This window comes from Benincasa hispida, chromosome 5, assembly GCF_009727055.1.
Source record: "Benincasa hispida cultivar B227 chromosome 5, ASM972705v1, whole genome shotgun sequence".
NCBI lineage: Eukaryota > Viridiplantae > Streptophyta > Magnoliopsida > Cucurbitales > Cucurbitaceae > Benincasa > Benincasa hispida.
Genome location: NC_052353.1, coordinates 3,231,983 through 3,376,161, shown reverse-complemented (window position 1 = coordinate 3,376,161; position 144,179 = coordinate 3,231,983). Strand labels below are relative to the sequence as shown.

Genomic DNA, 144,179 nt, shown 5'->3' with positions numbered 1-144,179 from the left:
GGGGTGGGGGGTGGCATAAGGGAGAAGGAGATGGGTGAGGGGGATAAGAAGAAAAAGAAAATATAAATATAAAATAAAAACTTTATTTTATTCTATTATATTTTATCTTATGTTATTTTATTTCTTCCCTTCAACACTTATTCTTTTTCCTTTTTTTTTTTCTCCAATAACTTCCAATTCAAAACTCAGCCACTCTTTCCCAAAATGACTTCAATTTTCGACAATAACTTCAAAATTAAATTCAAATGACAAAAGTCCAAATTTCACAATTTTCTCTGATTAAACATTAAATTGAAACATCCCTTTATTAGTAATTACAACTTGGTAATCCAATTAAATTTTCAAAATTCTAAAAATGCCCTTTAATACGAGAAATTACCGAAAGTACAATAGGAACAAAAAATTGGGACGTTATAGTTTGCTTAAACAGAAATACTCTTTAATTTTTAATATAAATAAGGTGTTTATTTCCAAGAATGGAGTATATGTTTGTTTTGCAAATCTCGAAGATAATCTTTATGTGTTAAGACCGTTAGCAACTAAAGCTCTCCTTAATACTAAACTGTTTAAAATTGCAATAACTAAGAATAAAAGACAAAAAAGTTTCTCCTAAAGAAAATGCCCATCTTTGGCACCTAAGATTGGGACATATAAATCTCAATAGGATTGAGAGATTGGTCAAGAATAGACTTCTAAGTGAGTTAGAAAAAAAATTCTTTACCTGTATGTGAGTCATGCTTTGAAGGCAAAATGACTAAAAGATCTTTTACTGGAAAAGTTTACAGGACCAAAGAACCCTTAGAACTTGTACATTCAGACCCCTTTGGTCCGACGAATGTTAAGGCAAGAGAAGGGTTTGAATACTTCATCACTTTTATTGATGATTATTCTAGATATGAGTATGTTTATTTAATGCAACATGAGTCTGAAGCCCTTGAAAAGTTCAAGAAGTACAAGGCTGAAGTTGAAAATGCATTAAATAAAACAATTAAAACATTTCGATTTGATTGAGGTGGAGAGTATGTGGATTTAAAATTCCAAGACTATTTGATAGAACATGGAATTGTATCCCAACTCTCAGTATCTGGTACACCTCAATAGAATGATGTATCGAAAAAGAGAAATCGAACCCTGTTGGACATGGTTTGGTTTATGATGAGTTATGCTTCCTTACTAGACTTGTTTTGGGGTTATATAGTACAAACTACAGGTTACATTTTGAATTGCGATCCATCCAAAAATGTTACTAGAAAACCTTTGGAATTATGAAATGGTCATAAAGGTAGTTTACTTCATTTCAGGATCTGGGGTTACCCAACACATGTGCTTGAGGTAAATCCTAAGAAATTGAAACCTCGTTCAAAATTGTGCCTATTTTTAGGTTACACTAAAGGAACGAGAGGTGGTTACTTTTATGATTCTAAAGATAATAAAATGTGTGTGTCAAAAAATGCTACTTTTTTATAAGAGAACCACATAAGGGAGCATAAATCCTGCAGTAAGATAGTTAAATGAACTTTCCAGTGAAACTACTGAACCTTCAACAAGAGTTATTGAAGAGCCCAATATCTCAACAAGAGTATCTGAAGTTGGTTCATCTAGTAAGTTAAATCCACCTCAAACATTGATGGAGCCTCGATGTAATGAGAGGGTTGCGAACCTGCCTATTCTTTATAAGGATTTAACAAAAACCCTAACTATCGTAGCTAATGGAGATGTTGAGAATCCATTGTCTTACAAGAAGACAATGAAGGATGTTGACAAAGATGAATAGATTAAAGTTATGAATCTTGAAATGGAGTCTATGTACTTCAATTTGAGTTGGGATCTTGTAGATCAACCTAATAGGGTTAAACCTATAGGTTGCAAATGGATCTATGAGAAAATGGGATGCTGATGGGAAGGTGCAAATCTTAAAGGCTAAACTTGTGACAAAAGGGTTATACCCAAGTAAGGGAGTCGACTATGAGAAGACTTTCTCACCTATTGCCATGTTGAAGTCTATCTGGATACTCCTATCCATTGCTTCATATTATGTCTATGAGATTTGGTAAATAGACGTCAAGATTGCTTTTCTAAATGGTAATCTTGAGGAGCCCATATATATGCAACAGCCTGAGGGATTCATAATCCAAGGTTAAGAGCAAAAGGTTTACAGGCTTACTCGGTATATTTATGGATTGAAATAAGCTTTTCAATCTTGGAATATAAGATTTGATACTGCGATTAAATCTTATGGCTTTGATCAGAATGTTAACGTGTTTTGAGTTTACAAGAGAATCATCAATAGTTCAGTAGCTTTTCTTGTGTTGTATATAGAAAATATCCTACTTATTGGGAATGATGTAGGTCTACTGAGTGAAATTAAAAATTGGCTAGCAACACAATTCCAAATGAAAGATTTGGAGAGGCGTAGTTTGTTCTGAGCATTTAGATCTTTAGAGATCGAAAGAACAAGTCGTTAGACCTGTCTCAAGCATCATACATTTACAAGATACTTGTCAAGTTTTCGATGCAGAACTTTAAGAAAGGCTTGCTCCTTTTCAGGCATGGAGTTATTTTGTCTAAGAAACGTTGTCCTAAGATACCTCAAGAGGTTGAGAAAATGAGACGGATCCCCTTTACATTGACTGTTTGTAGCTTGATGTATGAGATGTTATGTACTAGAGCTGACATTTGCTATGCGGTAGGGATAGTCAGTAGATATCAGTCTAATCAAGGATTTGATCACTGGACCGCCGTTAAGAACATCCTTAAGTATCTTCGGAGAACGAGAGACTACATGCTCGTGTATGGTTCTAAGGATTTGATACTTACAAGATACATGGACTTTAATTTCTAGAGTGATAAGGATTCTAGGAAATTCACATCGGGATCAGTGTTCACTTTTAACGGATGAGTTGTAGTCTAGAGGAGTACAAAGTAGAGGTGCATTGTTGACTCCACTATAGAGGTTGAGTATGTAGCAGTTTGTGAAGCTGATCTGGAAGTGATTCCAAACATGTCAAAGCTCATCATCCTTTATTGAATAATAGTGGTGTTGTGGCTAATTCCCGAGAGCCTAAGAATCACAAACGCGGAAAGCATATAGAGTGGAAGTATCATCTCATTCGAGAGATTGTGCATCAAGGGGACGTGATCATCACGCATATAGCTTCGGTGCACAACGTTGCTGATCCATTTACAAAGGCCCTCACAGTTAAGGTGTTTGAGGGTCACCTGCAGAGTATGAATCTACGAGACATGCCATATCTAGTCTAGGACAAGTAGAAGATTTTGTACTGGGCGTGTATTATGTCGTTTCTTATTTGTGTACTTTTATATTAGTATGACTTTTATGATGTACACCCCACTATATTTAGAACAAGTGAGAGATTGTTGGGGTTGATGCCCTAATTCTCGTAGGTCTTGTAGTTGTAATTGTAATGTACAAAAAAATTATTTATTTAATAAAATCTAAGGAATTTTATTCGACATTTAGTAGCATTAACCCACAAAACCAATAAACTAATATCCGAGGTTATCTTTGTAGCTTAAATATGTATATAGAGACATACAGGTGGATCATGTTTAAGTGATAACCTAAATGGTCTGTAGTAGATGGATAAGGCTGAGTACCTTATCCTAGTGACACTTCGAATACGACACACTTTGTAGATGTTACAATTGTTGTAAAGTGCTACAAATTATCTGGTCATGATCATTCATATAGAGTCATATGAGCGGAGGTGTTTTATACAAAGGGGTTTGTATAAGACCGGACCACGAAATGAATAGTCTCATTATATAACATCGTTAATAATAGAGACTTACATTTCACCAGGATGACCATAGTGACATGACCTGGATCATATGTGAGTTGTGAACTCCTGCCTATAAAGGCAGTTCTTTGATTTGTATGAGTGAGAGTGACTAGATCGCTGACTCAATAAGCCTACCATTTTTTAGATTCCTTAGATTGGGGAGCTGGGAACACATCTACACAAGATGGAATTCACTCTTTCCCTAATTTTGGGGTAAGTAGATAAATTGCTCCCTTAAGGGCTGACTTCAGGGCTTTAACAATGTGGCGTCACACCCTCTCTTGGCCCGAGAAGGGTTTGGTCATAGTTGGACTATGACTTATTATTCATTAGAGAGATCAGTGGTACTTAAGAAGTTTGATGCAACTACAGAGACAAAATGGTAATTTTGGCCTAGCTATACTTACGAGCAATTTGTGAAGGGTCATCGCGTTGTTGATCGGTTATATCAATGGACACATAAATATATTTGTAGTGCGAAGAGTACAGGTGTCAGTCTTTAGTGGAGTGATCGGCAGTTAATGAATGTTGAGTAATTTAATTAAACGAGTTTAATTAATTATTCAAGTACCATTAGAGCTTCAATCCATAGGTCCATAAGGTCCCGTTTGTTATTCAACTGGGATTATTGAGAATCAATTATATATGTTGTAACTAATTTAAATTAATTATATGTGATATAATTAATATAATGTATTTGATACATTATAATATAGAGTTTATTTGAGAGGAAATAAATATTTGAATATGATTCAAATATTAATTATATGAATTGGATTCATATAATTAAATTTAATATAAATTTGATTTATATTAGATTATGAAAGAATTACAAACTATAAGTTATATTATATTTGATATAATATAAACTATAGGTTCTATATTATATTTGATATAATATATAGTCCATTACATATTATATATTATATAATAAAATGTTTATTATATTATATAATATTGTTTTTGTTATTTTTATATATATATATATATTTGAATATTAATTGAGGAGAGAGTTATGTAACTCTCTCCCTTTAATTCTCTCGTATCTTTATCATGGGAGGTTACTACAAAGAAATGAGTCTTCTTCTTCATTGGTTCTCTGGTTTTTCAGATTAATGGATACATAATCCTTCCTAGAAAAACCCAATCTGCAAAACCCACACCTTTTGCATATTCTCACCTTATCCTAAGGAGAATATCGAGGGTGATTTTGTGGTGGTGACCACATTAGTTTGTTGGTTTTGTTTCTTTGTTCACGAGATCGTGATAGTTTATGAAGAAGAGGAATTATGTGAAGATTGTTTCTTCAAGAGGTTAGATTTTAAACCCTAATTCCTTCTCTTTAATTTTGAGGCATGTTGATTTTTTTTTTTTAAAATGCATGATTAGCTTTGGTAACTTTATTTTTCTGTGCAATTAAGAATTGGGATCGATCCCTGCTTCCACATCAAACTTCATCGTACCCTTCAGAGGCCTCATTGTTCAAGACCCGGTACCAGTTATTAAGAGAGTAATTTATCTACTTTCCCAAGTAATGGGAAGGAATGAATTCCATCTTGTGTAGTTGTGTTCCCAGCTCCCTAATCAGACAAATTCCCAAAGTAGTAGGCTTATTGAGTCGACTATCATGGCCACTCTCACCCATACAGATCAAATGACCGTCGTCATAAACAGGAGTTCACAACTCACTAAGGATTAAGGTCAAGTCTCCTATAGCCATCCTAGTGAAATATTAGTTTTTTCAAGTAACGACGTTATAAAAAAAAACTAATTATTTTGTGGTCCGGTCTATGTATAAACTCCTTAATACAGGATACCCCCATTTACATGTCTCTACATGAATAATATGGTTCATATTGTTTATAGCACTTACATCTCATGTAACAATTACAAGGTGGGATGTATCTGCAATGTTACCAAGATAAGACACCCAACCTTCATCCATTTACTATAGACCTTTTAGATTATTACTTGAACATGAACTACGTGTATGTCAACCACATACTGTTTAAGTGATATCATATAACCTTGGATCTTAGTTTATTAGATTGAATTAATGTTGTGTAAATGTCAAATAAAATATCTCTGATTTTATTAGATAAACAATTTGTGGTTAACAAAACTACAAACCATGAGATACACTAGATTTAGGACATGAATCTCAACAGGATGCAATTACACTGAGATATTTAATTGATGACTATGTATGAATGTTCGGACATGCATCATGGATGTCGTTATAGCATATTTATATTGATCTCTTGATAATAACATTTATATGAAAATCCTAGAAGAATTTAATAATTCCGAAACATATAAATCAAGTTCTCGAGAATTGTATTCAATAAAGTTATAGAGATCACTATATGGATTGAAACAATTAGGACGAATGTGGTACAATCGCCCTAATGGATATTTTTTGAGAGAATGATATCAGAATAATCCAACATGTCCATGTGTTTTTTATAAAGAAACCACAGTCAGGATTTGCTATTATAACTGTGTATGTTGATGACTTTGGAACTCCTGAAGAGCTTTCAAAGGCAATCGAATATCTTAGGAAGAAATTTGAAATGAAAGATCTCGAAAAAAAACAAAACATTTTTCTTGGCTTGCAAATTGGGCATTTAGCAAATGAGATATTTGTTCATTAGTCAACTTATATAGGGAAAATTTTGAAAATGTTTTATATGGACAAAGCACATTCATTAAACATTCCAATGGAAGTTTGTTCATTGGACATAAAGAAAGATATATTCTAAGAAATGATAATTAAGAACTACTTGGTCCTGAAGTGCCATATCTTAGTGCAATTGGTGCACTTTTGTATCTTGCTAATAATATAAGACCATATATTGCATTTTCAGTAAATTCATTAGCTAGATATGGTTTTCCTCTAACAAAAAGACATTGGAATGAAATTAAGCATATACTCTGTTATCTTTGAGGAACGATCGATATGAGTTTGTTTTATTTAAATAAATCAAATTTTGATATAATTGGTTATGTAGTTTTTGAATATTTATCTGATCATCACAAAGCTAGATCTCAAACAAGTTATCTATTCATATGTGGAGGAACTGCTATATCATGGCTATCGGTGAAACAAACCATAATAGCTATTTCCTCCAATCATGCTAAAATCCTTGTAATTCATTAGGCTAGTAGAGAATGTTATGACCAAGATCAACGACTCAACACATCCGTGAAACATGCGGTTTGTCTTCTAGTAAAAGTCTTCCAATGATATTATACGAAGACAACACGATATGTATAACCCAAATCATAGAAGGATGTATTAAAGGAGATAGAACAAAGCATATTTCATCAAAACTTTTCTACACTCATGATCTTGAAGAAAATGACAACATTACTATACAACAAATTTGTTTGAATGATAATCTGACAAACTTATCAATTGCATTACCTACCACAATATTGAAATGTGATGACTCAGATATCTCAAATGATGCTTCCATTAGAGGGAACAAATATATTGCATTCTCTTAAAAACATTAGATTATATGAAATATGTACTATTTTCCTTCACTAGGATTTTTTTCTAGTAAGGTTTTAGCAAAACATATTTCATATATCATAGTATCTAAGGAGAAGTATTATAAATATTATAAAATAGATGTAATATAGATGTCAATGCTTAGTGTCCAAAGACTATTGTCATTCTCCCATTACCTCATGTGGTGGCCATGTGTCGACCATGTGTCATATAACCCATGCTTAATGTCCAAATGTACAATATCCTAGTTGCCAAAATTCCTATAAATAGTGGTCATTTGTGGACTTTGTAGAGATGCACATATTGATGGGAAAATTAAAAGAAAGTGTTGGAGATTTTTTTAGAAAATTTTTTATTTCCATAAATTTCTATATTTCATATTTTGTTATTTTTGTTATTTGATTATTATATTATAATTTCTCTCGTGATACGTCGCTTTGCTCACAACTTTACAAACTTTCCTTTTTCTTTTTCTTTTTCTTTTTTTTTTTTTTTTTTTTTTTTTTGCAAATATAAAAATGTTGACATTAGAGCAAAAACAAAATTTTTTTAAAGAAACAAACGGAAACAAATTTTATAAACATAAAAGCCTGGGACATAAGACATAAAATTGTATGATAAACCATGGTTAGAAATAGACATATAGAATTAATTCGATTCTAAATTTTGTTTACAAAATTATGTTTGCGTGTACCTTGCATATAATTAAAAATAATTTATTTTGGTACTTTTAAAATTTTATAACAAGGCAACTAAGTCTGAATAATATTTATTTATTATATTTATAAAAAAATTATATACAATTAAATAATATTTTTAAACTTTGAATTAAAATTTAAACATTCTATAGGGTCTTCCAAAGAACATTCTATATGTGTAGCACATATTACTTACTAGTAAAAAGAAAATTGTTAAGTCAAAATGAACATAGTTCAATTAATATAGTGTTTGTATCTTCAAACTTAAATTCATAACATTCTATATAATATTTTGTTCTCTTATTCACTAAGTTATACTCGAACTCATGCTAACATTGAGAACTAAGACACTTTTAAAATAAGGGAAAATGAACATTATAACCGAGACCAACAATATTCCTAATAAATCATATGCTAGTCACATCTCTTAGAATCCCTTCCAATGAATTATTTGTTGAGGTTGGTCTATTGTGACAATAATTGTATGAAGTTAGATGAAGTTAAACATTTTCCTTTAGCCATACAAAAAAAAAAAAAAAAAAAAACATAAAGATTTAAATATCGAACTGCACGATATAACTGAAATAAATAAAATTTCATTATCTACCCGCACCAAAAACTTTGAAACAACCTTATTTCACGAAAGTCAATCGAAACACAGTTCAAACGTTAATTAAATTGATATTATGATATTGTTCTCAACAAAATAAATGTTAAATATATCATTTGGGTCCCTCTACTTTTGAGGTTTTAACTTCTTTCACTATACTTTAGCTAAAGGGACTCATATGGGAAAAACCTAAAGTTAGAAACATCCGTACACCCCAAACTTGCATCAAATCTATGAACAATCTCAACTTTTCCAGTTTCAATATCGCAACAAATCACAACCTCCGTCGTGTTCAAGTAAATTCTTTCCGAATCCCTTCCTTGAAACCCCACAATCCCGATAAATTTCCGCCGATCCGCCGCCGCAGCAGTTGCACACAAGGTGTTTGCGTTAATGCCAACAAGAGTTTCAACGCTCAATCTACACTTCAAACCCCACGAACAATCTCTATCCTGAAGAACCCTAATCTCAACAAACTCCCCATCGGTCGACGCCATCAGCAGCCTCCCACCGGTGACGGCGAGGCAGCGAGACAACGCATTCCGGCGATACTCTGTTTCTTCAGTAGGAAATTCCATTTCAAAAAACTCATTTCTAAGCAAATCAAAAGCGTAAATAAAGGAATCAAATTCCAACCAGTAGAACACTCCGTTTAAGACAGCCGCTGATGGTCCTTCAAACGGCAAAAACAACGAGTCGATCACCAAATCAAAACACAACCGCCGCCATTCCCCTGTTTCTGAAGTGAAAATCTCCATTGGTCTGATCCCAAAATTCACAAATCGAAGGATGGTGAAAGCAACAGAATTGTGGGAGTGGAAGCCGATTTTGACGGCGGCGATGAGATTGGTGGGTTTGGGGATGGGAATGAGTTGATTGGTGGAAGGATTGAAAACGGAGTAATGGATGATGGGGTTTTGATTGGGTTTGCCGCAGAGAAGAAGGCCATTGCTGGAGGCGAGAAGACGGAGATTGGGGAAATGGGTTTTGTTTAGAGAAGTGGGAGATGAAGGGAAGAAGTGAATGGGAACGCCATTTTTGGGGATGTGGGAGCTCTGAAAGAAGAAGCCGTGGCGGATTGGAGGGGAAAGAGGAGTGTGAAGGAGAGATTTGGTGGAAATGAAGGATTGCCAGAGCTTAGAGACGCAGTTGGCAACGGCGAGTGATCTTAGAGAGAAGTGTTGAAGAATTTCGATTGTTATGTCATCTGTTAAGGGATTGTTATGCTCCTCCGCCATGGATTCTTCCTGTATAAGAAACGAAGCCTTCTTTAAATAAAAATGAGGGAATAATACTTTTTTTTGTCTACTTTTCATTTGATTTTGAAAAAAAAAAAAAAAAAAAATTAACACACAAAACGCGGGAAAATTGCACAAAAAACTCTATTTTACAAGGCCCAAGATGGCCTAGTTTTTGAAAAAAAAATTGTCAAGTGCCCCTTGCTTATGTGAAGTTACGAAATATCCTTTCCTGAATTATTTTCTTTTTCCTCTTTTTCTCCGGCGTTGCCTTGTCCTTTTTTTTTTTTTTTTTTTAATCTTCCTCTACGCTGCTTTGTCTTCTTCTCTGACATGATGAGTCCAAATGAGTAGCACCGATGCGACCAACTTCAGTGAGTCAAAGAGCGAGAAAGATCAAGCTCAAGAGTGATCGAGATCGACAAAGAACGAGAGAAATCGAGACCGAGAGAGAGCAAGAGACCTAGAGAGAGTAGTGATTTATGAGCGAAAAAAGAAGGAAGAGAGCAAGATGCTTTTCCGCAAGCGCGTGAATATATTTTTGTAATTTCATCTGAATTCGACATCAGCAAAAGGTCATTTGACATTTTTTTTTAAAAAAAAAAATGGATCGTTTGACATTTTTTTCCAGTTTTTGGATCATTTGTATAAATTTTCCAAACAACAACCCATCAACATGTGTTAATTTTTGTTCTTGAAAATGATTTTTTATTTTTTCCCTATATGTATGAAAAATATACTCTATGGTATTAAGTGTGTCATTATCTTTTTGGGAATGAGCCCCTAAATATTAAAATATTCCAATTTCATTAAGATTGAAATCAAACTCAAAATTTAATAATTGAAATTGTAACATTATGAAACTCTAGAGACCAAATGGGGAAAAAAATTATTGTAGGGATCTTTTAAACCTACTTTTAAAAACTTAAGAACCAATAAGGTATATATTAAAAAACTAGGACCAAATACTATTATATTTTGAAGACTTAGGGGACTTTTGAGTCAAAGACTATGCTCAGATTATAATAATCATACTTGCTATTATACATATTATTTTATAGTCCTTAATTAGTTACGGTCAACACTATTTGAAAACCTTCATTTGCTACATTATTTATTATTTTCTTCTCAAATTAATATAATTTACACCTTAAATACATACTATTATTGTTAGATTATATAATTAAATTTGTCTTTATCCACTAGTTTAAGTTTTTGGGTCAATAGGTGATTTAAGATGCTATCCGAGCAAGTAGTCCAAAAAAGTTCTATGTTCAAGCCCCTAAATTTGCCTCTATCCACTAGCTTAAACAAATAATATGTGCCCCAAATTCAAACTATTATAACGCAACTATAATAACCTAAAACTACAATAATAACTTCTCGCTACGTGCGTTCATGGGTTGGGTTAGGTTGAAAGACTTTTTAAACCCAACCCAATTGTTTGGGCTGTTGGGTTGATTCAAGTTAATCGGATCATTTATTTAAAATTTTGTTATAAAAGAAGAAAAATGTAAATATTTAAAAATTTAATTTAATTATTTTCATATATTGAATTAAGATTAACAACTCAATTTCAATTTATATAGTGAAAATTTTGTTTATAGAGTGCAAAAAAACTACTTTTTAAGAGTTGTTGAACAATAAACTATTCAAAAAATATTGAAATTAAATAAAATTAAAATAAATATATGTATAAATAATTGTGTTATAAGTAATAAAGAAAATATATATTTTAAAGTTAATAATTGGTTTGGGTTATATTAAGTGAATTCATAAACCAACTCAATCCATAAAATTTTCATTTATTTGAACCCAATCTCGTTGATAATCCAACTCAAACCATATGAGTTGGATTGGATTGATCGATTTTTTTTTTTAGATAATCAAGTTTTTTGAACACCCTACCGTTTTCATCTCAACCGTCTGCTTAAAAGATTATAAAATTTAAGGTATAAATCGATAATTGTATTAAATTTGTGCGTCTACTAAACACATGAATAGGTGACTTCCCAACTGAACACAACTTTCTTTTGTTTTACTTAGAAAAAAAAATACTTTTGTAATGCTAACCAAATCTAAAACAGCAATTAAATTCTGAAAAAGAAAATATAATCAGCAAATCTTTTCGAAAACCTAAAAAACAAAAAAGGGAAAAAAAAAACATTAACAATCGGTTCGTTAAGCCCTAGGGAAAGCTACGACGAAAATTCAAACACCGTCGTTTTGGCTAACCGAAAAAAGGAAAAGAAAAAAGAAATTACAGTATGATTCAATTATTTTTCTACCTTCACTTTCTAATAATAAAATAAAATGTCTGTATCAATTTAAATCTGAACAAGATTTAAATTGATACATCATTAGTTTAGTTGATACAACTTCTGAAGTTGGGGGCAATATTTTGGCTAAAATAAAAATTAAAGAAACAAAGAAGGGGAAGTAATTATCTAATCTAGAATTAGAAATTGTTCTTACTCTGAGACGACGGTGGTTCTGATTGGCAACTGTAACTCCAGCGAAAAACAACGACGGAGATGGTGGAGGAGACGCCGATAGTTGCCTGAAGCTTCGCCGGCGAATAATAATGGTTTAAAGGATGTGTCCTTATTTGCAATGGGCCAACGGAGGGTGTTCCATATATATATATATAAAGTATGAAGTTATTATTATTATTATTATTATTTTAGAAAAGATAATTTTGTCTCAAGATTTTAGTATTTTAAAAGGTTTATCTTTTGTTCTCAGGTTTTAAAACGTTATATTTTCTTGTTTTGTTTTAATAAATACTCCCATTCAATTGTTAATGTTAATATATCTTTAAAAAATTGTTGATGTTAAATGTATACTAATTAATTTAAATAATTAAATTAATTATAATTTAATTAGGTTCTACTAATTTTCTGTTGCTTAATTTAAGGCTAAAATACTATTATGATGTTTATATTTTAAAGTTGGTTCAATTTCAATCATTGTATTTATAATTGTCCAACTTTTATCTTTGTACTTTTATTAAATCTTAAATTTAGTTTCAATGCTAGTTTTGATAATATATTCCTATGTTTTATTTTCTTGCATGAAAATTTGATATATTAGGATTAGGGTAAATTAAGATATTATGATCAAATCCTTAATTGGTTAGAATTGGGATTGGTTTTTATGATTGATTAGAATTAAAATTAGTTTATTTAATTTATTATGATTAAGATTAATTTCTTTGATTAATTAGAATTCGAAGCAGTTTTCTTTCTGATTGTCTATTATTATTATTTAATTAATTTTGAGAGACTAAATTTAAGATTTATTGAAAGTACAAAGATTAAAATTGAACAATTGAAAATATTGGGACCAAAATTGAATAAACTTCAAAGTGTATTGATCAAAATAGTATTTTAATATAAAATTAATTATATATTTTCACAAACTAATTATAATATAATTAGGTTCGACTAATTTTTTTCGAATAAAAAGGAAAAAAAAAAAAAACATGAACACGCCACGACGTCGTTTAAGACCTCACCGATTGATGAATCGAAAGAAAGCCAAATTTCTCGCCGGTAAATACTTCCAACTCACAAAAATTGGAGAAAATGCCGACGGGCTCCGGCCCCGTCTTTGCCGCCACCAACTCCCCCGCTCCCCCGCGTTATCCACCACCGGCGACTTCAACAAAAAAGCCGGCCAGATGCCACGTCATCACCAGAATGTCCCGTAACCAAAGCCCATCGAGCGGCCCAAAATCTCCAACCTCATCATCATCATCATCATCATCATCATCTTCTTCTCTCTTAGCCTCAATCACCAATCTCTTATGGGGCCCTTCTCTCCCGCCTGGGCTCCTCGTAGCCACCGCCCGGACCGCCTGGGAAACCACGTGGCAGCTCATGATGGGCCAGCTCGCCCCCTCCGATACCTCCGGTGGCTACACAAGACCCATTTCCCAATTTCGCGCCACCAAAATTTCCACAAACAATCTCCATCTCTACGTTGGCCTTCCATGTCCATGGGCTCACCGGACGTTGATCGTCCGAGCCCTAAAAGGCCTCGAAAACGCCGTACCAGTCTCCATCGCGGGTCCTGGGTCCGACGGATCGTGGGAATTCCGGGAGAATCCAACGGCTGAAAATGAAACCCTAAACCCGGGATTGGATAAGGCAAATAGGTGTAAAACTTTGAAAGAAGTTTACAGAATGAAACGAGGAGGCTACAATGGAAGATCTACTGTGCCAATGCTGTGGGATGTAGAGAAGAGGGAGGTGATTTGCAATGAAAGTTCTGATATAATTCAGATTTTCAATTCGGGTCTCAATGGATTGGCTGAGAATCCAGATTTGGATCTCTCACCGCCATTGTTGAAAAGGAAGATTGAAGAATGGAATAGCATTATATATCCTAATGTCAACAATGGAGTTTATAGGTAATGATTCAAATGCTCTGTAACTCTTTCTTGTGATGTTGCTAAAGTCCCGTTTGATCCATTGGTAACCATCTGGTTCTTTTAATTAAAATAACCGTGGGATGATGGATCGAATCTCATGTCGAACTAAGTTCTTTTAATCGACGATAATCATTTGTTTTCGAAATTAAAAATGGAACAACATTATATATCCTAATGTCAACAATGGAGTTTATATGTAAAGATTCAATTGCTTTGTAATTCTTTCTTGTGATGTTGAAGGGGCCGTGTTCATTAGATAACTATTGGGTTTATGGTTCTTTATTTAGAAAATTAATTATATAAATTATATTAAGAAAATTAATTATATAACCTTTCAAGGGGATTGCAAAATCAAAGTGAAATCCTGAAAACTAACCTAAGTTCTTTTCAAAAATTTGTATTTGTTTTTGGAGATTTACAAAGAGTGGAAATGTTTATGCAAGAAATATGAAAATCTTGTATAAGGAATCGTGAGAAAACAAACACAATTTTGGAAAAACCAAAAACTAAAATTTTGTTTGGTAATCATTTGGTTTTTGACTTTTGATTTTGAAACTTAAGTATATTTCCTCTCTATTCCTTACAATGACTTCATCTTTCATTGAGTAAATGAGTTCAATTTTTAACCAAATTTAAAAAAAAAAAAAAAAAAAAGTTCTTGAAAACTACTGTTTTTAGTTTTCAAATATTGACATAGTTTTTGAAAACATAGGTAGAAAATATATAAGAAAACAAGAAATTTCGATGTGGAATGGGTATTTATAAGCCTAATATTCAAAAACAAAAAATAATAAAAAATCAAATGGTTATTAAATGGAAATTTATTACCAAATGGACCTACAGTAACTTGTGTAGTTGTTTTGTAATGTCTGCTACGTATCAACTGAAATTAGATTGAACTGAAAATATCACTAGTTGGTTTCTCTTATACCTTTACTGGCAAGTTTGATTTGGATTCTAACTTTACTGGTAAGTTCATGAGGAATGAGTTGGTGACTTAGTTTTTATATTCGAAGTTGTACGTCCAATTAATAATCATTTGGGCTTCGTTTGTTTCGGTTTTTTAATTTTTAAAAATTAAGTTTATAAAAACCAAAATTTTCTTTGTTGTGTTATATACTTTTGACTAATATTTAAAAAAAAACTAAGTTAAGTTTTGAAAACTAAGAAAAAATAATTTTCAAAAAACATGTTTTTGTTTCTAGAATTTAACTAAGAATTTAGGTTTTTTTTTTTTTAAATATAGGTTTCTTTATTTTGTTACCTACCTCCATGAATGTTTTCAAAATCCTAGCCTTTATAGTTTTTTAAAAACTTATTTTTGTTTTTGCTTTACAGCTTTGAATTCAAATAGATTAGAAAGGTGAAAATCACTATAAAGAAATTGAGAAAACCAACACCATTTTCAAAAACTTAAAACCAGAGCCAAATGATCTATCAAACAGGCATTTATAACAAAATGCTAGAAATGAAATTATATTTATATAGGTCCATTACTTGTTGCCTTTCACTTGGTAAAAAATCACTATCAATCACAATCCTTAGATTGGTTTGTTTTTTTTTTCATAGTTGTTCTTGATGTGAATAAATAAGAATGTTATTGGGGTGTTATTAGAGTATTAAGGAGGTGGTTGTGGGATTTGGTTATAAATAGAGGGGGTTGGGAGGAAGGAAGTTGGACATCGATTTAGTTGGTTTATGGCTTGAGTGATGTCACGAGAGGGAAGGTCCAAACCTTGAAACACATGTTTTATCCTTTAAGTTTTTTGCCTTTTATATTTCAATATCATTTTAGTTTTGTTTGGGTTTTATCAAGATGTTTGTTGTATAATGTTGCACCATTTGCAGATGTGGGTTTGCTCAGAGTCAAAAAGCATACGACAAAGCTGTCGATGAGCTATTTTCAACTCTCGACGTGTTAGATGACCATTTGGGACGGTCACGATACTTGTGTGGTGAAAGTTTGACTCTGGCTGATGTTTGCTTGTTTACAACATTGATTCGGTTTGATCTGGTGTATAATGTTCTGTTTAAATGCACCAAGAAGAAGCTACTTGAGTATGATAATCTTCATGGATACATGAGAGACATTTATCAGGTAATATGTTCTTTAAATCCTGCAACTAATTTTCATTGAACTAACTACTTAAAGCTATCCCTTGTATATGATTCATACTGGGGTTTGTGAATCAACTGGATACCCAAACTCGCCCACAATGGACGAGCAATGTATAGACTAAACGATTATAGGTAGCGGTTCAATCTAGGATTCGGAATCAATGGTAGTTTAGTATTAATAATAGGTGGTATTCCATCAAAGGCTCTAATTCTACATATAAAGTAAGGACCTGAGTTCATCCAAATAGTTCAGAAAATGACAGCTATCAAAAGAAAGGCCTAAACCCATTATAGCCATAGCTTCAGCTTGCCCAAATGATGTTAAGCAGTCTATATCCAAGTGCTATGGCTAATGATCCGAGGGCACACTTGCAACTAGTCAAATCCTGCTTTCATCGAGCAGTTGTTTAATTTTATTTATTTATTTTTTTTTTTTTATTTTTATTTTTGGGATAAGAAACGATTTCATGGAATAAATGAAATATCCCAGGCTAAAAAAAAAAAACAAAAAAACTGAATTTGTAATTGGAGAAAAGAAACTATGGCTCTTGAAGACCAGTATATCTTTACACCAAAAGAAAAGGTAATGGCGAACTCTAAAACTTCCTTCGATGATGATTTGTCTTTGTCTCGGAAAATTCTTGGATTTTTTTCTTCCCAAACCATCCACGAAATCAACGAGATCATACAAGTCCAAATATGCTCTTTGTTGGCTTTGAAAGGGTGGTCTAGGGTTGACATAGATTTGATTTCTTTTTTACTCACAAACACAGGATAAGTTCCTGATTCCATTTAATATCTTTTACAAAATATTTGAAGTCTTGTTGGCAGTTTTCTTGACCTTTACCATTTTCCTGTTTACTACACTTCATTCTCCTTAAAGTTAAAGCTTTGATCTCATATATAACAGATCCTGATACTGTCTCTTTCCATTTCTACTGACACTTCTTCGTCGATTCGAGTTTAGCAACTCGAGGCGCTTGTATCTATTAGGTTCTTAACTTCTATCATCCCTAATCAGTGTGTACTTTCACCAGATTCCAAAGGTTTCAGCAACTTGCAACTTTACAGCAATAATGGATGGCTATTACAAAACATTATTTCCACTAAACCCAGGGAATATTCGACCAACCATTCCTGCCAGTTGTTATCATGAAGCACTCTCAGTACCTTCCAAAAGAGGCTCACTGCCATTCTTAGACAGAAGCAAGCAGGTTTCAGTTTGACAGAGGTAAGTCAACTAAACATTTTAGTTGAGGATTCATCAATTTGTGTTTGGATAATGTCTCATTTCCCAGATAAATAGAACCTCTATAATGGGACAATTGTCTGTGTTTGCAAGTAATAAAGAAATCAAATGTATTCAAAGGGCTTGTATAGAACTTATCTATAATGTATGGCAATCGAGTATTAATAAGATTATGTAAAAGAAATAACATCTTGAATTGAGTTGTGTCAAACAAGTGTTAGGAGAAGTGTTCATTCATATGATTTTAAGCCTCCATGAAGTTAAACTCATAAAGATTTAAAAAATATTTAACCAGAACTTAACTTCCAATATATATAATAAATAACCAAACCTTCATTGAAATTTTTTTTGTTAGAATTCAAAGGTGAAAATCAAGGAACATCCACAAAAGAGGAGACCAACCAAGAAATTAATAAGATTACAAATAACTCTCCTCCATATTTAAAGAGAGAACTAACAGAATTTCTAATTACGAAAACTCCTTTCATAAATTGCAGTCTACCATGACATCATGGGCAAAGTTTCCACATTACATCAGTTTAATCCTATCTCACTATTAAATTCAGCTCTCAAAGCTTGAAGTGCTAAATTTCAGAACCTATATTGCTAATAATGTTCACCTCCAATTTGAAGCGACAAACATGAATAAATTGTAGTCTAGGACATTATGGGTTTAATGGTAATAGTAGAACGAATAGAAAAAATGGAAAGAATTGTGCGTGAAAAATTTCCACATTACCTGAGTTTTTATCCTATCTCACTGGTTAGGGGTATTCTGTTCAATGTCCTCGTCTATAATGTATGGCAATCGAGTATTAGATATCCGATCAATGACAGCATTCATGTGCCAACTCATTGCTTCAATTACTCGATCAACTTCCATATTTTTGAGCTCCCGACGTAAGTATATGGTCACGAATGATGCCTCGGACTGTAGTCCTCCCGGTCCAGCAGGCATTACAGCAAAACCAGAAGGTCGCAAAAACAAACTATTCCTACAAAACCTCGGTAGGAGAGCGATGTGAACATCCGCTTCTGTCATTTGTGATGATAGGACGAAGGAGCAATATTCATTCTCTGTAGACTCTTGTAGGAAAAATTTATGGCCCTATCACGTTAAAGGAACATAACATTGAAGTACAAAAGTTTTGGGCAAGGATCTGGTAAAGAAGTATATGTAAAGAGAAGTACCATAAAATCCTCATCATCTCCTGTTTCTATTTTCACACTTAAAGAAGTACAAGAACTTTCATCTGTTGTCAAAAACGCAGCTGCCAGCTTGAGCTGTGCTTGTGATTTTATGCTTGTCCACTGTATGTGATCATGTATGTAAGCACTTTTTTCGAATGGCACAGAATGAGAGTTAGCAAATATATAGGTTAAATTATAAGATCAGTTCCTAAACTTTGAAGTTTGTATCTATTTGATTTTGGATTTTTAAGTGTCTAAAAGATCTCTACTTTTATTTGTGCCTATTGTCCAACCGGTTTCTAAGGATTTGTTTCATAGGTAATCTAAAAACATAAATTTAAAAACAAGGAGATTCAATGAAAATAGAGTTGCATTTTAATCTTTCATATATGCATATTCAAATTATAGTTACTAAATATTAGGTTGAATATAAACTACTGCTAATTAATTTATGAACTTGTTTTATGTTAAAAAATTTGTATAATAATCCATTTGTAATATAATAATATTATATTAAATATTTTAATTTAACAAAAAATAATCGAATTTATAATATGAAATATTGTATTTATTAATGTTTTAATCTTTTTTAGTATAATCCGATATTTTAAAATTTTAAATTCAAAATCTGAGTACACTTAAAACATAAACATATTATTTTCAGAATTTGGACTATTTAGATCACAAAATCTATATGCGGTTTTCAAAAATAAAATTAAAACGGTCTACCAAACGCATCTTTGTTGAACTTAGTGAAAATGAAAACATAAAACAAAATCTAAGTTGTCTACCAAACTTGTAATAAATTAAAAAAATTGTAATATTGATTGATATGCTAAATATACAATTGAATTCTATTTTTAATACAATTCTAAACTTTTAATTTCGTTTTATAATTTTGAAAGTGAAAGAGACTAAATTAGACACAAGCATCTGAATTTAGGGAACTAAAACTCGGAGCCAAGTAAGGAGGCTACCTGAAATGTCGCATTATCTATGTCTAGAAATGTTAACAGTCTGGTGGGGGTTTCAGCAATACGTACGGTACTTGTGGCAATAAAATCATTGCGATAGCCAATGGAACTTGCTTTCACGTCTCTCAAAATCCTTATTTTATCATCAGAAAACAAATCGCATGTTCTTTCTGTTGGAAAAGGATTAACTGTTTCTAGAAAGAATTTCCTCAGCTTGTCCCCAATTGTCAACAAGTCAGGTATATCTGTTATTGCATTAATAAAAATACAATCAAATAGCTTGAGAATTTTAGTGCAAAAGACACTAATAAGATAATATGCAGATGCTTTATAAGGCTATTCTAAACTAATTCTAATCTTTTGTTTCCAATATGTAGTCTGCGCTCATCTTTTTGTAGTCTCTCTCATCATATGATTGGACGACTCAGTTGGATTACAAAAAATGAGCACAACTCATGCAAGTATTTTTCATTTGGAAAACAAGAGACCATACCAATGCATTCATCGAACATCTCTGTAGTCAATATCTTGCTATGTCTACGTTTCAAATTTTGTGATATGATGCTGATCCATTGTCTTGCAGTTAAATGAAAGTTTGGAGTGAATGTTGAGGACATATTTTTAGGGATATCAATCTTCTGCACTTCTGCATTTTCAATCCATATAACCTGTAAAAAAAGAAACAAAAATATCAAGCAGATTAACTGAATTTGGAGTTTAAGTTTTATTCCTTTTGGCTTTACTCGAGTTTTGTATGAAAAACTCAATCCGTCCTTATCATCACTTTTCAGTTATTTAAAGGTTAAATTATAAGTTTGGTTTTAGAAGCTTGAGAGTTTGTGTCTATTTAGTAAGAATGTTTAATGGGTTCATGGACTACTAAGAGCCGCCTATTTGGTTTTAGAACTTTAAAAATTGTCTAATAGATTCTTACACTTTCAATTTTGGGTCTAGTAAATCCTCAACTTATTTGATGTTTTCTAAAAGTTTACACATATACGAGAAAAAAATTAAAAGTTAATGGTTCAATTAGACATAAAATTCAAATTTACATATGATAGATCAAAATAATTTATTATTATTTATTAATATGTAAGGTACCTATAAGACGTGTTTAATGGTCAATGATCTATTTGATTCAGGAGTCTATTAGATTCTTTCAAAATTTCAGAGAGATCAAGTGAACAAATCTTGGATTTTAGAGACTGAACTTTTAATTTAACTATTCTTTTATAAAAATCTATATCAACTTCAAAGTACGACTCGTTACATCAGACTCTAAATAGATGTATATATATATATATATATATCTAAACAAACATAAAAGTTGTGTGATAATACTCTAAAACTACTCATGGATGTGTATAGCTTAACTATAACTAACACATACTTTTTTCTTGAAATAGTTCAAATTCTTACATGCCACCGTTTTTTTAAGTTTCTTTTTTTCCAAAAAAAGGACGATTACTGCTAGATGGTGATTTTCTGTAAACAAACCTCAGACAGAAGACCACACGGCCGAATTATCACTCCTGAAGGCCTCCGCTTGTATTCAATTTTCTGTGTAGAATCAGCTGTCGTATTCTCGAAATAATCAGTTGACACATCGAAAATTGCGTATGTATCTTCCACGTCCATGACCGTTGTCTTAAATCTCAAGAAGCGAGTGCTCCATCTCGGCAGGAATTCAGCTGGCAGTCTAAACTGGGCATTGAGCTATCATTTGGTAAAGTTAATATTTATATATTTCTGTGTTATCTTGTCCTGAGTTTAAAAAGGAAAAAAGGGATTCAGCAGGTTGGTTACCAATATAACTTCCCAAGAAGAATAACCCGTTGACCAGAATTTTTTCAAAGGAGTGAGAACATCATTGTTATCATCTGATCCAGAACAAATTATGTTGGAAAACATCGAAGCCCATCGCTCCTATAACATGTCAACTTAAATTTAAGTCTAGCAGTGAGATTTAACATGATATAAGTCTTAATTTTGAAAATTTCCAAGCCTGCAAGAGAAACAAATAGAAAAAATTGAAATCCAATGTCAGGTTGAGGATGATAGCTCACCCCATCCATCATTAGTGAGATCAGCAAACGTGAAGAAATAGGAAGGATTGCACTCTGGACGGAACATTCAACCGTAGATCCATGAGGTGGTGGAGTGTGGAACATCTCTTGTAAATCCTCTACTGAACCTAGTGGTGGAGGATCGAAAATCCAAGGCTTTGCTTTTATAGCTATTTCCATGAATTCCTTGTAAGCGGCTCTCATTATATTATTTATCCTTTGCACTTCTAGGAAGTCGAGTTGATCATTGTAAAAAATGTCCACCGAGCACGAATGCTGCAATGTTGATTTTGTTAATAGTTCGCATAATAGCATGTTTGGTAGTGGTTTCAAAGGATTAAAATCACTTTTACCATCTTCAAAATCAATCTCAAACATGCCTTAGTCATTTGAAATAAAGTAAATGTTTAGTCTTTCACTTTTAAAGATGCCATATTTGAGAGTGGTTGTTTAGATCATGAAAAACTGATTTCATTTCCAACATGCCGTTACTTCAAGAAACAAGTCTAGAATAGCAAATAATAACCGTTCGGTAGTAGAAGTAAAACATATATTAGAGTTATCGGATGAAACCTCATCAGGGCCATCTTTTTCTGGATCAGACTGTTCTTCATGATCAGATTCCTTTTCCATGGATGGTTCGTGCATCAATTCCTCAGTCTTGGGTAACTCAGTTTCCGTTTCAGGCAACATTTCTGATCCCTGATTTTCACTAAGATCCTCCAGCCTTGGGGTTGTCTGACTTGAAAAGGAAAAGATTATAGCATCATCAACTAATGTGACATAGTTCCTTCACTCATAATTTGGATCAAAACTATGAGAAAACTATTGATTGGATAACATATTTCCTAATCATCCATCTGTAAAACCAAATAAAAATTTAGTGAAGTGCATTTTTTAAAGGTTAAAATCACTGTTGTGACTTTCAATATTACTTTGAAATAAATTTTCAATCCTTCAAAATCAATTTTGATTTTTAGAAAATTACATTTAAAAGTGTAAAACCAAACATGCAAGAACAAAGGCCTCTAACAAAGGGTGTTTTGCCCATTTTAGTGTCGCTCGCAAACATGTCCAAAGGCCTCCAACAAAAAACGCTTTGAATCTCAAGTCATTCACAATTGTGATTTCTCATACACTGCCCAAGGGTGATTCCAGGACAAAAAAGGCTAATGAAGTCATTGCAATAAGCCATGTCCAAGCTCTTAATTTTGAACCTCTTAAAAGATCAGCACTAATGCCGTTTCTTTCATGATTATTCGATTCCTCCCTCTGTAAAGTAGTATAAAAGGGAAAGAAACCTGGATCTTACCTTCTTTGTGAAAAATCACAAGAAGTTCTATGATTTCTTCACTGCATACACTACCTTTCCAATCCCCATTTCAGAAATTACAGTGTATTGCATACTCTGGAAGCACCTTTCTCAAATCAGCATCAACAATGGACTGCCCAAATATTTCCTGGCAAGGAAGTCAAACATACCACAATAAAATATATATTAACTTCAGACATACCAATAATTTCTTTTGCTCATAAATATATATCATCGCTATATCTTGATGGAGGCCTGTTCATAATTTATATCAGAGTTTGATGGCTTACAATTCAAAACTAACATGCTCCTCAGAAAATAGTATAATTTATGAAAAGATGGCAATCAACAGAAACATGACATAATATTCAAGAAGTATCAGATGTGTATAATTTTACGCACCTTTGTATCTACATTGAAGGACATACTAATTTCTTACAAGTCAGGACTCTTGAAGAAGAAAGAGACATGCCCATTATATATATATACCTAAATCTTTCTCACCATTTTAGATAAATAGAACAAGAAAAAAAAATCGTGCAACAGATGAAAATGGAAGTCGAAATCTCCATACAGCAGAACTTTTATACTTAAAACATCGTTGATTTAGGTCAAAATTTCACCAGAACCTACAAAATTTTTACGTCCGTCGTCTTTCTAATTTACATTTTCCTTTTCTTTTCTTAAACAAGATTTCGTGCATTGATTCTCAGCATAATCGATCAATGTACTAAAAACAATCCGGAAATCGAACTGATCGAAACAAAGAATAGAGCAGATTAAAATGTGGGCTCTTACAGCGAAAAATTGTCACAAGGAGACAGGGAAATCGAAATTCCATTAGACGCTTCAAGAAATCAAGAACAGAAGAGGATATAATTACAGTCTAGAGGATTTCGAAGACTCTTCGATCACCATCAGAGTGATCACTTTGAGCTTTACGAGACCTTTAATGGCAGAAGACGAAATGGAGACTGAGAGAGATGGAAGAAGGGAGAGGGAAAATTGTCAAATGACGTCCGTTTATAAAGTTTTGGGGAACATTTTTTTCTTTTCTTTTTTCCCGATAAAATAGTCAATGAATTGATTTTTTTTTAATTTAAAAAATTTCACAAGATTTTTATAATATTATAAAACATTTTACATAAGTTTCTTGTTTAAATTATATTCATAACAGTAACAATTTATTTCTTTTTAAAAGAAATCCTCAAATAATCTAATTCAAAAGTAGAATACTGTTTAGATTTTTTTTGTATTTAATTATAAAACTACCTTTTATATATATATATAAAAGGTGGGAAATCTAATCTTGAATTTGAGCTTGTTTAGTACAAGTAAGAGTTTGTCATAAAAGTTTTACGGTCTTAATTTAAGAAAATATCGATCAAAATATATGGTGATGGATATTTCTGAAAAAATTATAAAAAGATTTAGAAAATAAATTTAAATTAACAAATTAACATTTTGTGATTTTTAAACAAGTCAACATGTCTATTATTTATATTTATTCATATTAGTGACATTTTGTTGTTTATTTTTTACCCTTCATATATTTTTTATATTCACCCTTCACGTCGTCGAACTCATGCAAACATGAAAATATTGACATGTTGACAAAATTTTAATATATGAGTAGCACTAGTTGACAACCTCCTAGTATATTTTGATAATAATGAGTAAAATATATTAGGGTGAGCATCGTCGTGCGGGGTCGGCATTAACAAGGCGGTCGGGTTCGATTTAAGACAGTCTGGTCCGGTTCGGTTCTANAGATTCTTTCCCTTTGCCAAAAGATTTCAAATAAAATATTAATTTAAAACTACTTCCTAAAATTGTCATTATTTTGGATAAATATAAACATCTCTACATATATTGAAGGAACCGTGAGGTTTACTGCAGAAGTGAAGTGGGGATCGTTCCCAATTCTCAATTTTCACAGAATGATAATTTATAGTACAAATTAATATGCATTAACACAGAATAATTTACAGCATGCTTTAGAAAAAGAGGAAAGGGAGAAGGGTTAGAATTTGACTTACCTTTGAAGAACAACTTCTTCACGAAAATCCTCCTCTCCAAATGGTCACGTACAATCACAATCCCGATCTCAACGTGGACACCTTATAATATAATATATATTTAAGAAAAATATATGATATTAGTATATCGGTCGGGTTCAATTTAATTGTCGATCGGGTTAGTCGTTTTTTAGCTGAATTTTTACAAAATCGACCCGACTGGATTTTTGAAAAAACCGTCCTCCTAAAAGAATCAAATTCTTTGTGGAAGCGTGTGAACGCCATGCATTTGGAGTTCAATTTTAAAAACATGAAATACGGAGAAATTAAATAGAACAAATAAGTTAAGCATGCTAGTGAAAAGGAGAAAAGAGAACGTGAAGAACTTACCATTGAATAATCCTCTTCACGGTAATTCCTCTCTAAACCACGAACAAGATCTCCCTCCGAACTCTATGTACAACAATTCTTCCTTTGAACAAGATAGTGAAATGACAAACTTCCTTTGACACAACCATTTGAAGCCTTTTCTATTCTCAATACAAGAGATGAAGACGTATGACTCTTTTAGTGTTCTTGGAAGTAGGGACATGCATGGAGAATTGAGAGATTGAGAGAATTCCTTGTTGATCTTCACGTTCGGTCAAAAGTCCTGGAGGGGATGGGAGTTACTCAAACTCTTATCCACATGAAGAATAACTTCTCTATAGTGGGGAATTATTAATTTTATAATATAACATACTATAAAAATGTTATATTATAACAAACTTTATAATATAGATGATCAATTAAACAAACTAATTAATAAATTATATTATATGTTTTTAGTTCTCATTAAAATGCACATCTCTCATGTAACGTATAGTTTCAATATGAATCATATTCATATTTAACCTATAGTATTTATATGAATAATATTCAAATATTATAAAAGTATTATAAATCATATTTATAATTAACTATAATGTATCCATCTACATTATACTAATTTGAATTCTTATTCAAATATTTATCTCTCTTATTAATTATGAATTATATTCATAATTAAATATAATGTATCAATATATACTATACTTAAATCAATCATAATAATATAAAATTTTCCTTATGTAATTTGAATAATTCAAATTATTCAAAAAAACAATTATCTCTTATTTTATTCTTAGTGAGCTAGCAAGGGGATCTCATGGATCCACAGATTAAAAACTTCAATGATACAAGATTAATTGATTAAATTATCAATTAATCAATATTCATTAATTGTCAGTCATTTCACTAAAGATTGACAACTACACTCTTTATACTATATATATATATATGTGCGTGTGTGTTTCCACGGATATAACCAATCAACAGTAAGTCAACCCTTCACGAATTGCTCATAACTATAACTGGATCAAATTACCATTATACCCCTATAGTTAGATCTAACTCCTTAAGTACCACTAATCCTTCTAATAAACAATTAGTTGCAGTCCAGTTATAAATTAGACCTCTTTCTAGCCAGAGAGGGCGAGGGCCATCATTGTTGAAGACCCGACATTAGCCCTTAAGGGAGGAAATTCATCTACTTACCCTAGAATTAGGAAAGAGTAAATGCCATCTTGTGTAGTTTGTTGGGGTTGATGTCCTAAATCTCGTGGGTCTTGTAGTTTGTAATTGTAGTGTACAAATAATTTATTTATCTAATAAGATAAAAGGTATTTTATTTGATATTTAGTAGCATTAACCCATAAAACCAATAAACTAAGATCTAAGGTTATCTTCTGTAACTTAAATATGTATGTGGAGACATACAGGTGAATCATGTTTAAGTGATAACCTAAATGGTCTGAAGTAGATGGATAAGACTGGATACCTTATCCTAATGATACTACGAATACAATCTGCATTGTAGTTATTACAATTGTTGTAAAGTACTACAAATGATATGATCCTGATCATTCAGTAGATACATGTGAGCGAGGGTGTTATATACAAAGAGTTTGTATAAGACCGAACTATAAAATTAATAGTCTATAACACCGTTAATAGAAAAGATTTACATTTCACAAGGATGACCATAGGTGACTTGACCTAAATCCTAAGTGAGTTGTGAATTGCCTATGAAGACGGTCATTTGATCTGCATAGGTGAGAATGGCCAGTTTTGCCAATTCAATATGCCTATCATTTTGGGGATTTATCTGACTAGGGAGCTAGGAACACAACTACGCAAAAAGGAATTCACTCATTCTCTATAGTTAGATTAAGTAGAGAAATTGCTCTCTTAAGGGCTGATTTTAGGGCTTGAACAATGTGACATCACATCCTTTCTTGGCCTAAAAAAGGTTCGGTCATAGTTGGACTACTACTTATTCATTAGAGGGATCGGTGGTGTTGGTATTGATGTCCTAATTCTTCCAGTGGTCTCGTAGTTTGTAAACATTTTGTACACATATTGTTATTAATAAAATAAATATTATTTTATATGCATTTACTCAAATCCAATAAACTAAGATATGTGGTTATTACATGTAACTTAAGCATAATTATTGGGAATGATCCCCTAAACTCTCGTTAGGTCCTGTAGTCTGTAAACACAGTTTTGAACAAACGCTTGTGATGTAATAATATATGATATTTTCTTCACTTTTGTCTATGGAACATTAGATGTTTTAATTGCTTTACCACAAACCAATAAACTAAGATCTCTGTTTATCGTTTGTAACTTAAGTATGTATGTGGAGACATACAGGTAGATCATGTCTTAAGTGATAACCAAAATGGTCTGTAGTATATGGATACAGGAGGGAAACCTTATCCTGGTAATGCTATGGATGCATCCCGCTTTGAAGAATAGTTACAAGTGTTGTGACTTGCTACAAATGGTCTGATATTGATCATTCACGTGAGACATGCGAGCGGGGGCGTCCTATACAAAGGAGTTTGTATAAGACCGGACCACAAAGTGTTATGGTTTCATTATATAATGTCGTTCATGACAGAGACTTTACTTCACTGGGATGACTATAGGTAGCATGACCTCAATCTCGAGTGAGTTGGGAACTCCTGCCTTTGAGGGCGGTCCTTTGATTTGCATGGGCGCGAGTGGCCAGATCGCCGACTCAAACCTACCACTTTAGGGATTCATCTGATTTGGGAGCTAGGAACTCAGCTACACAAGATGGAATTCACTCTTTCCCCGAAGCAAGGGTAAATTTCTGGGGCTTGAATGATGTGGCGCCATACACATTTTCATGGCCCGAGAGGTGTCCACACATAGTAGGACTATGTTGTATTGTTTATTAGAGAGATCGATGGTACTTAAGAATTTAGATGTAACTACAGGGGCAAAATGGTAAATTGGCCTAGCTGTATTTACGAGCATCTGTAAAGAGTTATCGTACTTTTGATTGGTTATATTCGATGGACACATAAATATATCTATGGTTAGAAGAGTGCAGCTGTCGGTCTTTAGTGGAATGCCTGAAAGTTAGCGGATGGTGAATCTTGTGGCTAAAGAGTTTAGTCATTTATTCACGTACCGTTGGAGCTTCGAGTCATAGGTCCATAAGGTCCCCTTGGTATCTCAATGAATTCAAGTTGAGAATCAGTTTTTGGTTCAGTTTGAAGTGTTCAAATTGACAAAAGGGAGTTTTAATTATATATGATATGATTGAACATGTCAATTATATACGATATGGCTGACATAATGTATGAGATACATTAATTGGAGGAAAATGATATAAATATGATTTACATTTAGTGGAGGAGAAAAGACTATGGTTCATATGTTGCATTTGATGTGATATTAAACCATAGGTTATAAATATAATAAGATTATATTTATTTTTTAATTTAACAATTATGGGATAATTGTGCCAGCTTTTTCTCCGTAATCGAATGAGTTAGTGGGAGGTTGTATCCAGTTTTCGTAACTGAAAGATAAAATGAAAATTGTTTTCATTTTGCAAAAAAATCAGATAGTCGCTCACCGAGTGTATACTACATATTGCATAGCAAACCGAGAGTATACACAACAGCTCAACGTTTACTAAACAATCGTGTACACGCGCACCTTTTCCTAAACGATCGCAGAGAATTATCTAAACGATCGTCTAGCTTTTTCAAATGCATATTTTCATTTCTTTTCCTCACAAATACTCATTTGTATCCCATAGATTTAACACCTTCTGGTGTTTGGACTATATGTCAAAAAACCTGACGTTTTGAAAGTGAGTTTAATTCTACCCCAATTGCTTATCTCCACTAAAGCCAATATTTTCTATGTCAACATTCTTCAACAGATTTTGGTTCAGGATCCTCATTTTCAGATATAATATCAAGAGCAGTACTATACGCAAAAATGTTGTCAATAATTACATTAGTTCAATTCTATCTTTTCTCTGTCATGACATAATTTATTGAAATCTCATTATTATTTTTAGATATTTCACCTTCTTTACTAGTCATGTCGAGGGTTTCTTTATGGGTATTTATATCCTCAACTAAGTCTTCTTGACTATTAATTATTTTTCTTTTATGAGAATTTTTATCTTTGGAACCCACTGGTCTACCACACTTTTGGTGTGTTCCAGACTCATTAGTGACAATTTGTTGTGTCGGGTATCAATTTTTTATAGAACATTTGCAACTGGTATATGTGATTTAGTTACTTTCTTTGCATCTATAAATGCATCTGGTAATTGATTTGCTATATTTTCAAATGAATTATTTTCTTAACTTCAAGTTCACGTTGATCTATACGAGAATCTAAATGAAATAATAACGATCTATTCCATGTAATTTCTTTTTCTAACTTCTTAATTCCTCTCCCCAATGTTAGAAAATTTGTCTCATTAAAATGCAATCAGCAAATCGTGCAGTAAATACATCACCTGTCAGTGGCTCAAGATATTTAATAATTGATGGGAATCATATCCAACATATATTCCTAACCTCCTTTAAGGACCCATCTTAGTGCATTGTGGTGGAGCAATTGGAACATATACTACACATCCAAAAATTCTCAGATGGAAAATATTTGGCTCATGACCATAAGCTAATTTTAATGGCGAGTACTCATGATAAACTACTGGCCTAATGCATACACGTTACGCTGTATGCAAAATAGCATGTCCCCATACAGATGAAGGAAGCTTAGCTCTCATAACTAATGGTCTTGCAATTAATTACAAATGTTTTATAAATGATTCTGTTAAACCATTTTGTGGATGAACATGAGCTACAAGATGTTCACACTTATCCTAATTGACATACAATAATTATCAAAAGCTTGAGATGTAAATTCACTAGTATTATCAAAACGAATTGTCTTAATTGCATAATCAAAAAATTGTGCTCTTAACTTAATTATTTGAGCAAGTAATCTTGCAAATGCAACATTTCAACTTGATGATAAGGACACGTGTGACCATGTGCTGGATGCATCTATCAATACCATAAAATATCTAAATGGTCCACTTGGTGGGTTAATGGGTCCACATATATCACAATGAATTCGTTCTAAAAATGCAGGTGATTCAATCCTCACTTTAGCTGGTGATGGTCTAATTATCAATTTTCCTTGAGAGCAAGCATCACATGATAATTCATTAGATTGAAGAATCTTCTGGCTCTTCAATGAATGACCATTTGAATTCTCAATAATTCTCCTTATCATTATAGTTCCTAGATGACCCAAACAGTCATGCCAAATTGTAAATATGTCTGGATTCATGAACTTCAGATTCGTTGTTGCATATGTTTCAATTACTCGTATATGAGTATAATACAATCTAGAAGATAAAGTAGGCAACTCTTCCAGTATATGTTTTTCATTTGAGACAGTGAATATGGTATATAGATATTCCACATTATTCTTACTATTAGTCTCAATATGATAACCATTGGGATGTATATCTCTAAAACCAAGTAGATTTCTCTTTGATTGACTAGAGAATAATACATTGTCAATTGTAAATTTTGTTCATCTAAACAAAATAATATTTGTTTTTCCAAATTCTTCAATCAGGTTTGCAGAACCTGATATTGTATTGACTTTAATATTTTATACTTGTAAGTATTGCATGTGTAGTTGCACTGTCTGCCAGACATATTTCTTCTTTACTCATTTTTTAATCACCGAATATATACAAAATGATGCAAGTTTCTTCATTAAAGAAAATAATTACAATAAGACAACCAACATTTGGAATATACAAAGGTTAACATCTATTAAGAGAAGAAAAAAACATGGAGATGAAAAAGAAAAAAACATTAAATCTAAATATTTTCAAAGTCAAAGGAAATACTTGATGTTACATCAAAGTCAAAGTCAAAGGCGCAACGGGAATATGAATATTAATAAATATAATATTAAAATAAATATATGAATAAATAAAATAAAATAATGATAAATAAATAAAATAATAAAAAATAGGAAATTTCTTAAAAAATCTCAACTTTCTCTAAAATTGGTTGAGTTCAACCGATGTATATATCTCTATAAAATCCATAAATAACCACTTTTTATAGGGAATTTTGGTGAATATGAAGTGACACACTTGGACACTATGATAGGTGGTTGAATGACACATAGCCAACACGTGATAATAAGAAAATGATACTTGGATCGGATACTAAGCATGATACTAATGGACATCCATTATTTATTATATATTTTACTCCACTTGAAAAATAATAGTCAATAAATTGATTTTTTTTTTTTTTTTGAAAATTTGACAAGTATGTATAAATAATCGAACATTTTGTTTCTTTTTAAGTTTCATTATCTTTTTAAGGATGAAATAGAAACATAGATTAACATACCTTATCTAAAATATTGTACATATAAACATATGAAAATATTGATGAAATTTTGACAAGTCGACAAAAATTTAATATTTGAGTAAATTCTATATAGAGATATTCGTTTAATCTATGGACTCAAGATTTGTGGGTATAGATAGATTTTTACCTATTAACTGTATGGGGATAGGGATGTGGATTGTATTCCCTATCCATAACTCCAACCTCGTTTATATATATATATATAATATATATATATATATATAAACAAAATATTTTTTTTTTGCTAGGACTATGAAACATATTTTTATTACTTTGAAGTTTATTTTTTAAGATGTTTTAATATTGATGAAATGTTGACAAGTTTGTAGGGGTATGACCACTTTTACAAAAAACTTAATAATTTCTTTGAATGTACTTGCTAGCATTATTCCTCAACCTAAGATTCATATTTTTCTGCTTCAACAATATGAGTCTTAGCTTCAACTTCTAGCAGAGTTTTATCTCCTTTTCTATTGTCCTCTTTTATGCAGAGTTTTATCACAAGGTTCTTCATAGACAACGTTCTTCCAAGAAGGAGACATCTTCTCAATCACGACAACAGCTAGGAATGACACATTGATGTCCAATACTTTACTTTGCAAATCACTAATGATAATTTGTATCTCTTCCATCTGATTAACTACCGTTTGGTGTCAATCACCTTGTAATCTAAGAATTTTTTCACGAGTAATTTCTTAGTACAATATCTTCCAGCTTGTATTTCTTATCTAATGTCTTCGACAATAGTTTTTGATGTATTGTAGCCATTGCAATAAATACTATACAAAGTGTTTTCAATACCACATAGTATATAATTGCGACATAGGAAGTTTGAATACATCCATGCTTGCTTAGTGACTTCGGTTTCAGGAGTTACAGTTTCTATTGAGTAACTGGGCATTTTTTTCCTCAAAATGTGAGCAACATTCAACGTGGTGAAGTAAAAGATTATCTTACATTGTCATCTTTTGAAGTTTTCTCCTTTGAACTTCTCCAGGTTTTCAACATGAGGTTTGACAATGGTTCATCCACTAATGGTAGATGGCAGAACTAGCAACATTAGTAGAGGAGTTTGCAGTTTTCGGTTCAAATTTAATCGTCTTCATATTGTTAGGGGAAATACGATGTGAATAAAGAACTAAATAATACTAACCAATTGATTACAAGTCCATTGGATACAAATAATCACATTGTAAACATACACATTGTTTACAATAGCAATTTTCAAAAGTATGCGAGATAGAATAACAATGCCGTAAGCTGAAATGACAACAAACTTATATTAAAAAAAAAAAAACCCTCAAGATCTTGTGGAAAGATTAGCTGGTAATCGAGGCACGCTTCTAATAAAATATTGTTTTGAAGACAGTTATTTGTTATAAATAGGTCGTAAGCAGACTACAACGATTGTTTTAGCAGGATGCAACGACTAATTTTGGTAGAACATCAACCTAGAACTACTTGGATCAAGCAGAACTTTTGGATACTCGCTCTTTACTCATCAACTGAAAGAAAGGAAGGAAGAATTCTTCAAATTGGAATGGTATACTTCAAATGAAGAAACAAGTTATCATTTATAGGCTAGCAACTTCTTCAAAATATAAAATAAAATCAAATAAATATAAAATTGAAACATTTGTCAAATTTAACTTAATTGAGTTGCTACTTGACCAAAATAAAACACAACTCATTCAAATCGAAGAAACTACAAAATTAACATATGAAAGTTAAATTTGTAATTGAAACATGATCTAATTTGATGACTTCAACCAAAATTGAAGTTTCTAACGATAAATTTAATATACATAAATAAATCTATTATTTTAATATTTCAATTTTCAAGAATGTTTCACTTTCTCATAGAATATTTAACAATCTCCCATATGAAAGAAAGTGGAAAAAATCAAAACAAAAATCATTGAGAGCAAACAAATCAAGGAATGCACAAGGAGAGGTGTCTTCTGGACTTGAATATTCCTTAGTGAATATCTATCAAATTTATCAAAGAAATAGTAAGATTATAAATTCGTGAAATACCTTCTTAATGGTGAATTGAGATAATAGATATCACGCACAACTCATCTTATATCTTTGAATTTGATATAAATATGCCCATTTTGATCCCGAATAAAATCCTGAATTCATGAAAACCATATATAACATAAGTCATTTAAAAAGTTCTCAAGTAAACAACCTCACTTCTACACTCACACAGGTAATATAAGAGTATTCTATCATACTTCTTTTGTAAAACAAAATATGAACATGATCTTAACATCAACCTACCACACAATTGACAAAATGTCAACTATAAATTATTCCGTTAGTTTCCTATTGAACCTAGATCTTGGGATGTCCATCAATTAGGCTAGGTTATCACCATAGAATTTATTTCATAGGTTACTTCAAAACTAAAATTGTAATATTTTAAAATTTAAGAACTAAATTAAAATTCGACTCAAAATTTAAAATGAAAAGTGAACACTTTAAAATTTAGAGAGAAGATAGAAACTATACGGAAAATCTAATTAAAAAAATGTTTTTTCTTTTAAGAAGGTAATAGTAAAGGAGTAGGGTGGAATCGTACGGAGAATGCAAAAGCATTAATCCTTCTGCACAAAACGTTGCAATAAACCACAAGAAGGACGCACTCAAACCGACTGTAAATAAATACAACCCATCTTCTTCTTCTTCTTCCTCCCAAAATCATTGATTCTCCTCAAAATTCCTTTAAAATTCCTCTTCCATCATGAAATTCCCTTCTCAATCCTTCCTTCCTTAACCTAAATTTCCCTTTCATTTCCCCCCAAAATGGCTCCTCCTCTTCACAACCCTCCATTTCTCTTCTTCTTCTTCTTCTTCTTCTTCTTCTTCTTCTTCTTCTTCCCCATATCCGCCATAGACACAACTTCCTTGATCTTCAAGGGCTGTTCTCAGCAAAAATTCCAAGACCCATCTGGAGTTTACACCCAAAATCTCAAATCCCTCTTTTCCACTCTCATCTCTCAATCTTCCCAGAAACCCTTCTTCTCCACATCTGCCGGCGACGGCGGAAATGCGATTCAAGGTTTATTCCAATGCAGAGGCGATCTCACAATCCCACAGTGCAACGACTGTGTCAGTAAGATCCCATCCATGGCGGATAAGCTCTGTGGCCAAGCTCTGGCCGCCAGAGTCCAACTCGCCGGCTGTTATTTGCGCTACGAGGTCGCTGGATTCCGGCAAGTTTCAGGGACGGAGTTGCTGTTTAAAGTTTGTGGGTCGATTCAGGTGGCCGGAAGTGGGTTTGAAGAGAGGAGGAATACAGCTTTTGAAATGGTTGAGAATGGAGTCAAAAATGGCGGTGCTCTGTTTTACACTGGAAGTTATCGGTCACTTTATGTGTTGGGGCAGTGCCAGGGGGATTTGGGCGGCGGCGATTGCGGCGATTGTGTGAAGACGGCGGCGGAGAAAGCTAATACGGAGTGCGGTTACTCGATTTCTGGGCAGATTTATCTGAACAAATGCTATATCAGTTACAATTACTACCCAAATGGAATTCCGAGTATTTCTTCATCTTCAGGTAATAATTTAAATTTTAGAATTAGAATGACAATGATAATTGATAGAATAGAACCATTAAAATTCTTTGGTTTGAATTTTTACATTGTTTTCATATTACGGTAGTTCCAATTTCGCTTTCAATAACATCTAAAACAGAGAAGGAGGGAGATTTGAGATGATTTTCAACTGTGAAAAATTAAACCAGAGCTAATCTCTTAATTAATTTAAAATTTAATAAAATAGTTATGGTGTGAAAATTTAAAATTTATTTATCAAATCGGATATAGCTCACAAATGCATTTGATAAGCATTAGATTTGTGTTTCAAATCTCTCTTAAAAAAACATGAAACTTAATTCATTTATATTTTTAAAATTAATTAATAAAATTCGAATCTCAAGATAAATTATAACTTATGGATTAAATTGAAATCAAATTCAAAATTTAAAATATTTTGAAATTTAGGGGTCAAGTGAAAACTAAACTTAAAATCTAAGGACCAAAAAGTATTTTATCGAAACTTTACTAGAAATGTATAGGTTAAAAACACTTTTGGTATATAGACTTTGATATAAGCAACCATTTAAGAAAGTGTTTAATTTTGAATGTCTGACAACCATTCAAAATAGTTTTTAAAATACTTTCAAAGTGTATTTTAAACCGTTTTTATTAAAGAGTTTAAATAAAAATGACTTTTTTGAAAAATATTTTTTTCTCAAGTAAATCCAAACAGAACTATAATCTAAAACTATAGTTCTTGAAAATTTAGTCTCAATTTGATAGGTAGTTGGTTTTTAAAAATTAAGTTTTTTTTTTTTAATATAAAAAATAAGTTTTTGAAAATTAAGCTTATAAATACCACTTTTTCATCTATTGATTTTTTTGTTTTGTTATTTACTTTTTAGGGGTGTTCTAAAAGACCAAGTCAAGTTTTGAAAACTAAAAGAATGTAGTTCTTAAAAACACGTGTACCATGATAAAGAAATTGTAAGAAAATAAATATAATTTTTAAAAGTAAAAAAATTAAAAAAAAAAAACCAAATGATTGCTTAATGGACCTTTTGCATTAGTAACAATTTAAGTCTAGAGTGTCAAATCTCATAAGCAATTTCATCAAATTTCAATAATTTTTTTAATAGAGACTAAGTTATTAATTTTTTAAAAGTTTGAAGTTTCAATCTACCATTGAAGATGAGATTTCAGTATTTATTTATTTTGGTTTTCTTGAATCAGATTTCAATCAAAACAATTAAAAGTCAAAATAATAGTTTTTTTTTTTAAAAAATAATTTATCTTTTTATGTAAAGGATGATTTGGAGGTGGAGCGTTGGAAGTTCTTTATTGAAAAATAATATGAGATGGTGGGTCATTTGATGCATTTGAGTGCTTAATTGTCATTGTATCTAAAGCAAAACAATTAGAAATATAATTTGTTTAAAACATCATTTTCATGCTCAACTTTTTTTTTTTTTTTTATGTTCGTATTTTCTATTTTAGTTTCTACACTTTTAAGATTTTTGTAGTTTAGTTTCGAAATTTTGTCTATTTCAGCCTCTGAACTTTTTTAAAGTATTCAATTTTGTCCGTGCTATATTATTTTTTTTTTATTAACTTGCAAGTTTAGTTGATGAACTTTCAAGTTTATGTCCATTTGATCTATGAACTTAAAGACGTGTTTAGGCCTCCGAACTTCAATGGTTGAGTCCTATTTGATTTTTGAAGTTTAAGAAGTATCTTATAAGTCAATACATTTCAATTTTGTGTCTACCAATACAAAATCTTGAAATTGTCAATTATGCGTCTAATAGTCCCCTAACATATTCAATGTTTTTAAAAATTCACAAACCTAAAATTGAAAGTTTAAAGTTCTTTTAAATGTCTAAAATTCAATTTTACATCTAATTAATTGAATATGTCAAAAGACTTGTTGGATATGTAACTGACGGGATATGTTAGACATTATAAAAGTTTAAGAATCTAACAATTATTTTTCTATCTAGCATTCATTTTTTTCCAGTTCTCTTTTTAACTTATATTGCTCGAAATCATTATGCACTCATTTTTGTCAAAAATACAATGTTAGTTTCTCTTCTTTTTATCACATCTCTCGAGAGAAAAACAAATTTGCTCTTACTTTAGCAACTTTGACACTCTCTTAAGGTTGTTCTTTGATCTGGAAACATGTTTTTCATATAGTATTTTCCACCTCATTCTTGATGAGGAGATTCAAGAATAGTTGGTTGTGGTGATTGTTGTTGTTTGTTTCTCGTCTAAAAAAAAAGGCATGTCATTGATTTGTTTAGTAAAATAAAAAATAAAAGTAAGACAGAATGATTACGTTTTTTTGAAAGTTAATAATAAAATGGACGATTCAAAATTAAAGACCAACATAAATAACAAATTTGAAACCTCAAGGAAGAGAATGTAGATTTTAAAAGTAAGAAAACTAGTTGGAAAGTACACGACTTAAAACCAAAATATAGTTTTGTTTTTCTTCTCTCTCTAACAAGTAACAACCTTTAGAAGTATATTCTAGCCCCTTTAAGACCCATGACTTTAGTTTGCTTTTTCTTGAAAATGGAAACAAAAAGACTGATTTGAATATGAAATCTAGAGAGAGAGAGAGAGAGGAGGGCTTTTTGGGTCATTTTCAATTCATACAAGTATAGAATATACATTTCTTGATAATGAATGTAATGGCTTATTGGTTGGACTTTCAATGTTGTGTAGGGACTAGACATAATACTCAAAGAACAGTAGCTCTTGCAGTGGGAGGATTTGCAGCTTTGGCATTTCTTATTGTTTGTTTGCTTTTTGTTAGATCAGTGATGAAGAAAAAAGGTAAACATGGAGGCTGATTATTTTTACCTCTTTTTCATGATAATTTTTCATTTTATATATATATATAATCTTTAGAGTCTTGTGAATGATGAATAGGATAGGACAAATAACACTTTCTTTTGTAGTTTACCAAAGTAATATATAGTGAATACTATATGATTTTTATGCATATTGTATAGAAATTTTATATGGGGTTTGTTATTTTTTAAGATCCAAGGTTGATTTTTCTTCATTTTGTAAGGTAGTGGAAAAGAGAGAGAGTAAAGTTAGAGGAAGATTATATGGAAAAGAGTGCAACAAAGAAAGAAAAGACATTTGTCTTCTTCTCACTTGCACTAGCTTTACTTTAATTTCCTTTGTTGTTCTACTTTATTTTTCTTTACCTTGTCGCCATAACTTAAAGGAGAAGAAGGGTTTTATTGCAATATCTGTCGATATGTCGATACATATGTTAATATATTTATAAATCGAAGAGTTTGACATCGATATAAAAATGAAAAAAATTGTAATCTATTTATTCAAATAGTAATTATTGATAACGACTCTCATAACATAGTTTGTAAAAACAACTTAATTGTTGATATAAATAATTTTATAATTCTTTTTGACTTGCAGGAGTATTTGTCAATTTTGATATTTCATTGATATATCCGTCAATATATCTGTAATATGAAAATCTCGATATTGGTGTCGATATTTTAAACTTGTTTTTGATAATTACCATTTTAATATGTGCGCTAAATTACAAAAATATATATAATAGTTATGATATTTCATAAATGTTTCAAAATTTTCTTTTTTGTATAGAAATCTGTTAGAATGTTGATTGAAGATTAGGGTATGAAATTGTGTGACAAAGACTTGTAGAAACCAAATATCACCACATAAATTTAAGTCATTATCACACACACTTTCCATGTCAATTCCAAATTCTAGCAAATTTCTACTCCATAAATAATTTTTAAAAATATTTATAAAAGGTCAAGGATAATATTGCAACATTTGAAAGAATATGGTTACTTTTTTAAGAAACGATAAAATTAGGAGTTTTTTTGTACTTGAAAGTAGAATGTATTAATTGGTCGGGAAGTTCTAAAAATGTTATGTATTATGATATATGTTCTCTTTACGTTGCTTTCTTTATGTCGTATCATGTGTTTTCAAAATAAGAAACTGTTAGAAAAAAAATCAACATAAATGTAGTTCAACCCATATAAAAATTATATTATTGACTTTGAAGTCAGATATTCGATTTAAAAAAAAAATGCAAAAGAAAAGATAAAGATCGCAAAAGCCAAGAGGACAGTGATGTAAAAGAAGAAAAAACATATTAAGTATGAATAAGAAAAAGGAGAGGCTGTATTTCCCCTTTTTTGTAATTTGCAAGCCAAAAGGAAGAAAAATAAATTGACGATAGCCATTTTTCACATTAAATTTTAGTCAAACTTCCATGTTTTAGTCTATGAGCTTTTTTTTATATCTAATAGGAATTTTTAATTTTGTGTCTAAAGTGCATATATATCATATATATCAGATAAACTTCTAAGGCGTTCTTTGATAAACATTTCAATCTCGTTTGGTAACAATTTTATTTTAAAAATTTACGCTTATTTTCTCCTACATTTCATACTATAGTTGTCATATTTCTTGAAGAAATACTTAAATTCTTTAGTAAAAAAAAAACTTAAAAAAGGTTCAAAAACTACTTTTTTTTAATCAAAATTTGGCTTGATTTTTGAAAATATTGACGGCAAGTAAATAACAAAATAAAAAAACTTATAGTGCAAATAATGTTTATAAGCATGGTTTTCAGAAACAAAAACTATAAACTAAATGGACATAAAACATCTGTAGATGACTTTTGAAATATGTAGTCAAATCCTAGAGATCAACCCTACACAGATAGTCGAAGGAAGTGGAAACTACCAAGCTCGAATATTGAAGGGGCAAATGAAATTTTTTATTACCAAAGGAAATTTTGGATGGAGCATTGAAATGCATAGAGATCGTAAAAAACACCGATGGGATCTTGATTTTTTGTTTTTGGCTTTTGAAAATTAAACTTAATATCAATTCTACCCATAAGTCTATGTGTTTTGTTATCCACTTTCTACTCAAAGAAAATTAAAGTTATGAACACCAAAAAGAATACCAAGCCAAATTTTAAAACTAAAAAGAGTAGTTTCCAAGATATTTTTACTTTTATAAGAAATGTGAAAATTATAATTTGAAAAAATTGAGAGAAAATAATTGTAAATTTAAAAAACTAAAAACTAAAAATGAAAATCTTGTTTGGTAATTATTTGGTTCTCGTTTAATAATCATTTTTGTTTTGTTTTAAGTTTTTTTTTAAAAAAATTAACGTCTATTTTCTCTTGATTTCTTATCATGATTTACATCTTTCTTGATGCTAGAGTCGAATTCTAGCCAAATTCCAAAAACAAAAACAAAACTATTAAAAACCACTATTTTTAGTTTTCAAATTTTAGCTTGGTTTTTTAATACATTGGTAAAAAATAGATAATGATATATTTTTTTTCTAATTTAAGTCCATGTAATCTCAATAAATCTTAAAATTAGTCAATGAGTTAGTTTCATTTTGATTTTTTTTTCAAAAGAAAATAGCTCTTGTGAACATTTCCTTTATAAATTGTGAAAATATATCTATAGCGTCTTTCCTTGGATAAAATTTCTTATTATTTATTCAATTTTAATAAAAATTATCTTTGAATGACTAAATTATTATTATTATGTTTAAAATATACAAAATAAAACGAAATAAAATCTAAAGTAAAACCAAATTGATATTTTAACCTAAAAAATTTGAATCTCAAGGAAGTTCAATAATTTTTATGAGCTTAACTTTTCAGAAGATGATAATAATAATAATAATAATAATAATAATAATAATAATAATAATATATAGTTATCAAATGAGACGTAACCGATCACCGGTTATAATTTCTTTTTCTACTGCCTATTGTTCTCTTTATCTACACTGAGTCTTAAGAAAAAGGTAAAGTTTTGGTTGAAATAGAACGAAGAAAAGGCCATTATTAATTTCAAGGGAACATACACCATACACTTGTAGTCAATGTAATTTTAAGGAAAGATTCAATCTTATCCTTTTTGAAATGTTAGATTTGTCACATAATTGAAAATAGACCATGTAAAATGTATCCCATAAATATGAAGATGAGAGATAGAATTATCTTCGAATATAGAAAAACGAATCAACTTATATATAAATACAGTAACATGTCATTGTCTATCAATGATAAAAAGAGATAAGACAATGATAAACATTTTTCAATGTCAAAATGTAAGTGATAGACACTAATAAATGTACATCAATGTCTATCAATATTTATCATTGGTGACATTTTGTTATATTTAAAAATATTTTCAACAGTTTTGTCATTTAAAATAATTATCTTAAGAGATAACCATATAATAGAATATATGTATGTGTTTGTATATAAGTATTCAGAGGAAGTAAGAACAAAGAACCTCATTTAAAGAACAATTACTCAGAAATGTTTTAACCAAGTTTTAGTTTGGCAAGAAAAAAAATCTACTTTAAAATTTCAATTTTATCAAAATGTACCTCAAACTTAAATAAGAGTTACAATATAAATCTTAGACTTTCAAAAGGGTTGCAACGTAAACACTTTTGATAAATTTTAGTTTGAAACAGCTCTGAGAAAAATGTATATTTTGATGTGTTTAATTAAACATGGTATAAAATTAATCAATTCTAGAGGAAAAAACCACTAAATTGGTTGAAATTTATGAATTTTAAAAAGGTTGTGAGAATCAAATTTAATTTTGTGTAAAATTTGATTGTCTTTATCAAGTTTTTTTTTATTAAAATTAATAAATAGAGTAACAAAAAAGTTTTATTTATTATTATTAATATTTTAGTTATTTAGGAGAAAATCGACACAATATGAAAAAAAGATTAATGTTTTTTCCTTTTGGTTTCAAAATACAAACTTTAAATAATTTGCTAATTTAATTATGTTATATTTAAAAGTTTTTTTTTAATCGAGGTTCAAATTCTTCTTAAGCACAAAGAGCAATATTTTGATTTGCATTCACTTTTTAGAAAACCATTCTAACTAAAATAATAATAGAAATAAAATTATTAAAAAAATCAAGTAAAAAGAGTTCGTCACATGACACACTATTATTAAATAATTGGATAAGCTACAAAAAAAAATATGAATAAAGCCCCTAAAAGCCTCTTTGTTTCACAAATTTTTCAATGGGATTTTGGATAGATATTTAATATTATTGTTTGTTTTACATCATTTCAATTTTTAAAATTCAGTGTATTATTATCCAAGAACTTCAAAATTCATCTGACATGAGTTTTTTAATATTCTGCAAAAATGTGAGGTGTTTTTGTGTTCGAGAAATGACAAAAGTAAAAATATAACTTAATTAATAAATTAATTAATATCAATTACTCATTATTATTAATTTTAAATCATTATTAAAATATAAAAATATTAATTGGACTTAATAAATTTCGACTAATATCTTTACGATTATATTTTATGTTATCTTAACTATTTAATATAAATTATTATTAATATGATGATTAGTATTCTAATTAATTTATAATAATTTAATTATTTTTAATAATGAATTTAAATTAATTAATTATGTTATATAAAAGTATTCATTATTATTATGCATATTCAAACACACACATCAATTATCTCAAACATTTAAAACCCAGACATTCAAATTCCAGACGTTTAATATCTACATTCATAAAACAATGTCTACGATCCGAACGGACATAATATCTACATGCTAAACGGGCCTAAATTTCTTTCATTTGCATATCCCAAAATATAAATAACAAAAAGTAGAATCCCCACTTTGCAAAAGAATGACTTTACTACTTTACATGCATCCTTTATGGCTGTGGAAGTCTCTGTCTTGAATGGACAAACTTTTGCTTTTTATAAATGGATGGACAAGACAACCCTATTTGTAAATGATTGAGAAACTTCCCCAATTTTCGCCAACACCACAAATTTCATCTGAAATTGCATTGAATCATAGTTAATGCACACAAAATGTATGATTAACTAAATCAATTCAAAGTCAAATTTTAAAAATAAAAACTACTTTTTAAAAACTTTTTTTTTTTTTTTTTTTTAATTTTCAAAACTTAGTTTAGATTAGACAATAAAACAAATAAATCAATAGGAGCAAGTAACGTATTTTATACATTCAATTTTCAAAAACCAAAAACTAAGATTCCATTTAGTAACTATTGGTTTTTTGTTGTTAGTTGTTGAAAATATATAAATATCCTTTTCACCTCCAAAATTCATATACTTTTTATCATTGTTTTAAAGAACAAATCCAAATTTTGAAAACTAAAAAAATAGTGTTTTTAAAAACTTTTTTTTATTTTATTTTAGATGTTAACTAAGAACTCAACTCTTTTCTTTGAGAGAAAATTAGCTAAATTTTTAAAAACTAAAAACTAAAAACAATATGGTTACTAAATAGGTCCTAAATAGTTATCGAGACCTTAACTTTCAAATTTGAGTGAAGTAATGGAATTTAAATTTTTTTTGTTAAATATATCTATATCTTATCCAATAAATCCTTAAACTTTTCATTTTGTTTTCTATAGGTTTTCTAAATTTTCAATTTCACGTCTAGTAGGCTTTTAACTCATTCAACATTATTTAAAAATCACAAACCTACCAAACAATTAAAAGTGCAGTCTCATTAGTCATAAAATTTAGCTCTATATCTACTTTTCAGCACCTAATCAAACACAATGAATGTCAAGAACCTAATCTAACATTTTGTTAGGGTATGTTTGGTTTAATTTTAAAAATAAATCATTTTAAATCAAATTTGAAGTGTTTGACAACTACTCAAAATAACTTTTGAAACATTTTCAAAGTGTATTTTAAATAATTTCTATCAAATAGTTTAGATAATGACTTTTTTCAAAAACATTTTTTTTTCTCTAACAAATCCAAACCAGCACTCTCTCTAATAAAAAGTAAAGGATGCATAAAAAATCCAATTAGATGAGTCTTCCTTCATACCTAAGGAAAGAACAAGCTCACCAGAAGCTTTTTATAATTTTATTAGCTAATGCTTCACAAGACACACCAAAATCTCACATATATCTTCTTTTTGTTCCCAAAAAAAAAAATGGGGAGGAAATTGAAACACATCATAAAGACGTGTGATAAACTTTTATAAACAAGTCATCATTCATAAATTTCAAAATCTACTATTGTCATAAAATTTGTACTATCGACTTCAAGATCAAAGATCAACCTATACATTATTAGAAAAGAAACTTATAAAGCAATCAATTAAAAAGCTTCTTCCCAATTTGCCCAACTTGTCGTCACATCGCACCGTGTCCGTGTCTTCTTAGATTATGGTAGTCCATTTAGTAGAGTTATCTCTAAAGTCTTGACTCATTCAATTGGTTCCTTTCACCCTTTTCAATATACTTGTTAAGGTTGTTTTAGCATTTCTACTTTATACAGGCATTGCATGGTATTAGCTTTGCAGATAGATTTGAGAGGTTGGCATAGCAATTAGCAAGGTAATAAATTAAGAGACGGCTAACTTTATAGAAGGTTGACTAACTTCTATAAACAATTAATTACCATATACCACACGACTTACATCCAAAAAATTTCAAAGTAAACGAGTCGATGCATAATGTTTAAAAAACTTAGTTTGATGTATTTCACACAAATTTTATTACTGTTGTCATATATGTCTTTTTAGTCTACTCAATAAGTGTTTTATGCATGTCTAACATATTTGTTGCACTAATAAGTGTTTGGTACATATCCAACAAGCGACAGAATGACCAAGTGTCTGACACGTGTCCGTATGTAGACACGTTAGACAAACTAAAGTTTTTGTATTTCTTAGCTAATAAATTAAGGTACGTAAGGCTGTTTTTGTGTTTGTGTTTGTTTCAGTCTACTTCTTAATTGTATGGGGATTTCTCATATTATTGACCTATTGAGTCAAGTTGAGTGTTTTTGTGCTTGTTTAAGTCTACTGCTAAAAGGAATTAGTATTTAAACAAGACTGAAGCACAAAAATATTGTGTGTATGTTCATAATCAAGAGTTTTCATTGTTATATTTCCAATGAGTACTCGTTTTATTTTCAGATGTTGACCTGACTGAATTCCTGATTTGGTTCAACCCAAGGAAGCATCTTTACTCTGAGAACTTAAAAAGCATCAACGAATGGCTGAATTTTCAGATTCACTGTTCTCATGAGTAAGCTTTGGTACCTTGGGTATGCAACGATTCATTGACTTGCAGAGTGCAGTTTTACTCCATTGTTATCGGGTTAGAGAGAAATGGAAGCATTCAAATCGAATATTTTTAATCCAAGGACCATTCAACATGGCTTTCATGCAATACAAATAGTTACAGTTACGAATCACTTTCATCAAAATCTCAAATTCAATTAACAGAATTCTACAAATTATACTCTCTCTTGTTTCTCAGTATTGTCTAAAAGCAACATAACGTCACCAAAAGGCCTAGTTCCATGCTACATATGCCAGTGCTCATACACATATTTCATCAAGATGAGTTATTTTGTTTTCCAAAGTTCATGTCGAGGAACACCAATATTCACTTTCAGCAGAGCATTTTACTGCTCCAACTGGTATGGATAGCAAACTATGAAAGCACAGACACTTGTCAGACACAGATATGTCTAGACATGCTTTGAATTTTTTTTTTAATGTTTTTCTAGTTTCAAACTGTTGGAGTATATAATATTATGTGTAATAGTATTTTATGTTATTTAGCTTGGGTTTATTTCATATGTAAAAGCCCATTGGGCCTCTCTTAGTTGTAGTATTTAAGGATATTTTCTATCTTAATGTTATGGGTTGGAAACCATAGTGTGAAACCTCCATGATTCTCTATCTCTCTTATCTTCTTTGACTCTCTATCTCTCTTGACACGGCTTGGACACAACTAGGACATATCTAACCTAAAAAGCAGGGAGAAATTGAGATTCTCATATCGATTGAATCTGTATATATTGATCAATCCTAAAGTATTAAGATGACTTCTTCATCTTCTAGTCGTAGCCAACTATTGGGTGAAAATTGAACTTTAAAAAATAAGAGGTAACTAACATTTGGTGGGAGAATCCCACATTGAAAAATTTTGATTTTAAAGTCTCTCTTATGTACTCTAATCTTGAGTTTTGAATTTGGGCTCTAAGGGGTACCTATGTTTTGAAAAGAGTGAGAAGATAGACCAATGTGGGTTTAATAGATGTCCCACACGTGTGTCACCACCATCTAGTTGGGCAAGGCACGTGTGTGATTATTAATTTTAATAAAAATATTTTTATTTTTTTTTATTTTTTAAACCGAAAAAAAGTCCTCCCAATGCAAGCCCAATTCGTCCGTGTACGTTCTGAGGCCCTTCGCCTCTTTCGCTCTCTACCGTTCCACACTGAAGGCCTATAAAAGGCGTGGCCTTCAGTGGTTCAAAAACACAAATTTTTCATTCACTCCATTCGAATGTTCTCTTTTCCTCTCATAATTCTTCCATTTTCGTTTTCCAAGCAGTGGGTTAGAAAGGGTGTGTGTCCTGGTCGGCAACGGTGCATTTTCGATCGGGTTCCTTTGGCTGTTTTAATTTGGGAACGACGTGACAATTTTCAGACCTGCTTACATACTTAGCAGAGTCGTGAGACGTCTTAAAGAGACCGAGCTCGGCGACTCAGTCTATAACGAGTTTCTGTTTTGCAGGTTTTTGTTTTTTTATTTGACCGTCGTGCTTTGATCGTTCGTTGTTCATCGTTCTGAGGGTCTTGCCATTTCCAACACTTTTAAGACGATTCCCGCCACATCATCAATGGCCCTCACTAGCAACAATGACGTTATGATATCTGACCTCAATCGTCCATTCCGGTTCGAAGGAACCAGAATAGACGGTTCGAATATAGTGAGGCCCTCTGCTCTTTCGCTCCTACAGTTCCACGCTGAAGGCTTATAAAATGTGTGGCCTTCAGTAGTTCAAAAACACGAATTTTTCATTCACTCCATTCAAATGTTCTCTTTTCCTCTCATAACTCTTCCATTTTCATTTTTCGGGCAGTGGGTTAGAAAGGGTGTATGTCCCGGTCGGTAACGGTGTATTTTCGATCGGGTTCCTTTGGTTGTTTTATCCTGGGACGACATGACAATTTTCAGACCTGCTTGCATACTTGACAAAGCCACGAGATGTCTTAAAGAGAGCGAGCTCCGTAATTCAGCCTATAACAAGTTTCTGTTTTGCAGGTTTTTATTTTTTGCTTGACCGTCGTGCCTTGATCGTTTGTTGGTTGTCGTTCTGAGGGTCTTGCTGTTTTCAACACTTTTAAGACGATTCCTGCCACATCATCAATGGCCCTCATTAGCAACAATGACATTATGATATCTGACCTCAATCGTCTATTCCGGTTCGAAGGAGTGAACTTCAAACGGTGGAAGCAAAAGATGCTGTTCTTTTTCGCCATCAAGAAAGTTGCTGAAACTTGTACCAGAGATAAGTTGATCGTCCTTTTAGAAGAACCAACTGAACAACAGATAAAAGAAGCTATTGACTGGGAGGAGAAAGACTTTCTTTGTAAGAATTTTAAAGACTTTCTTTATAAGAATTTTATTTTAAATGGTTTGATTGATGATCTGTATGACTACTATAGTACAATGAAGATAGCGAAGGAGGTCTGGGATGCCTTGCAAAAGAAGTATGACACCGAGGAAGCCGAGTTGAAGAAATATGCTATTAGCCGTTATCTCAAATTCCAGATGACGGATGACAAATCCGTGGAGGCCCAATCCCATGAACTACAGAAGATAGCCCACGAGATAATTATTGAAGGTATGCCTCTAAATGAACAATTCCAAGTTGTTGTTATTATTGATAAACCGCCCCCTTTGCGGAAGGACTTTAAGAACACTTTGAGACATAAGACCAAGAAGTTCTCCTTGGAGAGTCTTATCATCTGGCTAAGGATTAGGGAGGAAGATTAGAAGTAGGACCAGAGGGAGGAGGTGAACGCAGTACTTGTGAAACCCGCCTCTGCCGTGGTAAAACTTGACAAAAAATCTAAGAAGACAAAGAGGAAAGGTCAGAACCGTGGCTTTAGCAACCAGAACCAACAGAAAAAATAGTAGCCCCCTTCAGGAGAAACGGTACAGTTCCTCTGCTTTAATTATAATAAACCTGGGCACATGGCTAGGAACTGTAGGAATAGACGTCGTCCTACTGGTCAGGCGAACTTGACAAAAGAACCGTTAGTCGTCATGATCACAGAAGTAAATGTGATAGGTGGTTGTGAAGGGTGGTGGATAGACATTGGCGCTACGCATCATGTCTATCATGACCTTAGTCTATTTAAAACTTATACTAAATCTAATGATAAGAATATTCTATTGAGAGATCACCACTCCATGAAAGTTGCTGGAACCGACGAAGTGGAACTGAAGCTTACCTCTGGGAAGACCCTCACGTTGAAGGACATCCTGCACACTTTGGAGATAAGAAAGAATTTGGTTTCATGCTATCTCTTCAACAAAATCGGGTTTACTCAAACTATAAAGGCAAACCTATATACCCTTACCAAAAATAATGTATTTGTAGGAAAAGGGATGCAACTGAAGGAATGTTCAAATTAAATTTAGACCTCAATAAAATGAAATCATAAGTGTATATGATGTGTTCTATGAATATTTTGTAGGATTGTATCAACAACAGCGGAAGCACAAGGTGTTGGGGTTTGTGCCCTAAAGTCTCGTGTCCAGTAGTTTGTAAACAACTTTGTACGGACACTTGTGATGTATAATATAAATGATATTTACTTCATTACTTGACTTTGCACATTTAGATTTTACCACAAACCAATAAACATAAAATCCCTGGTTATCTATATGTGACTCAAGCATGTATGTGGTGACATACAAGTGGATCATGTCTTGAGTGATAACCAAAATGGTTTGTAGTATATGGAGATATGAGGGAAATCTTATCCTGGTAACGCTGCGGATGCGGCTCGCTTTGTGGAATGGTCACAAGTGTTGTGACTTGTCACAAATGATCCAATCCTGATCATTCGTGTAGGGGAATGCGAGCGGGGGCGTCCTATACAAAGAATTTGTATAAGACTTGACCATGAAATATTAACGTCTTGTTATATAACACCATTCATAACTGAGACTTCACTTCACTAGGATGACCATAGGTAACATGATCACAATCCTGAGTGAGTTGGGAACTCCTGCCATTGAGGGCAGTTCTTTGATTTTCATGGATGTGAGTGGTCAAAACGCCGACTCAAACCTACCATTTTGGGGATTCGTCTGATTTGGGAGCTGAGAACTCAGCTACACAAGATGAAATTCACTCCTTCCCCGAGGCAGAGGTAAGTAGATAGATAGCTCTCTTAAGGGCTGATTCCAGGGCTTGAACGATGTGGCACCACACACCTTCTCATGGCCCGAGAAGTGTTCACACACAGTAGGACTATGTTGTATTGTTCATTAAAGGGATCAATGGTACTTAGAAGGAAGATGTAATTACAGGAGAAAAACGGTAAATTGGCCTGCTGTAATTACGAGCATCTGTGAAGGGTCATCGAACTGATGATTGGTTATATCCAATGGACATAGAAATATATCTATGGTAAGAAGAGTTCAACTGTCGATCTTTAGTGGAATTCATGGCAATTAACGGATGGTGGATATCGTGACCAAAAAGTTTAGTCAGCTATTCATGTACCGTTAGAGCTTCGAGCCATAGGTTCATAAGTTCCCCTTGGTAGCTTGGATACAAGTTGAGAGTCAGTTTTTGGGTCAATTTCAAATGTTCAAATTGACAAGAGAGATTCGATTATATATGATATAATTGAACGAGTTAATTAAATATGATATAATTAACTTTATGTATAAGATACATTAATTTGGAGGAAATTGGATATAAATATGATTTATATCTAGTAGAGGAAAAAATATTATAATTAATATTTGATATTAATTTATAAGTTATGAATGTGATAAGATCACATTAATTGGACGGTTATAAAGGAAATGGGAAGGCGCCTCTTCTTTAAAATAACGGATGAGTGCATTATAAATAGCAGACAGTATGTTGATCTTGGTGTGCGCGGGTATTGTGAAAAAGATAGTGTCATCATTTAGAAAACCAGTGCCTATACGATAGAACTGCATGATCGCTTACATATACGATATTGCTTAGCGATCACATACCAATTACACCATCGTGCGCTATTATCTAAACGATCGTTTACCTTTTTACTAAATGATCGTTTAGCTCCCGGTATTTACTAAATGATCGTATAGATGATCGCTTAGTTTTTTCTATGCGATCGTTTTAGACGATTGCTCACCCTTTTCCTACACGATCGTATAGACGATCGTTAACCTTTTCCTACACTATCTTTTAGACGATTGCTTACTTTTACTATACGATTGTACACTTTACCTAAACGATCAAGCATATTGTCTATGCGATAGACGATCGCATCTCCCACTTTCTTGATCGTTGGGTACGGTCGCTCTTCTTCCTTCCTTCTACCAAATCTGAACAAAGCCCACACTTTGGATTCTCACTCTAAGAATACTGAGGGCTCTAAGTTGTTTTTTCTTCTCCGATTCCTTTTGTTCGAGTGGTGACTGTTTGAGGTAGACGGTTGGGCTTCAGACTCGAGAAATCTTCATCTGGTATGATTTCTTGATCCCTTTAGCATTATGAAAGTATGTTTGAATGTATATGCGATAATTCTGTCACAATGAATTGGAAAGATCCGCTTCCGCTCGTAGGTACTCTTGAATAAGAGTTCCTTCAATTGGTATCAGAGCCAGGTTTTCTGATATTCTAATTCATTGCTACAAAAGAATTGCAAATACGTTCTTGGTGGGTGCATTTTTACACTGTTTAATGGTTAAATTATTGTGGTTGTGCGGATTTATGGATGTTTTCGTGGATGTTAGCCTCGGTTTGTTTTATTTCTTTTACATTTGCGGTTGTTTGTAAAGGCCCCTGCGTTTTTGTGCATTAATAATCGTTATCGAGTATGTATTCAAAGACTGTATGAGTTTTGAATCATTTGCGAAGAAGATCGGAGCAAGCGTTGTGGTTCTTCGAGGAAGGTATGTGATCAAGTGTTGATCGCATCGTGCAGATGATGGGGAATGCGATCTAGTGTTGATCGCATCGTGCAGTCAATGGAGTATGTGATCATTGTTGATCGCATCGGTTAGATGATGGAGTACGCGATCGCTGTTGATCGCATCGGTATGATGGAGTACGCGATCGTTGTTGATCGCATCGGTTAAACGATGGGGTATGCGATCAAGTGTTGATCACATCTTGCAGTCGATGGGGTATGCGATTGCTAATGATCACATTGTGTAGACAAACGGGTAAGCGATCAAGGATTGATCGCATCGTGTTGAAGATCGATTATGCGATCAGTGAGTATCGGGTCGTGTAGACGAGGTGATGCTCGTATATCGTTTAACGCGCGGGTGCACTGGACGATTGTTTAGGTCAGCAAGCTTCATAGCTTAATAACTGACTAAACGATCACTTAGTAATGCAAGATAAATCGTTTACCTAGTTGCACGCATCAGTTAGACGATGAGATGCTCACGTATCGCTTAACGCGCGCGCCTGGTCGATCGTTTAAGTCAGCAAGCTTCATCGCTTAGTAACTTACTAAACAATCGCTTAGTAACGCAAGGTAAATCGTTTACCTGGTTGCACGCATCTGTTAGACGATGAGATACTCGCGTATCGCTTAATGCACGCACGCACTAGATGATCGTTTAGGTCAGCAAGTTTCATTGCTTAGCAAATAACTAAACCATCGCTTAGTAATGCAAGGTAAATCGTTTACCTATCGTTGCGATTACGCGATCGCATAGACGATCAGGCTTCGCAACCTCGTCGTCGTCTATCCGATCGTTTAATTATGCTCCCATCGTCTAGTGCGCGTTGAACGATTGTCTACATACGACATTTACTACACGATGGAGTCCTCATGGCGATTCAAGATCCAGTTCTCCTGTGAACCGGTTTGCTCAATGAAAAAGGTAATAGATAGGGTTATTTCATTCTGGTTTTGTAAAGGCTCATCCCAGTCTATAAATCCTTCATTTTTTACATGCGATGTAGGTTTTTAATATGTCATATGGTATGCACATATAGATAAACCCCACCTTAAATCATGCATATTTTCTTTATTATAAGTGTTATAATTTAGAGAAGCATGTTTTAATTTCATAAATGCATGTTTATGCATCATATAATATAAGGGTTATATTTATGTATGCTTTATTTTTTTTTTCTTTCGTTATATTTAGTTATATTTATAAGCGTTATAAATACTTCGTTATGTGGGATGAGTGTTTTAGTTGTTTATTTTATAAATGGTTATAAAATGAAAATATAACTAAAATAATTAATAAAAGATCGATATGTAGCAAATCTATCTATAATAGACCTTTTGTCGAAGGCGGGTTCTGTCTAGGCTGGGGTATTTAAGATGACGGCAACGGAACACCCCTACATGGGAACCTACCTGCATGCAAACTAAGGCCAGTTCATTTAAAAAGTTTAATGTGACTACTTGGATTTTTTTTATTTCAAAGACAAAGTTGGTTTTTAGCAAACTTATAATGACTTAGGATCATAATCAGTAGCCCAGATTGTCTTGGTTAATAAACCCCTAGGTAGAACATTCAGTGGGAGGTTCTGGGCATTTGATGCTTCATTTTTCACCTTTCGCGTTTCTCTCTTCATAGTCCACACCGTGAGATCTACCCCCGGCCTCGAGGCACTTTTGGCGTGTCCCCCAACGGATGATGTTTGGGTAGGTCAATATCAAGTGGATGGAGAGAGTTGTTCATGGTAAGTGGGAGTGGGAAGTGCGACAGCATATCCTCGGTCTTTCTCGTTGGATTGAATAAAGTTTCTTGCCGCATCGCCTCGTGGCACCCTTGGAGTGTCCCCCTATAGGATGGTTGTTTTGCACGTTTCTTTATGATCTCCTGTAAGAGGATAAGGTTACTTAGTCCTCTTGTTCCTAATCTGTCTTTACCTCACGGATACGTGCATAGGGGCGGGACTCTGGGGTAAAAAACGAGGGGTGTACGACATACGCAAGATTTGTAAGAGTTAACTATTCTGGACCGAACAAATGGTGGCTATTAGATTTAGTTCCAAGAGTTGGTTCTGCCTAATGGTTGAGAATGTCTCATCCTACTGAAGGGCCATCCGATCACCCCACCGGTGACGTTTGTCCTGCCTCACTGGGGCATCATTGCAAAATAGAAGTCTTTTCACTTTGGGTACTTAGAATCTGTTTTGCTAAAAATTAATTGGTTAATTAAAATGTGGTTTTTGCAAAGTCTTATAAAAGGTTATTCGTTTTTTTTCTCAGCAATGTTTTTAATGGATTCAGCCACTATCAACTTACTAAGCGCCAAAAAACTGAATGGTCTCGACTATTCAAGTTGGAATCATATGCTTACGATGATACTCATCATTGAGGATCTCAAGTTTTTCCTTACGGAGGAATGTTCTCCTAATCCACCTTAGGACGCTACTCAAAATGTTCGAGCGGCGTATGAGCGTTGGACACGGGCAAACGAGAAGGCCCGAGCCTATATTTTGGCCAATCTTAGTGACATGTTGGCCAAGAAACACGAGTCCATGGTCTCAACACGTGAGATCATGGAGTCCCTACAGGGAATGATCGGACAGCCGTCTGAATAGCTCAAGCATGAGATTCTGAAACGCATCTTTAGCTCCAAAATGGAGGAAGGCACCTCTTTTTATGAACACGTGCTAAAAATGATGGTCAACTTTAACATGGCGGAGATGAATGGGTCTAAAATCGATGAGGGCAGTTAGGTTAGCATTATCCTGCATTCATTGCCAGAAAGCTTCCTCCACTTTGTTAGCAATACGATTCTTAACAAAGTGGACTACTCTCTTACCACTCTCTTCAAAAAGTTACAGACATACAATCCTTGCTGTAAAGTAAGGAGAAAAAGGGAGGTGAGGCAAATATTATTTCGTCCTCTAAAAAGTTCTATCAAGGTTCGACCTCAGAAACAAAGTATGCACCTTCAACTTCTAACTTTGAAAAGGAGAAGAAAAAGAAGGGTGGTAAAGGGAAAGGGAATGCGCCTGCTAACCCGCCACCTGTCGCCCAGAAGAAGCATCCACCGCCGGTTGGAAAAGGAAAATGTTTCCACTGTAACCTGAACGGACACTGGAAGAAGAATTGTTCTCGTTATCTGGTGGAAAAAAAGGCTGCCAAGGCTAAGGCCAAGGCAGAAAAAGAGGATTAGATCCTGGTGATAATTGGAGATTGGTGAGATGACGATGCGAGTAGGCACCAGGGCACGTTTCTCAGCTGTGGTAGTGAGAGATATCCAGTTTACTTTACAGAATAGGTTTCTTATATTAAAAGATGTCTCTGTAGTTCATGAACTTAAAAAGGAACCTTATTTCTGTAAAGTGTCTGTTACAATACAATTACACTATTGAATAAAGCGTTTATTCGTAAGGATGGCGTTGAAATTTGTATAGCTAAACTAGAAAATAACTTGTATGTGCTAAGAACTTTAGCCATAAATTCCCTCCATAACATAGAGATGTTTAAATCTGCCATAACTCAATCTAAATTCAAACGAATTTCTCCAAAACCTTGTTGGACATGGTTCGTTCGATGATGAGTTACGCTTCCTTATTGGACTCATTTTGGGGTTTCACAGTGGAGACTGCGGTATAATTCTCAATTGTGTTCCTTCTAAGAGTGTTGCAAGAATACCTCTGGAGTTATGGAACGGGCATAAAGCTAGTTTATGTCACTTTCGCATATGAGGTTGCCTAACACATGTGCTTAAGGCAAATCCCAAAAAGTTAGAATCACGATCGAAGTTATGCCTCTTCATAGGCCACCCCAATGGTACACGAGGAGGTTACTTTTATGATCCATCCGAAAACAAGGTGTTTGTTTCTAAAAATACTACTTTCCTGGAGGAGGATCATATTAGGGAGCACAGTCCACGTAGTAAAATCGTGTTAAGTGAGCTTTCCAAAGAAACTACTGAAATTTCAATAAGAGTTTTTGAAAGACCTGATTCATCAACCAGAATTGTTGATGATAGTTCATCTGGTATGTCGGTTTCACCTCAAGAGTTGAGGAAACCTCGACACAGTGGGAGGGTTACGAACCCGCCTGATCGCTATCTGGGTTTCACGAAAATCCTAACTATGGTGATAGATAGCGATGTTGAGGATCCGTTGTCCTATCAAAAGGCAATGGAGGATGTTGATCGGGATGAATGGGTCAAAACCATGAATCTCGAGATGGAGTTGATGTACTTCAACTCGGTATGGGATCTTGTAGATCAGCTTGATGGGCTAAGACCTATAGGTTGTAAATGGATCTACAAGCGCAAACGGGGTGCCGATGGGAAGGTGCAAACCTTCAAGGCTCGACTTATGGCAAAGGGTTATACCTAGGTGAAGGGAGTAGACTATGAGGAGACTTTCTCACCTGTTGCCATGTTAAAGTCGATCTGCATGATAGTGCATCGAAGTGACGTGATCGTCACGAAGATTGCCTCGGAGAAAAACGTTGTTGATTCGTTTACGAAGGCTCTCACGGCTATAGTGTTTGAGAGTCACCATCAGAGCATGGGTCTACGGGACCGCCCACGACTGGACTAGGGCAAGTGGGAGATTTTGTTGCACTGGATTTTTATACACTAGTTTTATGTTTTGTGCCTGATTACTTGTACTCCCCACTTCGCTTTAGGACAAGTGGGAGATTATTGGGGTTTGTGCCTTTAAGTCTCGTATCCAGTAGTTTGTAAACAACTTTGTACGGACACTTGTGATGTATAATATAAATTATATTTACTTCACAACTTGACTTTGCACATTTAGATTTTACCACAAACCAATAAACATAAAATTCCTGGTTATCTATATGTGACTCAAGCATGTATGTGGTGACATACAAGTGGATCATGTCTTGAGTGATAACCAAAATGGTCTGTAGTATATGGATATAGAAGGGAAATCTTATCCTGGTAACGCTACAAATGCGACCCGCTTTGTGGAATGGTCATAAGTGTTGTGACTTGTCACAGATGATCTGATCCTGATCATTCGTGTAGAGGACATGCGAGAGAGTGTGTCCTATACAAAGAGTTTGTATAAGACCTGACCATGAAGTGTTAACGTCTCGTTATATAACACCGTTCATAACTGAGACTTCATTTCACTAGAATGACCATAGGTAACATGACCTCAATCCTGAGTGAGTTGGGAACTCCTGCCATTGAGAGCGGTTCTTTGATTTACATGGGTACGAGTAGCCAGAACGCCGACTCAAACCTACCATTTTGGGGATTCGTCTGATTTAGGAGCTGGAAACTCAGCTACACAAGATGGAATTCATTCCTTCCCCGAGGCAGGGTAAGTAGATAGATAACTTCCTTAAGGGCTGATTCCAAGGCTTGAACGATGTGGCGCCACGCACCTTCTCATGGCTCGAGAGGTGTTCACAAATACTAGGACTATGTTTTATTATTCATTAGAAGGATCAGTGGTACTTAAAGAGGAAGATGTAATTACAGGGGCAAAACGGTAAATTGGCCTGTTGTAATTATGAACATCTGTGAAGGGTCATCGAACTGATGATTGGTTATATCCAATGGACATAAAAATATATCTATGGCAAGAAGAGTTCAACTATCAGTCTTTAGTGGAATGCCTGGTAGTTAACGGATGGTGGATATCGTGACTAAAGAGTTTAGTCAACTATTCACGTACCATTGGAGTTTCGAGCCATAGATCCATAAGGTCCCCTTGGTAGCTTGGATACATGTTGAGAGTCAGTTTTTGGGTCAATTTGAAATGTTTAAATTGACAAGAGGGAGTTCGATTATATATGATATAATTGAATGAGTTAATTAAATATGATATAATTAACTTTATGTATGAGATACATTAATTTGGAGGAAATTGGATATAAATATGATTTATATCTAGTAAAGGAAAAAAATATTATAATTAATATTTGATATTAATTTATAAGTTATGAATGTGATAAGATCACATTAATTGGAGGTTATAAAGGAAATGAGAAGGTGCCTTTTCGTTTAAAATAACGGATGAATTCATTATAAATAGCAAACGGTATGTTGATCTCGATGTGCGTGGGTATTGTGAAAAAGATAGTGTCATCGTTTAGAAAATCAGTGTCTATACGATAGGATTGCACGATCGCTTACATATACGATATTGCTAAGCGATCGCATACCAATTACATCGTCGCGCGCTATTATCTAAACGATCAATTACTTTTTTACTAAACAATCGTTTAGCTCCCGGTATTTACTAAACGATCGTATAGACGATCGCTTAGTTTTTCCTATGCGATCGTTTTGGACAATCGCTCACCCTTTTCCTATACGATCGTAGAGACGATCGTTATCCTTTTCTTACACTATCGTTTAGACGATTGCTTACTTTTACTATACGATCGTATACTTTACCTTGGGTATGGTCGCTCTTCTTTCTTTCCTCTACCAAATCCAAACAAAGCCCACACTTTGGATTCTCACTCCAAGAATACTGAGGGATCTAAGTGGTTTTGTTTTCTCCGATTTCTTTTGTTCGAGTGGTGACTATTCGAGGTAGACGATTGGGCTTCAAACTCGAGAAATCTTCATTTGGTATGATTTCTTGATCCCTTTAGCATTATGAAAGTATGTTTGAATGAATATGCGATAATTCTGTCACAATGAATTGGAAAGATCCACTTCTACTCGTAGGTACTCTTGAATAAGAGTTCCTTCATAAGGATCATCTAAGCACTCAAATTCACTAATTTTGGCAAAATATAAAGCATGCTTTTGCAGAAACAAGTGGGTTTCAAGACTTACCTCTTGTAGAATTTCTTCAAAGCTCCTTCATCAGCTGCTATCTTCTCCAAATCTTGTTGTAGACCACCTCAAGATCTTCCCTATTATTCTCTTGGTACTCTAGATTGAGTTGTGGGACTCAAAACAAGTTTGAATCAAGAGATGAAGGAGAAAAGCACACTGCAACAACCTTATTGAAGAACCCTTTCTTCAACCCAAATTTTCTTTAAAATTCTCTATAAATTGCATGCCCGATTTTCACTCCAATCTCTTCATTATATTGCAGATCAACATGCAAAGAGAAGAATTGCATGAGTTGCAGGTCATGCTTGGAGAAGACAAGGCCAAGATATTGCTTCATGTGTGAGCTCTGTCTCTTATACACATCTAGATGTGTATAAGAGACAGGAATAAGGTACCCAACCTCATTCATGTACCATAGATCATTTTGACTATTTACTTGAACCCAATCCACTCTTATATCTTCACATAAAGTTCAAGTACTCATACAATAGTCATGGGTCTTAGTTTATTGGATTTAGACTTTCATACAATTTATGAGATCAATAACAAATCTGTCTCTTATACACATCTAGATGTGTATAAGAGACAGATTTAGTACTTGAGAGAACAACATTTCTCCTATCCTTAAATCGGGTAGGCGTGAACTCTGTCTTGGACCCTATGTCCACAGCTATCTATTCGATTTTACCCTGTCTCTTATACACATCTAGATGTGTATAAGAGACAGCTCTTATATCTTCACATAAAGTTCAAGTACTCATACAATAGTCATGGGTCTTAGTTTATTGGATTTAGACTTTCATACAATTTATGAGATCAATAACAAGTATATCGATAACAGAAAATATTTATTATTTTACAAACTTTGAGTTTTTAGGACATAAAACCCAACATATTTGGCATACTAGACTCTGTTATGTGAATAAGAATTTAGTTAGTAACAAGATTAGGCTAGAAATGACACCTAAGTTATCCACGGATGATTTTTGATAAATGCGAGTATTGTAGTCAGGCTAAAATTACTAAAACTCCGCATAAATTTATATTTAGAAATTCTGAGCCTCTATATTTGATTCATTCTGATGTATGCGAATTTGATGGCATCTTGACTAGGAACAACAAAAGATATTTCATTACCTTTATTGACGACTGCTCATATTTTACTTTTGTATACTTTGTTGAAAAACAAAAGTGATGCTTTTGATGCTTTCAAACTATTTGTTTCTAAAATAGAATCGGTTTAATAGAAAAGTTAAAAGACTTCGTAGTGATAGGGGAACCAAGTACGACTCGGACAGTTTTATTGAGTTCTTTAACTCACATGGAATAATACACGAAAAGATCGCACCTTATTCTCCTGAAATGAATGAAAAATCTGAAAGGAAAAAGAGAACTTTACATGAGCTAGTAGTTGCTATTTTACTTAGTTCAGGAGCCGCGTCTTATTGGTGGGGTGAAATCATCCTTACCGTGTGTTATGTCCTAAATAGAATCCCAAAGTCTAAAAATAAAACTTCACCTTACGAAATTCTCAAGATTAAGAAACCAAACTTGTCCTATTTTAGACCATGGGGTTGTCTAGCCTTTGTGAGGATTCCATACCCAAAAAAGAGAAAGTTGGCTAGTAGAGATTACGAGTATGTCTTTATAGGTTATATGCCTTAAATATAGGTTCTATGATTTAGTGAACCAAGTGATCATTGAGGCAAATGATGCCAACTTCTTTGAAGATAGATTTCCTTTTTAATCAAGGAATAGTGGGGGCTCTGGATCAAGTGGTCTAACCCAAGTTAGAAATCCTAACCCCGGAGAAGAAATCGACCCATAACCTAGAAGAAGCAAAAGGGCTGGAACCGCCAAAGATTTTGGAAATGACTTTCTGACCTATAATGTAGAAGAAGATTCTAAAGATCTAAGAGCTGTATTATCCTCAGTAGATACCAACATATAGCAAGAAGCCATAAATGATGAGATGAACTCATTTGAGTCAAATAGAACTTCGCACTTGGTAGATCTACCTCCAGGCTATAAGGCAATAGGGTGTAAATGGATCTTAAGGAGGAAACTTAGACCTGATGGGACTATCGATAAATTTAAAGCTAGATTAGTAGCAAAGGGCTTTAGACAAAGAGAAAATGTAGATTTCTATAACACTTTATCCCCTATCACTAGAATTACCTCAATCCGTGTCTTGTTCTCTCTTTCTGCCCTTTATAACCTCGTAGTACCTTAGATGAATGTACCGCTTTCCTAAACGGTGAACTTAAAGAAGAGATTTACATGGAACAACCTGAGGGTTTTGTAGTCCATGGTCAAGAAAATAAGGTGTGTAAATTAGACAAATCTCTCTATGGACTAAAACAAGCTCCTAAGAAATGGTATGAAAAATTTGACGACCTTATCCTATCTAAAGGTTTTAAGGTTAATGAAAGTGACAAATGCATCTACTATAAGTTTGAAAATAAACTATGCACTATCTTGTGTTTATATGTAGATGATTTATCGATCTTTGGGTCGAACTTGCACGTCATAAATGATGTGAAATCAATATTGAGTGCAAACTTTGACATGAAAGACTTAGGAGAAAAATTTGAGAAAAATTTGAAACTTACTCGTAAATGGTATGATGCGTATATTTTGAAAATAAACGAGAAATTTATCTTGTAGTTTAACTCTAAAATTAATTAAATTAAATATATACTAATTAATACAAACTATAAATTACGAAAAAAGGTTAACAATTCATTTTCAATATAATATTGTCAAGATTTGAGAGTGCAACTTTATGTTTAAAAAAATATTTATGATAGAAAAAAATTGTTGGTGATTTCTTTTCTCTTTTTAATTTTTGCTGAGGTAACAACTAAAAAATTTAAGTTAAGAGTTGTTTTTTTTTTTAGAAAATCTAGATCCAATTTTTATCATTTAGAAAAGTTTTTAATACTAAATTCCTTTTTTAAAGTTCTACAATAATATGTAACAACGCTACCAAAATTTGATTTTAAAGTAAATTATAAATTAAAATACATTAGAAGATTCAAACCCACGCCCTTGTCTATCAAAATGCACCGTCCACTATAGCTGCAACATAATCAATATTCAAAACAAATAATGTTTCTTTTATATATATAGATATTACTTAAATTTCGTATTTAAAATGCAAAATACGATAAATTGGGGGTGGGAGTGGAGGCACGTAACTCCTCCATATCCCCAGGATCCCTCTCATTCATGTGTAATACCGATTCATTCATGTATCCTTCATAAACTCGGGACATTACTTGACAAATATTTATCATATTGTCCTTGGAAAAACAAAAGATAAAATACTTATATACAAAGCCTTTTATTTTGGTACAATAATAATATGAGAATTCGAAGTACATCCTTTTGTCACTAACATATCCATATGTTACTTGAGGTATATTGTTTTTATCCTTATATACAAAGCATTGTATAATTTATTTATTATTTTTTTAATTCAACCATTGTAGAAGTGTGCGATCAAACCATCAAATTTAGCGTTCATATAGTTAGGGTGTGGTTGGAATACATTTTCAATTGTTTAATTTAAAAATAAAGATCCATTTGGATTGACTTAAGAAAAATGTATTTTTCAAAAAAAATCATTTTTATTTAAACACTTTTGATAAAATCTGATTAAATTATATTTAAAAATTTATTTTAAGTGGTTGTCAAACACTTCAATTTCTTTTAAGATGACTTATTTTTTAAATTAAACACTAGAAAATATAATTCAAATATACTCTAAGTCATTTTGGAAAAAATTAAAATGTTTAACAGTCACTCAAAATAGATATTTTTAATAATTTTTATAAAAAATATTTAAATAAAGATAAATTTTTAGAAAAATACTTTTTTTTCTCGATTCAATCCAAATTAACCTTTGGTGTGCTTATAAATGAGCAAAAGTGTGTTTATAAATTAGCAAATGTTCTCGATGATGATGAATATTGCAATACGAGGCTTTAGTATTAAAGTTTGCAGATGACTCCTTGCATATGAATGCTTTTTTAAAATATATATAAATATATATATAATATATATATATATATAATTTTTTTCAATAAAATGATCATTTTACTTTTATAAATATATATATATAATATATATATATAAATAATACAAGTTACTTTCTATATACTAATTTTTAAACTGCCAGTTACAATAAAAAATGTAATGCAATCGATATGTATTCATCTTTTGTACCATCTTTATTCTACCTAATTAAAATTTGATATGTGTCAATTTTAAAAAAAAATATTAATTTTTTTGTTTAATATAATATAGAGAAAAATAGTATGAAATTTAAATACAACCTATATTGCACTTAAATATTGTTATTTGAAAAAAATTACCATAACATGATTGACCATTTTATTCCATTAAATGTATGGAAATGCAAAAACGTTTTAAATTTGCATACACGGATACTTATTTTCAAATAAGACATCCAACATTTATTGGAGATAGTCATGTTTTGTCCGCTTCATTTTATATATACAATTTTTTTTTTTTTTTTTTTTTTTTTTTTTTTTTTTTTAAAGGGTGAACTAATTAGCTATAGTGAAACTACAACCATAAACAAAAAAATATTTATAATAATAACTAAATAAGATATTGATAAGAAATTGAAATAATTATATGGAAGGCCTTCAATGAAAAGTAATATCAACTTTTAAAACAATTTTTTCTTTATCATAGGTTGATTTAATCATTCTATGAAATTACCACTTTAATCTTTTTTTTCCTTCTTTCTTATTAGTTTTTTTTTCTTTTGGTTTTTCCTGTTTTTTCTATTTTTCTTTTTCCTTTTTTTTCCCATTTCTTATTCGTTTTCTTTTTTCTTTGTACTTTTGCATCATTTGTCTTCTTCGTTCATTTTATTTTTAGTTTGTATTTTTTTTTGTGTCATTGTCTTCTTCCTCTACCATTTTTTCCGCATTCGTCATTGTCTTCTTCTTTGTTCTTCAAATTTTTTTCTCTTCCTTCTTCAAATTTTTTCCTCTTCTTTGTTTTGTAGTTTTTTCTTTAAAAAAAAAATTGAAGTTATGTCGAACAAGAGAAAGGAGCAAGAAACTCAAGAAATAATCTGAATAAAGGAAAAAAAATTACAATTTTGTCTGACTAAAAACAAGAAAAAGGAACGAGAAGCGAGAAGTAGGGACGAGAAACGAGAGGAAGAATCTGAACAAAAGAAAAAAAAATCGAAGAATGAGTTGCAATTGTGTATGAACAACAGGAAGGAGCGATAAACGAGAACAAGAAGCAAGAGGAATAAACAAGAATTTGTTTGAGTGTAGGGCCTCGCGTGCAATTTGAGGATAAAATGATAATTTTACACATGACTAACGTAAGCAAAATGTCATTTTTCAATCAAATTTAAAACTCGGGCCAAATTTCAAGAGGCATTTCCTAAAAAAACACTCAAAAAAATAAATAAATTTAATATATAAAATTAAAATGGGTTTAATTGTGTACATTTGTTGTTGATAAGAGTCAAAGGTCAGGCAAAAATCGTATGAAGTGGAGTCTCCAACTAACTATATACATCGTCGGGGCAGACAAAAAATCCGATGTCCAGTGGGGCCCGCCCGGGGATCTCGTTCTTTTAGGAAACGTGGGTCCCACGTGGTTCAACTTCCGACGTGTCAAGCAATGTGATGGGTTGCGGGCCCCACCTTGTCGGGCTCTCTTTTAGAAACTTATGAGTGCGGGCCCCACTTCTCGACCTTTTTATATTTCGTATCCTAAGCTTTATTGGGAAAATATCGTCATTTTACCGTTTCCATGTAGCTTTGGGCTTCCATGGGCTTGGGCTGCCTTTTTGGATAATTGCGATGGATAATACTTTTAAGGCAATAAATATATAGAAAAATTTTCAAAAAATAGTAAATATATAAAAAAAAATCTATTAGTAACAAAATCTATCACTAATAAAAGTTTGTCAAGACTTCGAGAACTAGATTTAACTTTTGTTATATCTGTAAATTCTTTTGCATTGTGCTATATTTGCTAATAATTTGGATTTGATTGTTATATTTGCAACTGTCCTTAAAAAATGAAATTTGTGATAAATAGTGTTTTTCATGTATATAATATGTTATATTATATATATATATATAAAAAAGATTAAACTTGTGATATATACCTATACAAAAATGACGATTATCCATAAAAAGGTGAATATTTGTAAGAACGACTATCATGACTAACGTTGAGGCAACTATTGGAGTTGGTTGTTAGAGTCAGGCAGAATTAGTTGGTCGTATTGGTTGTATAGAGTTGGCTGTTAGTTGTAGTTAGAAAGTGAAATTATTGGAAACATTGGATGGAGGGATGGTTTGATTAAGTTAGTTAAATTCAAATCAACAACTTAAATTGGTGGGACAAACATTCATAGATATATTGGTTTGATCGAAATTCCAAAACTCAGTGTTTTTTTTTTTTTTTTTTTAATGTATAGTTACAACCTACTGTCCAATCTATTTGTCAACTTAGTTTGATTATTTTATGTATCAGAACACAACAAAAAAACCAAGAAATCAAACTCAAGAAAAAATCATTTCACTTGTTCGATATGGGTTTTTAGTATAAAAGTGGACATCTTGGTTTGTATTTAGAGAAAGAAATTATTGATTCAAACTGAGTTTTATTGGAAAACCTAGTTAAATCAAATTGAGTCATAGGTATATACATACGCCTTTAAAATTAAACTCTGAACTTAGGTACCCTTTACTTTTTAATATTTTTAATTATTATGGTACATATATATTTGTTGTTTAAAAAAATCAATTATTATGGTGCATGTACATTTATTATTTAGAAAAAAAAAACAAAAACATTTCATTTTAATTTGAAAATAGCAAAAAGAACCAAGTCAAAACAAAAGCATAAATAAATAAATAAATAAATAAACAAATAAAAGAGCCAAATCGAACCAAATTTATTCTTTATTGGACATCAATCGATTGGTTTAACTTCTTGGTTAGTTTTGGAACGTAGAATACCAAACCGGCTTCTACTTTCAGTATATATACACGATCTCATCACAAGACAATTGTAGGAACGTATAATACCCAACGAATACGTAGAGGAGAAATTGAAAATATCAAGAAAAGAGAAGAGAGAATGAAGAAAAATGAAATTAGAAATTAAAAAAGAAACAGAGAAGAAGAGAAGGGAAGAAGGAACAGTAAAGAAGAAGACAATGATGGAGATGGAGGCGCATAACCCAGACAGGTGGGTCCAATTCCTTCATAAATTCAATCAATGCCGTTGCCTTCCATTTCAATCTCCATCTTCTTCCCCACGACACCACCATCAAAACCCACCATTTCTCTTTCCTTTTCCTTCTCTCTTTCCTCTTCTTCCCCAAACAAACCCCCTTTTCACCATCTTCTCTACTTTGCTTTTTCTTTCCTCCTCCTCCTTCTTCCATCCATTCCATTCCAATCCCTTCATTTCCAATCAACCCAACAACCCTTTCCCTTAAATCTCCCCCAATTTCCCTTCAATTTGATGCGTCTTGAAGGATCGAAGTGAAACTGTGTTTTCTGATCATTATTCTATGTCGACTATTTCCAAAGATGATAACATGGTTTTGTCCTCTGAGGACTCTTCTTGCCCAGATGAATCCGAAATCGAATTGGGGTTAGGGCTTTGTCTCGGTGTTCGTGATTCCGCCACACGCAAGATTCAGAAAGTTTCAATCGGGGTTCAATTTGGTAGAATTTTAACCGCGGAGGATTTTCCTTCCTCGATCTCTTCTCATTCGTCTATGTCTTCTTCTTCAACCACCTCTTCTGTTTGTTCCTCATCATCGCTTCGTGGAGTCAATGTCACTGATGGGTCGAAGAGAAATTCTGATTCTGCTCCAACTATCAATGGCGGGAGGTACTTACTGATTACTAATTCTTGCCCATGAGAGGAATTTGCTGTATAATCAATTGATTCCACTTTTTCTGTGGTTTCCAATTTTGTGTGGAGCATACGAGTTTAATTTCTTTGATTGATCCCTAACAATTTTAGATTTCTCTAGTATGTTAATTGTTATCGTGGTTCTATTATTACAGTTTACTTCCTTAGCAGTGAAGTTGCATGCGCTTCTCTGGTTTTGCTTTTTGAGTACAATATTGATTCGAATTTTTGATATTTATCTTGATGAATCTGATACTGACAGATAGGTTTGCTGTTGCTCCCTTTTATGGTTCCTTTGGTTCCCTCTTACTCATCCCAAAAGGAAACAGTAAGCTGAATATAGAAAGGGAATCATTTTGAATTTCTTTAAATTGGTGCTCTGCCGTACTTTATCTAATTAAATATGATACGGCTCTGAAAAAATTTGAATACTGGCCTTTGCTAGACTTCAAAGGACGAGATGCCCTGATATGATTTGACTTCAGTGCCCTCTGAAATTTTTGTTCTATTAAATCTCCAAGTCATGGCAATTTATATAATGGAACTCGAGATAACATTCAAAGTACGCCATATACAATAACCCAAGGATTGGGTCGAGCTGATAAAAGAGATGAAAAAGTGGGACTCTTTGGCATTAACACCTAAAGAAACAGAAAAGATGTATAAGAAGAGAATGTTCAGCTCCCAATCTAACTTACGGGCTTCAAAGACTTTTCAAATTAAAGAAAAGAATATTCTCCTTTTCGTACCTTTTCCTTTTGTTTCTGTATTTGTGCTTGTACAGATTGATTAGAGTTATCCTGGAGTATCGCCAACGTAATCATGATGAATGTAGTTTACTGTATCACTACATCACTTACCAATTATGCAGGCATTATTAATCGTTATGTATCAGCATAAATAAAGAAAAAGAAGGAAAAGGGAAAGGAATATAACGAATGAAAATTCTCCGAGGTCCATAAGCTCAAATTGGGAGTTGATTTTGGTTTCTTTGTATGTCATTTTTGTTTCTCTAAGGGTCGATGATGTGGAGTTCGTGGTAGCATTGAAACATGGAAATCCGGTTCCTTTTTCTCAATATATCCTTTTCTTTTTATCAGCTCAATCCAATCCTAGCTCACTGAAGTGACTGGTAAGGAAAATGATTGGCAGGTTTTGAGCTCCTTTTCTAGTCCTAAAGTCTAGTTCTCAAATTAGGTTGTAACAAATATGCTTGATCTAGTGTTCTTTTGTAGATTAACTTCTAGTTTTATTGCCTAACTTTTGTTAGATTGAAGTTTAATGGAATACAAGATAAACCAAGTTCCTTGGATCCTCCCAATCTTGATATCACTCTCAAGCCCTATATCACTCACCAAAATATTGTTTATCCCAACCCCATTTATAACCAGCAAGTAATGTTCATACTATCAACAAGAGCATAGCTCGACTGGCATAATGTTCATACTATCAACCTCATGGTTTGAGGTTCGATTCCCCCACCCCACACTTTAATTACAATACCTCTTCAAAAAAAACCAGCAAGTATAACAAACTCCCTAGCTAATTACTAATATACCCTTAATACTCTAATATCTTAATACCGTTCCTATCAGTTTAATAAAAGTATCCTAAAATCTGTCTGGTAGAGTGACAAATACAAAACCAATATTAATTATTTAGGGGCCGCTTAGGTGATCTGCAAAATCTTTTGCATTACTTCTTGAAACAAAAATTTGATGATAACATATTTGGACTATTCGTTTCTTAGTCATCTTTATGATCATATGCCTTTTAGAATCAATTGAAGTTATTTTTAAATTACGAATGTGATTTTAAGCACACAATAACCTTTACTAAAACAATTTCAAAGAAATCTATCTTTGGGAAACATTAACAAAACAAATCCCTACTTATAGATTTTTATGCACTTGCCATAATTGTATTGTTGAAGTAGTAATAGTTGCAGCATGTGAAACATTCTTTGAGTACGCTTTGACAAGGTACTTGAATATTGCACTTCTGAACGGAACACTGGAGTAATAAATTAGAAATGAAGGGCAGTTATTCTTCTTATTCTGAAAGTTGAGTAGTTCCCAAGTCACTTAACCAATGAATTATCTTCTAGTTTGTAGAATAATAGTTTTGGAGTTGAGTCTGGTAGATTTTACTTGACCTTTTGGACTAGTAAATGCATTGTCTTCTAGATTGCCAGTTAAATGGTGTATTGTGTGGATTTCTCGGCTTAATAGACCAGTGAAACATCAAGAAATACACTCTAGGGCTTATTTTCATCATTTGGAGGTGGCAAGAACAGAATCTGGGAATGAACCTGTTTTAAGTTTGAGTGGCATGTAGACTATTATGAAGGTTTTTGCCCCTCCCTAATGTAAGTGCACATGTTCGAGCCAACTTACAACTAGTTTCTAAGACATTTAATATTCTATTTAGTTGGTTATCAAGATTTGAACCTATGCAGCATCATAGTTTTCACAGCTTATTTGTTTGGGTTGGGCAAAGGTAGTTACAGTTTGTAACGTTTGTCTCAAGAGTCGTTGGAAAAGATAAATCTCAAAATTACTTGTATGTAAAATTTGAGCATCAGGTAATGTGTAGTATTGCACATTTCAAATGCATCAATCTTTTTCTCTCAGGTAACTTTAAATGTCAGTGGTCACCTAAAGATGCTTGAAAAAAAAATTAAAAAAATAAAAAATAAAGAAAGAAAGAAAAAGAGAAGCTTTTATAGTATTAGTATAAATGTAGCTTGGATTTTGGCAAGTATAGGGTTCTTTGCAGTGAACTATATTGTAATATTTTTATTTACTTTCAGAACTAGCCAGGTAGTGGGTTGGCCCCCAATCAGAGCTTCTAGGATCAGTACCTTGGTTAACCAGGCAAAGCCTCATTCTGTAGAAGAATTCAAGGTAGATGCTGGCAAGAACAAAACCAAGCATCAGGAGGCAGGGGCACTTACGGGTGTTAGTGGTAAAAACCAAGCAAATGAAGAGAGTAGGAATTCCAGAAATTCCGTGTACGTGAAGGTGAATATGGATGGAGTTCTCATTGGACGAAAGGTTAACCTCAGTGCTCACAGCAGCTATGAAACCTTGGCCAAGACAATTGAGAACATGTTTCTTGATCCCACTGCGCTGGTTGACTCAACTGGTAATTCCTTTCTGAGCTCTGTAATTTCGTGATTCTCGTTTATAGAAGTGAATTTTGTGGTTTCAATCTCTAAAATGGAATATTTGCCGCCAATGAGAAGTGAATATCCTCTAGTGTTCAATATGATATTGTATTAATGCTATCTTTTGCCTAAATGGAATTAAGTTTTGATATTTTCCGTTGGGTTACCGATAATGATGCTTTGTCGTCTGATACAGGATCAAGCACAAAGGAACGTGATGTAGTGAGACCCTCCAGACTACTAAATGGACTTTCTGAGTACATGCTTACTTATGAAGACAGGGAAGGAGATTGGATGCTAGTTGGCGATGTTCCTTGGGGGTATGCATCTTTTCACTCCAAGTCGTCTAATCGAAAATTTTCTATCAAAGCAATGAAATGGAAAATTTCTAAAATATCCCCCTTTTCTTTTTCTGTTTGAGGTCTAAGGCCTTCAAGTTGGACTTTCCAAACTTTTATTTTAATACGTTAAATGTTGGTAATCTCACACAATCCTCTGAGCTAGAAACTTCCTATATATAACATTCCTTGCATTGTTTTAAGAGGGGTGGTCTTCTATTTGTTTTGATCTCTTTTCTTTCTTGTTTCGTTTGATGTTCCTTCTTCCCACCACCCGAACAACCGCTCGAGTCTCAAATGATGAAAAATCCTAAGCCAACTCCTTGGAGAGTCAATCTTCTTTTTCGAACATCTTTAATACTAAAATTAGTGATCTTCTCTCGAGTCTTTAACTTTCTTAGCAAGTGAACTCTATCATCATGGAGATCTTTTTATTTTGTTTTATTTTTCTTACTGGTATAGTAATTTTGATTCTTTTGATCATACATCCAGAATGTTTACCTACTCGGTGAAGAGGCTTAGGATAATGAGAGCAACTGAAGCCAATCAAATTGGCAGGTGATCTATCAGCAGGGTTGAAATTCACCAACTGAAGATGTTTTTTCTTTCATTTTTATTTTCTTTTCCACGACACCTATTCTCTGTGAGGAAGTTTGCAGCTCTGTAGCAGCAAGAGAAGGGATTGGTGATATTATATGAGGAAGGCCAATATGTATGGACTGAGGCAAAGCTTGAAAACTGTGCAAATGAGAGGTAATAGGCAACGCATTTTGAAGGCAAAAGGATTGGCTTCTTTTTCCTTTTTTCCTTTTTTTTTTTTTGATCTTATTCCCTGTGCTCTGGGAATTGTCAACTTGTGTAATTTGGAAGTCACAGCCATAAAGCCATGCACATATACAGATGTGGGAATGTTTGTTGTGAATATGAGAGCAAATAATGCTCTGCTTAAGCCCTTTTTGGCCATGGAAGGCCTTTTCTTCTTCTTCTTTTTTTCCTCTTTTAAATGCTGTAATATTCCCTGTTTTAGTTTTCTTCTCACTCAATGGAGATGGGAGAGAATGATGTGGTTATGTGTGTCTGTAAACAGGGGAAATTTTGGAATTTCAATAAAGAAAAAAAAAAGTTACAATAATGCTTGTACTGCTTTTATATATATTGCTTGAAACTTCAAATGATATTTGTTATACAAACCTTTCCATTTTCAGTTCATAGCTGCTACCCCCCAAGATTTCTTGTTTTGTCCATGAAAGGTAAAAAAGAATTAACATTCTAATGGCAGATATGCAATTTATACTATACATTATCTGCTCTTGTACACACCCAACAAATGAGCCAATCATTACAATTAATTAAGAAATAGAGTAAAAAAAAAAGGACCAATCCTACTTACAATGATGAATGTAAAAGGATCAAAGTGGGGGGTGGGAATATTAAGGCCAATTCAGTTGAGAACTCCTCCATTGCTTCTTCCTACAGAAGGCCATTTACAGGTGAAGTGCTGAAAACTGGCTTCTCTTTGTTAGTTCCAAATCCTTCATTGCTACTGTTGCTTTTTCTCCTTGGTTTTGCTTCTCCAAGCATTGTTATTATATCTCTCATGGAAGGTCTGTCTTTTGGATGCTTTGCAGTGCAGAGAAGTGCTATTCTAAGAACAAACAGCATTTCTTCCTGAACGTGCTTGAAATTTCCCAGATTGGGATCTAATGCTTCTTCTAAAGGCCTATTGTCCCTAACTTTCCTTTTCATCCATTCAACAATGTCCACAGATTCCCCAAACTCGGGATCTAATGGCTTCTTCCCTGTCAGTAGCTCTAAAAGAACGACACCATAGCTGTAAATGTCAATCTTTTCATCCACCTTTAAAGTGTATCCATATTCTGCAAATGGTTAATCATAGAGTTCAGTAATTTTTACCAAGCTGCATTTATTAACAAGAAACGTCAAAAAATGAAACTCACCAGGGGCAATGTAACCATAGGATCCAGCTACCATTGAAACCGTCTCGTTCTTTCGAGCCATCATCCGTGCCAAACCAAAATCAGCTAACCTTGCTTCAAGATTTGAATCGAGAAGTATATTGTTTGGCTTAACGTCACGATGAATGATGGGTGGGTTACAATCATGATGGAGATAAGCTAACCCTTGTGCAACTCCAATTGCTATGTTGTATCTTGAAACCCAATCTACAAGCAGCCTCCCTGCTTGTTTGCCATGTAAGGCTTCTCCAAGGCTCCCATTTTGCATAAACTCATAGATGATCATTACGTCGACATCGTTATGCATAAATCCGAGTAAACGAACTATGTTTCTGTGCCTTAACTTTCCCAGCAAATTCACTTCTCCTACTAGACCTTCACTACTTCCAATCTCAAGATCTGGTTGTGATCTCCAAAGCTTCTTGACTGCCACAACTGTCTTTAGTTGTGGCATTTCAGCTTTATACACAATCCCGGTTGCTCCCATTCCAATTACATTTGATTCCTTGATGCAGGTCAAAATGTCACTGCTTGTGAATCCAAGCCTTTGGAATGCCATCAATCTCCATGGCCAATCTCCGCCACCCATTTCATATCTCCCTTCAAAGCAACTTCCGCTTGAGTACCACCTCTTGTACAACGATCGAACACCGAAAAGAGTGATACAGATTGCTAAAAATCCAGATACTCCAATGATCCAACTAGCGATAATGTGTGACGTATGCGAGTTCCCGTGGCCTGATGTAAATGCTGAATTTGATGAACATGGGGGTAGAACAGCTCCACATAAACCAGCATTGCCCTGAAGATCACTTGGATTGATGGTTCTTAACACACCATTTAATGGCACTGGACCCTCAAGCTTATTGTATGATACATTAAGCGATTCAAGTGCGGGAGAGATACCGAAATTGTCGGGTATTCTACCAGTAAGAGAGTTGTTGGATAGATCCAGAACAGACAATGAAGGCATACTTGCAATCTGTTTTGGGATTTCTCCAGTAAGAGAGTTGTTTCTAAGATTCAGATTTACCAATCTCTCACATGAAGCAATGCTTTCTGGAATGCTTCCTGTGAAATGGTTTGAAGAGAGATCAAGAAGGGAAAGTGCAGGACATTCCTGGAACTGATCTGGAATTTCACCTTCTAAGTTATTATCAGAGACTATAAAAGTTTGAAGATTTGGAATGGAAAGAATTGAGGAAGGAAGAGAAGAATGGAGGTCATTTTCAGATAGATCAATAAAAGAAAGGGACTTAGAAGATGAAATATCGCTTGGGATACTACCAAAGAGACTGTTGTTTGCTAATTCTAGCCTCTGAAGCTTCCCAAGCTTTCCAAAACCAACTGGAATTGTACCAGATAGCAGATTGTTCTGCATTCGAACACGAATGAGCGAGTAACACGATGACAATCCAATCGGAATCGAACCCGAAAAGGCATTGTTGAAAAGGATGAGCTTGGTTAGATTGCCTCTATTACATAAGGAAGCAGGAATTGGACCAGAGAATGAATTGGATGAGACATCCAACCATACTAACTCCGAGTTCTCGCCGAGATCGCCAGGCAGTTGGCCCGAAAAAGAGTTGTTCCAGAGCTCCAGAACCTGCAAATTTGTCAGCCCTCCAATTCCTGGAGGCACTTCACCAGACAGCTTATTACACATCAAATTCAGCAGCTGCAAGTTCTTCAGTTCAGCAACCTCAGCTGGAATTTCCCCTGTGAACTTGTTATCTGAAAGATCAAGAAAAACTAATGAAGTAGCATTGCCAATCGACGAAGGAATTCGATCTTCGAATTTGTTCTTATAAAGGAACAATGTCTCAAGTTGCTTAAGCCTCCCAAGCTCAGCAGGAATCCCACCACCAAGATTTCCCAAAGCCAAATCAAGATACTTCAGATTAGTGAGATTTCCAAATTCTGATGGAATCCCTCCTTCAAACTCATTGTATCCAATAATAACAGTCTCTAACGACGACATCTGACCGATCTCGGCCGGGATTCGACCGGTCAGATTGTTCCCAGAAAGTCCAAGAAACTTCAACTTCTGCAAGTTCTTGAAAGATATAGGAATTGGCCCTTCAAGAAAACTCCCCCGGAGATCCAAAATCTCCAGCAGAGTTGCATTTCCTAGATCCTCAGGGATAAAACCAGAGAAATTGTTGCTTGAGGCATTGAAATTCATCAATCCAACTATACCCCCAAACCCCACCGGGATTTCACCGACGAAATTGTTTTGACTCACATCAAAGCTCTTCAAGGAAGTGAGATTGCCAATAGATTTTGGCAAAGAAGATGAAAACCCATTGCAGCTCAAGTCAAGAGAAGTAAGCTTTGTTAATGTCTGCAAGTCGTTCGACAAAAAACCACTGAGATTCATACGAGAAAGGCTGAGTTTCTCAACAGCTCCTTCTGAGTTGCAGAAAACTCCAGTCCAATTACAGTGCCCTGCAAACTTACCATTTCCATTGCTCAACTTCCAATCTCCGAGCCATTTCAATGGATCAACAAGCCCTGATTTAATCGAAACCAAAGCCAATGCTTCACTTAACTCAGAAGCAGAACACTCAGCGTAAAAATCAATACAACAGTACAAAAACACACAAAACAAAATCTGGGTTATCGATTTCATCCTCTTTTTCATCATACCCACTTCTCAATTTCTCTCAGATTTCCACCATTTTCAGAAAAATCAAAAGAACAGAGAGAGAAAGAGAGAAAGCGTGAGGTTTTTGGTAGTGGGAAGAATTTGGTTGAGATGGGGTGTGTGAATTTAAATATATAAATGGAATTACACAAAAAGAAATGATGGAATCGGCTATGGAACTGAAAATTTTTGATGGGGGGTTGTGAGTGAGCTGTTAAATCTGCAAATAATGACGAAGAAGGATTTGGATTTATTTGAAAGTTTCTCCGACATTAAACATGGAAGAGAATTATGTGCTCTATCTCTTACTATTATTGCTGCTCTCCTCTTTCTATGAACAAAACAGTTTTTTTTTTTTTTTAAATGGTTTAATTAATTAATTAATTATAGTTTACATAATGAAGAAGATAGTCAACTTGGTGTGTGTGACTCATCACAATGTGATTCTGGTTTCATTTCCACCCTTTTTAGGTATATATATATATATATATTAAAAAAATTTCTTGGTTAAATTATCATTTTTTAAGCAAATTTTATAAAACTGACCAAACCAGCCACAATCAAAATCCTCAAGAAGAATAGAGAAGAACCAACCAAGAAAACAAGAGTCTTAATAGCCTCATGCACTTCTTGAACAAAAGAAGAAGACAAAACATGAAAAGAATCATAAACAACACGAACAAGCGAGTGAGCCACAACATTATAGATACGATTACAAGTAATAAAAGAACAAACGCTCGCATGATGCGCAAGTTCCAACATAGCATCAACCACATTTTTTGTCTATGAAAGATCAACTGACGGCTCGATGAGGACACGAATAATCTTAATCGAATCATATTCAACAATGAGGGACATCTTTAAAAACCTTGAAGATGTAATTTTGGCTTATGTATTTTGAATTTTGATCGATTTGAATCTATGTAATTTCAAATATCTAATTTTGGTCCATTTAATAAATCTTAATTTAGTCATTCAGTATTAAATTTTATTGAAATTGATTATTATAAGAAAATACAATATATGAACAAGTTTCCAAAATTTACAAAAGAAATACTAAAATAATTTAAAATTTTTGAAAAAAATCAATAATAAACTAGTAGTAGGGACTAAATTTAAGATATATTGAAAGTACAATAATCAAAATAGTACATCTAAAAATATATGGACCAGAATTGAACAAGTCCTAAAATATAGAATCCAAAATGGTATTTTCACTTTTATTTTTATTTCACAAAGTATTATTTAATGTTGTTGGGTCGTTAATTATTTTTAAAAGATGTTGACGTGACAATCAATTAATGAGAGTAGTATCATATAATGTAAAATATAAAATTTCTTACAAACTATATTTATCTTCAAATTTTCTATCCGGTTATCCAATCATAAATTGCTAGAAGGAAATTTTTTCTTTGTTCTTTTTTAAACATGTAAAAAAATTATAAGCTTCATCTATTAGTAATTTATGAATAATTATTTATCTTCCTCTTTGTATGAAGAAGATAGTCAGTCAACTTGGTGTGTGTGACTCATCCTAATGTGACTCTAGTTTCATTTGTACCCTTTTTAGATGATATTTTAATTCTCACCTCCTTTTTTTCAGGCACTACATGTCACAATATTGATTGCCATAATATGATTATAGGAAAAAAAATCATTGACTCTTAAACTTTTGATAGGGATACAATTTTTTAATTCTAAACTTTCACTCTCATCAAATTATATTTTTATTTTAAGTCTTTAATAAGTTCACTTTAATGTTATTTGATGATTAATTTGTGTCCTTAGTAAAACTTTTATTATGCAAAATTATATTTTATTGACATTCGTGAGCTTAGGAATGTTTCTATTTTATTTTTTTTCAATGTTAAATTCAGTAGGTGAATTAGTAAAAAAAAATGAATCAAAGATAAATATTTCAAAATTTACGGTAAATTTATACAAGTTTTAGGATATATCTATGGTTATGTAAGGTTAAGCTATAAGTTAAATTTTTAGTTTTTGTGTCTATTCGATTCTTGGAACTTTAAAAGGTATCTCATGGGTCTTCAAACTTTCAATTTTAAGTCCAATATGTAGCTAAATTTTTATTGTATCTACTAGATCTTTGACATATTCAACATTTTTGTAAAACTCATATATATATTTGATACATAAATTAAAATTTTATGGTTCCATTAGACATAAAATTTAAATTTCTATTAGATCTAATAATTTATTTATTTATTTTAAATAAATAAAAAATTTATTAGATAAAAAATTAAAATTAAATAACTTATAAGATATTTATAAATGTCAAGAACCAAATAGACATGTACTTAAAATTTCAAAGTTAAAACTTATATTTCAACCTTATTCAAGGGAATTGGGATCATCTTATCCCTATAATCTTAAATTCTCAAAATTTGTGTACTTTATGTTTGCATTAATGAATTTATGATTTGTAAAGTAGAATGTTTAATCTTTATATATATAATAAAAGTTTATATGATAATTTAGATAAAATAAAGGATAATTATTTTAATGGTAAAACTGCTGAAAATATTTTTAAGTATTTGTTACTATCTATCTGATTGCGATAGACATCTATCACTGATACTGATGGATATAAAATTTTATTATATTTATAAATAAGTTGGCTCATTTTTCTTAATTTGAAAAAACCGATAAATAAACTCATGTTCCTATAATCTCTATTTATGTTAACTTATGCTCTGTTTGGTAACCATTTTGTTATTTGTTTTTGTTTTTAAAAATTAAGCTTATATCATCCACATTTCTTATCTAATTTGTATCTTTCTTAAGTATGGTTGAATTCTTAGCCAAATTCCAAAAACTAATTTTTGAAAGCTACTTTTTTATAGTTCTTAAAATTTGGCTTAGTTTTTTTAACCATTAGTGAAAAATAGATAACAAAGGAAGAAAGTTGAAAGACAAAAGTAATGTCCATAAACTTAATTTTAAAAAACAAAAAATAAAATGATTATCAAACGGGAATATTAATGCGTGAGTTTCTCTATTATTATTGAATACTTAAGTAATTTCTGTAAGTTTCTAATCATGTAAGAAAAAAATAAATAAATAATTGAGTTAACTTCAATCTGACATTATTTCAAAAAGAAAAAACATTATTATTATTTTTGACATTGTGTAAGAGCTTTATTAAAAGAGAGAGAAAAAGGAAAAGGAAAAGGAAAAAAAAAAAGTGTGAATAAAATTATAGTTTAAAGCCACTTTGAAATTGCCTTACATGTTGCCACATTGCATAGGTGTGAAGCCCAAGACTACATGCTCAAATGATTTTAAGCTCTTACAAAATCTTCTTGAAACTCTCAATTTTGGGGTATTAAAATGGAAAGGGTAACTCCTAAGCATGACAAAGATTCATAAAATTTAAGCATAGGTTAGACCAAATTTATACAAATAAATTTTTTTTTTTTTTTAAAGAATAGGTGATATTATTATACAACAACAAGGGGGATCTCATAGTCCGAGATCAAGGCATTAAAGCATCAAAGCACAAGCAAAGACAGGGTAACAAACCCAAAAAAAAAGCCTACAAGATAAGATCAGAACATACCAACACAAAAGAGACAAACTCGCAGACCACTAGAGAGAGCCATAGAGAGGAAAAAAAAAACAAAGAACAACGGGAAGTACAACAAGAAAAACATCTGAAATACACTATAAAAGACCAAAAAGATCAACCCGCTAGGAAGAAGCACGAGCACGAACCGTAGAGACCATAAGGTGAACCAAAGTTGACACCGACCTCGGTCTACTTCCATGCAGTCGTCGATTACATTCTTGCCAGATGTACTATATGGAAGCACACCAGAAAACACGGAATAACTTACTACGCACCCCCTTACCCGACCCCACTCGACACAACCAACTCAACTCCACATCCCAACTCACCACCCGATGCGATGAGCCCAACTGATGCAACACACCAGACCACACCTCTCTCCCAAACTCACACTCAAAGAATAAATGATCTCGCGACTCCACACCTCCTCCCACACAGAAGGCACCCCCTCCCCCTCTGACAACACACCCCAACTCCTCAACCAATCCCGCGTACCCAATCTGTCCCTCACAGCTAACCACGCACAGAAGGAGTGACGCGGAATACCACCTCCGCCCACAAAATACCAGCCTAAGATACCCTAGGACGACAAGGACGCAAACTCTTCCATACACTAGCAATAGAAACCGACCACTCGCATCCGGTACCCACACCCAATAATCTTCCCCCCTCACCCTCGGGCCCACTGCCTGAATAAGACCCCAGATCTCAAGAAGTTCCCAAGATACTATAAACCAACTCCAACCTTCCTCACCAACCATGAAATCTGACAATCATGCCTCTAAACTACTCTCTACACCATAAACCATCGTAGACCCATAAGAATCCAAAATCGCACCCCCGACAGCCAATGATCCCACCTAACAAAACAAGACCGACCATCGTCAACCATCAAACGAACTTAATGCTTGAATCTATCTCTATTTCGCAATATAGCCCTTAAGCACCAAGACCTAGGGGTGTACATAGTCTGGGTTGGGCCGGGTTGGAAGATTTTTATGAACCAACCTAAAAATTCAGGTTGGCTAATAATGAACCCTATTAGTTCTTTTTTTTAGGGTCAACCCAACCCAAAATTTTCGGGTTGGGTCACCGGTTCTTTTTTTTTTTTTAATTTGACTTTTTCTAACTTATATATTCGGGTCGCCCGACCCTGAAATGAGGTAACCCCAGACCCAACCCGAATTTAATATTTTTAAATATTTTTAACCCAATCCAACCCAAAATAAAATCTAACTCAACCTAACCCTTGCAGTTTGGGTTGGGTAGTCCAGGTTGGTCGAGTTACTGGATTTTTTGAACACCTCTACCAAGACCTCCCAACCTTACTCTGAATGAGACCATCCATGCAAAACATAAAATAATTTTGATGTAACAAAAATTAGGACATATCATGTAAAAGTAAACCTATAAAATATCTATTATGGTAATTTGGTTTGTTTGATTGTACAAATCATTCTTGCCTCTTTCTAACATTTATTTCAAGGGAATAGAAAAAAAACTTGAAATATTATTTTATTTTATTTTATTTTTCCAAAATGACACTTCTCAATAATGTTTCATTTGACCTTTTTAAAGTATTGATTCATTAAATTAAAGAAAAAAAAACATTGATTTGATGGCTGGTTTGATAATTTTTGTTTGTATTTCTAAAAATAAGCACATGAATATTATTTCCATCTATGTATTTTTTTTTATTTCTTACTCTTTCTTTAAATTTAGTTAGAAACTCAATTGTGTTTTTAAGAAATATATAAATAAAAGGAAATTGTTAGAAAAGAAAACTAAAAATGAAGGCTTAGTTGGACAATTATTTTATTTTATTTTTGTACAATTTTAACTCATAAATACAAGTTCTACTGATGCATTTCTTTGTTTTGTTTTTTAGTTTTCTAAAGGACTATTTTGAATGTTGAGTTGAGATAGGATGTCTGGAGTTCATATGCTTGTGTTTGGAATACAACGTTATTTGGTCTGACTTCATATGTCTGTGTTTGGGGTACGGGGTTGAGTTCATATGTCTGGGGTATCATGTACATTTTTTTAAATTCTAAAGTCCCGTTTGGTAATCATTTGGTTGTTAGTTTTGAAAATTAAGCCTACTTCATCTACATTTCTTATAATGATTTACATCTTTTTTAAGTACATTGATTGAATCCTTAGCCAAAATTAAAAAACAAAAATAACTTTTTGAAAGCTACTTTTTTTATTCTCAAAATCTAGCTTGGTTTTTTAAACCAATGGAGAAAAGTAGATAACAAAAGAAAGAATTTAGAGGTGGAAGTAGTGTCCATAGTTTAATTTTTAAAAACAAAAACAAAAAACAAAATGATCACCAAACGAGGCCTAAATAATCTACTTTTGTGATTACTACTTTTGTTTTAAAACTTTTTTATTCAATAACTCTACCAATTTTTGCTTAAATAAAATATGGATTGCATTTTTTTTTTAAATTTTTAAAGTATTTCTTTCTTTCTTTTTTGGGTAATGAACAACAATTAACCCATCACATTTATTGAAGAAATATGGTCAAGTAAAATGAAAGACCAAAGAGAAATAAAAACATTTTATTTCTAATTTTTCTCCGTGAATTTCATTTTCATCTTCGTCTTTTTCTTCTTCTTCCTATTGTTGCTCTATTTTTTACTGTCAAGATTTTTTTCTAATTGAATCTCTCCTATCATCTTAGACCTTAATGGAATGTCACCACATTTATTCAATAATTTCACTTTCATTTCTTCCAAATTTGAAAGATCACCAGAGAACAAATCTCCATTTTTCACTAATCCTTACTAGAAAATGTTCCATGAAAAATCTTCATTTCATGATTTTTTTATTATATGTTACATACTTTTCAACTACATATATATTTTTCGTCTAAATATTCTTAAAACTCATTTGATATGTAGATTCAGTTAAATAAAAATATATTTTACAATTTTTTACGTATATATATTGCACTTAATGTAGACAAAATACTACTATTTATATAGTTAACGACCCTACAACATACTTTAACCATTATCAGTCTTTGATAGTCGGAAATGGTCGTTGAAGTTGATTATCAAAGATGATTTTTGCTGAAGCTTGTAGTCAGATGTGGTTGTTGGAGCTTGAAGTTGGTCGAATGAAGGTGGTATTAGAGTTGGTTGTCGAAGTTTGTTGTTAGAGGTGGTTATCAAATATTTGAGTCGGAGTTGTTTGCTCAAAGGTGGTCATCAAAGTTGACCATCGAAGATAATTTTCGTTGGAGTTTGTAGTCAGAGCCTACAAAGATGGTTATCAGAGTTTGTTGTTGGAGATGGTTGTCGAAGCCTGAAGTTGATCGTTAGAGCTGGTCGTGCGCAGGTGGTCATCTGAGTTGGGTCATCGGAGGTGGTTGCCGGAGCTTGAAATTGGTTTGTTGAAGTTGGTTATGTGAAGGCTGCGGGGAGACTAGTGTTGGTTATCGGAAGTGGTTGCCAGAGCCCGAAGTTGGTCGTCGGAGTTGTCATCGGAGGCGGTTGTCGAAGCTCGAAATTGTTCATCGGAGTTGTCACCGAGGTGGTTGTCAGAGTTTGGAGATGTTTGTGGAGTTGTCATTGGAGATGGTTATCGGAGCGTGGAATTAGTTCCCGGAGTGAAGCCACTGAAAACATTAAAAGAAGGGAGAGTTGGGGTGAATTGAGGTTAGGGTTGGCAAAATTCTCTACAAGGATAGGGAGGGTATCCCCAACCTTGACCCTGTCCTATTTAGATTTTTAATATATATATATCTCTCTATATATATTAGATATTTTAACTTTTTACATTTAGCTTAGTTATTCATTTAACCCAATCTAAACCGAAATAAAGTGTCCAAGCCCAAACCAAAGATAATTTTAAGATTTTTTTTTTTATAAAAAAAGTCCCATGGAAAAACAAAAGGGGAAACGGGAATGGGTTCCCGTCAGGACCCGTTTCCCTGACCAGGAATCCCCACCCCTGTCCCTGCCTTCAAATGGCGAAGACGGGGAACTCCTCCCCACCCTGGTCCCGCCCTTTGCCAACCCTAATTGGGGTGAGTTGGTAATACCAACTCAACTTCACCAATATTTAAAGTTGGTGGGCCAAATATTGAGTTTGTATAATATACCAACTCAACTCATCTCATGTTAGTAAGCCAAACACCTTCTAAATATTTTCAAATTTTCAATTTTTTTAAAGATATTTTCAAAATTTACGTTAATTGTTCTTTAAAAAAGTTATTTTTAAAAATACATTTTTTTTTCTTTTTGAAATTTGACAAAAAACTCATGTGTGTTTGCAAACATTGAAAAGCATTCGGTAGGGGAAGAAAATAAACATAACTTTTTAAAGAAAAAACTAAAGATTTATTCGATAACTATTTGATTTTTAGTTTTTATTTTTTAAAATTAAGCTTTCAAACACCAATTCCACCTTTATGTTACTTATTTTATAATCTACTTTCTACCTATAGTTTTAAAAACCAAGTCAATTGAAAATTTTAAAAAATAGTTTTTAAAAAGTAATTTTTGTTTTTAAATTTTGGCTATTTTGTACCTAAAAAAAAATGTAAATGTGGTAATAAAATGAGAGAATATATACTTCATTTTCAAAAAATAAAAAATACAAAAAATTACCAAACTGGTCCTAAATAAATGAAATAGTTATTAAAAGGGCTTAAATCATCATCATGCAGATATAAGTTGTTGTTCTTAGGATATTGAAGCAATACTTTTTGTTCCAAAGCTTTTCATGAAAATTCAGTTACTAAATCTTAGTTTGAAGTGGTTTTAGTCACTATATTTTCAAATTTAATTCCTAAACTTTTATAAGTAAGAATCTAGTCCATATACTTTCTGAGTTGTAACAATTTAAATCGTATCATTGAAAAATATTATTAAGATTTAGTCAAATTTCTTACGATAGATTGATAAACATAATCAAATTTGTTTGTAAACTACAAAAACCAAGTCATTACATAATAGAAATTGAGAATAATGTTACATATTTAAAAGTCTCCAAAGTTTAAAGATTAAATTGTTAAAAAATTGAAATTACAAATAAATTTCAAGTATTAAATTGTTACATAGACAGTGTTCCGAGATCCAAAATTATTTTTGAACTTCTTATTATTTGGTTTCTTCAGCTTGATTTTTTTAGTTAAATTAGTAAATACAATTATACTTTTATGGCCTCAAATATACTTTTTTTTTTAAGTACTATACAGTATAACTTTTTTTAAGAGGTAGAAACCAAGTATGTAATTGAAAACAAAATAAACTACAACATAAAGAATTATAACTAAAAAATAAAATGATAAAGAAATCCTCCATTTTAATAAATGCTAAAAACCCATATTTTGTTTGAAAAGATATTGTTATGAAGGTGATTGGATTGAATGGTTAGGCATAAAACCCACTGAACAAAACACTGTTGGATGAAGAGATTGATTGTAATGAAGGAATCTTCCCATGTTATAACAATAACACAAACACCAAAATAAGGACAAAAAGCCCTTAATAATCTTCTTCACAATTCATCCCAATTGATATTAGCCACACCAAATCTTTATTGTATTGTAGGACACCCCATCCCTAAATCCTAATCCCCATCTTCTCTCTCTCTCAAAAAATAAATAAATTAATTAAGCCTCGTTTTTTCATTCAACGTATAAGTAATAATTTAGTTCTTAAACTATAATATGTGTCAAGGGTTAACAAAGTTCATGATTGGGCCCAAACTAAGAAAAATTAGGAGGCAACATGGGAAAATGCGAGTCCAAAAAAGGAAAAAGCCAAAGTTTCGGGTTTCGGACTAATCAACCAAGTTGGTAAATATGTACCAATTGAAAAATAATCGAGCTGTGTTCGGTCTGGCACCTTGTAGCCTCGAGCACAACAAACTACCATGACATTGTCAAAGTTACACATAATCACAAATGCATGTAAGAGAAAGGACATTGTAAATAGCTTCTATTCGATGACTCGAAAGAGAAAGAAGAATAAGTAATCTCCCAAAGAGAGCCTCGACCCTACTTTTGTGTGCTTAGCTTAATTATACAGTGACTGTACTAGTTTAGGCATCGGATTGTGATAGACTCTACATTACAATAGTGTGAGAAACTTTCATGTAGGTGGACTTGGAAAGCAACACCATATCAGGATAAGTAGGTTGGTGAACAAGCTCACAAGAGGCCACCGACAACGACGAATACGTGTAGGTTTTCTATACCAACAATATATATTGGTATAGTTCTTATACTTTCTTATTTATGATGACGTACCATTTTAGTCCCTAAATAGTATGCAATAATTGAATTACGTATTTTAAAATTGATAAGAATTCAGTATTTGTTATGAAAAGTAATTTTAAGATCTAGTGATATATGGATAGATTAAACAAAATTTGGCATTACAAGGTTTTGCTTCATTTAATTCAACCTTCAAATTGAACAAGGGGCAAAGTTAATTTCTAAGAGTACATTTGCAAAATACCTAAAATATTTTAGATCCATCAAAACTTCACAAGTTTGAATATTCATCTATTTTAATTGAACTAAGGTCACGTTTACCCTATTGAGAACGTAATAGATTAATAGGAATGAAAAAAAGTTTGTCTCATTTGATTACATTTGGTGTTGTTTACTTGTGTTCGACATTTTTACTGACATATGGGCCCCACATCCAAATCTATAATGAAATAACGCAATCTGGTCGATAAATAAAGAGTACACAATCCGATTGCGTATGAGAATTACATCATATCATTATTATTACCGTTATAGTTAATGTTACAACTATCATTATTGTTACTGTTACAATGGAAAAATTATCAATTTTGACATCTTTACTGTTGTCATTATTATTACCACTCGACTCTCAGAGGTAGAGGTAGAGATAACGGTAACAGTAAATTTGATAAAATTCACAATTTTAAGTAAATGAGATCAAAATCAATCCAATTACGTTTAAGATTCAAACTCATTAAAATTGATTCATTAATGAAATTTCATTATGATTACACAATTTTCATTATGGTCTTGTTAACGTGGTCTAAAAGAAATAATTAATCTAAAATTTGGAAGTGATGATAAAAGCTAAAAGGAAAATTTTACTAAAACATTTAACATAAAATAGTGGTAAATTAAAGGAGAGGGTGCTCAAATAAATTAAAATTATGAGATAAATAATTAAAAAAGTGGGGAACAAAACTGGGAAAAAATAGTATCAAATTAATGCACTATTCCAATCATGGTCTGATCCCACCAACTGCCATTTTCTATTAGACAATCAATTTTATTTATTTATTTTTGCCTTCTTCTTTTTTGTTTGTTAATCTGCCAAATTTCACATGGCCACATGTGAAGCTTCCCCATATTCCTACATTAAAATTAGATAGAGAAAGAAGTGAATTAATACATTCAAGATAATAATGGGTGTATTTCGGATCTCACTTATCTTTATACATCTCTTTTTATCGTTCATATTTAAAAATATTAAAATAATTAAAAAAAAAATAGCTGATGTCCGAGATACACCTAAGTATTTTTCATATATTTATATCTACATTTTTAAAAAAAAAATAATTTTAATGGCCCAATGTAATGCAAAAACACTAGTACTGTTTAATTAGAACATACCCATGTGAAATAGCAGCTTCTTAGCTAAGTACCTGTTTTCCTATCATTGAAGAGAGAGAGAAAAAAAAGTGAACTTAAAAAGAGCTTTAAATTGCCATTTTAATCTAATTATAAAAAGTGTATGATAGATTCACGTAATTTCAATTTTGTGTTAAATAGGTTTAAGAACTTAAAAAAAACATGTAAAGGATTTTATGTCTAATGAGTAATTAAATTTAAAAATTTATGTCTAATGAAACATTGAATTATTCGACATATTGTTAAAAAGAGTTCATGAACCTACTGCATTTAATTTTATAACTAATAGATGAATTGATTTTCAAGAACCTTGAATATGTATGAGACATATTAGATATTGTTATAGTCGAGAGATTTATTAGACATAAAATCAAAAAGTTTAAAAGCACATTAAATACTTTTTAAAGTGAGACTAAATAGACACATACATGTGTTAGTTTTAAGGATTATATTTGAAATTTAACCAATAAAAAATTTCAAAAATATTTAAATATTATTTTGGTTTGTATATTTATAAGTAGTTTTCAAATATAAGAAGATGAACAAATTTTTTTTTTACAAATATAGCAAAATTTCACTGCCTATTTGTAATAGACCGTGATAGACTACTATATGTATCTATCTGTGTCATGATAGATACAAATACTAGTCTATCGTGGTTTATCATAGATAACTTGTGATATTTCGTTATTGTTTGTAAATATTTTCAGTAGTTTTGTCATTTAAAGTAATTTTTCTATATATAATGTGAATATTTTTCCACAGTTAATAGTGAAAAACTTTTGGAAAAAAAAATTAACAATAGTCTAAGGGGCCGTTTGGGCACCAACATATTAAGTCGGGTTAAACAAACCAACTTAAAAAGTAAACATCATTGGACTTATATATTTATCGAATAACTCCATTTTTTTTTTTACTTTTTTATATTTACCAAGGAACTCAATTTCTTCTCTATCTCTATTTTTCATATTTACCAAGGAACTCAACTTAATCTTACTTTCTTAATCTACATTTTTCGAATCATTGAGGAAATCAATCTTACAACTCTACACCTCAAATACAAATTTTTTGACTTTGAAAAATACTTAAGGGATCCATAATCGGGTTGACTTGGTTGTTTTTTTGCCTTCTTGAGGTAGTCTTTTATGAATTTCCTTTAAAAAAAAAAAAAAAATTACCAACTCCAAAATATTAATCCCAAACTTACAGCTCCATTTAGTCGACTAAATGTCCCCTAAATTTAGATTTTATTTAAATATAGAAATTAAAATAGAATAAATATCAAAATATAGAAACTAAAATGATATTCAACCGAGTTCCAAACTATCTTGGTTTTGAGAATCAATTAGACAATGGAGAGAGGGATGAAGTGCTTTCACATGCCTTTATGCTCACCTTAGACAACCTAACCAAGGGAGAGAAAAAACAGTAAGTAGTGGTTGCACATGCCGCACGTGCATCAGATGTGGAGCCCCATTTGAATGGGACCCACATTTTTTTTAATTTTTAATTTTTATATTTATAGTTTTCATTTAGTAAATTGATTTGACAATTTGATAGATATAATTGAAGTGTATGTGTTATGTTATGAGATACATGATCCAAAAAGATCATATCTATATTTAATGATGATGTCAAAAAATGTTAAAATTTTTTATTATTTTTTTAATAATTCTAAAGTTTATCTTTTTATTGATCCTTTGAAATGATGAAATGTCTCCTAAACCACTGTCAGATTGATTATGAGTTTAGGCAATTTTTATAAGTGCTGTAAATTTTTATTATTTATCACAATAAGATATTGTTAGGTTATAGTCACTTTTTTTTTTTTTTGAAAAACAGTCCAATTTATTCCATTCTCTGCAATTTAGAATTGGGCCTAAACTTAGGAACTTGGGCCAGAATTATGGAAAATACATCATGTTCAAACATAACACTAAACTTATCCAAATGTTTTTTTTTTTTTTTTTGGCATAAATTAATATTTTTGCTGGAAATAAATTTAACCCTCTAAGTCCAGGATTCGGAATCTGAGTTCGACACCTAATGATCCGACATTCTCCTACATCTCCTGCGACCTTACACACTATTACTTCAAGCCAAACATACTTAACTTTGGAGTTCTTATGATTAAGCCATTGAAAAAGAAAATGCACAGTATAGGTAGTTTCTTTTAATCCTTTTGTAATTATACTTTCATGTCCTCGAGATTGCTCTCATTCAGATATGATTATGGTTCATTCATGTCCCTTTCTTAAATTCGGACATTATAACAAATATTGATGTTAATTTGAGTCGTTTACATTAAAGTGTATCTATGTTAGGCATATAGAGGAAGTAGTTGGATGTTCTCTCACAAGTTTGAAGAAACCGTATTTTTCTATTCCATTCATAATAATTTCTTTTCTCGAGACCTGAATTGTATTCATGATTTTCACAGTTTTTTTCCCTTTTGTTTGTATGTTTTCTTAAATTTTAAAATGTCAGTAGTTGATTATGTTTTTCTATTAAGATTATTTCTTATCTTAGTATTGTCCATCATGTTTTTGTTTGAATGTAGAAATTTTGGATCAATCACACATTCCCACATAATTTATCACTTAATAAAAAACCACAAATTATTGAATCTGGGGTTATTTACAAGTCGACACATGTCCCAAATTAAAATCGAAAAAAAAAAGAACTAATGGATCTCGATAATATTACATGGTCTTCATCATGACCACTAGAATGAATAAGTTAGCTAGATCCAATTGGGACATAAACTCCTAAAGATGAACATTCACGTGATCCATCTTCCGAGTTAGTCTAAGAGTAGGATCAAATGTTAGAGATTAAACTACATTTGCAGAAATCCATATAAACTCAAGTTGAACTCCACGAACTATCCCTAGAAACCTCATGCAAACAACGTTAGTTTAAATTTAAGGGAGTGTTTAAGGTGTTGAGTTGAGTTATGAAGTTTAGAGTTAATATGATAGAGTTAGAAAATCTATATTTGAGGTGCAAAATTGCGAAAATGAAGTTTCTTGATAAATATGCAGACTTTAATAGTTAACACTATCGAAGTTGATGGAGTTGAGTTACTTAACACCAACTTCATAAGTTGGTGGACCAAACACCCCCTAAATATTATTTGATATATCTAGTTGTTTTTATATGATATTTATTTATTATAAATACTACATGTATAGGGTTATCTTTAAATATAGAAAAATGAACAAAAATATTTATAACTAATAGCAAATATCATAGTCTATCTGTGATAGACCACAATAGACTACTATCTATATCTATCTTAGTATCTCATTAAGGTTACTTTAGCTAGTTGGTGAATTGAGGTTACTATCTATCCATAACAATTTTCCATTAGCCTTTATTTTCTGAGAATTGTTTGATTTATTATTGTTATAACTGGCACATATTTTTTTTTGGAAAAAATATTTGATTTAGGAATATGTGTACAGTCATATTTTAAATTGATCAATTTAGTGTCTAAATTTTCAAAAATAGATTTAAAAGATCTATCTATTAAAAAAATATTAAACAATTGAGCAAAAAATTGACTAATACTTTGCAACATGAGTTGTAAAAAACCACTTTTTTAAAATATTTTTTTTCATCTCTTCTTTCTCTATTTCCCTCTATGTGCTCCTTCTTCCTCTCTCTCATTCTCTTCTCTCTTATCCTCCCTCCAACATCTCCATCACTAAATTTCTAGTTAATTTCTAATATGAGCTTTTTAGAAATTATTTGATCTTAAGCAACAATAGCACTGTGATCATGTTGGTGTAGGAATCGGAGAAGATCTTTGAGCAGAAACGAAGATGAGACCCAAATCCCAAATTTTACCTTTAAAAAATCTTACAGAAAATTACAGAATAATATTTATTTATTGACAAAATACAACATGCTGAAAAACAATTAAGAAAAAGAAATAAAGAGATGAAGACTAACCCTTGAAGAACTTTTCTTCTCGTAACTCATTTTCTCTGGAATAGCAACGAGCTCAAAACTAGAGATGTCCAATTTCTCCACGGGGACGGGTCCCGTCTCGAACGGGGCGAGGATTCCCTGATTAGGCGGGGAATGAGGGAGAGAGTGGGGAAAAAAAATTCCCATGAGCTAAATGGGATGGGGACGGGAAATGCATTCCCCGCCCCGCTACCGCCCGAGTAGCTTTTACATATTTATTTAGTATAGTTATCTAATGTTATGTTATTATTATTATTGTATAAATATTACATTTTAATTTCAAATTTGATTATTTATTGAAGAAGATAATGAATATCTTTAAATTGAATATTTAAATTTAGATTATATATGTGAATAATTTGATTTATATTTATTTCTTTCTATTAAAAAATTAATTAGCTTTTTTAGGCTAAAATTTGATTAATTTATTTTTAAATTCAAATTGTCAGGTAAAAATAACATAACAAACAATTTAGTGATAAAATTAATTATTTAATTAAAATTTGCTCACATTAATGATTTAAATTAATTGGTTTTTTACAAAAAAAAAAAAAAAATAAAGAAAAAAAAGGAAACGGGAAAAAATTCCCCACGAGGAACCCGATCCTTGCGAATTCCCGCGGAGAATTCTCGCCTCGATCCCCGTGAGAAAGTTCACGGGGATCGGGAATGAAATGGAGAGTGGGGACGGGATGCAGAATGGCATCCTCGGTCCCACCCTACCCCGTGGACATCTCTACTCAAAACCCAAAATGGCCACCACCACTTGATTTCCTCCGTATTCTTTAGGATGAGAATCCAGGTGTTTTGTGAGCTCTGTATTTTTGGAGAGGGAAAAAGATTTATTTTGAGAAGAAGAGCAAGAACTGGAGAACTTTTCTCCGAGAGAATTCTCTCTCAAAATGGGAAGAAGATGATGGCTACGCACTACACTCTCCCACTTTCACGTAATAGAGAGAAAAAGGGAGAGAATTGCAACTTCCTCCCAAAATTATTTTTCAAATAAAACAAATTAATTAAAAAATAATTTTAATAAAACATTAATATATATTTATATGATAACCACTTTATCATATAATATATATATATTAAACTCTATGGTATATCAAATATAACATATAACCTATATTTTAATATTGTATCCAATACAATATAACCTATAGTTTAATTCTCTCATACATGAGGATAATAGTTACTATAGTTGTTGGTATTTCTCAAAACTCAATGATCAAAAAGATTTTTTTTCCCTTTTTTTTAATAATATGTGGGGTGGGAGGATAAAACCTCTATGGTAAGTCTTATGCCAGTCAATAATCAACACAATTTATTGTCGGATCTTTTATCATTTGCTAATTTTTAGGTTAAATTCTTAAAAATACTCCTAAACTCAACACTTTATTAAAAAATATATATATATCTTTATCCTCTCAAAAGTTTCATATTATCTTTGACCTTTCAAAATTTTGGATGGAATTGGAACGTGGAACGGTGTGGTGGTGACCTGGGTTCTAATTACTCTTCAAAGATTTTAAAAGATTCCTACTCCAAATATAATTTTGAAATGTTTGTGAAAGGTAGAGGTGTCCAAAAAAATCTCATAACCCGAATACTCAACCCAAATGATAAGGATTGAGTTTGGTTAGTTTTGTTCTTAGATTGGGTTGAATTTTTCTATTTTTGTTGGATTGGATTGGGTCTCAGGTTGGTTAAATAAAAATTTGGTTGACCCAACCTAACATATATATATATTTCTTTGTTCAAAGTTTGACTACTTTGTGTTAATGAATTTGTGAATTATTCATATATTTCTAGAATTTTTTTAATAATTTTTTATTAGTTTAAAGTTTGTAATAAATATTACAGATATATGATTTTTAACATTTGAATTTTATAAGATTTTAGTTATTAACCTTGCGTTATTGACAAATTTTCGTATTTTAAATTTAAAAAAAAAAAATTATAGTCCGACAACCCAATCTAATCCAACTCGAATTTTAAGGGTTGAGTTTGGGTTGGAGACTTTATTCAGGTGTTTTGGGTTGCTAACCCAACCAACCCGAATTTTGAGTCGGTCTAAAAAACACTCAAACCAATTCAACCTACATCTAGTGAAACGTCAATGATAATATTGTAACTTTTAAAAGAATACGAGGATTTTAAAAAAAAATGATAAAATTTAGGAGTATTTTTTTTATAATTTAATATTTATAGATTAAGTACATGCATAATATATAATTTAATTTGGACCATGCAAAAGAGAGAGATAAAATACCAAATCTTTAAAATGAAATCTGTTGACTGGAAGACAAGTACATCAGTCCAATTCTGCCTCTATGAGATGACAAAAGGCAGATTTTCTACACTAAAATTTCAAAGCAAGAAATCTACGGTAGAAATTTTTGAAAATTATTAAACTAACATGACAATGACTCAATATCGATATTTCTCTATAAATCTCTCTATAAATGATCAAACATAACCCCCCACGTATTCATTCTGATCATGTTAGAAACTTTAGTTCTTCCAAGTCACTACAATTGGGCTTCTAACTTTGTATTTGCTATTCTCAGAATGAAGCCATGTCAAATGCCCTTCTGTAGAGCTCACTTTTCTTCCTTCCTTTCCTTTCTCAGACGTAAACCATACCTTATAATTCAAACTTTGGTTCACATGTTTGAACACCAAGCGCCGTGGCTTAACTCGAACTCTCACTCCTTCAGGTGCAGCTACTTCCACTTTGTAGATGGAATTCGGGGTCCCGACATTCGTCAACCGTCTTGAAACCATCTTACTCGTCGTTCCGTGCTTAAAAATGACAGACATGGAAGGATAGTTCAAGGTGAAGCCTTTGTTCATCTGAACAACTTTGTGGCAGCTCACATTCATGTGGGTGACAATGAAGATTTCTGAATGAGTGTATCCAAGAGCACAAAGATGAATGATATATTCATATGGTTTGATATCATAGATCAAACCAGGATCAATTGCTTTTGTTGGGTTTACATGACCAGCTCCCATTGCAAAAACACCAGCTGGTTTGTTGTTGCCATCAAGAATTGGTTTCCCAAAATGATCAGTAACATCAGCAGTTGTCATAATGGCTGATTTGATAGCTGCAGGTGTCCAATTTGGATGAACTGAATGGATCAGAGCTGCAATTCCACTGACATGGGGACAAGCCATGGAAGTTCCTGACATGACAGTGAAGTTTGAACTTCTAGAATCGTCTGGAAGCCCAGTTGGACCAAGATTTTGTGGCCAAGCTGCTATAATGTTGACTCCAGGAGCAATTACATCAGGTTTAAGAGTTGAAGGATTAGACAGGCTTGGACCTCTAGATGAAAATTGAGCTACAGAAGGAGCTCTTGATCTTCCAATCACGGTTCCTCCAAATTGGATTCTGGCTTTAGGATTGGTTGTTGTGTTAATATAAGATTTTAAGCGATTTGCCTCTGCAAATCCAATCAAAGTGGCTGGCAAAACATGAACATCGACCAAGTCTTCCTCTAGATTTATCTCTGAATTTGCAAGGATCATAGCAGCACCTCCAGATTCCTTCACAATTTGCCCCTTCTCGGATCTGCCATTGACACCACGGTCGCAAACCACCATTTTGCCTTGTACTTGTTCTCGTGGAAGTGACCCTTTTAAGCAAAGTTCACCTCCCATTTGCCCTCCAGTTAAATAAACCACTTCAAGCTCCTTGGTAGCTTGCTTGAACTTGTTTCCAGGGTACATTGATTCGCCATAAATGGTTTCTCCATTGCTTAGTTGAACTATAGCTGGGAATCTTCGGTCGAGTGTGCCAGCACCAATGGTGGTGATCCAAGGAGCTACATTGGCAACAGAGCTTTGAGTTGGACCATTGTTTCCTGCTGCACAAACAACTGAGATGCCATGCTGCATTGCTCGAAAACTGCCAATGGCAATACTGTCGTCAAAAAACGGAAGTGGGAAGCCACCAAGCGAAAGGGAGAGAATGTCAACACCATCTTTTATTGCAGAATCCATAGCTGCTACAATATCAGAGCTATAACAGCCACTAAACCAGCAAACCTTGTACACCGCAATGTGGGCTCCTGGGGCCATCCCTTGCGCCACACCAGCTCCATTACCAAACACGCTCGCTTCAGCAACCGAAGCTCCCGCAGCTGTAGAAGACGTGTGAGTCCCATGGCCATGAGAGTCTCTTGGAGAGACATACTCCTGGACAACATCGGAAGGCGGCGACGAAGCCACATGATGTCCTTTGATAAAGAACTTGGCACCAATGAGTTTCCTATTACAATTAGAGGAATTAAAATCTTGCCCTTCTTGGCAAGCTCCTCTCCATTTTGGTGGAATTGGGGGCATTTTGTAATCACTAAAGCTTGGACTCTCAGGCCAAACTCCAGTGTCTAGAACCCCAACTATTGCCCCTTGGCCCATTGAAGACTTTTGCCAAACACCTTGTCTGCCAACACTAAGCCCCAAGAATTTATGAGAGTAAGTCGTTTGAATTTGATACTTCCTATCAGCTCTTACAGCCACTACATCAGGCAACTTCTTCAAATACTCAAGCTCAGTTTCAGATAACTGAGCTGCAAACCCTTCCATAGCATTAGAATAAGAGTAAAGCAAGCGAGAAGAAGAGTCTTCTTCAACAGAAAGAGTTCGTTCAAGAAAAGAAAGATGCCACTGAAGCTTAGAATCATAAAGAGAGGTGGTTAAGCCATGTGGGTGGAGTTGAATGATGTAAGTTTGAAGAGCGGTAGTGTTTGATTGAACATGAAGTGAAAGAAAACAGAGGAAAAGAAGAAAACCCAGTTGGGTATTGAAATCCATGATTGATAACACAGATTCTTGGAGTTGGGTTCATGATTTTGGAGAAAAAATTGATGGGTATTTGAAGGAGAAAAAATTCTGAGTGTAAAATATGAAACTCGTGAAATGGAAGAGCTCTTCATCACGAGGATCCTTTGTTTTGTAGAGCTTAAGAGACAGAGAAATTTGGTGGATGGTGGAGCTGAAGAGAATTGCTAATTGATCAAAAGCTTCACGAGAAGTAATGGAGAAATTTAAAAGGATTTGAATTCAAAAAGTTTGTGCAGAGAGAATTTGAAGAAAGGTATGAAGAAGGAATATAAATTTTGTTGTCATTTAATGCAAAACGCTCTTCCTTTTTTCTTTTCTTCCCTTCGTATTGCCTTCAATTCCATATTTCCATTCCCTCGTGTACTTTTCTTGGACCCTTCTCCATTTCTTTTTCATATTTATTTATTTAATTTAAAGATAAAATATATATAATTATTTTAAATGATAAAATTGTTAAAATATTTACAAGTAATAGCAAAATATCACACTCTATCGATAATAGATCGTGATAGACTACTATCTATGTCAAATAGAAATCTATAACAGTCTATTAAGATACACATTAAAATTTTATTATATTTATAAATATTTTAGTTCATTTTACTATATTTAAAAATAACTCTTTCCAAATTTAGTATACGTATTGTTAAATATCTAAATTTAGTTTATAAAATTTCTAACAAATTTTAGATTTAGTACTAGTGCTAATTTATCGTTGATTTTCCAAGATTCAGTTCTTATCTATTAGTATTTTCATTAATGATTCTTGAGAATACATTCACATTATATTTTCTTCTATGAAAATTAATATTGTTATTTTAGTCCTTTCAATATAAATTAATCTTGAGAGATTAAATTTAAAATTTATTAAAAATATATGAATTAAAATAAATTATTTAAAAATATAAAAATTAAAATTAGACAAAATGATATTTAAACTTTTTTCTCAAAATAGAAAATAGCCAACATAATTTCTATTATAGGGTTTGGGCAATCTGCCTAACCCTAATTTGACATATGTACTATGATAATCAGAATGTATTAAGCTTGCAGGGTTGGGGCAACATATTTTAGATTTTATTCAAAAAACATCACGTGAAACTTCTATCAACTAAACTTTTAAATAGTTATAAGTAACCAATTCTATTCATACAATTTTATAATACGACATTTGAAGAAGTTTACACATATATTAGAATTGATGCGTTTACAAATTTTAAAAGTCATATTATTGTGATTGAAATGAAAACTTGATCGAGAGTGTAAATGGATACACATGGTAAATAACTCAAAACACAAATCTAAGTTAGGTATGTCTTCTGTTCATTTACTTACCTTAATCAAGACATACTTGCTTGAGGTCATGTTTCAAAGTATTCATTACTTTGTTTATATACCCAAAGGATTAATTAAGGTTGTGTCTGATATCAAAGATTTGGTTCAGTGATGTCAGGTTTGACATCAAATATACCTTTTTTTCCCCATTTTTTTACTAATTCAAAAATATTTTTGAAAATCAAGTTAAATTTTAAAAGCAGATAAACACATAAAATTTCTTGATTTGAATTTATTTTGAACGTAACTATAGACAATTGAAGTACTTAGTTAGTTGAAGTTTGAAAGTTGTGGGACGAGAATTGATGTGAAAGCGCACATATCAAATTATATTATAGTTGAAATGTTCAATCTATCGTTCTTCGGAGATCGGGTGATTAATTACTTTTTGCTATTGCAAAAATCATTTCAATTTTATTTAGAGACCCAACTCTTTATAAAATCCTAAATTAATAAAAGCAATAAACAATGACGAATATGATGAAGTCTAGGTAGAGACATATCCTTGTTGGAATTGGTTTCCTAAATCTGTTGCATTTTCGTAGTTTGTAAACCTCTGTAAACAAATTGTTATCAATAAAATAATTATTGTTTTATGTTTATTTACTCAATCCAATAAACTAAGACCTTGGTTATTTTATGTAACTTAAACATGTATGTGGAGGCATACAAGTGGATCATGTTTTAGTAATAACCTAAATGGTCTATAATAAATAGATAAGGTTGGGTACCTTACCTTTGTCACACTACAGATACGACTCATTTTATAGTTGTTACAAGTATTGTAAAATGCTACAAATGATCTGATCCTAATCATTCATGTGGAGACATGTGAGAGAGGGCGGACCACAAAATGAATGTTCTCTCTTTATAACACCGTTGTTAGAAGAGACTTACATTTCACCAGGATAACCATAGGTGATATGACCTGAATCCTGAGTGAGTTATGAACTCCTGCCTATGAAGACGATCCTTTGATTTACATGGGTGAGAGTGACCAGTTTCGCCAACTCAATATGTCTACAATTTTGGGGATTTGTCTTATTAGAGAGCTGGGAACAAAACTATACAAGAAGGAATTCACTCCTTCCCATTGTTAGGGTACGTAGTGAAATTGCTCTCTTAAGGATTGATTATGGGGTTTGAACAATGTGGTGTCACACATTCTCCTAATCAAGGAGGGGTTCAGTTATAATTAAACTATAACTAATTGTTCATTAGAGAGATCAGTGTTAGTTATGGAGTTAGATGTAATTACAGGAGCAAAACGGTAATTTTGGTCTAGTTGTACTTAAGAGCAATTTGTGAAGGGTAAATGCACTGCCGATTGGTTATATCCAATGGACACAGAAATATATTGCAATTGTCAGTGTTTAGTGGAATGACTGACCATTAAATTAAAGAGTTTAATTAATTAATCAAGTACCACTGAAGCTTCAATCTATAAGTCCTTAAGGTCCCCTCGTTAACTCAGTTAGGATTAATGAGAATTGAATTAATTTTAGATTAATTTGAATTATTCAAATTAATTAAAGAGAATTAATTATAAAAGATATAATTAATACAATGTATATGATACATTATAATATAAAATTTTAATGAGAAAAATAAATATTTGAATATGATTCAAATATTAATTATATGACTATTATTCGTATACAATATAATTAATATAATGCATATAATACATTATAAAGTTTTATGAGAAAGAAAAATTTGAATATAATTCAAATATTAATTATATAAATGTGATTCATATAAAAATTATAGATTATAATTAATATGAACGTGATTCATATTAATTCTATAGGTTATATGAGAGTTTAATAAACTACAGGTTATATTATATGTGATACAATATAAACTATAGGTTATATGTTATATGTGATATAACATATAATTTTATTAATATATAATAAAGTTTATTATTATATATTTTATTTAAAATTCAAATTATTATTTTATTTATTTAACTATTGAATTTTAAATAATTTGGGAGGAAGTTATCTATAACTTAAAGTTCTCTTCCTCCCCTCCCCCCTCCCATTAATCTCTCAACTCCCCAATATATGTGAAGTTGGTTTTCACGTTTTTGACATAAGAGAGAAGTTCATCTTCTTGCTCCTATATTGTTTCTCAGGAAAATCTCTCTGGAAAAAAAAAAATTCACAATGTGATTTCTTTCATGACAAATTTCTTCTCCTTCCCACAAATTAATCAAAGCGAGCCCACAAATCCGCTTTTGATTCTCATCTTAGAGAATAACGAGGAAACCCTCATGGTGGTGCCTAAAGGAGGTCCATTATCATTTGGATTGGATTACTGGATATTTGTGCGTTCGTGTGGTGAGAGCGAGAACGTCACCGTTCGTGAGATCGGGAGAGGAAACGTGAAGAAATCGTTCTTCAAGGATAAGTTCTCAAAATCCCCTTCTTTCCTCTCTAATTTTCTATAAACAGCATGCTACATTATTTTTTTTATCCTGAAAATTTGTTTTTCTCTGTATTTTTTATATTGATATCAAATTGGAATTGAATCGTACGACGTTCACACGCTTCCACTTGGGATTCAATCTCTTCAATTGGTATCAGAGCTACATTGTGCGATTTTACTTTTTCAATTTGTTTTGAAAATTAGAGTTTAGGTGGGATTTTCTTCTGCATTTTGAATGTGATGAATGATTCTACATTTTTTTAATGTTATTTACAATTGGGCATTTTCGAGTTTTGGCACCTTAAAATTATTTTTTTAATTATGACTAAACATGTAAATGCCTGTTGTTTTTGTGCATATTTTTTATTGCTATCGAGTTTGTAAAGTTCAGGTCTCGAGTTTGGCAAGAGTTGATGATGATCGGAATGAAGAATGGAGGAAATTTGAGCAAATTCGAAGCAGACCTGTACATTATGTGATGCAACATTGTGACGCTCCGATGCGAAGCGGAACGAAGATTTTGTTCGTAGTGTCACGGTGCTATGGTATAGCATCGCGAAGCTTCGAGGCTGAGGTGCGTTTCCATTTAGTGAGGTCGTGGGTTCGAGCCCATTCTTCCATTTTTGGCGGTAGTTTTCATGTGTTTTGTTTTTCTTATTTATTTTAATTAATTATATTAATATAAATTAGTTCTATTAATTTAATTAACTTTAGATGTACCAAAATTCGATCCAATTTGCTGTTTAATTTAATTATTGCGTTTGATATATGGTTAGTTTGAATATATGTCATATTCTATATCATATAGTATAAAATCTCATTTTAGCATAAACATTATTCATACATCATATTTAATATAAGCATTATATTATATAGTTGTATGAATTATCAGCATGCTCATGTATTTTTAATATAAGAGTTATATTATAGATGCATGTTTAATATAGTTTCATTAATATAATATAAGAGTTATATGATTAATGAAATGCATGATCATGCATCTCTTATATAATAGTTATATGATATGATAGCATGCATTAATAACATTTCATGCATCATTCATATTAAAAATGTTATAATATATAATTTAGATGAATGGATGGATGTTATTTAATTTTCACAACTTTATTATATAATTGTTATGTATGTTGTAATCAAAATGGAATACATGAAGCATGACACCACTTTAGTGAAATTATAATCATTATAAATTTAAAGTATGTCATTAGATGCATGTATAAGTTTTAATTGTTTCATTGGACTTTATAATTGTTACAAGTTAAATGAAATTAGAATTAAAATCTATAATAAAGAGTTGCATGCAAACATAGGTTAAATCATTTTAAATGATTTTAAATTGATTTCACTGTTTAGACCTATGTTAATGAAAATTTCTAATACGGTTAGAAGTAGGTTTAATCTTTTAATTCCATTTAATAGGATCAAATTGGAGTTGTGTAAAAGATTAAATTTATAATATTATTATCTGTAAGGGACTTTTGTCTAAGGAAGGTTCTATTTAGAATGGGGTATTTAAGCTGACGAAAACGGAATACCCCTACCTGGGAACCGACCTGGAAGATCAATTAGATAAATATATTATAAGTATACAATGAATGATTAGGGTTTATTAAAGTGTTTAATAAACAATAATCATTATCGTTCAACTATCCAATATAAGAGTTATATTGGGCATAGTTAACAATCACTTAGATAAAATAATCAACTGAATTTACCTAAGTAAGAAACCGTAGGTTTTCAAATACTCAGTGAGAGGAAAAAGATATATATGATACGTCAATTTTTCACTCGCGCTCTCCTATAAAGTTCACACCGTGAGACTCATGCTTGGTCTTGAGCGCCCTAGGAACATTCTCTTTCGGATGATGTTTGCATGGATCAATATCAAAGTGAATGGAAAGAGTATTTATAGTAAGTGAGAGAGGAATGTGTGTCAACATGTCCTACGGTCTCCTTCATTAGTTTGCATCATGAGCTTGCACAGCCTCGAAGTGCCCTAAGAATGCCCCCCTTTAGATGGTTTGTGCATTAGATCAATATCAGGTGAACTCCAGAAATGGATAAGATCAATTTGGTTTTTGCCAATTGATTTTTCCCTTCGGTTGGCTCATTGGGGTGGAACTTTATGGTCTAAAATGGAGGGTCACACTTACAAGAAATTGTTAAGCAAGTTAATGATTTCTTGACCAAATCAGTGATGATTAATTGTTATAGGAATAAGAGTTATTTTGGTGTAATGATTGGTCGAGAGTGTCTCAGTTCAATGAAGGGCTGACTGACCAACCTTCGGTACCTTTTGTCCTAAATCACTGAAGCATAATTGTAAAACTAGATGTTAAATAGGGTTCATTAGATTTTTTGCTAAAACTGATTGAATTTATTAAAATTATGTTAAAATCTAATGTAGATCAATTTGTTTCATTTCAACAATATGTCAAGTACTATTTTTCCAATGTTTGCCTCTACCAATTTGACCAAAACTAAATATACAACTTGGAAAAATTCAATTAAAACTATTTTCGTGGTTGACGACCTTAACTTCGTCTTGACTGAGGAGTTTCCTCTAGTCCCATCTCCCGGTGCAACACGAAATGTTCGTGATATATACGAAAGGTGGATGAAGGCCAATGATAAGGCCTGAGTTTACATTTTGGAAAGCATACCTAATGTCTTAGCCAAAAGATTTGAGAGCATGGTCATTGGACTTCAGATCATGCAATCAATGCAAGAATTATTTGAACGAGAGTCCTCACAATTCAAGCAGGACGAAGTTGATTATGACGAAACCAGTAATTCAACTCCCTAAATGAACTCCGATCCATATTGAATGTCAAGCGACTGACACAGGAGGCAAATATTGCCAACTCTAGTGAAATTTATCAAAAAGGTTCGTCCTCTAAAATAAAACTTGGAATTTATTAAAAGCGGTTTCAAGTTGATCCCACTACTCTCCAGAAAAAGAAGAAATCTAATGATAGTAAATATGATTTACTTGTCTTGGAGATGTGCTTAGTAGAAAATGATGATTCTGACTTGATAGTTGATTTAAAAGCTACTAATTATGTATGTTCTTCCCATTGGGGATTTAATTCCTGGAGACAGTTGGAAACTGAAGAGATAACTCTTTGAGTCAGTATTAGTGAGGTCGTTTCAGCTATTGCCACAGGCAAGCTCAAGTTATTTTTGAACAAGAAACGATATATGTTATTAGATAACGTATATATAGTACCTAATATCAAGAGAAATTTAATCTTTATTTCTTGTTTGATTAAACAAAAGTATTCTCTTTCCTTCTTTGAAAATAAAGTGTTTAGTTTAATTATGGAATGGAGATAGGCTTTGCTTCAATGGAAAGTAACTTGTATGCACTAAGGTCGTTAGTTACAAAGGTTGTCTTAAATACTGAAATCTTCAAAACGACAACAATTACTAAGAGACCAACAGTTTCTCCTAAAGAAAATACCCACCTTTGATCGTGGTGGAGAGTATATGGACTTAAGATTCCGAAAGTATTTGATAGAACATGGAATTACGTCACAACTCTCCGCCCCTGGTACACCTTAGCAGAATGGTGTATCAGAAAGGTTGACCCCTGTTGGACATGATTCGGTCTATGATGAGTTATGCTCAACTTCTTGACTTGTTTTGGGGATATATAGTAGAGACTACTATTTATGTCTTGAACAATGTTCCCTCAAAGAGTGTTTTTGAAATACCTTTTGAGTTATCGAGTGGTCATATAGGTAGTTTACGCTACTTCAAATTTTAAAGATGTCTGACTCATGTGCTTATGAAAAATCCCAAAAAGTTGAAACCTTGTTTGAAAGTATGCCTGTTTGTAGGCTACCCCATGGAAACGAGAAATGGGTACTTCTTTAATTCAAATGAGAATAAAGTATTTATATCGACAAACACTACATTTTTAGAAGAAGACCACATAAAGGATCACAAATCATGAAACAAAATAGTTTTAAGTGATATTTTTTAATGATACTATTGAGACTTCAACAAGGATTGTTGAAGAGGCTAGTACATCAATAAGAGTTGTTGATGTTAATTCATCTAGTCAAGCACATCCATCTCAAGAGTTAAGATTACCTCGACGTAGTGGGAGGGTTATAAACCCATTTGTTCGCTACATGAGTTTAATAGAAGCCCAAGACATCATATCTGATGATGGAGTTGAGGATCCATTGTCTTACAAACAAGCAATGGAAGATGTTGACAAAGATGAATGGATTAAAGCCATGAATCAATAAATGGAGTCTATGTACTTTAATTATGTCTGGAAGCTTGTAGATCAACCTGATAGGGTAAAACCTATAAGTTGCAAGTTGATCTATAAGACAAAAAGGGATGTACATGGAAAGATACAAACCTTTAAAGCTAGACTAGTAGCAAAGAGTTATACTCAGGTTGAGAGAGTAGACTATGAAGAAACTTTCCCACCTATTGTCATGTTAAAGTCTATGTGAATTCTCTTGTCTGTAGTCACATATTATGACTATGAGATATAAAAAATGAAAATCAAGAATACCTTTTTGAATGATAATCTTGAAGAGACCATCTACATAAATCAACCAAAGGGATTCATTCAGCAAGATCAAGAGCAAAAGGTTTGTAAGCTTAATCGGTCCATTTATGGATTGAAACAAGTATCTCGATCTTGGAATATAAGATTTGATACTGTGGTCAAATTTTATGGCTCTGATCAGAACGTTGATGAGCCTTGTGTGTGCAAGAAAATCATCAACAGTTCAGTAGTTTTCCTTGTGTTGGATTTTGAAAACAAAAGTTTTTTTAGCCTTCATCATCATTGGTGAAATTACTAAAAGGATAAAAAATGAAGTGTGCTTGTGATTCTCGCCTTCTTCTGATTCTTCTTATTTATCTTTTGTCATTTCTCGTTTCATGTTTTCTGCAACTTTTTTTAATCCAATATGCGTCCTCTATCTTCTTCGTTTTTTTTTTCATTTTGCAACTTTGTTTCCTCTTTATGGCTGGATTCTTCATCTCACTCCTTGACCTCGCTCTCGCTTCTTTTTCTCACTCTTTGGTCTCGTTCTTTCTCCTTCCTCCTCTCCCTGGAATAAAAAATGGAAGATGAAGTGTGATTCAAAGAGCAAGAGGAAGAAGAAAGAACGAGACCAAGGAGTGAGAAGAATAAACGAGAGTGAGACCAAGGAGTGAGATGAAGAATCTAGCCAAAAAGAGGAAACAAAGTTGCAAAATGAAAAAAAAAAATGAAGAAGAGAGCGGAAGGAGCGAGAGGTGGGAGATATCATATCTCATTTCAATTGGATGATTTACTTGTTCTCTTCTATAATCTTTTCTATTGTAACAAATTATTCAATTTCTTCCTTTTCTCCTTATACGTTGTTGGAGATTCTATTTTCCCACCTATAAATGAGTGTGTACATTTATCTCAAGCATTAAAACATATACAACAATTTCTCTCTTAATTCTGAGTTTCTTCTTCACCTCTGTAATGGTTGGCACCTCCTCTTCTTCTCTGCAAACACTTGCATCTACTCCCCATTATCTCCTTTCCAATATTTGCAATCTCATCCATGTATGCCTTAATTCAACAAATTATGTTCAATGGAAATATCAAATGTCTGCCATTTTGAAAGTTCATGCTCTTTTTGGCCACATTGATGAATCCACCCCTCAACTTGACCATTACTTTCCTTCTCCTATCTCAAACACTTCTGGCTTTACCCCAACAACCTCTTCCCTATAGAGAGAAACCAACCCTAAATTTCTTCAATGGACTTACTACGACCAAGCCCTTATCAACTTCATAAACACCACTCTTTCATACTTTGCCTTCTCTCATATGACTTTTGTCTCTATCACTCGAAAACTATGGCAATCCTAAAAAAAAATGTTATTCATCTAAAACGTTAATAAAATGCTTTAGGATGAAACAAGTCCACTCTGTTTAAGATGATTGTGTCAAAGGTTGTTCCTATTTTTAGAGATTAGTTACTTTGTTATTCATGCTCTATAATTGTGGAGCAAGTATGAGACTTTTTATTAGAGGGTTGTTATGTTAAGCTTTAAATATTGTTATATTCCTCTTTGTAATGTAGATTTCTATTGTCTTTGGCAACAAGATTTACTAAATAATTCATTGCTTCAACTTTGCAATAACAGAATCCTTTGTTTTTCTCATATTAAAACAACAATTAGTATTAGAGCCTCATTCTTGAGGGATCTATGAATGAGTGTTTTTTGTGTCATGGACGTTCAAGCAAGTTCTAATTTTTCTTCAATTTCTCCACCAGTGTTTGATGGAGACAACTACTAGGTTTGGGCAGTTCATATGAAGGCATATATGGAAGCTTTGGATATTTGGGATTCTGACCTCCCAAACAATCCTACCATGGCACAGATTAAATTGCAGAAGGAGAAAAAGACAAGAAAATCCAAAGTAAAAGCTTGTTTGTTTGCTGCAGTCTCATCTACTATATTCGCTCGGATTATAACTCTAAAATCAACATATGAGATATGGAATTATCTCAAGTCAGAGTATGAGGGAGATGCAAGAATCAAAAGAATGCGTGTGCTAAATTTGATTCGAGAATTCGAGTTGGAGAGGATGAAGGAAACATAATCAATTAAAGAGTATTGTGATAGGTTATTGGGCATAGCAAACCAAATCAGATTACTTGGTTCTATGTTTAAGGACTCAAGAATTGTTGAAAATATTCTTGTAACAGTGCCTAAAAAATTTGAGGCATCTATTTTAGCCTTGGAAAATACCAAGGATCTAACTCAAATTACTCTTGCAGAAATTCTCAATGCTTTACAAGCACAGGAGCAAAGAAGAGCTATGAGGCTAGAAGGTGGTGTTGAAGGAGCCTTGCAAGCCAAACATGAGAATGCAAGGAACAACAAGAAGAATCAAAATCTTAATTGAGAATCCTCAGCCAACAACAAAGTAAGAGTTAAAAAGGGGTCCTATCCTCCATGTCAACATTGCAATAGAAAGGATCATCCTCCTTCCAAATGCTGGAGAAGGCCAGATGCCAAGTGCACTAAATGTAACCAAATGAGGCATGAAGCTGTAATTTGCAAGAGCAAGAATCAACAGCAAGGTGAAGAGGCTAAGATTGTTGATCAGGAGAAGGAGGAGGATCAATTGTTTGTGGCTACATGTTTCGTGGGTAGTGAATCAAATGAAAGCTGGCTAATTGACAGTGGTTGCGCCAATCATATGACTTATGACAAGGAATTGTTTAGAGATTTGAAACCAACTAACATCACCAAAGTAAGAATCGGGAATGGGGATTACATCTCTGTCAAAGGAAAAGGCACTGTTGCGATTACAAGCCATACATGTACAAAGCATATACAAGATGTTCTCTTTGTTCTCGACATTAACCATAATTTGTTGAGTGTGGGTCAGTTTATTGAAAAAGGCTTTAAAGTTACTTTTGAAGATAAATATTGTTTGATTAAGGATGTAGCCAATCAGGAAATTTTCAAAGTTAAAATGAAAGGAAAGAGTTTCTCACTCAATCCTTTAGAGAAGGAGCAATCTGTTTTTCTTCTCAAGGAAGATTTCACACAGATTTGGCACAAGAGAGTTGGACACTATCATCATCAAGGTTTGTTGCAACTAAAAGAAAAGAAGCTAGCACTTGATGTTCCCAAGCTTGGTGATGCAATCTCAAGCTGCAAAGCATGTCAGTTTGGAAAACTAAACAGGAAGTCATTTTCGAAGTCAACCTGGAAAGCCACTTGCAAGTTGCAACTCATCCACACAAATGTTGTAGGACCGCAAAGAATACCTTCTTCAAAAGTCTTTATTATATTGCCTTTATTGATGACTTCACCAGGATGTGCTGGATTTTTTTCTTGAAGTTTAAATCAGAAGTAGCTCAAGTTTTTTGGAAGTTTAAAGCAAGAGTTGAGAATGAAAGTGGTTACAAAATTCAAATTGTAAGATCCGACAATGGGAAGGAGTACACTTCGGCAGAGTTTGACAAGTTTTTTAAAACTTCAGGCATAGAGCATCAACTTACAGCCCCTTACACACCCCAACAAAATGAAGTTAATGAGAGAAGAAATAGATAAATCATGGATATGTCAAAATGCATGTTGCATGAGAAAAATCTGTCAAAGAAGTTTTAGGCAGAGGCAGCAAATACGGTTGTGTTTCTTCAAAATAGGCTTTCGACAAAGGTAGTGAAGGAACAAATACCATTTGAGGCTTGATATGGTTACAAACCCTCGTTGAAATTTCTTATAGTATTTAGTTGCTTGAGTTTTACTCATATTCCACAGAGCAAGCGTGACACGCTTGATAGGAGAGCTTCATCAGGTATTTTTATAGGTTATAGTATTGTCAGCAAGGCCTATAAAATTTTCCAACCACAAACTGGAAATATTGTTGTTAACAGGGACGTCCACTTCCTGGAGGATGAAGAGTGGAGCTAGGATGAAGCAAAGAAGAAGGATCAGACCACAACAGAGCAACTCAAGTTCTTTGGTTCAAGTATCAAAGAAAAAGATGATTGGCAAAATGAAACAGTGGATGATGTGCCTATGAGATAAACAAGATTACTCTCAGATGTTTATGAAAGATGCAATGTTGCTGTGTGTGAACCTGTTGACTCTGCAAAAGTAAAAAATGATCAAAGGTGGATGGTTGCAATGGAGGAGGAGATGTCAATGATAGAAAAAAAACAAGACTTGGATCCTTGTAGATAGACCTCAAGGCAGGAAGGTAATTGGGGTGAAGTGGGTGTTTAGAACCAAGCTTAATGTTGATGGCTCGATCAACAAACATAAAGCCAGATTTATGGTTAAAGGGTATGCCCAAATCTTTGGTGTTGATTACTTTGACACTTTGCTCCTATTGCTAGATTAGACATAATCAGGTTACAACTCGCAATAGCTGCACAAAAGGCCTGGAAAGTTTTCCAGTTGGATGTCAAATTAGCTTTTTTAAATGGTGTCCTACATGAAGAAATTTATGTTGAATAGTCCCAAGGATTTGTGAAGGAAGATGAAGGAGATAAGGTTTATCTTCTTAAGAAGGCTCTCTATGGACTAAAAAAAGCTCCAAGAGCTTGGTACAACAATATTGATGAATATTTGCTAAACTTGGGTTTTGTGAAAAGTCTATCAAAAACAACCTTGTATGTTAATCGCAATGGTACTGACATTCATATGGTTTCATTGTATGTTGATGACTTGCTGGTTGCAGAAAACAACACAGATCATATTCAGAATTTCAAATAAAAGATAATGAAGACGTTTGAAATGACAGATCTGGGTTTCATGTCATACTTCCTTGGCATGGAGATTAAGCAAGGGCAAGATGAAGTTTTCATATGCCAGAAAAAATATGTAAAGAAAATACTGAAGAAGTTTCAAATGGATGAATGCAAGGCAGCAAGAACTCCAATGAATCAAAAGGAGAAGCTATGCAAAGAAGACGGTGCTATCAAAGTTGATGAAGGATATTTTAGAAGTTTGATTGGTTGCTTGATGTATCTCACAACAACAAGGCCAAACATTTTGAATGCTATAAGTATTTTGTCTCGATTTATGCATTGTGCAAGCGAGTTGCATCTCAAGGCTGCCAAAAGAGTGATACGATATGTAAAAGGCACAAGTGATTTTGGTATCAAGTTCACAAGAAGCAAGGAGTTCAAGCTGGTTGGTTTTATCTGACAGTGACTGGGGAGGTTCCATTGATGATATGAGGAGCACTTCAGGCTATTGTTTTACTCTTGGCTCTAGTGATTTCTCATAGAGCTCAAAGAAGCAAGAAATTGTAGCCCAATCCACTGTCTAAGCAGAGTTTATTGCTGAAACAGCTACTGTTAATCAAGCTTTATGGCTAAGAAAAATTTTATTTGACCTTGATTTTGAGCAGAAAGAAAGCACAGAGATTCTTGTTGACAATCAAACTGTTACTGTTATCTCTCATAATCCTATGTTTTATGGGAAGACTAAACATTTGAACATCGAGTTATTTTTCTTAAAAGAAGTACAGAAACATGGAGATGTAACTCTTGTCTATTGCAAAATAGAAAATCAATTTGTATATATTTTAACAAAACCATTGTCAGCTTGCAAGTTTGAGTTTCTAAGGTCAAGACTTGGTGTTTGCAGCTCCTAAAGCAAGAAAGAGTGTTAAGAAAATGCTCTAGGACTGAAACAAGTCCACTCTGTTTAAGATGATTGTGTCAAAGGTTGTTCCTAATTTTAGGGATTAGTTAATTTGTTATTCAGTAAGTATAGGACTTTTTGTTAGAGGGTTGTTATGTTAAGCTTTAAATATTGTTATGTTCCTCTTTGTAATGTAGATTTCTATTATCTTTGGCTCAACAAGCTTTATTAAATAATTCATTGCTTCAACTTTGCAATAACAGAATCCTTTATTTTTCTCATATTAAAACAACACAAAACTCGAACCAGTATCTTAGAGTTATGTTTTACCCAGTATAGTGCCAAGAAATATACCATATAAACGATTGAGGAATAATCTAGCCTTGTCAAAGACATTGTTCATCGAGCTGTTGCTTTTGTCACTGTTGATGATGAAGAGATGCTCCTACATATTTTGAATGTATTGCCATCTGAATACAACTTCTTTCTAATCTCTCTATCGTTGAGGTTGACGCCCTAAATCTTGCCTGATTCTATAGTTTGTAATTGTAATTTACAAATAATTCATTTATTTAATAAAATATGAGATGTTTTATTTGACTAGCATTAAAACCACAAACCAAAAAATAACATCCAAGGTTAACATATGTAGCTTAAACATGTATGTAGAGACATACAGGTGGATCATGTTTAAGTGATATCTCACAAACACTTCTGTTGTAAAATCGTAATGCTATTATATTCTATTAGAGGTTTTATTAATATACCATTCAACAGTACATTGATTTTATTACATAAATGTGCTAATCTCACAGATTAATAAAGGTGTAATTATATTGTTTTCATAATAAAATATACAACAATACTATATTATCCTTACTTATGTTACATTATAACTAGTCACACTAAACCATAACTTAAATTTATATGCATCCAGCCAGTCACGTTACACCATATTTGCAGTTTATATTGAGAATCCAACATACCATTAACAAAATTGTTAGTTATAATAAAAATTATTGTATGTAGTATAAACCTCACTACTTCTTCGACTATAACAACCTTTTGAGCTTCCCGTTTTGTCTTCTTTCCTTTCTTATTCTCCTTCTTAACCATCATCTTCAAGGATTGACATTCTATAGAATTTTGTAAATTCACCTGAGAAACATTACATTTTTTATTTGTTTTCTTCAATGGGTGAATCTTCTGATTGTGATGTTACTTCTTCTTGGCTATTTGAAGGCTCTTTAATCTCCTCATTGCTATCATTTTCAACATCTTCTTCTGTTTGCTTTCATTTTTTGTTTCTTCCATAGTCTCATCCCGTGTTACTTTCATATTATAGTGATTTAATTTGAACATAATTGTGGCCTAATTTTATTATTTCATACCTTTTTCTCTTCAATTTCTTCTTCATATTTGTTGGTATCACTTACTCTTGTCTTTCTTTTACCCTTTATTGGCCCTTTTACATTCTACTAAACAATGTAGACATGATTTCAAGACGTATATTTATTGTTACATGAAGAAACATGAAACTCTGATTACCTTTGTATTTGTTTTGTCATTTTAGGTGTTTTTCGCTTACATCAAGGGTCGCTTCACTCCTTTCTCTTTTCTTAAGTTGTCTTTTCGGGTTGATTCTTTCAACTAAAAGACTTGCCATTGTGTTATTTGTTCCTTGTACCAATGCAAACAATCAATTCCTAGTTCTATTTATACAACTTACAGCTTAATAATTACACTTTGGTAATAAAAAAAAATTGCTTCTATAATCTATTGCATATAATATACATAAAACAACATTTTTATTGAAAAGATAAATGTACCTCCTCGTCATTGCTTAAAGTGTGTAGTGATTCAGTTTTTTTAGGTTTTCTTCCAGTTATCTCTATAGCATGCGATCGATCACTACTTCTCGTTCTTTTTTGCCTTCTCTTTTACAATCCCTTTTAATAACATGAAGAAGATACTGTTTTAAAATGAATTTATATATGCGATTTCTAATCCTTTAAAAATCGGACTAGATTTGTTTTTTTTTTTTTTCAAATCAAAACACATATTTTGAATTTTGAATATAAAAAATCTTGCATGTACATTTTAAGGAGAAGCATATGTATGTTGAACCTTTTTTATAGCACTCTTCTAAATTTTGTAGATTTTAAGAATAGAGATTTTCCGTTGAAACCATAATCTATTCATTTATTGAGTTCGAATACTGTATATTGCATATTTCCATTCGAAAGAACAGTCAGAGCATCTCCTACGACGACTACTTCTCAGATTCTAATGGTTTCGTCTGAATCTTCTAAGTATCTGTCGATTTCTTGTGGTTTTTCAGAAGGAACAGATGGAGCATCTCCCATGAAACAAAACCATGAAGATGAAAGAATGGGAAAGTTTGGGATTTTTGTGGGAAGAGAAAAAGTTTTTGTCTATTCATTTAATGTTGAAAGTGACAAGTTCAAAAATAGGGTTAGCTTTTTGGGAAGATAAATCACCAGGTGGGTTTTGATATTTCAAAATGCTTGACACGTTTCCCATCACATTAAAGGTATGTTGGTAATTTTGGGTGGGTATAATTAAAATGTATCTAAGATTTTTTTATTTTTAATGAGGGTTGTATCTGTGTTAGGAATACTTTTAGAGATGTCCACGAGGCGGGGCGGGACTGGGAATTTCGTTCCCCATCCTCGTCCCCGTTCCCCATTTCATTTTCCATCCCCGATAAAATTTTCCATGGGGATCGGGGCGGGGATTCCCGTGGGGAATTCGCGGGATCGGGTTCCCCGCGGGGAATTTTTTTTTTCCATTATTATTAATTTTTTTGGGTAAAAAGTCAATTGATTTAAATCACTTTATCACCAAATTGTTTATTTTAGTTAGTTTTGAATGATAGTTTGAATTTAAAGATAAATTACTCAAATTTTGGCCTTAAAAAATTAATTAATTTTTTTAGTAGAAAGAAATAAATATAAATCAAATTATTCACATATATGAAATTTAATGTAATATTTATATAATAATAATAATAACATAACATTAGATAACTATACTAAATAAATATGTAAAAGCTAATCAGAGCGAGGACGGGAAACAGGGCTGGACTAGGGATGAGGAATGCATTCCACGTCCTCGTCCCCGTTTAGCTCATAGGGATTTTTTTTCCCTACTCCCTCCCCCATTTTCCGCCAAATCGGGGAGTCTCCATCCCATTCGGGGCATGACCCTACAGGACCCGACCCCGTGAGAAAATTGGACATCTTTAGATACAGACTTTTATAATTTTGATTTATTATGTTTTATTCTATTGAGTCATTTTTACAAATAAAAAGTAGGTTAGTTGAATATGTTATATATCTTGTTAGCCCCGTAGATAGTGTGTACATGAAAACTGATTTAGACCCTTTTTTTTATTATTTATTTAAAACACAAACGAAAGGGAGGAACAATTTTTCTAAGTTGATATCTATTGTTTAGCTCTTGTTGCACCTAAATATTCCTGATTCTTTGATGAATTCGATGTTTCTTTCTTGAGATCGGACATCAACAAAGTTAGCTGGGTTTCGAAGAACAAGATAATCGACACCCTAAACTTTGCAATGTAATGATCGGTACTCTATTGAATCTTGAAGCAATTTTCATCTTCGGAGTCTGAACTGTATAAGATCACATGAAAAATGTATACAAACTCCATTGTTGCATAATCAAAAGTAACAAGCAGAATGATCCTCCGTCTCTCCGTCGCCTCCTTCTTTCCTGTGTTGCTGCAGCTCCCGAAAGCTTATCTTATGCTCGTTATATATTCTCTCGAATTCCTTCTCCAGATACCTTCGCTTATAACACCATTATACGAGCACATTCTCACTTCTTTCCTTCTCATTCTTTGTCCTTTTTCTTTTCCATGCGCTCCAGTGGCGTCCCTTTTGATAATTTCACATTCCCTTTTGTTCTCAAGGCATGTTCTCGATTGCAAATGGACCTTCACTTGCATTCCCTTATTGTTAAGTATGGTTTGGACTCTGATAGTTTTGTGCAGAATGCATTGATGTGTGTTTATGGGTGTAGTGGGTCATTAGAGATTGCAGTCAAGGTGTTTGATCAAATGTCTGAGAGAGATTCTGTCTCTTGGTCTACTATTATTTCTTCTTTTGTTAATAATGGCTTTGCATCTGAGGCTTTGACCTTATTCAAGAAAATGCAGTTGGAAGATAAAGTAGTGCCTGATGAAGTAACCATGCTCGGTGTGATATCTGCAATCTCACACTTAGGAGCTTTGGAATTGGGTCGATGGGTTAGAGTGCTTATCGATCGGCTTGGCTTGGAAATTTCTGTTGCTTTAGGCACTGCTCTTATCGATATGTTCTCCAGATGTGGATCCATTGATGAATCGGTTGTTGTATTTGAGAAGATGGCAGTGAGGAATGTGTTGACATGGACTGCGCTAATCAACGGGCTTGCGGTCCATGGGCGGAGTACGGAGGCGTTAGCAATGTTCCATAGCATGAGGAATTCAGGGGTGCAGCCAGATTATGTTACATTCTCTAGTGTCTTAGTAGCTTGTAGCCATGGGGGTCTTGTAAAAGAAGGTTGGGATATTTTCCAAAGCATTTCGAAGGATTATAAGTTGGATCCTCTTCTAGAGCATTATGGCTGCATTGTTGATATTCTTGGCCGTGCAGGCCTGCTGAATGAAGCTTATGAATTTGTGGAAAGAATGCCAATGAAGCCAAATTCAATCATCTGGAGGACACTTCTAGGAGCATGTGTGAATCATAACAATCCTGATTTAGCCGAAAAGGTTAAGACGAAGATCTCCGAGCTAAGCTCTTTGCATGATGGCGATTTTGTGCTTCTATCCAATGTTTATGGAGCAGCTGGTAGATGGGTAGAAAAGGAATCAGTGAGGAGTAAGATGAGAGACAAAAGAATAGGCAAGGAACCTGGGTGTAGCTTGATTAATGTAGACCAAGCAATTCATGAGTTTGTTTCTGGGGATAGTTCTCATCCACAATCCGAGGAGATAACGAAGTTCTTGAGCTCAATTATAGGAGATCTAAGAAGCAGCGGGTACACGCCACACACGGAAAACGTATTACACGATATCAACGAGGAAGAAAGAGAGCACTCTTTAAGGTATCATAGTGAGAAACTGGCCGTTGCTTTTGCAATTCTTAGTATGAAAGATAACAAGACGATAAGGGTCATGAAGAATCTTAGAATTTGTCATGACTGTCATTCATTTATGAAATATATTTCAAACAGGTTTGAGAGGACGATAATCATTCGGGATCGCAATCGGTTTCATCATTTTGATAAAGGATCATGTTCATGTCATGATTATTGGTGAAATTTTCTTGCTTGAGTTGTTCTTTCTTCTCATTTATGAACAACAATCATAGATCAAAATCAGGGTAGAAATGCTTCTTTATTTCTTGTAAGTTGAAAATGATTGTATTAAGATATGTTAAAAGATTAAATATATCATAATCTATCTTTTCATCTTCGTGTTATCATGTATACATGATGCAAACTCTAGTGGATTCAATTGGTAATTCAATATGGCATCATAATGTTTCCATCTTCACATAATCATGTATACATGGTGCAAACTCTAGTAGATGCAGTAGATTCAGTTGGTAATTTAATTTGGCATCATATCATATTGTCTCCATCTTTGCGTATATAGATGATGCAAATTCAGTACTTAAGCCTAAAGTTAAACATAGATAGAGTTAGAGTTCGTGTGGAATAACGAGATTCAATTCATGTCGATGACATTTGAACACACCTTCAACTGGAATCAAGATTTTCTTTTCTCTCAAAGACGGTATAATTTGGATAGCTCAAACCTTGCAATTGCAAATCTTGCTTGTTAGAAGCCAGCCTACCCTGAGTGAATGATGTTGGTTCTAAAGGACAACCCTCTTTTCGACTTATTTGCCTTAGTGTCTCATAATATAATCATGTATCGATGATGCAAACTCTAGTAGATTCAATTGGTAGTTTAATATAACATCATAGTATTTGAATTTTTGCATAATCATATGTATAGATGATGCAAACTCTACTGAATTCATAGTGGCTCCATCTTCGCATGCATAAATGATGCAAACTCTAGTGGATAAAAGATTATTCTTCATAGAGAATAAATAAAAGAGTTCGAAAAAAGCACAAACATTTTCACTTCAGTTTTGCAATCCCACTACTCGAGACTAAAGTTAAACATAGATAGCGTAAGTGCCTATTGGGAATTAACGAGATTCAATTTATGGTCGATGGCATTTGAACCAACCTTCAACATGGTCAATTTTCTTTTTGCTCAAAGACGTTGCAATTTGATAGCTCACACCTTGCAAACCATGCTCGAATGATCAACTTCATTGGAATATAGATAGAAAACCACCTACCATGAATGGTAGATGATGCCATTATAAGGGATGCTCTCATTTCTACTTATTTGCCCTACTTTCTTCCTTCCTTTCCCTCTAGTACTAAAAAAAGTAACAAGAACATTTTACTTTTAGAAAAGATGAAACACGTTAGGGTTATAATTTACCACACTTTATTACCAGAACAAAACCCAAGGACAAATCAAGAAAATTCGAACAGTACAATTTAATTAATACTCCGACAATGCAACACAGGCTATTTTGTCAATGGAGGCAATACATCGACGAAGGGGAAGAAGTTTCAAATAATTATGGCTCAATTCTGGTATCATTAGAGTTGATGCTCACTTCAAAAAGTGAAGCATTCATGACACTAAAATCTAAATCATTTGATTTGTGCATAGTTTGGAGAAGAAAAATCTGGCCAATAAAATGAGAACTCTCAAAACAAAGAATTACTGAGAAAGGCATGTAAAAGAAGAACTATGATTTCTGTATAAGAAAACTATAATTAAGCAAAGGACAGAAGATACCCATTGCTTTGTTTTTGAAGGGCAGCCCTTTTGTAGCTGGATGATGATTAAGCTTTCAATCTATAAAAAGTCCTTGGTTTGATGCTGGAAGCTCTTCTTTGGGCTTCTATTGAGCTAATAATCACCAAAAGTATGTTGTTCACTGATGTATCAGTGAACTTCAGTCGATCGATTTCATGATTTGTCTCTCTGCTCATTTTTCCATGAATTTTTTGCAGCTTTAGCCGATGTATCACCGGAATCCCCATCCTTTGGTTTGGAGAAGAAAGGATCCCATTCATGAGGTCCAACTTCCCGCTGCCCATCTTCGAGTAACGCGTATTTCCAACTATTCTCCTCGATAAAATTGTCGTCGGTGTGTCCTTCAATAATATCTCTCCTCAACTTTGTAACTTTGTCGATAATAGCTTGGACCGAGACATCAAAAGCATCTTTCAGAGTTTCTAACTTAGAGCGCGGATCAGCATATACTAATCTTGGTATCATAGAGATGACCTCCTCCTGCATTAGCTTCAGCTGCTCAGGAGAAATTTGAGAAAGCCTTTCTTCTATGCTAACATTCCTCTTGCGGATATCATCCTCTGGTATGAATACTGAATATCTTGTAAAATTCTTTGGGAGATGCCAAGTATATTGGGTGTATGCTGACCCTGGATGGAAGAAGACAGGTATGCAACCAGCTAACATCGCATCGAAAGCGGATCTTCTGGTATATGAATCGCCCTGAGGTTGAAGGCAGAAAAGAGAGCTCTGAAACATTTGCATTATACTACTTGGAGAATGACACTTACTCTCCCCAAAATCACATTCCAGCAGCTTGCAGACCTTAGATTTCTTACATTGATCAATAATCTGCCCTCTTATTGACTTGGGATTGTCAGGGCGTGGAGCACCCGCAAAAGAGAACAACCATTTCCGTTCGAGCTTTCTCATCCGATCCTGCCAAATAAAGACATCAGCATCCTTTGCAGGATGGAAATATGTTGGGTATGGAATACCAAAATCATTAGCATTCCAAGGGCTTGATTCAACAACAAGCATGGACATGTTCTTAGCAGCAGGTAAAAACAGAAGCTTGTTTCCCCAGTCTCTTTCTTCCTCGGAAAGTCTCCTGAAATCCCATGTGATCCTACCTGCAACAAGGAAGTGATCTCGACCACCCATAATGCCCCATTCGGGCCTTTTTTCGAGCCAGTTGACCAAATCAAGTGAAGCTCTATCTCTAGTAGATATATTATATCCCCAAAGGTATCTCGCAATATCAAACCCAGCATAAAATGGCACGAAAAAAGCAGCAGCAATGGAAGAATCCTTAGTCAGGCAATCATACTGCTTCATTCTATTACTGAAAATCACATCGACCACAAATTGATTCGTCGCGTACCACCCTGTATCTGAAAACACTCCTTCCACATTTTCAAGTGGCGGACCAAGCCCAGCATTAGTTGTGAACTTGCACATATTTGTCCAAAGGCTTAGACTCTTACATTCCTTCAACATATCCTCATTAAACCTAGAAGGAAGATCATGAACAAATATATACCTCCCACCGCAAGGGTCGCTCTTGTTTTCAACAGTTTTCAATGCTTTAACAAACGGAAATTTCTGAATCTCTGGTTTGGCAATGGACTTAGTCTCCCGGTCGACAGGCTGGGGAGGCTCACGAATTGATTTCGCATCAATTTTCGGTGCGTCGACGATGCGTGAAGGGGCAAACTTCCGGACTATAGGCAAGTTTACAGGTCCATCTTCAGGGCTTAATTTGATTGATTCATCAACAGAATGACCTCCAAGCACAACAAAATGAAAATACAACAATAGGATCCAGAAAAACGCCGACAATAACGCAAGAAAACAAAGCCGAGAGTTCTGATTTTTCCCGGCTCCTCTCTCCATATGCTCCAACGGGGCAATCACTACCGACCGGCGTCTCATCGGATGGAATCACAATCACCAAATCCACCTAACCGCCAGGCCTCCATTTCGCAAAAATCACTCACAAATCCATCTCCAAATCCCAAAATCAACCAGAAATGAAAAACACCAATGGTCCAATACCTCACTCGACTACGATTTCCGATGTGAACAAAAAAACAATCGAAATTACTGGAAAAAACGCAAAGTATTAGAAACAGTAATCACAGGATTCAAACTTCGTGACGTAAACGTCGGACAATGAGACCGAATCTAGAGAGATGGAAAGAAGACGCAACTCAATCCAATGAAATCACGAAACACGAGGAATAATTGAATGATTTAGTCGGTGACATTAACATTTTAAGAAGCAGAAATTGACAAGGAATCACAGAATGGATCTTGAAAGATGTGAATCAATGGCGAAAGAACAAGAGAATTGAGAAACTTACAGAGTAGAGTAATGGATGATTCTTCAGAGAAATTTGGAGTGGAAATTTTTCTCTCTTTCGGATTTTCGAGTGAAAGTAAAGGGAAGAAATTAAGCAAAGTAAATATAAAAGAGAAAAAATGGTGACGGCCGTGAACTGTGAAGGGAAGGGATCCAGCCACCGGTATTGGACTGTTGTCGGTAGTCGCTACGATTGCGCCACGTGTTACTTATCCACGTGTCCGCTTGTGAAAATTTTGATGCCAACCCGGAAATTACGGTGCATGGCCGAAAAGGGTTAAAAGAGAAAATTTTAATGCTGTTAAATTAGAACTCTAATTCATGAAATTTCAATTTTATATTTATTTAGTTTTTAAGCTTAGTTTAAAAAGTAAGTTTGTGTATTTTTAATTTGGTATCTAATTTAATGTTTTAAATTTTAAATTTTGACTAAAAGAGTATGTCCAAATATTAAATATATACTATCAGTCTCTTGAGTCTGATTCTCTATCCTACATATAGTAGGAAAAAGAACTTTCTTTTTTTTTTTCTTTTGCCAAAATAAAAGAAAAACTTAAAATTTTAAGTATAGTAAATTTATTTTTAAGAAAATTGATTGGTAATTATTTTATTGGATAACAAAATTAAATTTATGACTAATAGAATCTTAAATTTTCAATTTTATGTTTAGTAGATATGTGAATTTAAAATATATATATATATATATCGAAAAAGTCAATGACTTGTGAGCTAAAAAAATGAAAATTTTAAGATTTATTAGACATAAAATTGATGTTTAAAAATCTATTAGATAGCTTTTAAAGTTTAGAAACCTTAATTGACATAAAATTGAAAGTTTAAGCATTTATAGGCATTTTTTAGTGTGAGGACTTATTTGATACGAAATTGAAAGTTTAAGAACCTATAGACAGTTATAGTTAAATTTGAATTTTTTGTCAAATGGAACCATGTTATAAAATTTCTATTGATATGTATGTATTTTGATAATAATTTCATATTTCTATAGATTCCACATTGACATAAAAATTGATATCTTCATTTTATCGTGAAAAATCCATGCAACCTAAAAAAACTAAGTCATTAATGTAAATATATTTATTTACTTATTTGAAAAAGCATAAAATATTTATTTATTTCTTCACTCTTTGAATTTTTGTTTATATTTTTTTAGGAATATACATTAATATCAATATTTTAATGATATTTTTATCATTATTTCTATGAAATTGAGACTGCGACATTTTTACAATTTCGACACTTTAAAAACCTAAACTATCAATCTTATATTTAAGAAACCGTAAATTTAAAAAGAAAAATCAAAATTTAGAAATTAAATATGTAATTTTGAAGGTCTCGAAACTAAATATATAAAAAAGAGTACATGACTAAATTTATAATTTAACCATAAAAATGGAAAATCGTGTGAAAATGCCAAGGTGAATTATTACACGTGGAGTGCAGGGATTGGATGGAATAAATTTGGATCTAATGGGAATCACCCTTCACTCGGTTTGTGGGGTCAGATCAAGTATGACATTAGTTGTGTATATTATTTATTAGGATTTGACTGATTAAATTATTTAATTTCATATAAATTTTTTCAAGCTTTACCATAGTTGACAAAAGAAAAATTCAACGTGAAGTTAAAATAATCTTCTTTTTTCCTTTTAGAAAAAAAATATATTGTGATTTTAATTTTATATCATGGAATAAATAAATTATACCACATGGACCACATTGAATGGTTTAGTTATAAAGTGAGTTTTTATTTTTACCTCAATTAAGATTCTCAAGTGTTTAAAATATTCCTCTTTTTAACAAACAATCTTTTTTTGTTTATTTCAATCATTTATTTGTCTCTGTTGAATTAGAGAATGTAGATTTCTTTTTTCATTTTTTAAGATATTCTTTAACTTGAAAGTGTTTGTTTTGTTATATATTTAATATTTCTATTTATTTTACATTATTTCGATACTATTATCTAGAAACTTTTAAAATTCATTTAAAATCGATTTTTTAAGTGAAATTTTTATTCGAGAGATATGAAAGGTAAAATATAGTCTCATTAATAAATAAAATAAAATAATTATTATTATTTATATTTAAATTTAAGTTAACACATTTACCTAGATATTGTCTTAACTACTCAATACAAAATTTTATTATAAATTATTAATATTGTTTAATTATTTTTAGTGATTAATTTAAATAATATATTCATTTTAATTCATGTCTAATATAAAAATATTCATTTGTTTTTATTTTAATTAGTTAATTAATTAGTATAAAAATATATTAAATAATGCTAAATATATATTTAAGACTACAATAATTGTTCTCCTATATTTAGTTCAATAATTATTTAATTTTGGTTTTTATATACAATATTGGTAAGTAAAACACGGATATTTAACTTTCAGACAGTTATTATTCTGCATATTTAAAAATATATAATGAAATGTCCCAAATATTTAAATATCAATTTAATAGTCATACTCATGAAATAATATCTACGATGCAAATGAGTCCTAAAAGTAATAGAAAAAATATAAATTAGAAAAGAAATAAATAAATAATATCCTATTTGCTTTTAAAATATACTTTATTATTTCAAAAATTGTATTATTATTTTTGGCATTTCATAACGTTTCAAAACTACCCTTAGATTCATTAGAATGTTAGAGAAAAATTAGAACCTTGAACAATGTAGTAGTGACCTGAAACATCTAATAGAATGTTGAACAAAAATTGTGATTTGAAATAATATTGACTTGTAACAAGAACTAGGACTCGAACACCACTACATCGTTCTACCTCATTACTCATTCTAATTTCTACAACTTGTTTTAATTCACTACCATATCCCTTAAAAGTCCTAATTTCCATTTAAATTTTCAACGAAATGTTACAAAAATAGTAGTTTTGAAATGTTTGTAAAGGAGGTGAAGGATAATATTACCACTTTTAAAAGAATATGAGTATTTTTTAAACAAATGACATAGTTCGAGAATTTTTTTATACATAATTTGGCCTAAAGATACAAGTAACTTATAAATAGTACAGACATTTTCTTTTCTCAAAAGATTTTAAATATCTTAGACCTCGTTTGATAATCATTTGATTTTTTGTTTTTGTTTTTTAAAATTAAGTATATTTCATTCACATTTCTTACAATGATTTGCATCTTTCTAGTTGAATTCTTGGTCAAATTTTAAAAACAAAAACAACTTTTTGAAGCCTATTTTTAGTTCTCGAAATTTGACTTGGTTTTTTAAACTATTGGTGGAAAGTAGATAACAAATGAAAAAATTTGGAAATAAAAATAGTGAAGGCTTAATTTTCAAAACCAAAAACAAAAAATACGGGTCTTAGTTTTTTGTACACTAAAAGATGTTCAAATTAAAGTTACCGCAATCTATTGTGTAAATAGTTTGTTGTTCAAAAATCAACACAATTTAATAAGTCTTCTTCTCATCCCAAAGTTATAAAAGAAAAAATAAATAAAGAAAAACAATTTTTTTTCTTTAAAATTTGAATTTAGTTTCTATTTAATTCATAAGTTTCAAAATGTTACACTTTTAATCTTTAAGTTTTGGAAAGCTCGTGAGCTCATATCGAGGTTCTCCATTGAGATATTATTTTTGTTGCTAACTCTGTTAATTTTTTTTTTTTTTTTTTGTCACATCCCTAGAGAGAAGAACAAAACTGCTCATGCTATTGCACCTTTGACATGCTCTCAAAATTGTTCTCTATTCTGCAAATATGTCTTTCCTCGTTTTATTCACCCTCTCGTCCATGAGGAGAAAGTGAGGGAGTAGTTTGGTTTGGGTTTTCTCTAATTGTTTTGTCTAAAAAAACCCTTAAGTTTTGAGATTGATTTCAATTTAGCCCTTGGTTTCAGAAGATACAATTTTAATATTGAAATTTTTATTTTTGTTTCAATTTAGTTCCTAGGTCTCAAAATCTATTCTTTTGACTTCAATTCTCTTTTACTAAATACTCACTTCTGTTTTTGGCTCTAATGTCTATTAATTAATTTTAAATAATTATGAAGGAAAGTTTTAAAAATAATTTTAATAGTGATGAAAAAATAGTGAAACATAATTAATTATAATTCTTTTAGATTACCTAATAGATATTAATACTCAAACTAAACGTGAGTATTTAGTGAAAAATTGAGGTTCAAAGTATAAATCTTGAGACTTAGGAATCAAACTGAAACAAAATTCAAATATTAAGAGTAAAATTATAATATTTTAAAACGTAAAGACTATAATGAAATCAAAATCAAAACTTGAGGACTAATGTAACATTTGAAACATAGAAACTAAACGTAAATCTAAGGATAAAAAAAAAAAATCCTAAATAAAATGACAAATTGACAACCTAATCATAGTCCAATCACATCTATGCCATGAGACGTTATAAAACTTGAGTTTTTTGAGTGAGTGACAACTCACTCAACTAAACGTACAAAATAAATGCCTTAAACTTAGAAGTTTTGAAGTTCTAATAAAGTTTATAAAAATTATTAAATTAAAGAAATTCAAACTCATAAGTGATGATGATGAAATTCAATTATAATTAGTTTAAACCACTTGATTTGTAAAAACATTAGATGCCCATCATATCACTTTTATAAAAATTGAAAAGGTTTAATTTATTACACAACAATAATGATGCATTTCCTATTACTACATTATAATTTGATATTTTAGGATCTCATGTGACCTTCAATGTTTCAATTGAAAATTAATTATTTGTTATTTAAGGAAAAAACTATTATTGGTAAATTATTAATAAAATAATAGTTTTTTCTTTAAGAGATTACAGCTGAGAATCCAGGCCTAGGGCCACATGGAAGCATATGAAAGGCTCTAGTATCATCATTTCCTAGATATAATAGGGATTTTTCTTTTTCAAAAATTATAAAAATAAATAAATGCCTATTAGATTAAAATATTATTTTGGTCAATGTGGAGTTTGCTAAATAAAATTCATGTATTTTCGATAAATTAATTTGAGAAAAATTAGTTAAATGATAATAATAAATTTAATATGTTTCCAAAATTTATAATGAAAATGTCATAGATAATAATTTTTTTTGAAAAATCAACAATAAATTAGCAATAAAGACTAAATTTGAGAATTGAACAACTCACAAAATATAAACACTAAAATTATATTTTTATTAATTATTTTTAAAATATTAATAAGAATACATTAATCATATTGTTTTTAGTTCGACAGTGCACATTTTCTATTAATTGAGTTATATTCAGTTTGACATTAATAGAACTTTTTAAAAATAGTAAATGTATTGCTAATTGAACTTTAGATTAAATTATTAAAAAAAACATCTCCTGATTTTTGTTATTTGTTTTTAAAAGTTGCAGTATTACCTTTGACCTTCCATAAATATTTCATAACTATCTTTAAAGTAGAAATCATTTAGAATTTTGGACTGAAACTAAAATTTGAAATTATGTGACAGAGATCTAGAATGAAAATTTGAATTGTCGTCCTATTCTAAATCCTAATTTCTATATAAAATTCTAAAGAAATTCTTCTCTAAAAGTAATTTTAAAGTGATTATGAAATATCAAAGAAACTTTCGAAAGAATATCAGCACCTTTGAAACAAATAAAAAAAGCTCAAAGAGTTTTTATTTTTTTTAATTTTTTAATAACTTAGTCTTATGAACTCCCAACATTTGAATTTTTTTTTCCTCTTGAAAAAAAAGTCAACCCTCTAATAAGAACGTTGACTTTTTTGCTCTTATTTCTTTATAACACTAACCATGATTCAATTTAAATGGGTTTGGAAAGAAATCAATACCTATCATCCATTCCTCTAATTGGAATTTCCTTTCTTTGATACTTTAATAGTTAAATTATAAATTTAGTCCCTATAACTTTTTTCCAAGGATTCATAATTAGAATTTAGTCTCTATAGTTTAATAAAACCTTCATAAATAGTCTTTTATAAAATTTTATCAAATTACATAGTTCAAATTATAATTTTTTTTAAAACCATAGAAGCTAAATATCGACTTTCTTCTAAGTATCGAGATCAAATTTGTAACTATAACCTAATTTAAGTCATTACTTTTAGCTTGTAGAAGGGGGAAGTAGAGAACATCAAGAAGAAGGAAGGAATGTTTTCAGCAACTTGCACTATAAGGTTAGGTAAATCAAAAGCATTAAAACATATTTCAAATCACAAATTCCTAGTTTTTGACTTGTTGCCTAAAAAAAAACAAAAGGTAATGGATTAGTCAAAGTTGACCGTAGAATTGGTATTTTTCCATAACATCACCTATCTGTGAATAAAAAACTATTTCCCCAATTAAGAAAAAATAGATAAATATCAATTTATACCCTAAATTTTTTACTCGTATCAATTTAAACCAAAACTAATAATCGTATCTATTTAAACTCTGAATTTTGGATATATCAATTTAATTCTTAAACTAATAACTGTATCAATTTAAACCCCGAACTTTCATCATTATAGCAATTTAAACCCCGAACTTTCATGATTATTTCAATTTAAACTCTCTATTATGTTTTATTTAGATAAATATTGTGTGAGACTTGTAATGAAAATTAATTTATAATCTTAATTAAGATTTATGCATTCAAATTATAATCGTCAATTTTATCAAATCAACATTTGTAAAAGCCTATACACGTATAGAAACTCATGTATTGACGATTTTCAAATATAATCCTAATAAAGATTCTAATTTGATTCACTTATGATAATTAATAAGTTTAATTGAAAAAAATTAAATGTTTTGCATGATATTTTTCAAACTAAATCTGAAGGAATATGTAAGTTGATACTCTTATGAAAGACCAGAGTTTACATTGACATATTTATGAAAGCTCAGAGTTTTAATTGATACATGTATTAATTTAGGATTTAAATTGTTACAATCCTCGTTCAAATGTATAAATTGATATTTGTCGAAAAAAATCAATAATGATAAAGAAGATGGCAACCAATTTTTTTTTTTTTTTAAATTTTAAAAAAGACCCATAAAAATGGTAAATTTTGTCAGTGGTCCTTAAACTCATTTATGATTTGATTTTGTGCATTAAGTAACAGCCCTGCATGTTGGGAAGGCCATGTCTGCAGGTATGGAATCATCATATTTAATTAAATTTGGTTGAGTGGGCTGCCACTAAGTTCATAATACTAATCATGAGTACACATTGTGGGGTGACTTTCTTGACCTTATCACAAATTATAAATTTATAATTAAGACTTAAGAACATGATGCCTAACTTTTGCACTTGGGCTTATAAATTTTGGGTAAATTATAAAAAGGTTAAATTATTTTAAAACAAAAAATCTTGTATTTTGTCATTTGTTTTCGAAATACCTCTATACTTTCAAAAGTTGCAATATAACTACTAAACTTTCATAAACGTTTCAATAATACCCTTGATGTAGAAATTTCTTAGAATTTTGGACCAAAAATGAGATATGAAATGGTGTGACAATGGCTTAGAACGAAAATCTAGATTGCCACATTATGTTAGGTTATCACCACACTGTTCTAAGTCTCTATTTATGTTCGAAATTTTAAATGATTTCTATTCTAAGAGTACTTTTAAAACATTTATGAAAGTTGAGGGATAATATAGTAACTTTTAAAAATATAGGGGCATTTTTTAAACAAATGATAAAGTTTTAGGGTATTTGTTAATTATAATTTAGCCTCGTAAAAAAACACCCCGAACTTTTAAAAGTTACAATATGACCTCATACTTTCATCAACATTTCAAACATACTCTTGGAGTAGAAATCTTTTAGAATGTCAAACATAAAATAGTCCCAACTAGAATTTTAGGTCACCACCACATCGTATCAGATCTCAATTTCTGTCGAAATTATAAAGAATTACTACTCCAATGGCTATTTTGAAATATTTAAGGATAACATTGTAGCCATGAGCATAAAAGAGGAAGATTTAAAACAAAATCCACGGTATTTTTTTTTTATAACCTAGCCTAAATTTTTGTATTTCATAATGTTAAGAGGTTATTATTGTTTTTTTTTTTTTTTTTTTTTTTGGGAAAGAGAAGCCTCTAAAATGAACGGTCAGAAATCAATCATCCTCCATCTTATATGAATTTCTAGACTTAGATGTTAATGTATCAAGAGTCTTGAATCGAGAATTTAATGCCATGGCCCCTCCAATGTCGTCCCTTCAATGTTTGACATGTACCAAGGGTGCAATTGCTGGCTTTTTGGAGGCAACCCATGAGATGGTTGATTGATTTTTTCATGCATATATGAATCGTGTATTCATTTTTCGATCCAATCTTCACGGTAAATGTTATACAAAATGCTCTTAAACTTTAAAGTTGATTTCATTTATGTCTCTAGACTTTGAAAAGTTTCCTTTTGACTCTTGTATTTTGAAATTATTAAAAAACATGATAATTTTAAGATTGAATTGAAACATGCCCCAAAGTTTTATGTTGTAATAATTTAACAAAAATAAAAATTGTAAACAACCCTAACATTCAAGGATAGAAGTCAAATAAGACCATTTCATTTTACGATTGAAAAAAACTCATTTCAAACCCATTAATCAATTTTAATTATAAACTTTCAATCATCATATCCACTTCTAGGATTGAATAATTGACAATAAATACATCCTTTAGTTGTATTTATTTGTTTATTTTCACTTTTATGATTTGTGGGGTAGTTGTTTAGTTGGTTTGTCAGTAACTATCTATTCTGGTTGGAAACACTTTTTTGTGGCTAAGATTGGATATTTTCACAGTTGAGTTTGAATTTCTCTGATTTAAATTTGAGTATTTTGTGGATGAATTTTGCATAGTTTATTAGCTAGCTCCTAATCAATTTTCTGACGATTATCTAATTTAGTTTTAGGTTTAAGGAATTAGTTTTCTATTTATGGTTAAAGTAAAATAAAGAGGCTTAATAGATGATGTTTGAATTTGGAACCATGTCTAACGAAACTAAAATGCACTTTTGATCCCTAAAGTTTAAAGTTAAGATTTATTTGGTTTCCAAAATTTAAAAAATAACACTATTAATTGACTAATGAAGAAGTGCTATGACATATTGGGTAGACAATTTTTAAATGATGTGGCATTCCTTCCTACAAGCTCCTCACAAAAACCTTCCTACGAAGCAAAGCCTATTTTTAGTTTGTAAAATGTTATTTTTAAGTACTATAATTTTGGGGATGGAGTCAAACCTTCGATCTCAAAAGAAGTGTGCATGCCAACTATTACTTAACTAAGCCCACTTTGACTGACTAACTAATGCATGTTGACAACTTAAAGTCAAAACAATAGTTTGAAACACGAAGAATCAAATATTTTTTTTTAGTACGACAATTGCAAGGATGTATATTTCCTCACTAAATGATATATGTACGAGATTATGATGCAAATAAAACTTGAAAATAAGATAAAAGACCTACGTTTCAAATTGCAAGCAAAGTGGAAGCCGCATCTTGGAGTAACTTCCAAGCAGAATTAATATGCTTTTCCTCTGTCAATGGCGCCCCTACTGCAAATCGAAGGATGTATTTTCCTGATAAAACCTGCAATTTTGTTGAAATTAAGTTAATTTAAACATATCTTATTCTTATTTCTCTTGTATTTACATTGCCAAAAGAATATCATACGTTAAATCACCAACCAAACTAAAAACTTAAGTTATGATAGGTTATGAAAAATTTAATTATTGGTTAAAAATAACTTTTAGTCCCTAAACTTTCATAAAAATAATAATTTAGTCTCTCAACTTTGATTTGTAACGATTTAGTCCCTCAACTTTTAATTTTGTAATAATTTAGTTCTTGAATTTTACTACGTAACAATTCAGTCATTGTACTTTAATATTTGTAACAATTTAGTCCATATTGTATAAATTAGAGTTAAGATTTAATAAGATTTCTTATGTAAATAAACCGATAAACTAAAGAGACTCAATACTTTTATAAAATACAAAGTCTACATTATAAAATAATAAAAATTGACATCTAATTTTGATAAATTTGTTTACAATAGAGACTAAATTATTATGAATTTAAAAGTACAATGACTAAATTGTTATACATTAAAATTCAAGGACTAATTAAATTATTACAAAATTGAAAATACATAGACTAAATCATTACCGATAAAAGTTGAGGGACTAAATTGTAGCTTTCATAAAAGTTGAGGAACCAAAAGTGTTTTTTAACCTTAATTATATCAATACTTCAACATTCAACCCCACACGTGTGCTTAAAAATATGTAGAAGGCTACATGCAAAAATCAATAATAATCAGAAAGAAAATGACAGTACAAGAGTTCAAGTACAAGACTTCCTATTGAGTTACGGTAAATTTAAGGTCTAAATACTACTTTGATCCCTGTATTTTTTTTGCTTTGGTTCATCATTTTAGTCCTTGTACTTTTAAAATTTTCATTTCGAACTCTATACTTTCAACTTTGGTTCATTTTGGTCTCTGTACTTTTAAAATGTTTATTTTGGTCCTTATACCTTTAAAACTGACCGTTTTGGTCCCTCAATTTTCACTTTTATTTAATTTTTAAGGAATCAAAATGGTCACTTTTTTAAAAGTTCGATAACCAAAATAAACATTTTGAAATGTAAGGACCAAAATGAACCAAAATTGAAAGTATAGTGAATATTTTAAAAGTACAAAAACCAAAATGAACCAAAGTCAAGTATAAGAACCAACATAATATTTGAACCTAAATTTAATTATTATACCAATACTTCAACACTATACACAGTGACTAAGACACAATTACTAGCTGGGGATTTTTACGATACTACAAACTAAAACAACTTACCGTGTGAGAAATGAAAATATTTCCACTGGCATTTACAGCATCTAATAGACTTTGGTTTAGTTTGTTGCCACCATCTTCATTTTTGCGAGACGGCAGAAGGCGAAAACATACTAGAGAGAATATCCTTGGTGTAACAATCTGCACATATAAACTTTTAAGAATGACAATTTGACCGTATCATACACGAGGTACCTGCATTCGCAGGCACCGACCATTTAGATCTTATTATTCATACACCTTTTCCCTGCACGTCAATTTTCGTATCTTTTTTCCCTAGAATGCTATTAGATTATGTCGCGACTATTTTAAGATGCTAAGGCCATAAAGGAAGAAAGACTACAGAACAAAAGGGAAAGATAAGAATTTACAACCTCAAACCTGGGATCTTCACGTACAAGTGCTTCAAAACGTTCGGCCAACTTGATGTGGTTTCTTATGTATTTTTGAAGGTTTTCTGTACCATACAGTCGTAACACCATCCAGACCTTCAATGATCTAAGACACGAAAAGCATAGGATTACTCTGACTGTATAACAGTTCTCAGAAACAAGGATTAAAATAGAAAATGCCCATACAAAAAGTCTATGCAGGTTTCTAGTTTAATCACAGTGTATGGCGGTGTATTTTTCTAATTTAGAACTCGAGAACACAACTGTGCAACCAATAGAACAGAGATCCTGTTCAAGTAAGATCGTGTGGTGCATTTTTCTTCTCCATCACAAAGGTTTCAAGAAGTTTACTTGATATAATGATTTTTTAGAAGACTTGAGGACAAATAAAACCTGTTCAAAGTTGAAGTGTAGTGTCATCTAGACAGGATATTAAGTGTCTTCTGGTCACATTGTACATATAAACAACCCTTAGATTGAAAATGTAAAAACCTTTTTAGACATATATCGTTTGAACTTTAGAGGCACACCTAAAACGGCGCCCAAGTGGAATTTGCCAATCTTTGTAATCCACAACCATTTCTGCTTGAGAGGCCTGCAACATCAATAGCATTTGAGAAACAGCTAGCAAAATAGTTATACAAACAATACAAGTCAATAACTGCGATTTCTACCTGCATAACACTAATAAAATATTTTGTTGCAAGAATTTTCAACAAAATAGGCAGATCGTAGGTCAGACTTACTTTGTTCTTCAAGAACTCAGGATTAGTAGAAAGTGACCGGATCAAGGCATGCCTGTCCTGTGGTCATAACACATGTGAATTAACATAGACGCCCAAAAAAGAAATGCAAAGAGAACAAAAAGATAGCAGATCCACTAATCAATTTTCTAATGCACACCAGAAATACTGTGGATGAAGGAATACAAAATAACTCAACAACATTTGGTTTCTATGTTTTTTGCAATCCCTTTTTCGCTCTTTCTGAAGGGAGGTAGAGGTAGTGCGAGGAATCTATCAGACTTAGAGAATTCATTTATACTCCCATGAACGACATGCATAAGCATGCTAACACACATTTTACCAAATGAAGCAGACATTTCATTTTGAAATCCTGTCAGCAGATAGCAGATATTGTTATACATATACCTTGACCCACAGGGCTGAACAATCAAAGTTCGTCAAGAACCATTTGTGAAGATTCATATTGAATGAGTCGGCTTCTTCAACACCGTCAATGTACTGTCGAAATTCAGGACATACACATGCACTTCCAGCATAAGCAGCATCAACGTGAAACCACATTTCAAACCTCTGTCAACAGCAAGGATTCTGCTCATGATAAATTTTTTGGGCTAAAATTCAATCAGAGAGATCTATAAATCATAAACACAACGGATAGTTTTTTTAACAAAATTTGTACATTGCACAAGAATAAAGACTACATGAACCCATTTAGCAAGTACTTTGTATATCATACTATTGCTAGCAGAGCAATGGCAATTCATTTCTGATACTGCATTATGTTGAACAAAATCTTATGATTAGAACTTTCCCTTACACACCATGGTTAATATAGGGAGGCTTGTCAAAGTATTTTAATATTCCATTTTGTTTTTCCACAAAACATTCTTAAACATGATTAGTAGGTTTAAATGTCTATTTTACTTCCTCAACTTTTAAAAGATAACCATTTTGGCTCTTATCTACATTTTGTTTTTAATAAACTAATGACATAGCTTTGAGTATGTATTAGTATGATAAAATGAGTATGATTTCAAGCATTGGGCACATGAAACAAAATAGTTATTTTTAAGGACTAAAATAGATATTTTGAAAGTTTTAAGACCAAAATGAAATAAACTTGAATATTTAGGATCAAAATGTACATTTTGAAAGTTCAATCACCAAAGTGGAACAAACTTAAAAATTCAGAAACTATGCCATTTCAATTCAGAGGAAGGAAAAAAGTAATAAAAATAAAAATAAATGAAGTGCTAACTTTGGCAATATTTCCTAGTTCTGGGAGAGGGTCTACGGCTGTTGATGATGTAGTGCCAACCTGCATGCAAAAGCACCAAATCTGCATTACTGAAACATGGGACTAGGAGTGAGCGAAGAAGGAAGGAGGAGGCAATTGCCCCTGTAAATGTCTTAGATGCAGAAGAATCTTGTAACACCCTTCCCACCCCAATTTTCAAAACTGAAAGACTAGAAAAATATAAGACGTTCAAATGTAAAATTTTTCCTGTGTGTGAAAATTTCTACCTCCACTCTTGTGAAACACATTTCTGCAGTCAATATTATAATATTAATACATGAGGCTCATTGTAGTCTGGTAAAAGATGATCAAAATCATAGTTAAAAGATAAAACATAGTTTTGCATAGAGAGAATCTGGTACATGGGTTCTTCTTCAGTATTTATTGTTGAAATTAGGGTTTTGCACTCTAGGGGCAATTTTGTCTTTTTCATTGTACCCTAGAGCTTCCCTGTTCTCTATTTAAGTTGTTGGTCTGTTGTATTTCTTTGTATCAATTTTCTAATAAGAATCCCCTTATCCCATGTTTTTTCTCCTTAATTAGGGTTTTCCATGTAAAATCTTGGTGTGCTATTTTTCCTTTCCCTACTCTATTTTTCATCATGGTATCAGAGCATGGAGACGAAACCCTGGCCACTATTGAGGAAAATCCAACAGGACAATCCCAAATCAATAACCCAGATATAACCAGTATTATCCAAAAAGACAGGTACTTCCAAACCCTTCTTCCTCACTTTCGTGAAGACCAGCTGCCGCCGCCTTACCCACCGCCGGCCGACTCCTACGCAGACGGAATGACCAGCCGCCAGACCTAGCAACCGGCGACCAGCGAACTAGCAGCTACCCATCTGGTTCAGACACGCGCAGACAAGGGCAACCAGCGACCGCCTACACGAAAACTATCCGGCCGATCTCAGACGCTGCCAACCGACGTCGACCAGCCCCGATCTGCTATACCCAACGCCGACCGGTCCAGATCCGTGATGCACAGTGCTGACCAATCCAGTTCCCGTCCATTGGGGTTGCTGCCGGACTTCTCCTCTCAGATCGGTGTCTCATCTCAACCTCTACCGCACCAAAGGACAGATGGAAGAAGTATGGGTATTTTCCAGTCGGGTATGAGCAATCGAATGGGGCAGTTTTCGCCGATCATGGATGAGTTTAGAGGGGGTGAGTCTTCATCATACCACCAGGACCAAGGAAATATAATCCAAGATCAAGTTACCTAGTTGCAGTTGCAGATTAAACGACAGAACGAGATGTTTCAGCAGCAGCTTGCTGCTATTGGGGAAGCCTTGGGATCGATATCCAAGATCCAACCAGATCTAAACCCATACCCTGAAAACTCGATAACTTCGTTCCCTACTTACCCCTCAAATTTATGTTCTGGAACTATAGGCAATTCTTCTGAAATTATTATAGGAGAAAAGTTGAATAGTGCTAATTACTTCTCTTGGTCCCAATATATTAAAATGGCCCTTGAGGGCCGTCACAAATTTGAGAGGCAGCCCAGAAACTCTACTCCAAGAGACACGATTATATACTCTACGTAAGCAGGTCCATGAATGCAAACAGGGAACGATGGACATTACTGCTTACTTTAACAAACTGTCTCTGTTGTGGCAAAAGATGGATTTGTGCCGTGAAATGATTTGGAACTATTCTTGTGGAGGAGTGTTACATTATCAGTCTGAAGAAACGGATCGCGTATATGACTTTCTTCTAGGACTCAACTCTAAATTTGATACAGTGCGAAGTCGTATATTGGGGACCAGACCTATACCATCCCTAATGGAAGTCTGTTCTGAAGTTCGCCTGGAGGAAGATAGGTCGAGGTCCATGAACAGTATACCTATAACACCAACAGATTCCCTACTTTGCAAAACATCAGGCCCTGTCCAAGATAAACAAAACAGTAAGCCACCCCCAATGTGTGAACATTGCAAAAAACCCTGGCACACTAAAGATCAGTGCTAGAAACTTCACAGCCGACCGCCAAATGGTAAGAAACAACAGCCAGGCCGGGCTCTTGTAGGTGAATCTGTTACTGGAGATACTTAGACTCAGAATCAGGAGACTACTCAGAGCATTACTACTACTGTGGGTGTAAGTGCAATCGCCCATACAGGTACTTTTCACTCATTTGGCCTTGTGAGTATAACTAGTAATAAACCGTGGATATTAGACTCAGGAGCCACAGATCACTTAACTGGCTCTTCTGATCAATTTTTATCTTATCAATCTGGTGCTGGAAATGAAAGAATCAGAATTGCAGATGGGTCCTTTACCCCCGTTGCTGGAAAAGGACGGGTGTCACCCTTTGCCGGCTTAATACTCCAAGATGTGTTGCATGTGCCAAAAGTGTCTTACAATCTGTTATCTATTAGTAAACTTACAAGAGATTTGAAGTGTCGTGTTATCTTCTCACCTAATGATGTTGTTTTTCAGGATCTGAACTCGGGGATGACGATTGGCACTGCCCGGCATGACAGAGGACTCTATTTCCTCACTGAAGAAGCTTCCTTTAGGATATGTGATAGGACTAGTTTGTTTTCTTCCCATTTTTCTGTTTCTGAAACTGATTATATGTTATGGCATTATCGCCTTGGCCATCCTAATTTCCAGTATATGAATTATTTGTTTTCTCATCTTTTTCGCAACATTAATATTTCTAAATTGAAATGCGATGTGTCCAGGCCAAACAGCCTCGTGTTTCTCTCTTCTCAGTCCTATAAGCCCTCTAAACCGTTTACTCTGTTCCATAGCGATGTCTGGGGTCCTTCACCAGTCACTACCATAACTGGAAAGCGTTGGTTTGTAACCTTTATTGACGATCATACTCGACTAACCTGGGTTTTTCTTCTGACAGATAAATCAGAAGTCACTTCAGTTTTCCAACAATTTTACAATTCTATAGAGACCCAGTTCAACGCCAAAATCGCTATTCTCTAGAGTGATAATGATCGAGAATACCTTAGTAACGCCTTACGCGAATTCCTTGTCTCCAAAGGTGTTGTCCATCAGAGTTCTTGTGCGTACACTCCTCAACAAAATGGAGTGGCCAAACAGAAAAACCGTCACCTTGTTGAAGTTGCTCGGGCTCTCATGATTCCTGTATCCATACCCTCGTACCTATGGGGTGATACTATACTCACTACAGCCCAAACAGAAAAACCGTCACCTTGTTGAAGTTGCCTGCTCACTTATGTTGTCAACTTCTCTTCCCTCTTATTTGTGGGGTGATGCTATCTTGACAGCAACCCATCTAATAAACCACATGCCATCCCGGGTCCTAAAATTCCAAACCCCCTTAGATTTCTTCAAAGAGTCTTACCCAAATTCCAGACTTCTTTCTGATGTACCCCTTCGTGTCTTTGGTTGTGTGGTGTTCGTCCATACACACGGACCTAACTGTATCAAGTTTACCCATCGGGCACAAAAATGTGTTTTTGTAGGGTACCCTCTACATCAGCGTGGGTACAAGTGTTATCACCCCCCTTCCAAAAAATATTTTGTCTCTATGGATGTGACATTCTTTGAAGATCATCCATTCTTTCCCAATGGTTCTCTTTAGAGGGAGCATTCCAGTGAAGAAACCAATTGGGGTCCCGGCCTTTTTGCCTTACCTGAACCTGAACCCATCCTTGATATCAGTATCAGTACCAATGCACCTATCCTCCCAACCAAACAAGTCACTTGGATCACATAATATAGGAAGAATCTCATGAAGGAAATAGCATCGCCTGTTATCTCTCCGGCTCCAGTTCATGAGTCTGAACAGAGATCAGTTCCAGGTACTAGTAGTCCTATCCCTGATCATGATAATAAATGTGATAAAACTGATGTTTGTGTTGAAAATGTTGAGAGCAAAAGCAGGGAAGATAATGACAGCAAGGATGTGATTGAGGTCGATGATGGTGCAAAGATAGATGATTGTGTGACTCTTGAGAACATGGTAGAACCTGAAAAAGAAGCATCTCTTATTCCCGCTGAAAAAAATTTTGAGAGTGGAAAAATAACAGAACCGGAGGGAGAATGCAGTATGTCAGAAGAAAGTAAAGATAGAGATGAATCCCTTGATCTTCCGATTGCCCTAAGGAAAGGTACTAGATCATGTACTAAATATCCGTTGCAGAGTTACTTGTCCTACAGTAATTTGTCTCCTGAGTTCAAGGCCCTCACTACAAACCTAGACACAGTGGTGATACCAAACAGTATACACACGGCGTTGGAAAGTCCTGAATGGAAAGCCGCAGTTATGGAAGAAATGAAAGCTCTCGAGAAAAATCATACGTGGGATCAAGTCAATCTTCCAAGTGGTCATAAAGCAGTCAGATGTAAATGGGTATTCACAATAAAGTATAGGCCCAATGGAACAGTTGACAGATACAAAGCCAGATTAGTTGCCAGGGGTTTTACTCCGACTTTTGGGGTTGATTATTCCGAGACTTTTTCGCCAGTTGCAAAGCTAAACACAATTCGGGTCCTCCTTTCTGTTGCAGTTAATAAGGATTGGCCCCTTCACCAGCTTGATGTGAAGAATGCCTTTCTTAACGGAGAGCTGGAGGAAGAAGTCTATATGAATCCTCCCTCGGGATTCGAGAAACAGTTTAATCACCGAGTTTGCAGATTAAGAAAGTCCTTATATGGGCTAAAACAGTCACCAAGGGCTTGGTTTGGAAGATTTACTATGTTTGTAAAGTCGCAAGGATATAAACAGGGTCATTCTGATAATACTTTGTTTACTAAAAGGTCTGTATCCAGGAAAATTGCAGTTTTGATTGTTTATGTTGATGACATTGTTATTTCAGGCGATGATACCTCAGAGATTGACCAATTGAAGGCAAAGATGGCTGAGGAATTCGAGATCAAGGACCTTGGAAAACTAATATACTTCCTTGGAATGGAAGTAGCTCGATTGAGATATGGACTTACTTAAGGAAACGGGTATGACGGGTTGCAAACTTGTTGATACCCTTATAGAAGCAAATGCAAAGTTAAGTAATATGAGTAAAGGTGTTCCAGTGAGCAAAGAAAGATATCAGCGACTTGTTGGGAAATTAATATATCTATCTCATACTGGACCCGACATCTCTTATACAGTGAGTATGGTAAGTCATTTCATGCAGTCTCCATACGAAGAACACATGAGGGCAGTAGAGCGCATTTTGAGATATCTGAAAACCTCTCCAGGGAAAGGCTTGATGTTCAGGAAAACTGAAAAGCGATGCATCGAAGCTTACACCGATGCTAATTGGGCAGGATCTGTAGTAGACAGAAAATCAACATCAGGGTATTGTACCTTTGTGCGGGGCAACCTTGTTACATGGAGAAGCAAAAAGCAAGGTGTTGTTGCCAGAAGTAGTGTCGAGGCAGAATACAGGGCCATGAGTCTAGGAATCTGTGAAGAGATATGGCTTGAAAAATTTTTGAAAGACCTTGATCAAGAGCATACCGGTCCAATGAAACTCTACTGTGATAATAAAACTGCCATAAGCATAGCAAATAACCTTGTTCAACATGACAGAACAAAGCATGTGGAGATTGATCGGCATTTTATCAAGGAAAGACTTGATAGTGGCAACATTTGTGTTCCTTATATTCCTTCCAATCAACAGATTGTAGATGTCCTAACAAAAGGACTACCTAGACAGTTGTTTGACGCATGTGTGAGCAGGTTGGGTCTTATTGACATCTACGCCCCAACTTGAGGGGAGTGTTGAAATTAGGGTTTTGCACTCTAGGGGCAATTTTGTCTTTTTCATTGTACCCTAGGGCTTCCCTGTTCTCTATTTAAGCTGTTGGTCTGTTGTATTTCTTTGTATCAATTTTCTAATAAGAATCCCCTTATCTCGTGGTTTTCCTCCCTAATTAGGGTTTTCCACGTAAAATCTTGGTGTGCTATTTTTCCTTTCCCTACTCTATTTTTCATCATTTATCTTCAATGTTTATTTGCTTTACTTTCTTCCTGAAGAAAAATAAGACTGAAGTTGGCAAATCAGATTGGCCAGCATAAACTAACAAAATTGAGCAGTTCAATAAACAGATTTATCTCACTGTTGAACTTTTAAAGGCCATTGTTAATTTATACTAGGTCAAGTAGTAGACTGAACGAGTCCATGAAGACTCGATAAAGATGGAGATGGTGAGGGGAACCTAGATACTGCAGCGAAACAACTTGTATTCAATGAAATTATAGAGCTTATGAGTAAGCTTATTCTTCATACTTACTGTAGCACATAAGAAAAATGGAATTAATCCACTGGCTGTATCATGTGAAAGTTCTTCAGAAAGAACATCGGGAGAGAGGGCATAATTGGTAGAAATATCTGCTTTCAACAATCTGCAATTCTCAGGATGAATGCCTCCAATCTACCCAAAAAAAAAATGCAGAACAAAAATATACATTTAAATAGGTCAGGAGTTTTTTCTTTGGAGTCCATACTTATTCAAGTAACTCACAATCAAAATAATATCGATGACCTTAGGGCATTTAGCTCTTAAAAAATATATATTTAGCTTACCAAATTACTTTGATTTCAGTCATTTTCATTTTACAAATATGGCTTAAGGGAGTAATGATAGATGAGATTAAGACTTGTGACAAAAGAAATCAATGGTGTATTTACATTGTCTTTTACAAAAGAAGACATTGTCATTTTACAAATATGGTTCAAGGGAGGAAGCCATCAAAGCAGAAGACCCAATCTTCACAGTGGAAGAAGAGAAGCAACAGTAAAAACTAAAATTCTAAATGAAGCATCTCTGAGGTCTAAGCTTTGAACTCGATAGCATCTGAAAATTTATATGGTAGAATTTAGTGCAAACGAACAAAAAACCATACCATATGAACTAAAGAGGATATCTATTAATAGAATTGTTTAAAGGAATGTGTTTGGGATAGAATTTTGCATCATTTATAATATAAACATGCCAATGATATGATAAATTACCTCATTGAAGGACAATTTTTAAGAACAAATTTAGAACCTTGATTGAAGCTTGAATATTACCACCTTCAATTACCTGGCATGCTTTTTGTAAAGCAGAATGTGTTTGATCAGATGCATAAACCACTAGTTTTCTAAGGGAATCTTTTCCAAATCTTCTCATAGCTCGATCACGGGCAGCCAGTAGCACAACTAAAACAGCTTCACTGGCAGTTCCCTGTATTACTCCCCCGCCTTTTCCTGCAGCAAGATTCCCTCTTTTATTACATAAACTTCACAGAATGTTTTAAAGCAAACCAAACTCAATAGTTCCTCTATGTCCTCATCTTTCAACAAGTTTCATTATAACAATAAATAACAATTAACATCTTATAACAATAAATAACAATTAACATCTTATAACAATAAATAACAATTAACACTTGACTTCAAGTTCCTTCAGCATGGAAGTATGTGCAGTAATAACAAACGTAATTACTTTATATTCTTTTCCATTCTAAGAGAAACTCCTAAGAGGAGACTTTTTTTTTTTTTGGTGACAATTGGAGAGATCAAGTAATAACCCCACCAATTTAACTTTCTAGTATCACAGTGTATATTAATATAGCAAGTGTAAACGAAGCCTTGTTAGTGTAAGGTACACGAAATTAATTTATTCATTTAGAAGAAAAATAGTATATATCTTAATGATATGTTTGAAAGTGATTTTTAAAATGGTTTAGATCACTTTTGTTAAATTTAAAATCACTCTAAAACATGTTTTGAACCATTCTAAACCAATTTTGGAGGTATGAAAATGGCATTAAGTGTAAAATTAAACATTAAATTGATTTTTGAATGATTAAAGGCCTGCTGGAAGTGATTTTGAACATTACAAAAGTGATTTTAATCCTTTCAAAAATCAATCTCAAACATGCCCTAAATATAAGTCAATCATACAATACTTAATTAGCTGCTCGAGCTTCATAGTTTCCCTTGTTTGAATGAACTAATGTTAGCTGAGATCCTCACTTAATAAGAATGTTATAAATATGAAATGAACACTTAAATTTATTTTTCTTTTTTAAGGAAATGAAATGAACACTTAAATTGATTCGAAAGGTAAAAAGAATCTGGGAGAAAGCTTCATTGTTCATCAAAAAACATTCAAAAGCAACATCGTAATCGATGGGACTACCTGACGAGAGAAAGTCATCAGGCAGCTTAAGTAATTTGGCAAGCCAATCAAGAACTATCATCTCAAGTTCTGTAGCAGCTGGAGAAGTAATCCAACTAAAACCGATAACGTTAAAAGCTGCACTGAGCATTTCCCCAAGAAATCCGGCAATGCTGCTGTTAGAAGGATAATAAGCAAAGTAGCTGGGGCTCTGCCAATGTGTTACACCTGGAAAAATCTTTTTCTGTACATCTGAATCATGAAAATTTAGTGGCAATATGATTTCAAGTCCCATTGAACTATTTAAGACCCAAACATTAACAGAAAAACCTATGAAGTTTCCTATTTGCATTTTACTGACCTCACTTTCTTTTTTACAATTTAAAAAAAATAATAATATTAATAATCATCATGGTTTAAAATATTAACCAATAATTCCAAATTATGTTACACTTAAATACCATTAAATGCCTTGAACCAAATAAAATCACTTTTGAGCCCGTCCCAATAAAGTGTCCAAACTTTTTGGGGTATTACTTATAAATGATAATTTTATCCTTCACGACAAGATTCAGAAACTTTACCATCAAGAACACTTTGCAGAGATTCTGAATTATGAGGTGCGGATTCTGGTAGAAGATTTCGAAGATAACCGGGCTGCATGAAAATACCAAAAGGAAGAAAAAGAAAAGTGAAACGAGATAAAGAGATTTGAATCTCTGACTCAAGAAAAAAGTAAATGTCAATTACCGTGCCCTTTGTCGTCAACTTTTTGTTTCTCCTTTTTTGTTATTTTAAAATGAAAATAAAAAAGAACTTTATCAACATTTCGTAAAATTAAAAATAAGACCATTGAATTATCATCCATTTTAATAGCGCTTTTATTTTCAATATGCTTCATTACTTCTTAATATCACTTGAGAAATTTAAACAATAAAATATACCTCTAAATTTTGAATTAGTTTTGAGAACACTTTCAAAATATACATAAATAAAATAAATTTCAAAATGAAAAATAGAAAAAAATAATAGTTGGGCCGTATATTCTTCATTTTGTTCGCAATTTTAAGAAAGAAAATTCAAAGAGTGAAGGGAAAAAATTGATAAACACCTTTCCATTAAAAATCATAAGCAAAAGACTGCTGAATGAAAAACAAAAATGCAATCAACTTCAACTTCAACTTCAACTTGCAAATTTAATAAATAAAAGATCAGCGTTAAATTTAGATTGGTTGCAGAATCATAATACAAATCCAAAAAAAATATTTTTTTAAAAAAAAAAAAAGTGAAAGAAATTTGTAAATAACATTGAACAAGATTGAAACTAGGTCATGAATAAATATCGAATAAGTATGAACAATAATGGAAGCGTAACTATGTAATAGATAAAACTGTGCTCTACCACTTCGAGAAACGTCTAATTCACACTCACATTCTAGCATGCGACATAGAAAATTTTCATTCAAAAATTAACAAGTACAACTAAAAGCAATCGACACTCAGAATAGAAAAAGGAGGAAGGAAAAGGCAATGCAACCTCTACTTGGCTGAGCACGGGGAAATCCTCGATGCTTTTGTAATAATCAGCAATGAAATCCACCATTCTATGAGCATGTTCTCTGAGTTGCTCAGCATCCATCGGCTTCAATTCATTATCCCTATCGACTCAAAAATCAACCACAGATTAACAGAAACAAGAATTAATAGCCGAAATCCCTATACTGCCGTCAAAGAGAAAAAAAAGGAAGAATCGAAAAGGCCATCCTAGAGTTCATGACCTACATTTCTCTGCTTGGGCTTCTCAAAACTGAGTCCGGAAAGATGATTGGATAATGCGACGGAGCAATCAAGGCCTTCTTATGAAGAGCTTTAACGCTTTGCTTTTATCTGCGCTCAGAAATGGTGAAGTGGATAAATAACGAAGACGACGATTGTATCGGCATTCAGGTTGAGCCCACATATATTAATTAAATTATCATTTCTTTTAAATAAAAGAAAATGAACTGATTTATTTATAAATATAGTAAAATGTTATAGTGAGATGATAGATTTTTATCAGAGTGAATAGCAATCTATAATTCAATGATAGATAATATATTTTACTATACATAAAAATATTTTTGATAGTTTTATCATTAAAAATAATATCCCTTTAATAAAAATTAAATTGGGTATTGATTTAGGATTAAGTGAACCTAATTCATTCATCTTTTTTCTTAATTTAAGAAAAATAATTCAAATGTTTAAAAATATAATTTTTGTCATATGACAAAGTTTTGTTAGGTGTAGTTTGGGCGATACAAAAGATGGTGCACCACTGAAGTTTTTTAAGTTAAAATACTATTTTGGTTTTTCTTTAGAATTTGATAAATTTTAGTCATTTATTTGTACAAAATTTTAAATTTAGTCATTCAAAATTAATTTTTATCGAAATTAGTTAAATAATAACAATAATTTTTGTGTAAAAGATTATATTACAAATATGATATCAAAGTTTATAGTGAAAAGACTAATAGAACATTTTTCATGTCTTAAGGTATTTGAGAGCATTTAGAACGTTGCGGGTAAGATGCTCATTATTGACTTTCATGGTCAAATTCATTCTTCTAGACATTAATTAGAGTTCTTCATGTTGCAAAAAATCGATCGTCCTAAGATTATCGATACTTCATGGTCTGTTTCACAGTCCAATACGATAAAGTCAATGAAAAGTCCAACTTGTCAACTTTAACCAATATGTCTTCAATCTCTCCATTGGGGCAAGTGATGGAACAGTAAGCTAATTGTAAGATGACAATTGTAGGTTTTATCTCACCATTGCTTATTTAGGTTAAAATAGAACATGACATCAAGTTGATGGTTGCCCCAAGGTCACATAATTCCCTCCCTCTACATTGTCCTCTAATTGAATACATAATGGTGAAGCTTCCTTTATCCTCCTTAAGCTTAAGTGGAATTCGGCTTGTCACCAACACGCTGCAACATTTAGTTAATGCAACTATTTCGTACTTTGGGAGTTTTCTCTTTTGGCCCATATATCTTTTAGGAACTTCACATATTTAGACATTAACTCAATGGCTCGAGGGATATTATTGTGAAGGTATTTCAAGATGTCTATGAACTTTTCTTGAATTGGGAAACTTAGCTTGCTTCCTTAAATCTCAAAGGGAAATGGGGTGGTAATCTCTCATTTTTTATACATGTTATTAACTTTTGGGGAAAATGTGGGCGCATTCTCTACCAACTTTTTCTTTTTCTTTCCTTTTTCACTTACTTTCTCTAGAATTGTTCCTGTGCTAGACTATTTCTCGGTTTCCCTTCAACTTCAGGGGTCTTTTTTTCAAGCTTTGTTGGGAGTGATGATCCTTCGTTCTCCAATCTACTTTTCCTTGTCACAACTTTACACTGTTATTTTTCAAACCTTTGCAAGATTTTTATATTGCTTGGCAATGCTCCCTCTAGACCATTTTTTAGCTTATTCACTAATTGCTCTACTTGGACTTCAAAGTTTCTTAATATTGCATCTGAAGGAACGGTGAAGTTCCGCAGCGAAAGGGAATCGTTCCCAAATTTTGTTTTTCACAAAATCTCAAATTACAAAACAGGAAAAAAAAAACATTACAATAAATTACAACATGCTTTAAAGAGGGAATTAAGGAATAAATTAACTTAACCTTAAAGCCAAAAAGTTTTCACGTAATCCCTCGATCCAATCAAACTCTTCGAAGAGGACACCACCAAGCGGAGCCTTCTGTAATCTCTTTTGAGAAGAGAATTGGCAGGATGTGTGGTCTCTGTTTCTTTTGGAAGATGAGGGAGAGGATTTTGAGAGGAAGAAAAAAATTATTTTCTTCTCTTATGTTCTCTAAGAGTAAAAAAACCAAAGAAAAATCTGACTTTCCAGGATTAGGGGAAGAAGATGGAAAAACCAACCATCCATCTCCACATTTTTTTATAGTAAATTAAGGGGGGAAATTGTTAACTCCCTCCCTTTAATTTTAAAAAAATTAATTTAAATAAATTTAATTCAATAAAATATATATAATAACTAACTTATTATATATATATATATATATATATATATAACTAAATGTTATATTAAATATAACATATAACGTATAGTTATTATATTGTATTGAATACAATGTAACTTATAGTTTTATATCCCTCAATAAAACATGGTATTTAATATAAATCACATTTATACTAAATTATATTAATCCCATTCGTATAATTGGTTGATTCAAATGCTAATTCATATAATTAGTATTTGAATCACATTCAAATATTTAATTCCTATCAAAATAAACTTTATGTTATGATGTATCGAATACATTATATTAATTCTATCATATATAATTCTCCATCAATTAATTTGAACAATTCAAATTAATTAAAAATTAATTCTCAATTATCCCTATTGAGTTACAGATGAGACCTTATGAATCTATAGATTGAAACTCCAATGGTACTTTGATAATTAATTAAACTTTTTAATTAAATTACCCAATATCCATTAATTGTCGATCACCCCACTAATGACCGACAGTTGCACTCTTACACTATAGATATATTTTTGTGTCCATTGGATATAACCAGTCACTGTGTAATAACCCTTCACAAATTGCTCATAAGTACAGTTTGACCAAAACTACTATTTCGCCCCTATAGTTACATCTAACTGCTTAAGTATCACTGATCCCTCTAATGAACACTAAGTCATAGTTCAACTATGACCAAATCCCTCTTGGGTGAAGAAAGGGTGTGGTCACATTGTTCAAGCCCCAAAATCAGCCTTTAAGGGAGCAATTTATCTACTTACTCTAACATCAATGAGTGAGTAGATTCCATTTTGTGTAGTTGTGTTCCTAGCTCTCTAATCAGACAAATCTCCAAAATAGTAGGCATATCGAGTCTACGACCTGGCCACTCTCACTCATGCAAATCAAAGAACCGCATTCATAG

The 144,179-nt window shown here is 32.7% G+C and overlaps 10 protein-coding genes across 12 annotated transcripts; 4 read left to right on the top strand and 6 right to left on the bottom strand.

The window, feature by feature from the left end:
- Positions 1 to 8,633: 8,633 nt before the first annotated feature.
- Positions 8,634 to 12,629, bottom strand: LOC120078377 (putative F-box protein At1g32420). The gene is made up of 2 exons (XM_039032643.1): positions 12,342 to 12,629; positions 8,634 to 9,875 (listed from the first exon to the last, which is right to left on the bottom strand). The coding sequence occupies exon 2, from the start codon at positions 9,864 to 9,866 to the stop codon at positions 8,793 to 8,795; it is 1,074 nt and encodes a 357-aa protein (XP_038888571.1). The 5' UTR covers positions 9,867 to 9,875; positions 12,342 to 12,629; the 3' UTR covers positions 8,634 to 8,792.
- Positions 12,630 to 13,394: 765 nt separating this feature from the next.
- Positions 13,395 to 18,573, top strand: LOC120078125 (glutathionyl-hydroquinone reductase YqjG). Of its 2 annotated transcripts, XM_039032345.1 has the most exons (4): positions 13,395 to 14,280; positions 16,150 to 16,399; positions 17,457 to 17,650; positions 18,437 to 18,573. In XM_039032345.1, exons 1-3 carry the CDS (start codon positions 13,454 to 13,456, stop codon positions 17,643 to 17,645), a joined length of 1,266 nt encoding a protein of 421 aa, XP_038888273.1. In that variant the 5' UTR covers positions 13,395 to 13,453; the 3' UTR covers positions 17,646 to 17,650; positions 18,437 to 18,573. The 2 variants fall into 2 exon arrangements, with proteins under 2 accessions (XP_038888273.1, XP_038888272.1); XM_039032344.1 differs by lacking the exon at positions 18,437 to 18,573 and having other exon boundaries at positions 17,457 to 17,879.
- On the bottom strand, positions 18,426 to 24,211 carry LOC120078026 (homeobox-leucine zipper protein PROTODERMAL FACTOR 2-like). The gene is made up of 10 exons (XM_039032200.1): positions 24,010 to 24,211; positions 23,212 to 23,359; positions 22,473 to 22,637; positions 21,900 to 22,175; positions 21,640 to 21,759; positions 21,331 to 21,549; positions 20,327 to 20,501; positions 19,837 to 20,078; positions 18,860 to 18,979; positions 18,426 to 18,776 (listed from the first exon to the last, which is right to left on the bottom strand). Exons 3-10 carry the CDS (start codon positions 22,590 to 22,592, stop codon positions 18,426 to 18,428), a joined length of 1,623 nt encoding a protein of 540 aa, XP_038888128.1. The 5' UTR covers positions 22,593 to 22,637; positions 23,212 to 23,359; positions 24,010 to 24,211.
- A 10,474-nt stretch (positions 24,212 to 34,685) lies between these two features.
- LOC120077595 (plasmodesmata-located protein 1) lies at positions 34,686 to 38,874 on the top strand. The gene is made up of 3 exons (XM_039031531.1): positions 34,686 to 35,624; positions 38,335 to 38,445; positions 38,687 to 38,874. Exons 1-3 carry the CDS (start codon positions 34,874 to 34,876, stop codon positions 38,707 to 38,709), a joined length of 885 nt encoding a protein of 294 aa, XP_038887459.1. The 5' UTR covers positions 34,686 to 34,873; the 3' UTR covers positions 38,710 to 38,874.
- A 26,920-nt stretch (positions 38,875 to 65,794) lies between these two features.
- LOC120078628 (auxin-responsive protein IAA11-like) lies at positions 65,795 to 71,050 on the top strand. The gene is made up of 4 exons (XM_039032915.1): positions 65,795 to 66,390; positions 69,227 to 69,561; positions 69,780 to 69,903; positions 70,414 to 71,050. Exons 1-4 carry the CDS (start codon positions 66,065 to 66,067, stop codon positions 70,481 to 70,483), a joined length of 855 nt encoding a protein of 284 aa, XP_038888843.1. The 5' UTR covers positions 65,795 to 66,064; the 3' UTR covers positions 70,484 to 71,050.
- On the bottom strand, positions 70,730 to 74,868 carry LOC120078627 (MDIS1-interacting receptor like kinase 1). The gene is made up of 2 exons (XM_039032914.1): positions 71,880 to 74,868; positions 70,730 to 71,798 (listed from the first exon to the last, which is right to left on the bottom strand). The coding sequence occupies exons 1-2, from the start codon at positions 74,542 to 74,544 to the stop codon at positions 71,392 to 71,394; spliced, it is 3,072 nt and encodes a 1,023-aa protein (XP_038888842.1). The 5' UTR covers positions 74,545 to 74,868; the 3' UTR covers positions 70,730 to 71,391.
- A 17,144-nt stretch (positions 74,869 to 92,012) lies between these two features.
- LOC120077572 (subtilisin-like protease SBT1.2) lies at positions 92,013 to 94,937 on the bottom strand. Its single transcript, XM_039031510.1, has one exon. It carries the CDS (start codon positions 94,572 to 94,574, stop codon positions 92,265 to 92,267), a length of 2,310 nt encoding a protein of 769 aa, XP_038887438.1. The 5' UTR covers positions 94,575 to 94,937; the 3' UTR covers positions 92,013 to 92,264.
- A 16,960-nt stretch (positions 94,938 to 111,897) lies between these two features.
- LOC120077822 (pentatricopeptide repeat-containing protein At4g21065-like) lies at positions 111,898 to 114,929 on the top strand. Its single transcript, XM_039031883.1, has one exon. It carries the CDS (start codon positions 112,198 to 112,200, stop codon positions 113,872 to 113,874), a length of 1,677 nt encoding a protein of 558 aa, XP_038887811.1. The 5' UTR covers positions 111,898 to 112,197; the 3' UTR covers positions 113,875 to 114,929.
- Positions 114,930 to 115,116: 187 nt separating this feature from the next.
- On the bottom strand, positions 115,117 to 117,964 carry LOC120077821 (xyloglucan galactosyltransferase MUR3). The gene is made up of 2 exons (XM_039031882.1): positions 117,816 to 117,964; positions 115,117 to 117,555 (listed from the first exon to the last, which is right to left on the bottom strand). The coding sequence occupies exon 2, from the start codon at positions 117,382 to 117,384 to the stop codon at positions 115,624 to 115,626; it is 1,761 nt and encodes a 586-aa protein (XP_038887810.1). The 5' UTR covers positions 117,385 to 117,555; positions 117,816 to 117,964; the 3' UTR covers positions 115,117 to 115,623.
- A 9,117-nt stretch (positions 117,965 to 127,081) lies between these two features.
- On the bottom strand, positions 127,082 to 141,156 carry LOC120078708 (tyrosine decarboxylase 2). Of its 2 annotated transcripts, none has more exons than XR_005482076.1 (13): positions 140,997 to 141,156; positions 140,752 to 140,872; positions 139,799 to 139,871; positions 139,236 to 139,466; positions 138,135 to 138,298; positions 137,340 to 137,480; positions 131,071 to 131,130; positions 130,218 to 130,382; positions 129,813 to 129,869; positions 129,597 to 129,661; positions 129,056 to 129,172; positions 128,678 to 128,815; positions 127,082 to 127,412 (listed from the first exon to the last, which is right to left on the bottom strand). XR_005482076.1 is itself a non-coding variant. In XM_039033004.1 (13 exons), coding segments are annotated over exons 1-13 (1,461 nt in total). In that variant the 5' UTR covers positions 140,999 to 141,156; the 3' UTR covers positions 127,082 to 127,292. The 2 variants fall into 2 exon arrangements, 1 of the variants encoding a protein (XP_038888932.1); XM_039033004.1 differs by having other exon boundaries at positions 129,049 to 129,172.
- Positions 141,157 to 144,179: the final 3,023 nt, after the last annotated feature.

What these genes read in the sequence shown, in the direction of transcription:
- LOC120078377 (XM_039032643.1), bottom strand. Translation starts at nt 9,866, where the DNA reads ATGGCGGAGGAGCATAACAATCCCTTAACAGATGACATAACAATCGAA.
- LOC120078125 (XM_039032345.1), top strand. Translation starts at nt 13,454, where the DNA reads ATGCCGACGGGCTCCGGCCCCGTCTTTGCCGCCACCAACTCCCCCGCT. An exon ending in GTCAACAATGGAGTTTATAG is followed by an intron (nt 14,281 to 16,149) that starts GTAATGATTCAA and finishes CACCATTTGCAG; the next exon opens with ATGTGGGTTTGCTCAGAGTC. An exon ending in ACATGAGAGACATTTATCAG is followed by an intron (nt 16,400 to 17,456) that starts GTAATATGTTCT and finishes TACTTTCACCAG; the next exon opens with ATTCCAAAGGTTTCAGCAAC.
- LOC120078026 (XM_039032200.1), bottom strand. Translation starts at nt 22,592, where the DNA reads ATGTTGCCTGAAACGGAAACTGAGTTACCCAAGACTGAGGAATTGATG. An exon ending in TCTCACTAATGATGGATGGG is followed by an intron (nt 21,760 to 21,899) that starts GTGAGCTATCAT and finishes GACATGTTATAG; the next exon opens with GAGCGATGGGCTTCGATGTT. An exon ending in CGTGTGGTCTTCTGTCTGAG is followed by an intron (nt 20,502 to 21,330) that starts GTTTGTTTACAG and finishes CTTTTTTTACAG; the next exon opens with GTTATATGGATTGAAAATGC.
- LOC120077595 (XM_039031531.1), top strand. Translation starts at nt 34,874, where the DNA reads ATGGCTCCTCCTCTTCACAACCCTCCATTTCTCTTCTTCTTCTTCTTC. An exon ending in GAGTATTTCTTCATCTTCAG is followed by an intron (nt 35,625 to 38,334) that starts GTAATAATTTAA and finishes AATGTTGTGTAG; the next exon opens with GGACTAGACATAATACTCAA. An exon ending in ATCAGTGATGAAGAAAAAAG is followed by an intron (nt 38,446 to 38,686) that starts GTAAACATGGAG and finishes TCATTTTGTAAG; the next exon opens with GTAGTGGAAAAGAGAGAGAG.
- LOC120078628 (XM_039032915.1), top strand. Translation starts at nt 66,065, where the DNA reads ATGTCGACTATTTCCAAAGATGATAACATGGTTTTGTCCTCTGAGGAC. An exon ending in CCAACTATCAATGGCGGGAG is followed by an intron (nt 66,391 to 69,226) that starts GTACTTACTGAT and finishes ATTTACTTTCAG; the next exon opens with AACTAGCCAGGTAGTGGGTT. An exon ending in GTTGGCGATGTTCCTTGGGG is followed by an intron (nt 69,904 to 70,413) that starts GTATGCATCTTT and finishes TCATACATCCAG; the next exon opens with AATGTTTACCTACTCGGTGA.
- LOC120078627 (XM_039032914.1), bottom strand. Translation starts at nt 74,544, where the DNA reads ATGATGAAAAAGAGGATGAAATCGATAACCCAGATTTTGTTTTGTGTG. An exon ending in CTATGGTTACATTGCCCCTG is followed by an intron (nt 71,799 to 71,879) that starts GTGAGTTTCATT and finishes AACCATTTGCAG; the next exon opens with AATATGGATACACTTTAAAG.
- LOC120077572 (XM_039031510.1), bottom strand. Translation starts at nt 94,574, where the DNA reads ATGGATTTCAATACCCAACTGGGTTTTCTTCTTTTCCTCTGTTTTCTT.
- LOC120077822 (XM_039031883.1), top strand. Translation starts at nt 112,198, where the DNA reads ATGAAAAATGTATACAAACTCCATTGTTGCATAATCAAAAGTAACAAG.
- LOC120077821 (XM_039031882.1), bottom strand. Translation starts at nt 117,384, where the DNA reads ATGAGACGCCGGTCGGTAGTGATTGCCCCGTTGGAGCATATGGAGAGA.
- LOC120078708 (XM_039033004.1), bottom strand. An exon ending in TGATGACTTTCTCTCGTCAG is followed by an intron (nt 138,299 to 139,235) that starts GTAGTCCCATCG and finishes ATCTTGCTGCAG; the next exon opens with GAAAAGGCGGGGGAGTAATA. An exon ending in CATTTTTCTTATGTGCTACA is followed by an intron (nt 131,131 to 137,339) that starts GTAAGTATGAAG and finishes TTTTGCATGCAG; the next exon opens with GTTGGCACTACATCATCAAC.